At 45.7% G+C, this 143,883-nt stretch overlaps 1 protein-coding gene across 3 annotated transcripts; it reads left to right on the top strand.

The window, feature by feature from the left end:
* The first annotated feature begins 40,246 nt into the window (after positions 1 to 40,246).
* CHST15 (carbohydrate sulfotransferase 15) lies at positions 40,247 to 143,354 on the top strand. Of its 3 annotated transcripts, none has more exons than XM_044299063.1 (8): positions 40,247 to 40,442; positions 98,997 to 99,520; positions 101,535 to 101,874; positions 117,383 to 117,529; positions 117,602 to 117,758; positions 121,332 to 121,488; positions 135,692 to 135,839; positions 142,761 to 143,354. In XM_044299063.1, the coding sequence occupies exons 2-8, from the start codon at positions 99,161 to 99,163 to the stop codon at positions 142,946 to 142,948; spliced, it is 1,497 nt and encodes a 498-aa protein (XP_044154998.1). In that variant the 5' UTR covers positions 40,247 to 40,442; positions 98,997 to 99,160; the 3' UTR covers positions 142,949 to 143,354. The 3 variants fall into 3 exon arrangements, with proteins under 3 accessions (XP_044154998.1, XP_044154996.1, XP_044154997.1); XM_044299061.1 differs by lacking the exon at positions 40,247 to 40,442 and adding an exon at positions 43,884 to 44,017; XM_044299062.1 differs by lacking the exon at positions 40,247 to 40,442 and adding an exon at positions 79,164 to 79,233.
* Positions 143,355 to 143,883: the final 529 nt, after the last annotated feature.

Below are 143,883 nucleotides of genomic sequence, written 5' to 3'. Positions count from 1 at the left end.
CTTTTGCAGCCTAGGTGGGCAAAGGGGCACACATTCAAAAGAGCACCTTTAGATTTCACAGGGCATTTTTTACACATTTTGATTTCAAACTACTTCTCACGCATTATGGCCCCTAAAATGCCAGGGCAGTATAACTACCCCATAAGTGACCCCCATTTTGGAAAGAAGACACCCCAAGGTATTTTGTGATGGGCATAGTGAGTTCATGGAAGTTTTAATTTTTGTCACAAGTTAGTGGAATATGAGACTTTGTAAGGGAAAAAAATATAAAATCATTGTCCGCTAACTTGTGACAAAAAATAAAAAGTTCTATGAACTCACTATGCCAATCAGTGAATACCTTAGGGTGTCTACTTTCTGAAATGGGGTCATTTGTGGGGTTTTTCTACTGTCTGGGCATTGTAGAACCTCAGGAAACATGACAGGTGCTCAAAGTCAGAGCTGCTTCAAAAAGCAGAAATTCAGTTTTGTACCATTGTTTGTAAATGCTATAACTTTTACCCAAACCATTTTTTTTTTTTTTTTCCCCCCCTCGCCTATGACAGCACCCATTGATAGCATCCGCCCCCTTCCTCAGGACAGGAAACAGGAAGCACAGCTTCTTCAAAAGGGAGGTACAACCCCCATCATGCCAGTTCTGTTTCCTGTCCTAAGGGACAGGGTGGAATGCACAGCATGAAGAGACAGAGCTGCGGGAGCCCCTTGATTTGTTACCCTTGGGAGGAGGGCCTACCCGAGCGGCGTAAGCCTTCTTCGGAAGCCGCTGCTGAAGCCTGGACCTCTGGACTCCCCTCTTGTTCCGGTCACTCCCCCGTCGGGGCTGCCCTGTGTGTCCCCCAGCACGGCGAACTTCTGCGGCCGTGCCGTAGGTCCGGCTGCGGTCTGGCGTTCGCGCGGCACCGTCACTTCCGGGTAGGTCAGGCCTACGTCATTAGTCGGCGCCGGTCCTGACCTCCGGCATTCAGCAGTGGGAGGAGGCGTGGCCTTGGGCCGGAAGGGGAGGGTGCTGGTGCGCGCCCGGCAAGTTCAAATTCAGCCAGCTCACTGCAGGCTGGTGTTTTGGCCTGCAGTGACCTCCATAGACTAAAGCCAGTGGCAGAAAATGGAGCCCACACAGCGCGCAGATCCCACTGAAACCACCAACGAATCCTCGGTACCGGTGGGGGTAAGAGGGGTGAATGCCCTGCCCTTTTCCATTTATCTCAGTATCCTGATGGAAGTCTGTTGTGTGTTTAGACTTCCAAAGAGAGAAGGGGGTCAAGGTCCAAGGAGCGGAGCTGCGCTATTTGCAAGAGAAAGCTACTGTCCGGTTGGGGTAAACCTGCCTGCCAGACCTGCGTGGGCAAATTATTGGAGGATGAGGCCCCTTCTCTCTTATCAAGCCTAAAAAAGATTATCAAGGATGAGGTTAAAGAATCAGTGAAGGAATCCTTGAGTAATCTGCTTGAAGATCGCCCTTGCACTTCCGCTGCTGTCTCTATTCCCGCTTCAAGTGATCAGGAGTTATCGGGATTAGAGGAGGAGGGAGAACTTCCGTCCTCGGATCACTCCCAGGACGAGCAACTGGCAGGGAGACCTCTGTTCCTCCCAGAGAACATTAATTCCCTAGTCGGTGTAGTCAGGGCAACTATGGGGCTTGATGATCAAGCAGAACCCCAGTCCATGAGGGATTCCATGTTTGAGGGCCTAGGTCCTAGGAGGCGAGAGTGTGTTTTGATGAACATGAAAACATAACTTCGGTAATTAAGAATGAATGGAGCAGGCCGGATAGAAAAATTTTCGTGCCCTCTGCCTTAAAAAGGAAGTATCCCTTCGAGGACAAAGCCTCAGCTGATTGGGAGAGCCCCGAAACTAGATGCTCCGGTAGCGAAAATCTCAGAGCAGCCCTCCCGTTTGAAGACTTGGGAACTCTTAAAGATGCAATGGACAGAAGAGCCGAGGTCTATTTAAAAAAGAACTGAGAGCCAGCCGTCGCCTCATTCAGGCCCGCTATAGCCGCCACTTCTGTTGCCAGGTCTTTAAAGGTCTGGATGAAAGAGATGGAAGAGCAAATAAAGAAGGGAGCGCCCGTGGAACAATTGCTCTCGTCATTTCCAACTCTGTATAGTGCCATTGATTTTTTTTTTTTTTTTAGCAGATGCCTCAGTGGACTCCATGAGGCTGTCAGCGAGAGCCGCAGCTCTTTCAAATTCCGCCCGCAGAGCGATTTGGTTAAAGGATTGGAAAGGAGATGCAGGTTCAAAGGCGAAATTGTGTGCTATTCCCTGTCAGGGGGAATTTCTCTTCGGGCCCACGCTAGACGATCTGCTGGAAAAGGCTTCTGACAGAAAAAAGGGTTTCCCTTCTATACAGCAGCAGCCTCCTAAGAAGCCCTTTCGTTCTCAGTCATCTAGATTTAACTTCAAGAGAAGAGAAACTCCCAGACAGTCTGGTAATGCGGCCAGAAGGAACAAAGGTTTTCTTTTTTTCAGGTGGAGGGGCCTCTAAAAAGCCTCCGCAATGACGCCAGATCCCCGGTTGGAGGTTGTCTCTCCCTCTTCGCAGAGCAATGGCGGAAGATCTCGAACAGCCCCTGGATTCTTTCAGTCATTTCAGAGGGCTATTGCCTGAACTTCCTAAGAACTCCTCCAGAAAGGTTTGTTTTGACGGACTATCGCTCCAGCCCAGAGAAGCTAGAAGCATTACGTCTGGAGATTTCAGATTTGCTGAAGAAAAGGGTCCTGCAGGAGGTTCCAGAGGGAGACGGGCTATTATTCAACGCTTTTCCTTGTAAAGAAGCCGAATGGCACCTTCCGTACCATAATAAATCTGAAGCTGCTCAACAAATACCTGGTGTACGAGAGATTTCATATGGAGACTATCAGTTCCATAGTCCCAAATTTATTCCCGGGCTGTTACATGGCGACCCTGGATCTCAGGGATGCTTATTACCACGTTCCAATCCATCCCAGTCACCAGAGGTACCTAAGAGTAGCAGTTCAGTTCCCGGACAGAGGCCTACATGTACAGTTTCGGGCCCTGCCGTTTGGGTTGTCTCAGGCACCCAGGCTTTTCACAAAGATAGTAGCAGAGATGATGGCTCATCTGAGGGAGAAGGATCTGATTGTCATTCCCTATCTAGACGATTTCCTCCTTCTCTCTCGGGAACCAGGTCACTTAATCGAACGGATTTCCTGGTTCAGGGAGGTGCTGGTAAAGTTGGGTTGGGAGTTAAATCTTCAGAAATCCAATCTTGTGCCAAGCCAGATATGCACCTTTCTGGGGCTACTCCTGGACTCCCAGAAACAAATGTGTTTTCTTCCAACGCAGAAAGTATCTCTGCTAGTCTCCAGGGTTCAGGACATTGTAGCTCGCCACTCCATCTCTCTAAGAGAAGCTATGTCAGTTCTAGGCCTAATGACGGCCGCAATCCCGGGGGTGGAATGGGCCCACTTCCACTCAAGGTCACTTCAGTTGCAGATCCTGGGGGTTTGGGACAAAGATCCCCAATCCTTGGATTCTCTCTTCTCCCTTTCAACTCAAACGTTAAAAGATCTAGAATGGTGGACGGTGCCTTCCAACCTTCAAAAAGGAGTCCCTTGGTCAAGAAAGGATCCTCTCTCTCTGACCACAGACGCAAGCCCTTGGGGTTGGGGAGCTCACATAGATTCTCTACTTCTGCAGGGACAGTGGAATCAGGAGATAGTTCCCAAATCTCACAACTTCAAGGAACTTCTAGCGATCCTCATGGCCTTTGAAAAAGAGCCTCCACCTCTTAAAAGGCAGAAATATTTTGATCTACTCGGACAACATGACGGCAGTAGCTCATATCAATCGTCAGGGGGGGGACCAGATCTCCAGACTTAATGTCTCTCACCAAAGAGATTTTCGAGCTAGCAGAGGTTTTCCTTCATCGATCAGGGCAGTACACTTAAAGGGAAGGGAGAATGTGACGGCAGATTTTCTGAGCAGGCATTGTGTTCGGCAGGGGGAATGGTCCCTGAATCAACAGGTCTTCAACGACATTGTGGCTCTTTGGGGTCTCCCGGTGGTAGAGCTCTTTGCCACAAGGGAAAACAGAAAGGTGAAAAGATTCTTCTCTCTATCCTCATTAGAGCGGTCCACGGCGGTGGATGCATTGGCCCAATCATGGAGAGTAGGCCTCCTGTACGCCTTCTCTCCTATAAAGCTACTCCCGAGAGTCCTGAAGAAGATTCGGGAGGAGAAGGCCCTAGTAATTACTATAGCCCCCTTTTGGCCCAGGAGGGTCTGGTTTTTCTGGCTAAGGAGGATGTCAGTAGCAGATCTCTGGGTACTCCCTGTCTTCCCGGGGCTACTAGTGCAGGGGCCGATACTTCATCCACAGTTGGAGAGCCTGCACTTGACAGCTTGGCTGTTGAGAGGAAGATCCTAGAAATGAAGGGTCTTTCTGGGGAAGTGATAAACACCCTTTTGTCCAGTAGGAAAGCTGTTACTTCTAAGATCTATTTGAGGGTTTGGAGGGCCTTCCTTAGATTTGCAAATAAGCCAGTTAATGTCTTGGAACCCCTGGAGTTGCCTCTAGTCCTTAGCTTCCTCCAGGAGGGCTGGAATAAGAAACTGAGGCCTAGTACTTTAAAGGTCCATATCTCTGCCTTAAGTGCTCTCTTTGAGTATAAGTTAGCAGACCACCCCTGGATTAAAAGATTTGTCGTTGCAATTTCAAAACTTGCTCCCGTCCAGAAGTCCAGAGTTCCCCCCTGGGATTTAAATCTAGTCTTGTCTGCCTTAACCAGGGATCCCTTTGAGCCCATTGAGGATATCCCAATTAAGATCTTAACCTATAAATTAGTTTTCTTGCTAGCCATTACTTCAGCTAGAAGAGTGAGTGAGATATCGGCCTTCTCAATCGAGAGACCGTATCTTAATATTTTAGAAGATAGGGTTATTTTATCTCCTGACCCTGCCTTCCTTCCAAAGGTTTCATCATCCTTTCACCGGGCTCAAGATATAGTTTTACCTTCCTTCTGTTCCTCACCCAAGAATCAGAAGGAAAGGGAATTCCATTGCCTCGATGTTAGAAGGTGTCTAATTCAATACCTTTCTGCCACTCAGGACTGGAGGTCGTCCTCTAAGCTTGTGGTTTCCTTTCAGGGACAGAAGAAGGGCTCCCCTGCTTCCTCTCAGTCCATTGCCAGATATATAAAACAAGCTATTTATCTTGCATATTCCTCTAAAGGGGTTCCTCCTCCTGCCGGGTTTGGGCACACTCAACAAGAGCGGTGTCTACATCCTGGGCAGAAAGAGCTTCCGCTTCTATTGACCAGATTTGCAGAGCTGCTACTTGGAGTTCTTCTCATACCTTCTTTAAGCACTATAGGCTGCAGCTTCCTTCACAGGAAGGTTTAGGGTTTGGGCGTAAAGTCCTCCAAGCAGTTGTCCCACCCTAGATTATCTTGCCTAGATATCCATGGGTGCGGTCATAGGCGAGGGGGGAAATATGGGATTACACTTACCGGTAATCGTTTTTCCTTGAGCCTATGACAGCACCCATGGATAGCATCCGCCCCCTTCCTCAGGACAGGAAACAGGACTCACGGCTTTCAAAGTTCATTTTAGGCTAGTTAATCCACTCGCTGGACGTGACTTTGTACTTGTGCCGCCCCGGTGATCATAGTGTAAGATTAGCTAATCTGCTGTGACCATTTTAGCTTTGAGCTACATTTGTGTGTGTTTAGGATCTGTCGACTATAAATGTATACGGCTACCGGGGCTTCCTGCTGAGAACTTACCAGTGGTCTCAAGGGGTAATAAAAGTCTTATAGGCCATGCAATGCTCCCTGGGATTAAAAGATGTGCAGATTGGTTCGCTTCAAGGGAAAGAGCCTGTTAAATGGTCAGACATTTACTAGAGTAGCTGCCTCAAATCTAGCCCTAGAAAGCACTCTGTAGTGTTGGGTAATGGAGGTCAATCTGCATATCCCTTTCCCTGGGGGATATTGCATGGCCTATACCAGGGATGCCCTACCTGCGGACCTCTAGCTGTTGCAAAACTACAACTCCCAGCATGCACAGCCTACAAATTTAAGGGCATTTTGGGAGTTGTAGTTTTGCAACAGCTGGAGGGCCACAGGTTGGGCATCCCTGGACTATACGATTCATTGGAGCTATCCACAAGGAGACAAACATTAAGCCTCCCAATTAGCTGCTCTTTACTGACAAGGGGCTGAAAACTCAAACGTCTGTCCTATTGGAGAAGACTCTTGGGTTGGCTAATATTCCTAGTCATGTTGGCAGTCTCTCCTTCATTACAGGACCACCTTTTGCTAGCTGTTTTCTTCAGCCCTGTGCTCCACACTGCTCTGATATAGTTTGCATTTATGCTCCTGTTTGGGGCTTGAAATGCGTTGTAACAATGTGATATTCCTAACAGGTTTCGGACATCTCTAACATGAGACGCAGGGCATTTTTGATGGAAAGAAGTCACACAGGACTTTTCTTCCCTTCAAAAATAAAGGATCTTGGACAAATGACTAAAATAAGCACAACGAATGCTTACTATAAGGCTACATGCACACGACTGTATGTGTTTTGCGGTCCACAAAAGAAGGGGCTATGGAACGGACCTACTGATGTGGACAGCACACTGTGCTGTCTGCATTTTTTGCGGACTGATTGAAATTAATGGGTCAGCATCCTATCTGCAAAAAAAACCTGAACTGACACAAACAAAATAAGTTTGTGTGCACGAGGCCTAAAGGATCATTTTTTTTTCCTTTTTCTGTTCTATTCAGAAGAATGGAAAAAGAAGTACGTGAACTCTCTACTTTGCATTTTCATGGCAACTGTCAGCCAGCAGTGGACGTCTGTAGGTGTAGAAAAGCTCGGTCACTGGACTAACCCCACGCTATGTGTAAAACCGCCTGTGTGAATGTGCGGTGAGCTGGACCAGGGTATGTACTCTGACGCCCATATATGCAATGGCTGGGTCAGGTGTAGGTGATAATAGTCTATTGTTTGTCACACCAATTGCAGGGTACAGTCACGGGGCCCTTTAAGGTGTTGTAACTCGCGCACCAGGTCAGGAATGCCAGAGTGGTGTAATGTCTCTGTATAGTAGTGGTAATGGTGTCAACAGTGTCTCCTACCTGGGTACGGCTGGACTCCTGGCTCACTTGCAATAAAATAAGTGTTGTGCTAGGAGTAATAGAGGAATTTGCAGCAGTAATTGAGATCCAGACCTTGGGTAAAGTTCAAACTTGTCTTTACTGAGAGTAGCTTTCATCCAAGCAAGGTACAGCATTAGTCTTTGGTCCCAGCAGGTATTGGCAATGTGTGGCAGGAATATATCTTCTGCTCTATCATGTACCTGGAGCTTTGCAGGAAAGGACGTCTGCTTAAAAGCTCTAAACTGTGGTAGGGATTTGGCTTCTGCACTTTCTATCTTCTGCTGTATTGGGACTGACTAGCTGAGGAGGCATATGGCTTCTCCTGGGGTCTCTGGTCTCTACTTGGTTATCTTCACAGGGTATGGTTCTTCCTGGAACTGGAGTGATCTGCTTGCTTTCTTCCAGCTGAGGCTGCAGAGCTCAGGCTGGGGATGATTAATGTCTCAGCCGAGACAAGATCCTGGCTTGATTCCCTATATCTGGGAGCTCCTACATGCACAGCCTATCCCCTAGCAGGGGTGGCTGGCACACTAACTCAACTTCCTACTCTCCACATGAGGCAGGATATGGAATAATCCACTCTGCTCACAGAGTGGGGAGCTGAACTGGAATGAACTATTCCAGTTCAGAAACACTAAACTGACACTAAGTCCCTGCTAACACATTGCTGCCACCTGCTGGTGAACATGAAGAATGACAACAATATACATTTAGCAAGGCTTTCAATGCACATTTGTGAGGATGCTATGTGAAATTACACAAGATGACAAGGTAAATACTCTTAGCAGATTGTAGCGGGGTAAAAGTTTCGTAACACAACTCTGGGGTGTTACAAATGTATGATTTCTATATAACAACTTTGCAAGATATGATTGTTATGACCTAGATCATGCCCGTTGGCTGCAGGCTGGCATGACAAAACCACACCATTTCATACCCTAATGGGATAATCAATTTCACATTTACCAACAGTTTTACACCTCAACTGACAAGGGGACAAGGCCTCCGGGAGGATGTGTGCCTCAGTGTATGAATGTGATAAAATTTTGGTGCATTTTTGGAGTAAAATTTCACCTACTTATAGGTGGCGTAAAATTAGACTTGTTTGTCTTTTTGGGAACTAACAGAATTTTTGCCGTATGGACAGAACGCTAGTGGAAATCTATGGCGGGGTTTATGATACTCCAAAGTTATAAAGGTCCATGCGCCAGAATAGTAAACTTGTCTGTGCCACTATTAGTAAGGCCCCCTACACTCACGTATCCGTTTTGTGATCTGCAAAATATGGATATCTTCTCTTTTCTCAGTCCTGTTTACCGAAATGGCTATATTTGTCCACAAAACAAGCAAGAACAGGATATGTTCTATAATTTGCAGCCCCACAAAAAAATTGTGTACACAGTCCCAAAGGAAAGAATGGGTCACAGGGTCAGTGTGCATTTTGCAAAAAAAAATAAATATGGCTAGCACACTGAAGAAAAATACGGTTGTGTGCGTGAGGCATAAATTGGCCCTGATTGATTGGAGACTGGTAGACCTACATATGTACAACAGAACACTGCCGCCTAGTGGCTGAATGCAAATTAGTGCTTTTGCACGTAAGCAATATTTGAAAACACCAGACTAGTGCCTTCCTATTGTCTATTTGATGGCTTTTAAAGTTCTGAGATAATAAATTTCACAGATCACATTTACTTTTGGATTGTCAGAGCTGGGCGCTAGATGACGTGCTGTTGAAGAAAGTGCAATTTGTTCCATATAGTACTTTTCCACCCGGGTGAAAACTAGGAAATAAACAGTTTAAGCTACATTTTTTTTTTTTTTTTTAACAATTTAGTCACAGGACGCACGATCAGGGCTTGTAATTGCATCCATGTGAGACCGCTTTGTAACAGAAGCCGTGCTAGAACACGCATCTGCAGCATTCTTTACAAAAACTCCATCTGACCTCATGTGGGTCGTCATCATTCTGGAATCCTGTTCAGCGGTGGTGAATGAGGAGCAAGACTGCTGACACCCACAGAAGTTACAACAACCCCATCATTATGTGGTGTGTGGTTAATTGAATGGCCGGGCTTTGCTACACACTCACTATAGAAATCCGCTGCCGGCTGACAATGGGGGCTATTGCTGGAATTCAGGAGAGAGGGGAACGTAGCGTATTTATAGGTTGTAGTCATATGAGCTACTTTCTAATATAAAAGTTTTTCCCCGATTTGATTCTTATTCTTGCAAATTAAAACTTGGACGGCAACCGAACAGGATGTTTAAGAGTCCGTGGAGAGAGATCTTATGTTTAGGCTATGGTGGGACCACGTGCAGGAGGCTGTATGGTGGAACTACAGGTCCTTTAAAAAAAATTAGCATATTGTGATAAAGTTCATTATTTTCTGTGATGTACTGATAAACATTAGACTTTCATATATTTTAGATTAATTACACACCAACTGAAGTAGTTCAAGCCTTTTATTGTTTTAATATTGATGATTTTGGCATACAGCTCATGAAAACCCAAAATTCCTATCTAAAAAAATTAGTATATCATGAAAAGGTTCTCTAAACGAGCTATTAACCTAATCATCTGAATCAACTAATTAACTCTAAACACCTGCAAAAGATTCCTGAGGCTTTTAAAAACTCCCAGCCTGGTTCATTACTCAAAACCGCAATCATGGGTAAGACTGCCGACCTGACTGCTGTCCAGAAGGCCATCATTGACACCCTCAAGCAAGAGGGTAAGACACAGAAAGAAATTTCTGAACGAATAGGCTGTTCCCAGAGTGCTGTATCAAGGCCCCTCAGTGGGAAGTCTGTGGGAAGGAAAAAGTGTGGCAGAAAACGCTGCACAACGAGAAGAGGTGACCGGACCCTGAGGAAGATTGTGGAGAAGGACCGATTCCAGACCTTGGGAGACCTGCGGAAGCAGTGGACTGAGCCTGGAGTAGAAACATCCAGAGCCACCGTGTACAGGCGTGTGCAGGAAATGGGCTACAGGTGCCGCATTCCCCAGGTCAAGACACTTTTGAACCAGAAACAGCGGCACTGGACTGTTGCTCAGTGGTCCAAAGTACTTTTTTCGGATGAAAGCAAATTTTGCATGTCATTCGGAAATCAAGGTGCCAGAGTCTGGAGGAAGACTGGGGAGAGGGAAATGCCAAAATGCCTGAAGTCCAGTGTCAAGTACCCACAGTCAGTGATGGTCTGGGGTGCCATGTCAGCTGCTGGTGTTGGTCCACTGTGTTTTATCAAGGGCAGGGTCAATGCAGCTAGCTATCAGGAGATTTTGGAGCACTTCATGCTTCCATCTGCTGAAAAGCTTTATGGAGATGAAGATGTCATTTTTCAGCACGACCTGGCACCTGCTCACAGCGCCAAAACCACTGGTAAATGGTTTACTGACCATGGTATTACTGGGCTCAATTGGCCTGCCAACTCTCCTGACCTGAACCCCATAGAGAAACTGTGGGATATTGGGAAGAGAAAGTTGAGAGACGCAAGACCCAACACTCTGGATGAGCTTAAGGCCGCTATCGAAGCATCCTGGGCCTCCATAACACCTCAGCAGTGCCACAGGCTGATTGCCTCCATGCCACGCCGCATTGAAGCAGTCATTTCTGCAAAAGGATTCCCGACCAAGTATTGAGTGCAGAACTGAACATAATTATTTGAAGGTTGACTTTTTTTGTATTAAAAACACTTTTCTTTTATTGGTCGGATGAAATATGCTAATTTTTTGAGATAGGAAATTTGGGTTTTCATGAGCTGTATGCCAAAATCATCAATATTAAAACAATAAAAGGCTTGAACTACTTCAGTTGTGTGTAATGAATCTAAAATATATGAAAGTCTAATGTTTATCAGTACATTACAGAAAATAATGAACTTTATCACAATATGCTAATTTTTTGAGAAGGACCTGTATATGGAGATATTCTCAGATAGAAATAATACCATGATGCACTGCACTTTTTTTTTGCTGTCTGATTAAAGGGGTTTTCCATGATTATGATACTGCTGTGTAGGTCATCAATATCAGATTGGCAGGGGTCCAACTCTCGGGACCCCCACAGATCAGCTATATGAAGAGGCCTCGGCGCTCTGTGAGAGCTTAGGCCAGTGATGATACGTTCATCAGTCACATGGCCTTGGCATAGCTCAGTCCAATTCAAATGAATGTGCCTGAGCTGCAATACCAAGCACAGCCACTACCAAATGGATGGCGCTGTGCCTGGTACACTGCGAGGAGGCAGCGGTGCTCAGCAAAGCCCCGGTGAGCTCCATGACTTCCACAAACTGCAGATCAAGGGGGGTGACGGGAGTCTGACCTCTGCAAATCTCATAGGATAGGCCATCAATATGAAAATAGGCCTCCATATATAAAATCTGAAGCGGGGCACCACAGAAGTCTACTGCTGTCATGTTATGGCAGCTTGAGGTGTTGGTGGCACCATATTGTAAAACGTTTCGGCACCATTGATTTACACCGAAACAACTGGGTAAGTGCACCAATGTGGCTCAACTTGTCAGAGCGCTTCCGTCATTCTTAATAAAAATTTGTGTCGTGGTGCACAACTTTAAAATATGTTTCATATAGACCTGAAAGCTCCCTTTGGAGTCTTTTCTCAATGGCAGTAATGAAGATGGCTGATGCTGCTTGTTTACAAGACATGGCAACTCTCCATGTGGCACAGCAATGCATCCTCTGCACAGGAGTCTGACTACACAGGTCATGGTGCTGCTCAGACCCTCTCTAGATCCTGTGGTAGTCACCTCCACTAGCTAGCTAACATCCAAGCAGTTTGCGGCTGGTTCTCTCAATATACCAATGACTGCAGTATCTTCCAGCATTCCCTCTGCTGCAATACTCTGACCACAGAGGCCACCTCAGAGAAGTTCACTTATTGGTTCATACATTAATGGCAATGTACATCAATATGGCGTATCATACATGTAATTAGCATTTGACATTATAATCACATTCTTAGCATTTTCACATCACATAACAGTTCAACATGGTTGTTACTGCCACCGTAAACAGATCAATGGTAACCCATAGCAACAGAACAGTATAACGGTGCAAAAGGATACATTTTTTTGTTATTTCAACCCTCAGAAGAGCCTAACACTAATTGCTAGGAGGATTTTAAAGCAGACCTCCGTCATTTTAAAAGTATGTTTAGATGAGCGAACCAGTTATGATTCGTTTCGGGTCCAGTTTGCGGAATTTTTGAAAAAGTTAGGTTCAGACCCAAATCGATTCGGGCCAAGCCGAAGTTGGAATGGTTGGAAAATGGCATGATGCAGCCGTACAGAGCATGGTGGTAGACAGACAGAAAGCAACAGTGGCAAGATGGGCACTGCCAGCAAGGCGAGGTCTAGTCATGGGAATCAGCAAGAGAAGTGTGAGAATATCGGTATTGATGCAATAATCACGTACATATGCTGCTTAATGAAATTTAATCCCCCCCCCAACATAAACTTACCTGCCACCGTATTCAACACGCACAATTCTTCTGTGGAATCCTGGCTTTTCCCTGCACTCTCCCTAGCAATATGCTTGATTGATTTCTGACTGTCCCTGATTGATATTTTTTCACTCTCCATGACTCCCTAAGATCGGTTTCCTGGCAGACAATGTAAGACCCAACAACCCTCATTCACATCCCAGCACAGAATGGGTTCTGCTCCCTCTGTTACTGCTGCTCTGACCCTCTCCAGATCCTGGGGTAGTCAGCCAACTGATAAGTGCCACTCACCTCCACTAGCTAGCTAACAACCAAGCAGTTTGCGTCTGGTTCTCTCAATATACCAACGACTGCAGCATCTTCCAGCTTCCCTCTGCTGCAATACTCTGACCACTCTCTGTATGCTCTGACTGTGAGCCAATCAGGGCAAGTCCCCCCCCCCCCCACTTCCTCTCAGGGCCATGTGAGAACCCTTCTTCTTCCTCCCTAGTGCTTTGGCCCCATCGACACATGCACTAAAATGGTGCTACGTGATGTTTTAGTAGATTCGTTTAAAAGAAACCTGAAAATATTCTGGCTCATCTGCTTCCGTAAAATAGCAAAGTGCGGTCCAAACCCGATTCGTTCATCCTTAGTATGTTCACATGTGGCATATTAACTCATTCTTATTCACCTTAAGGGTTTCTCCACTTGAGACAATCTCTACTAGGATTGGCTTTAAACTGTTTGCAAAGTCTTCTCTTCCTGGGATTTAAAACAATTAGCTATGATCTGTGGGGAAACCTATCAGTAAGTGTTGGATTTTTCTGCAGCGCCACCACAGGGAACACAAAGCATTACACAGTGCTCCTTCAAACCAATGGGCTGTCTGTGTCATGAAGGACAAGACAGGTCCTCCAGAGAGAAAGACGCTCTTTGTAACTGTTCTCCACTCTGGCCAAGAAATGATGATCCTGACCAAAGTACCCCCTGATAATTCCCTTTAAAGATGTCTCACCTTGTCCATTTGTACAATTAGGGCGTATGGCTGTCACAGAGAGTCAAAGAACAGGTCAATTTCATACAGACCCAGACCAACCATGCATCCTATGGTTAGCAATCCAAGTAAAACTGACATAGAATACTGCATATGTCCTGCAGGGGGCGCAGATTCTCCTGGCAATAACAACTCAACATTGTGGATTTTCACTGATACCTGTAGACTGCAGATTGGTGAGGGATGGATTAAGATCTATTGAGAAAAAAAAAGTGCAGTTTGTGGGTTTTTCTCTGCGGCCAATGAACAAGGAGTAATGCAGTGTAAAGCATGGAGGAGAGGACAGTGCAACAGCTGGAGTGTCTGAAGAGACAGAAGGCAGATTTCAGACCTCCTCTATTTGTCGTGCAGCTGAGCTAGGACCTCTTTTAGAAGGTGGCAAGCTGGGCAGGCTAGGACTCTTAAGAGCAACCCATATTTACCATTGATCCCTTCACTGGCCTAGACCTCCAGGAAGTTTAAAATGAATCCCTTTCCATTATTATATTATATTATTATCTGACTGTGCTGAAATGGAGCAACTGAAGAAAATAATTAACATTACCAAGAAGTGGTAACTTCTACATTGTAAGACCGCGTCTGAGGCCAATAAAGGAGACATGACTCACACACGTCTCGGCCCTAAAGTGGTATCACATTCTTTCCATTGTTAAATCAAATCCCATTTTGTCTCTTATGAATTCCATCGTTAATCGTTCAGGATTTGTTGTCTTCTTGCTGCCATGTCGCTCATGTAGGTACGCCGCGGCTGAGCCTTTCATCACCAGTGTAAAACATTTCCCAACATATGACATTAATGGCAGGTCCAACGTATGCCACTGCATGGGCACCAAGTGGGCCCCATAGGGCCCCATTGTAAAAAAAAAAGTGTATTACATGGTATACAATATTTTGCAGTGGTCTTCTTCACTGATGCATCCCACCTCAACAGAGGATAATGGAGCCCTATAAATATGTTTGACACATCTGCCATGATCTTTCCTGGCGTGGACGCTAAAGATGCTTCCATACATGCGGTTTTTACAAGCCTTTTTTTTTTTTCCTTATAGAGAAGTCAAGAGGAAATACCAGATCATGCTGCAATAAAAACATAAAAAGGACAAAAAACAACCGGAAATGGTCTTCAAGGTCCACTTAAAAAAACAGTATTTGCAGAGTGTTTTATGATTTTGGCCAGCATGTAACATCTGGATGGGATGCACAGTTTTTTTGCTTTAAAAAAAACAACAAAAAAATCTGGTGTTTTTTGAAAAAAAAAGTTTAGTGTGCAATCACCTGAAATGTAAGGCTCTGATGCAGTGTGCACAGAGCCTTAATTATCATTAATAGATACATCGGATCGGGGAGAATGTGACAACTGTGTGGTTACGGTTATTATCCAGTACAGACATGAAAATTATACAGCATGCAAAAGCTGATAAAAACACTGACAAATGTAAGGTTATGCACATAGGAAGGAATAATGCAAGTCACCCGTACATACTAAATGGTAAAACACTGGGTAACACCGACATGGAAAAGGACTTAAGGATTTTAGTAAACAGCAAACTAAGCTGCAGAAACCAGTGTCAGGCAGCTGCTGCCAAGGCCAATAAGATAATGGGTTGCATCAAAAGGTGATGAGAACATAGTCCTACCACTTTACAAATCATTAGTCGGACCACACATGGAGTACTGTGTACAGTTCTGGGCTCCTGTGAACAAGGCAGACATAGCAGAGCTGGAGAGAGTTCAGAGGAGGGCAACTAAAGTAATAACTGAAATGGGGCAACTACAGGACCCTGAAAGATTATCAACATTAGGGTTATTCAGTTTAGAAAAAGACGACTGAGGGGAGATCTAATAACTATGTATAAATACAGCCAGGTCCATAAATAATGGGACATCGACACAAGTCTAACATTTTTGGCTCTATACACCACCACAAAGGATTTGAAATGAAACAAACAAGATGTGCTTTAACTGCAGACTGTCAGCTTTAATTTGAGGGTATTTACATCCAAATCAGGTGAACGGTGTAGGAATTACAGCAGTTTGCATATGTGCCTCCCACTTGTTAAGGGACCAAAAGTAATGGGACAATTGGCTTCTCAGCTGTTCCATGGCCAGGTGTGTGTTATTCCCTCATTATCCTAATTACAATGAGCAGTGTGACGTGATGACGTAGACAGAGTACGTCACGCCCTCCCCCGGGGCTCAGCGGTCCTGCTACCTCGCTACCTTGAATCTCCTGGCGTCCTCGTGCCGATCTTCATGCTGATCTTCGGCCGCGTCCTCCTCACGATTGCGGGGCATGTGCCGATGTCCTGACCGTTAAGCCTGAACGTGGTGCTTGTCCTTGGTTCCTGCTGATCCTCCCTCCTCCTCCCCGTGCCGTTGTGATCAGTCCGGTCAGTCCCGTTGTGGAGCTCGCCTTCAGCCCTTCTCGATCCTCTCTTCTCCTCCCTGTGGCATTGTGAACACCTCTCGTTGTCTTTCCTCTGCCCGTTGGACTGTTGTTGAAATTTACTCTGGAATCATTGCCGATCCTCTCCTCTCCCCTCTGCGCCCCTGTTGTTGGAGACTGTGGATTCTTCGTTTCTGCCGCCGGTGCCCCTCAAGATCTTCAATCCTTGGATGCTAGGAGGAGGTGGAATACCGGTGAGATTGTTCCATTTACTTTTTTTCTCTGTCCTCCAGATCTTCTCTCCCTTAGGATGATATCCACTAACTAAAAAAAATATATACTTTTTCCATCCAAAAAGCACATTTGAAAAATACTGAGGTGGCCACAAAAAAAAAAAAAAAAGGAGGAAACTATATAGTATAAAGTGGAAAGCGGAAGAAAAGAAAAGAGGAGGAAAAGAAAAATAAGAAAAAATCAAAAATAAGTTTAAAAAAAAAAAAAATAACAAAAAAATACCAAGGTGAAGGGGGGGGAGAAAAAAAATAAGAAAAGGGGAAAAAAAGAAAAGGAGAACAAAGAAGAAGGGAGAGGAAAGGGAAAGAAAAAAAAAAGGGAAAAAAAGAAGATATATATATAAATATAAAAGGAGAGAAGAGGTGGAAAAAAAAAAAGGGGGAAAAAAAAAAGGAGGAGAAGAAAAAGAAGGAAAAAGCAAAAAAAAAAAAAAAAGGGAGGATCAAGGTATGGCTCCAAAAGCTAGTAGGCGCTCGGCTGACCTTTCAAATCAGAAACTGGGGTTCAAAACTGCTGAAACAACAAAAATAGACCAGTTTCTGAGGTCTCCGAGGGTTAATACGAGGGGCGGACAAAAGGAACATGCCACAAAAAAAAACTTATGACCCAGAGTTGACGGAGTTAGACCCACAAAAAGCCTTTAGATACTCAGAAGTGGAAGATGGTATAATGGGGGAGGTTATCCCTAACGACAACTCCTCTCCGCTAGAAGAAATATTGCTAGCGGTCAAACAAAATGGGGATTTAATACAGGCTGTTACAACCCAACTTGGGTTTATCCAAGTTGATGTGGGACTAATAAAAGATGATTTGTCAAAAATGAGAGACAGAGTTAACAACCTAGAGAGCTCTGTTACCCTGATACAGAACGAATCCCAAAAAATAAAAACTGAAGCCTCCACACTTAAATTAGAGTATAACCTTCTGAAGAAAAAGGTGGCGGACCTTGAGGATAGGTCACGAAGATACAACGTGAGAATAATAGGGATTCCAGAGGGTGCGGAAGAGAAGAATTCAACCCAATTTATACAGAAGTTAATCTTTGAAAATTTTGGGAAAGATTCGTTTTCCCCCTTCTTCATGATAGAAAGAGCTCATCGGGTCTCAGGGGGTAAACCAATTTCAGGGAGACAACCGCGGACATTTCTTGTTAAGTTATTGGCCACAGGGGATAAAGATATCCTTTTGAGAAGGGCGAGGGAATGCTCACCGGTTGTATACAATGGGAACAGATTGGCTTTCTTTCCAGATTTTTCAAAAGACATACAAGAAAAGAGACGCACATTTATGACTGCCAAAAAGAGGTTAAGAGAAAGGGATATTAAATATTCTCTTATATTCCCAGCAAAATTACGGATTATTTTCAACGATAAAACTCTATTTTTCGATACTTCGGAAGAAGCCACGGATTGGCTTGATCGAAATAATCTTTGATTTAATTCCACTCAGGATGTGTTGGGAATTGTAATTGCTATAAGGGGTTTATACCCCTAAATTTCCTTTTCCTTACCTCTGAATGGGGGCGACCGAGTGGGGGGAGTGTGGGAGGGATGGTCACAGGAGAGAAATCTACTACAATATGTGGTGGATTACCTGCATGGGGGGTTGGGGGGGGGGGTTGGGGTTGGGTAGTGGTGCGTCAAGATATATCCCTTTTTTTTTTTTTTTCCTTTCTTTTTCCTCTTTTTCCCATCTAACCACGGTTGATAATGCTGACTAGAATTATTGCCTGGAATATACGTGGTTTGGGGGATAGAGGAAAAAGACAAGCAGTTTTTGACTTTACTCGGGTCCACCTACCTGCAATAGTATGTTTGTTGGAGACTCACCTCACTGAGGAGACCTCTAGGGTGGTCAACAGGGGATGGGCTGCGCATACGTATCATTCTACTTTCTCCAATTACTCGAGAGGTGTTACTGTCTTGATACATAGACTTATTGATTTTGTTTGTATGGCATCCTCTGTTGATCAACAGGGGAGATTTGTTTTTTTATACTGTAGGTTAAGGGGGAAGATATGTATTCTGGCCTTTGTCTACATTCCACCGCCATTCTCTTTTTCGGTTCTTAATTCTTTGGTATTGTTTATGGATAAATGGCCTGAATGCCCAACACTGATTATTGGCGATTTTAACTGTGTCATTGATCCTCTACGTGATAGGGTTTCGACGAGTATCAGGAGTGATAGTCCGGTTCAGGGGTCTCCCCTGGCACGGTTTTGCCTGGAGGCTGGTTTTGAAGATGTTTGGGAATATTTAGGACAGGGGAAAAGGGTTTTTTCATGTTTTAGTAAAGCAGGTAAATCAATGTCTAGAATAGATCTTGCATTGATAAGCAGTAAACATCTGAAATTGGTAAAGCGAATGAAATACGAAACGAGGTCAATATCGGATCATTCTCCGCTACTACTTGAACTCTGCTTAACTCAGGAAAGATACACACAAAAACCTCCCTTTAGACTAAATCCTTATTGGTTATCAGTTATAAAGACACATGAAATAATCCAAAATGAAATTGGCAGTTTTTGGGATAATAATTATGGCTCAGCAAAAATTCAAGTTGTATGGGATACCTTTAAGGCGTACATGAGGGGATTGCTGGTTAGTAACATCACGAATCTTAGAAAGGAGTATGGGAAAAAACAGAAAAACCTAGAAGAACGTGCAGCACTGGCGACAGAATCCTTTTATATGAATAAGACGGAGGAGAATAGGGAAAATATGCAAAGAGCCACGCAAATATACTCTAATTTTTTACTGGACAAGGCCCAACAGAGCCTTTTTTTTAAGGGGCAAAAATACTTTACGGAGTCAGGGCGACCTGGTAAATTTTTGTCCAGAGTAATATCAAGCCAACAATCTAAAAAATTTATAGATAAGGTTCGATTGAGTGATGGTAAGATGGTCACTGGACAGGGTCAGGTAGAGAAGGCCTTTGTTGACTATTTCCTGGATTTGTACAAGGCTGAAACTAAGATCACAGACGATAAGATAGATTTCTATCTTGACAGGATTACCTTCCCTTCTATTACTGAGACGCAAAAGAAAGCACTCGAATTGGAGGTCTCAATTCAGGAACTCGAGGGAGCTATTAAATTATGCTCAGCCAACTCTACTCCTGGTTCAGATGGGCTTCCATACGAATTCTATAGTAAATATAGGGAGTGTATTCTCCCCAGACTGCTGGAGGTCTTTTCTGAATCAATGGAGTATGGGAAGTTGCCAGATTCAATGATGGAAGCTGTAATAATATTAATTCCAAAAAAAGGCAAGGACCCCCTAGATCTAGAATCTTATAGACCAATCTCACTTCTTAATGCAGATGTAAAGCTTCTTGCGAGGGTCTTGGCTACAAGGCTTTCTAGGGTCATTTCCTCTATTGTCCACCCGGATCAGAGTGGCTTTATTCAGAACAAGGGTACACATCATAATTTACATCGGCTCTTTTCTAATATTCAGGCCCCTGGGGGGACCGCTCGCTCCATCCTGTCATTGGATGCCTCTAAGGTCTTTGACAGGGTGGAGTGGCGCTTCCTCTGGAAGGTTCTGGCAAGGATGGGCTTTGGAGAAAGGTTCATAGGTACTCTTAAGTTATTATATGGATCTCCAAGGGCAAAATTGAGTCTTAATGGAATCCTGAGTAGCAGTATTGATTTAAATAGGGGCACGCGGCAGGGCTGTCCACTATCCCCATTGCTATTTGATATCTATATCGAACCCCTTGCTATGGCCATTAGACAGGACGATCAGCTTAAAGGATTTGGTACGCTAGGAACACAAGACCGTATCTCATTATATGCGGATGATGTTCTTTTTTTTATAGACCACACGGAAATTACTCTCCCTAGGATTATTCAAATGGTTAAAGCATTTGGTGAGGTGTCTGGTTTTCTTATAAACTGGGCTAAGACCAGTTTGATGCCAGTGGACCCCCTGCCACAGAAAGAGGTCTCTGTGACACAGTTGAATATCGTTGACACTTTTCAATACTTGGGTTTGATTATATCACCTCGGGTTGAAAATTTTATACAACTTAATTTGATCCCCATAATGGTAAGCAGTAGAGCTAAAATAGGGATCTGGCTGAGACTTCCTCTATCTAGAGCCGACCGAGTCTCATTAGTTAAAATGGTGATACTACCACAATTTTTATATGTGCTCAGGAATACACCTATTTGGATACAAGATAAGTATTTTAAACTTATGGAAAGAATAATTAATGATTTAATATGGGGAAGAAAGCGAGTTCGAATAAAGCTGGAATATTTGTATAAATCAGTGGAGTGCGGGGGTCTAAACCTCCCTTACTTTAAAGGGTACTTTATTGCAGCCCAGCTATTGAGGTGCTATGAATCAGAGAACAGTGCACTGCTGGGGAAGATGGTAATTAGCCATGCCCATAATAACATTTTTACCTTGTTGGAATCCGGGCTATTGAAGAGTTATGAGCGAGGCTACAGAGAGTCCACAAAACTACTCCTGAAAGTGTGGGCTACAACTAGGACATGGTTGAAGATTAAGGGTTCATTTACATTTACGCCTCTATGGCATAATGTGCACTTACAAAGGCTGGATGATATTGCAGCCGACACATTTTGGCAGAAGAATAAAATTTTATACATTTCACAGGTAGTTAAGGATAGAGATATTAAACCATTTATAGAGATGACACATACTATAACATTTTTTTCATGGTTTAGGTATCTTCAATTGCGTTCAGTACTATCCAGTTTGGATGACAAACAGGTGTTGGATATAGATAATTCATCTTTTTTGAATGAATGGGTAGGGGATACACTGTCTAGAATAAAAATTTCAAATATATATAAGTTATTACTTAAGGCACGGTTTAATGATACACACTCACCAGGACAAAGAGCGTGGGAGCTGGATTGCCCGAACTTACAAATAGAAGGCTGGGAGACTATTTTTGGGAACTTAGGTTCACTGTCACAGAACTTCAACCACGTTCTAGTACAATTCTATATTTGCCATAGATTATATATTACTCCATTGTGGATGAATAAATGTGGATTAAGAGACACGTCAAACTGCCCCAAATGCGACACTGTAGGAGCGGACTTTCTTCATATGATATGGACTTGTCCAGAACTTATAAACTACTGGAAAATTATTAATAATTGTATTATGTATAAACTAAAAGTTCGAATCCCTTTTGAACCACAAGTATTTGTGCTTAATGATCTTTCCAAATTAAATAATCACAAGTATCAAAAGATTTTCCTGAGCAGAATATTGATGTTGGCTAGAGTCTTGGTCAGACGGACCTGGTTTGCTCGATTCACTCCAGATATAAATACATGGATAAATTTAATTGTTAAGGTAAAAAATTATGAGAAAATTATGTACAAACAGAGGGAAGCTGAGGACAAGTGGATTAAGATATGGGGTGGTTGGAGGATTGATTAGTTGAGGTCAAATGGTTTTATTTATAGGGGTTTTATTTTGACGCACCACAGGTAGGGGGGGAGGGGGGGTTGGGGGGGAACTGTATCCTTTTTTCTATTCTGTAATGTTTTGTAAAAAAAAAAATTACAATGAGCAGATAAGAGGACTAGAGTTCATTTCAAGTGTGCCATTTGCATTTGGAATCTGTTGCTGTCAACTCTTAAGATGAGATCCAAAGAGCTGTCACCATCAGTGAAGCAAGCCATCATTAGGCTGAAAAAACAAAACAAACCCATCAGAGAGATAACAAAAACATTAGGCGTGGCAAAACAACAGTTTGGAACGTTCTTAAAAAGAAGAAACGCACCGGTGAGCTCAGCAACACCAAAAGACCCGGAAGACCACGGAAAACAACTGTGGTGGATGACCGAATAATTCTTTCCCTGGTGAAGAAAACACCCTTCACAACAGTTGGCCAGATCAAGAACACTCTCCAGAAGGTAGGTGTATGTGTGTCAAACTCAACAATCAAGAGAAGACTTCACCAGAGTGAATACAGAGGGTTCACCACAAGATGTAAACCAATGGTGAGCCTCAAAATCAGGAAGGCCAGATTAGAGTTTACCAAACAACATCTAAAAAAGCCTTCACAGTTCTGGAACAACATCCTATGGACAGATGAGACCAAGATCAACTTGTACCAGAGTGATGGGAAGAGAAGAGTATGGAGAAGGAAAGGAACTGCTCATGATCCTAAGCATACCACCTCATCAGTGAAGCATGGTGGTGGTAGTGTCATGGCGTGGGCATGTATGGCTGCCAATGGAACTGGTTCTCTTGTATTTATTGATGATGTGACTGCTGACAAAAGCAGCAGGATGAATTCTGAAGTGTTTCGGGCAATATTATCTGCTCATATTCAGCCAAATGCTTCAGAACTCATTGGACGGCGCTTCACAGTGCAGATGGACAATGACCCAAAGCATACTGCAAAAGCAACCAAAGAGTTTTTTAAGGGAAAGAAGTGGAATGTTATGCAATGGCCAAGTCAATCACCTGACCTGAATCCGATTGAGCATGCATTTCACTTGCTGAAGACAAAACTGAAGGGAAAATGCCCCAAGAACAAGCAGGAACTGAAGACAGTTGCAGTAGAGGCCTGGCAGAGCATCACCAGGGATGAAACCCAGCGTCTGGTGATGTCTATGTGTTCCAGACTTCAGGCTGTAATAGACGGCAAAGGATTTGCAACCAAGTATTAAAAAGTGAAAGTTTGATTTATGATTATCATTCTGTCCCATTACTTTTGGTCCCTTAACAAATGGGAGGCACATATGCAAACTGTTGTAATTCCTACACCGTTCACCTGATTTGGATGTAAATACCCTCAACTTAAAGCTGACAGTCTGCAGTTAAAGCACATCTTGTTCGTTTCATTTCAAATCCATTGTGGTGGTGTATAGAGCCAAAAATTTCAGAATTGTGTCCATGTCCTAATATTTATGGACCTGACTGTATATCAGGGGTCAGTACAGAGATCTATCCCATCAGCTATTTATCCCCAGGACTGTGACTGTGACGAGGGGACATCCTCTGCGTCTGGAGGAAAGAAGGTTTCTACACAAACATAGAAGAGGATTCTTTACGGTAAGAGCAGTGAGACTATGGAGCTCTCTGCCTGAGGAGGTGTGATGGTGAGTACAATAAAAGAGTTCAAGAGGGGCCTGGATGTATTTCTGGAGTGTAATAATATTACAGGTTATAGCTATTAGAGAGGGGTCGTTGATCCACGGAGTTATTCTGATTGTCTGATTGGAGTCGGGAAGGAACTTTTTTTTACCCTTAAAGGGGTATTGCCATCTCCACTTTTCATACTTACCTTTGTTGAGCGCGACGTTCACTTCCTGGATTCGGTTGGGCTTGATTGACGTCTGCTCCCGCACATGCGCCATGGTGACTTATTCCTGGCCTGTATAGTACAGAGCCAGTGTGCGCGTTCGTGGCTCTGTACTATACTGGCCAAGAAGAAGTCATCATGGCGCATGCGCGGCGGCGTGCATGTTCAGGACATTGCGCGGCCCGGCCGGGAGAAAGTCTTCTGCGCAAGCGCGGCCCGGCGGGATTCGACAGGAGAGGTGGCCGTAACCAGGGGAGACAAAAGACAACGATCAGGTAAGAGGGGACTTATTTTCTCAAAACGAGTGGGAATTGGGTAATTAAATGTATTTACAAAAATAATCACTGTCAAATCATTAACAGATTTAAACGTGATCATTGAGATGGGAATACCCCTTTAAGTGGGGAAAATTGGCTTGTACCTTATGTTTTTTTTCTTTTTGCCTTCCGCTGGATCAACTTGTAAGATAACAAGCTGAACTGGATGGACAGATGACTTTTTTTCAGCCTTATAAACTATGTTACTATGTAAAAGTTCATCATAGATTGGATGTATCATCACCAGTACATATGACTGGTTTTCTGTATCTCCATGACAACCTGCATCTTCAGAATATTTACTCTTGATGGGCACAATGTTACGGGAGATGTATAATGTTGTAAAAATGCTATTGCCCCGACTCTAAAATACAAAATAAAGCAACTTTGAAAAAAAACTTGATTGTAAATATCCTACTGTTTGTACAGTTGCAAGAAAAAGTATGTGAACCCTTTGGAATGATATGGATTTCTGCACAAATTAGTCATAAAATGTGATCTGATCTTCATCTAAGTCACAACCATAGACAATCACAGTCTGCTTAAACTAATAACACACAAATAATTAAATGTTACCGTGTTTTTATTGAACACACCATGTAAACATTCACAGTGCGGGTGGAAAAAGTATGTGAACCCCTAGACTAATGACATCTCCAAGAGCTAATTGGAGTGAGGTGTCAGCCAAATGGAGTCCAATCAATGAGATGAGATTGGAGGTGTTGGTTACAGCTGCCCTGCCCTTTAAAAAACACACACCAGTTCTGGGTTTGCTTTTCACAAGAAGCATTGCCTGATGTGAATGATGCCTCGCACAAAAGAGCTCTCAGAAGACCATGATTAAGAATTGTTGACTTGCATAAAGCTGGAAAGGGTTATAAAAATATCTCCAAAAGCCTTGCTGTTCATCAGTCCACGGTAAGATGGATTGTCTAAAAATGCAGAAAGTTCAGCACTGCTGCTACTCTCCCTAGGAGTGGCCGTCCTGTAAAGATGACTGCAAGAGCACAGCGCAGACTGCTCAATGAGGTGAAGAAGAATCCTAGAGTGTCAGCTAAAGACTTACAAAAGTCTCTGGCATATGCTAACATCCCTGTTAGCGAATCTACGATACGTAAAACACTAAACTAGAATGGATTTTATGGGAGGATACCACAGAGGAAGCCACTGCTGTCCAGAAAAAACATTGCTGCACGTTTACAGTTTGCACAAGAGCACCTGTATGTTCCACAGCAGTACTGGCAAAATATTCTGTGGACAGATGAAACCAAAGTTGAAATGTTTGGAAGAAACACACAACACTATGTGTGGAGAAAAAGAGGCACAGCACACCAACATCAAAACCTCATCCCAACTGTGAAGTATGGTGGTGGGGGCATCATGGTTTAGGGCTGCTTTGCTGCATCAGGGCCTGGATGGATTGCTATCATCGTAGGAAAAATGAATTCCCAAGTTTGTCAAGACATTTTGCAGGAGAACTTAAGGCCATCTGTCCACCAGCTGAAGCTCAACAGAAGATGGGTGTTGCAACAGGACAATGACACAAAGCATAGAAGTAAATCAACAACAGAATGGCTTAAACAGAAGAAAATACGCCTTATGGAGTGGCCCAGTCAGAGTCCTGACCTCAACCCGATTGAGATGCTGTGGCATGACCTCAAGAAAGCGATTCACACCAGACATCCCAAGAATATTGCTGAACTGAAACAGTTCTGTAAAGAGGAATGGTCAAGAATTACTCCTGACCGTTGTGCAACTACAGGAAACGTTTGGTTGAAGTTATTGCTGCCAAAAGAGGTTCAACCAGTTATTAAATCCAAGGGTTCACATACTTTTTCCACCTGCACTGTGAATGTTTACATGGTGTGTTCAATAAAAACATGGTAACATTTAATTCTTTGTGTGTTATTCGTTTAAGCAGACTGTGATTTTCTATTGTTGTGACTTAGATGAAATCAGATCACATTTTATGGCCAATTTGTGCAGAAATCCATATCATTCTAAAGGGTTCACATACTTTTTCTTGCAACTTTATACAGCTTAAAGCAGAGCTACAGTCATGTGAAAAAATTAGGACACCCTTTGAAAGCATGTGGTTTTTTGTAACATTTTTAATAAAAGGTTATTTCATCTCCGTTTCAACAATACAGAGATATTAAAGTAATCCAACTAAACAAAGAAAACTGAAGAAAAGTCTTTTCAAGATCTTCTGTAAATGTCATTCTACAAAAATGCCTATTCTAACTGAGGAAAAAGATAGGACACCCTCACATGTATTCCCTCTTAAATTGGCTCAGATCTCACACAGGTATATCACACCAGGTGCACATAATTAGTAGATCGTTACTCTGCATGTTGAATGAGGCTTGCCCTATTTAAACCTCAGACATTTAGTTTGGTGTGCTCCTGACTGTTGAAGTGAGAGTGAGCACCATGGTGAGAGCAAAAGAGCTGTCAGAGGACTTCAGAAAAAAGATTGTAGCAGCCTATGAGTCTGGGAAGGGATTTAAAAAGATCTCAAAAGATTTTGAAATCAGCCATTCCACTGTCCGGAAGATAGTCTACAAGTGGAGGGCTTTCAAAACAACTGCCAACATGCCCAGGACTGGTCGCCCCAGCAAGTTCACCCCAAGAGCAGACCGCAAGATGCTAAAAGAGGTCTCCAAAAACCCTAAAGTGTCATCTCGAGAACTACAGCAGGCTCTGGCTACTGTTGATGTAGAAGTACATGCCTCTACAATCAGAAAGAGACTGTACAAGTTTAACTTGCATGGGAGGTGTGCAAGGAGGAAACCTTTGCTTTCCAAGAGAAACATCGAGGCCAGACTGACATTTGCCAGAGATAAAGTTGACAAAGACCAGGACTTCTGGAATAATGTTCTTTGGACAGATGAGTCCAAAATTGAATTATTTGGACACAACAGCAGAGGACATGTTTGGCGTAAACCAAACACAGCATTCCAAGAAAAGAACCTCATACCAACTGTGAAGCATGGAGGTGGAAGTGTCATGGTTTGGGGCTGCTTTGCTGCAGCAGGACCTGGTCAGCTCACCATCATAGAATCCACGATGAATTCTACTGTGTATCAGAAGGTGCTTGAAGAACATGTGAGACCATCAGTTAGAAAATTAAAGCTGAAGCGGAACTGGACCATGCAACATGACAATGACCCAAAACATACTAGTAAATCAACCAAAGATTGGCTGAAAAAGAAGAAATGGAGAGTCCTGGAATGGCCAAGTCAAAGTCCAGATTTGAATCCCATTGAGATGCTGTGGGGTGACTTGAAAAGGGCTGTACGTGCAAGAAACCCCTCAAACATCTCACAGCTGAAAAAGTTCTGCATTGAGGAGTGGGGTAAAATTTCCTCAGACCGATGTCGAAGACTGGTAGATGGCTACAAGAACCGTCTCACTGCAGTTATTTCAGCCAAAGGAGGAAACACTCGCTATTAGGGGCAAGGGTGTCCTATCTTTTTCCTCAGTTAGAATAGGCATTTTTGTAGAATGACATTTACAGAAGATCTTGAAAAGACTTTTCTTCAGTTTTCTTTGTTTAGTCGGATTACTTTAATCTCTCTGTATTGTTGAAACGGAGATGAAATAACCTTTTATTAAAAATGTTACAAAAAACCACATGCTTTCAAAGGGTGTCCTAATTTTTTCACATGACTGTATGTGTCTCCATGGTGACAGACTACCAACAACCTCTGTGTAGTCTGATCCTGTAGTCAGGTGTTTCTCCTCTTCTACCGTTTGGAGTTTGCAGTAGAGTATATGACTGTGTATGACTACCCTATGGGCTGCACGCAGGGGGAGTTCCTAGGTTAGTGCCACATTTCAAGGAAAATTTCAAGAAAACATTGCTTACCGGTAATTGTTTTTCTCGATACCCATGACGGCACCCCATGCGACCAGGGACCTCCCATCCGGGACAGGAAACCTGAGAAGATAAAAGGTTCACACCCCCACCAAGCACCAGTGATAGTAATAAACAGTACTCTGGAGGTGAACACACGTAAGAAAAAGAGAGAGAGAGAGATCCAATACGGTACATTATATCTCTTCTAAACTCTAGAGAGTTTTTCTAAGAAACTTATCAAGGAGTAGCAGGCTACTCCGTATATAACCTATTAAGGTAACTATAACACCTATAAAGACTTTTTATTTTTTTTTGGGGGGGGAAGGGAAAAAGTTTGGGGGTGCCATCATGGGTATCGAGAAATACAATTACCGGTAAGCAATGTTGTTTTCCCCTCACCCATGACGGCACCCCATGCGAGATAGACTATTAATGAGAAAACTAGGGAGGGACAACCGCCTGAAGCACCTTCCTACCAAAGGCAGAATCCGCGTGGAGTTGGAGCCTGTAATGCTTTAAAAAAGTATGTTGAGAACTCCATGTTGCTGCTCTACAAATTTGAGCCAGAGAGGCATCCGCCTTCTCAGCCCAGGACGTAGCCACCGCTCGGGTGGAGTGAGCGCCAAACCCTGAAGGGGGCGAGAGACCCTGTGCTAAATAGGCTTCGGAAATGACCCTTTTGACCCATCTAGCAATGACTGCCGTGGACACTTTCCGCGCCATATTTCTACCCCAAAACTGAATAAGGAGGTTTTCTTCCAACCTCCAGGCCAAGGTAGACTCCAAATAAGTTAACAAACATCTTTTGACGTCCAGGCAATGATACTCCCTTTCTAAATCATTGGAAGGATTTGTGCAAAAAGATGGAAGGACAACATCCTGACCTCTGTGGAAGTCCGTAACCACCTTTGGCTGGAAGGACGGGAGAGGCCTAATAATAACTTTGTCGTCTAAGATCTGGGTATAAGGAGGAAAAGCCGAGAAGGTTTGAATCTCTGAAATCCTTCTAGCTGAAGTAATGGCCAGTAAAAAGGACATCTTAAAGGAGAGCATGTCTATGGGGATCTCTGACAGGGGCTCAAAAGGTTTCTGTGACAGGGCCGTCAAAACCGTGTTTAAGTCCAAAGGAGGGGACAAAGGTCTTATCGAAGGGTGGATCCTGGAGGCCGCTGACAGAAACCTTTTAACCCAAGGATGAAGGGCCAGCTGCACATCAAAAAAGTAACTTAAAGCTGCCACATGCACTCTCAGGGTGGAAGCCCTAAGCCCCTTATCCAGGCCAGCCTGTAAAAAGTCTAGGACATTTGGAGGAGAGAAGGGGTCAGGATTGATCCCTAAGAAGGAGGAGAAGACCTCCCAAATCTTATTATATTTTCTAGCTGTAGTAGCTTTCCTACTTCCCAGAATGGTTGTCACTACTGATTGGGACAGACCCCGACCTAGCCAAATCCCCCTCTCAGTCTCCACACTGCCAGGTGCAAGATTTTTGGATTGGGATGCAGGATTGGGCCTTGATACAATAGATCCTCCCGGGGAGGTAGAATCCATGGGGGGGCTATCGCTAGGTCTAGGAGGCAATACTGGGGCAACTAGGGTAATTGTCGCTTTCTCCCTCTGGACTTTCTTTAGGACCTGCAGAATTAGGGAAAAAGGAGGGAAGGCGTAACCCTCCTCCTGAGACCAGTCCTGTGCCAATCCGTCTAGGGCTGTTGGATCGTCCAAGCGATTTAGGGAGAAGAATCTTTCTACTTTCCTGTTCTTCCTGGAGGCAAATAGGTCTACCGTGGGGAGGCCGAATCTTTGAGTTAACTGGGAGAAAACCTCTGGGTTTAGGCACCAATCTCCCTGTTTTAGCTGGGTGCGGCTCAGAAAATCGGCTACTATGTTCTCCTTCCCCTTTATGTGGACTGCCGACAGGGATAGATGTTTCTGTTCTGCTAGCTGAAAAATCTGGTGACAGAGTATTGCCAGAGAAGGTACCCTTGTTCCACCTTGATGGTTGATGAATGCAACTGTTGTCAAGTTGTCCGAGTATCGAATTATCTTCTTGTGGGATACATCCGGAACTATCGCTTTTAACGCCATTTCTACTGCCTTTAGTTCTTTGAAGTTTGAGGTGGCTTTCCTGGTATTCAAATCCCACCTCCCTTGCCAAGCTTTGTTCTCCGAGTGAGCCCCCCATCCCCATGAGCTGGCATCCGTCGTTATTATTATCGGATCCTGAAAAGACCAGGGAACCCCTGCTGAAAGATTCTCTGTCACTGTCCACCAAAGAAGAGACATTCTTGCTTCCGCGGATAAATGGAAGGACCGGTCTAACGACTGATTGCAGCCGTCCCATTGGTGCAGGATGCATGACTGTAGCTTCCTTGTATGGGCCTGCGCATATAGGACCGCCGGAATTGTTGCTGTCAGGTGGCCCAGTACTGCCATTGCCCTTCTGAACGAGCAGAGGTAGGACCTGAAAAGATCCCAAACATGCTCCCTGATGGAGATTATCTTGGCAGACGGGAGGAAGGTTTTCTCTACTCGGGAGTCTAATAGGATGCCTAAAAAAACACAAGTCCGAGATGGTGACAGGCAAGACTTTTTCCAATTTATTTTCCAGCCCAGGCTCTTTAACAGGGCGCAGGAAACACCGATGTTCTGAATCAACTTTTCTTTGGTCTGGGAAATAAACAGGAAGTCGTCTAGATATGGCAGCACCGGAACCCCTGACAATCTTAGAAAGGAAGCCACCTCCGCAATCACTTTTGTGAAGATTCTGGGGGCTTGTGAAACCCCAAAAGGTAGGGCTTTGTATTGCAGGTGTAGACACTCTCCCTGAACCCAGACTGCTGTCCTCAAAATTTTGGGGGAGGACACATGAATTGGCACATGGTAATATGCGTCCTCTAAGTCCAGAGTCACCATCCAGCAATCTCTTGATAGGAGATCTATGGCTGATCTTATGGTCTCCATGCAAAACTTCTTGTATTTGAGGAATTTGTTTAATTTCTTCAAGTTCAGGATTACCCGGAAGGAGCCATTGGGTTTTTTCACAAAAAAAAAAGGGGGGAGTAAAAACCCCTGCCCCTCTCTGCCTGTGGAACCGGGACAACTACCCCTTTCCGTAGGAGAAGCAACACCTCTGACTCTAAGGCCTGTCTTTTGATTTGGTCCTTGGGGCAGTCTGTCTGTATGAATGAATCCTGGGGACGGGTCAGAAACTCTAGCCGGAACCCCTCTCCAATCACTCCCAGGATCCAACCGTTTTCGGTTACCGTCTTTCAGGCTGGGGGAAAAAGAGATAATCTTCCCCCTACCTGGGATTCGGCGTCATTGCTTATCCTTAGGTCTTTGGTCTTGGGGCTTAAAAAGGAAACCGCCTGACTTTTTAGGAAATTTATCCTTTTTCCTTCTGTCCTTCTGTCTACCCCTTTGTTTTTTATTCTGGTATCTACGAAAAAAGTGGGGGCGTTGGGAAACCGGAAAGCCCTTTTTTTTTGTCTGAGGCTTTTTCAAGTATGTCATCAAGGGACGACCCAAAAAGCCTGTCACCCTCACAGGGGATGGAGCACAATCTAGCCTTTGAGCCCTGATCCGCTTTCCAGGATTTCAGCCAGATAGCTCTCCTAGCCACATTGGACATGGCGGATGATCTGGCTGAAAACCTAATTATATCCGTGGAGGCATCTGCTAAAAAGTCGGCGGCCTTAAAAAAGGTAGGAAGGGAGGTCAAAACTTCTTCTCTTGGCTTTTTCTCACTGAGATGCTGTTCTAACTGTTCCAGCCAGATATGTAGTGATCTAGAAACCCATGACGCCGCAACAGCAGGTCTCAAGCAGGTAGAGGATTCCCACGCCTTCTTTAAATAAAAATCTGCTTTCTTGTCAAGGGGGTCAGACAGGCTACCCAAGTCATCAAACGGAAGAGCAGACTTCTTGGCGATCTTTGCAACCAGAGCGTCTACAGTAGGGGCCTTGTCCCAACTAGCTGCTACTTTCTCGTCAAAGGGATATTTCCTTTTAACTGAGTTTGGGATAAAAAACTTCCTATCAGGATTTTTCCATTCCTTCTTAATTAATGCTTGAACATTCTCGTGAATGGTGAAAAGCCTCTGCTTCCTGGGGCCTAACCCCTGAAAAGCTATATCTGCTGTAGACTTAGCCTGTTTCACATCTTCCAGTTGCATGGTTGCTCTGACAGCTTTAAGAAGGTTTTGGGTGTCTTCGGGCGAATAATAGGAACCCCCCGCTTCCTCCTCCGCTGACGATGTAGCGTCATTAGAGAGTAACTGGCCTGCTTCTCTTTCCTCCACGTCGGAGTGGTCCATATCCAAATCCCTAACGTCCGGGGACTTTTCCGAAGACCTAGGGCGGCTTTTACTCAAAGACTTTAAAGAGGCCTTGACCTCAGATCTTATTAGGGACCTCATATTTTTGGAGAGGCTTTGGGATTCCTCCGCCACCAACTTATCAATACACGGGGTGCATAACGGTTTAGAATAGGAGGATGCCAGGACGATTTTTCATCCCGCACACTCCTTATGTTTCGTTTTTGAAGTCGCTTTTTTCGGGGTCTTTGCCACCTAAACAAACCAAGCAAACAACACCCCATTAATAAAGAAAAAAGATCCATCTCACCACTGATCTTTGTCCCCACTCCTCAGGACTGGTACCGGACTAGCGGGCCTTGAGGGTTCCACAGGTTCGGCGCGTCCATCTACCGGCTCCGACATTTTGCAGGAAAATTTGCCTCTTTAGCACAACACTGTGTGCTACATCAGCTGGCTGGATTCCCCCCACCGCCACATTTATATTTTAAAAGACGCGCCTAGGCCACTCCGGCGCTGCTTCCTACTTCTGGGTCCAAGCCCCGCCCCCTGCGTCGGAGGCGCGCACATGCGCAGACGCCCCCTGACGCCAACAGGAAGCCGGGCAACTTAGACGCCGAAGCAAGAGGGAAGCCGCCTGAACACGGCCATAGCGGCTCCCTCGGATCAGCGCCGGAATGCGGGGGAGAACACAGACTGGAGGTAGCAGCCCCGGAGAGCCTTCAGCCACCTTGGGGAGGCTGCCTACCGGATCAGAGCCTGGGCCTCCCCCCAGCTGCCGGTGAGAACCATCTTAGGAGCTTCCCAGGGACTTCCTATCTGGAGGACAGGAAACCTGAACTGGTGCTTGGTGGGGGTGTGAACCTTTTATCTTCTCAGGTTTCCTGTCCCGGATGGGAGGTCCCTGGTCGCAAGGGGTGCCGTCATGGGTGAGGGGAAAACCGATTTCAAAATTTGCTTAGTTTATAATTGTAGATGCCTTGGATCAATTAAATCGGATGCAAATAAATGGACCCAGCGCTCGGTTATTTCTGGCAGTCCCATGGAATGGACCTACAGTGCACAAGACTGACGCTCCAGTACGACTGGGGAATGGGGAGCCCAGTGATCAGTTATCCAGTGGGTCGGGGATAACTTACAGTAACCTGAATACCCCATTAATTTATTTTAGGCCATCGAATTCTCAGAAATAGCCTCCTTTAAGGCAAAATACCATAAATCACACCCTTTTTTGGTCTGGGTTGCAACTATGCATCATCTCATGTGGCCGAGGTGTCTAATAGTTGACGTGACGTTCCCTACGTTGATGTTTTGTCCACTGGGATGCAACATTCCCAGGCAGGCACTGTCCAATGCAGCCGTGTGACATCACATTATTACGGCTGTATTGTCACCAAGGCCTAGTCATCCCACCCATCTTCTAGTTTGTTAATTGGAACATGCATGCTAGCAGCCATTTGTAGCGTCTTTCCATATATTCCTCTATTATTCCTACTAGAAGTTATAGTGAATTGCTAGCAGTCTGCAATAAAGGTGTTATCAGTTAGAGGGGTTGTGCCTGCCCAGCAGGACACTGACTGGATAATGTCAGACTGTTCAGGGACACCCTTTCCAAACTTCTAGTAGGAATAGTAGAGGAATGGCATACTATAGGTTTATAAGGATAGATCCTCCAGAATTATTAAACGTGGGGAATTGAGCCTTACCATCTAATATGTATGGGGGCCATCTCACTGTTCCCTGATGACAGATGTCAGGGTAAAGAAGGATCGGCGTGTTGGATTTCTAAATGCATTTTCCCCCCCATAGGACATAAGCTGCTAACATGCATCCTCGGCCAACGACCCTTATTGCCGTGTATTTTCAACCCCTTCTTTAGCTTCATACCCATGTAAATATCTTATAGGCACAGAAATGGAGCTCCACAGAATCTGAGGCTCCTTGATAGGAGAAGAACCCAGCTGGATTTCCCTTCCGCCTCCATTATGTAAGATAAGTGTGATATCCTGAGCATGTGAGCGAGCGGCACAACGCAACGCTTCCGTAAGCAGATTAACAGGCTCCTATCTGCCAGCAATTTAGTGCACATGGCTTTGACGAGGCAGGAACATATGTGCTCCTGGTTTAGATTTGGAAACATCATAATTACAAATCTGCTTTGCAAATGCTGGCAAGAGTTATACCTATGAATAATCTCCTGGTTTGTTCATCAGAACGTGCATGCTGGCAGCCATCTGGAGAATCATTTCCCCACGTTCCTCTATTATTCCTACTAGAAGTTATAAATGAATTGCTAGCAGTCTGCAATAAAGGTCCACCGGGGCGTTTCCGGAGAGTGGGGGTTCTCCTGCACAGTCCGACACGGACAGCACTTACTGGATAGTGTCAGGGACGCCATCTCCAAACTTTAAGTAGGAATAGTAGAGGGATGGCACACCATAGAGTCACAAGGATAGATGCTCCATATTTGTGTTTACATGGGGAATTCAGGTAGTTACTAAACCAGACATGTCAGGGGCAGTGACAGCTCCTCTTTAAGGGGTCGTTCAGCTCCTCAATATTTTCGATCAAAAGCTTAGTTTGGTATAAAATAAACTGATTAAGGGCTCATGCACACAACCGTATGTATTTTGTGGTCCTCAAAAAAACTGTTCCGCAAAAAATACTGATGAGGTCCGCGTGCGGAACAGCTGGCCCTTAATAGAACAGTACTATCCTGGTCCGTAATGTGGACAATAATAGGTCATGTTCTATTCTTTTGCGGAACGGACATACGGAAACGGAATGCACACAAAGTAACTTCCGTTTTTTTTGCATACTCACTAAAAAAAAATGGTTCCGCATACGGTCCGCAAAAAAACTGAACGGACACAGAACGAAAATATGTTCGTGTGCATGAGCTCTACTGCTGACCTTTCTGATTTCTGGCCTCCAGATCCCCAGCTGGTCTCTGTATCTTGGCGATATTCCAACATGGACATGTGACCGCTGCAGCCAATCACTTAAAGGGGTTCTGCACTTTCATTTAACTGATGATCTATCCTCTGGATAGATCATCAGCTTCTGATCGGCGGGGGTCCGACACCCGGGACCCCCGCCGATCAGCTGTTTGGGAAGGCAGCGGTGCTCCAGCAGCGCCGCTGCCTTCTCACTAGTTACCGCCCACTGACGTCACGACTTGTATCAACTAGAGTGGGCGCGGCTAAGCTCTGTTCACTTGAATGGAGCTTAGCCGCGCCCACTCTAGTTGATACAAGTCGTGACGTCAGTGGGCGGGCGGCCCGGCGGTAAACAGTGAGAAGGTCGCGGCGCTGCTGGAGCACCGCTGCCTTCTCAAACAGCTGATCGGCGGGGGTCCCGGGTGTCGGACCCCCGCCGATCAGAAGCTGATGATCTATCCAGAGGATAGATCATCAGTTAAATGAAAGTGCAGAACCCCTTTAAAAAAATAATTTGGGGAGGGGTGCAAGGACTGCTGCTTGTATTGCATGTACAGACTCTACACAGCAGCACACGGAGTCCCTAAGTGTCTGTATCATAGAACCATAGGCACTTTTGGATACAAACCTCTAAACCCAGATAATACTAATGACCCATGTCAAATACGGGGGTACACTGGGCTGCAGAAAAGGGGCCCAAAAATTCTACGAGCAACAACCCTGCCCACAATTTCCAACGGTTACTGAACAGTATGATCTCAGCTGATACAGCTGACAGCGAACTGTAAAGTTATGTGAAGGAAATGCTAATGGTTTGAGTCCATAAATTGCGATGTATGGAGACATTAATTATACATCAGGGGAATACTTTCTTGGCCGTTGTGCAGATTTAGCAAAATGTGTCTTCCTTGGCAGTGTCTTGACGCTGCGGGTCAGCAGGAATACGAGTGGAGGCTTTTTCTAAAGCAGGACACGTATAAGGAGACATTCTGCGGAAAGAACAGTCCTTCCTATTGTACATGGATTGAAAGGCAAAAGCTGGTCACAGTGTTTATGGGGTCACCTAACACTGAAGGTGGGGGGGGGGGGGCACTTTTATTGGTGACTTTCTATTCCTGACTAACAATATAATTGCCCTGCAGGGTCAAAGGACAGAAATAGATTTTAACTGGAGGGTATAGGGACAGACGGAGGAGCTCTGCACGGTGAAGACCCCGCCAAACAGTTCCCCATTAGGGCAAACTTTATGTTTTCAAGTTCGGGTTTGGAGTTTAGTAGCGATTCCATTATCACAGAATACAATGGAATTCTATGACGGAATGCATCACGGAAGCCTTTAAGAGCATAACCGATCCGTCTGGTTTTCTTTATGCAGGACAGGACTCCCCGTTTTGCAGCCCATAGACTTCTATTATGACGGAATGAATAACGGAATGCCTCTAAAGGCATTCCGTCATAGAATTGCGTTATGGTCCGTGGTAACGGAATCCATAACGCAATTCTGCTTTTAACCACCAAACGAAGCGTGAACGAATCTCTAAATATGAAATTCGCTCATCTCTAATGTCAACGTTTGGAATGCCCCTTTAAGGAGGAAAGAGGTAAAAGCCGAATTTCGGTGAAAAGTAAGGATTTTCTCTCTCTCTAGCTTGGAAGGTAGGTGAATGGGGGGAATAAGACTATGTTCACACTGAGGTTTTTTCGTTTTTCATAAATTCTTTATTTTCCATATAAAGAGTTACATCAAAAATTATAACAAGCATAGATGGGAGAAAAACACGAGAAAAAAGGTGCACTGGAGGCAGTCCGCTGCGATTCCATGAGAAGTCTGTAGTTGTAATCGCACAAGGGATGAAAGTCTGAGAAATAAAGGCAGTAGAAAGGGTGGGAGAGCTACAGATGTCTAAGTTATAGAGGATTATGGAGAATTAGCCGAAGACCAAGGAGCCCACAGGGTCAGAAATTGGTGGTGCGACCGCAGTTCTCACTTGATAATTCTTCTAAGCGATATGTCTAAGCATCTGCTGAGTAGGGGGACCAGGGTTCAGCCAGAGCAACCAAATAAGTCGTTTGGCGCCGTAATCAAATGTGTAGGCAATGAACGCTTAGCGGGCGGACAAGGACAAGCAGCGGATCGAAGATTGAGAAAAAATGATTGGGGTGTTGAGGAAATAGAGGTTGCACATATATTAAAGGGGTTTTACGAGACTTTTAGGGCTCATGCACACGACGGAATGTATTTTGCGGTGCGCATAACACGGATCTGCAAAAAATATGGATGGCGTCCATGTGCATTCCGTATTTGGCAGAAAGGAACGGCTGACCCCTAATAGAACAGTCCTATTCTTGTCCCTAATGCGGACAATAATAGGACATGTTCTATCATTTTGCGGACCGGACATACGGAAACGTAATGCACACAAAGTAACTTCAGTTTATTTTGCGGACCCATTGAAATGAATGGTTCCGCATACGGTCTGCAAAAAAAAGTGGAACGGACACAAAGAAAATATGTTCGTGTGCGTGAACCCTTATACGGATGACCTATCCTCTGGATAGGTCGGTATCTGATCGGTGGAGATCCGACACCCGGACCCCCGCCGATCAGCTGTTTGAGAAGGCAGCAGCGCTCGCAGTAGAGGGAGACATGGCAAGTAGTCATTTACTGTAAAGGACTGAGAAAAGGTGTCCGGGGGTTAGAGAAGGCTATCATGCGCTCATACCAGAAGATATCTCGGGCACGGTAGGTGACCAGGAAAGGGAGACATATCCTGGTGAAGTAGGCTTAATGGGTGTCTGACCATCCACCAAATTCTGACTGTAGTACCTGGACAGGGGTGTCATTACGTAACAAATCTCCGACATCTATGTTGTAAAGTTGTGACCAGTGGCATCCAGGAATCGGGGAACAACGATATCGGTAACCAAGCTGGCCGGCGTCAGAAGGGACAAGGAGTCCCAAAACAAGTTACGTTTTGTAGCCAGATAATGGGCGCTAATAAAGGAACGTAGGAGCGAGCATGACTGGAGTGGCAGAATCAGGGGGTAACCACAAAGACGCAAAGTCTTCTGGTTTAAGCAGGGCATGTGCAGTCTCCCACTCGTGTACGTGGGTACTGCAAAGTTCTTATGTTATATTATATGTTTTATCATGCTGTATTGCAACCTTATGTAAAATCCCTGTTAACAGGCTGAATTCACACATTCCACCACTAGATAGGGTTAGCACCATAGTATATATAGTTCAGGTCAGGCCAAGTTAGAAGGAGAAAGTTGGGGGGAGTAGTGGAGTGAGGAGCAGGGGGAGAGAAGGTTCCCTCTCCTCTCAGCCTTCTCTTGGGCTCCACAGCCCAGAAGAGCCAAGACCCATCTCAGTGATCAAGCCAAGAATAGGCAGAGGTGAGACCTACTTCTACAGTACATCCTTCCGGGGTGACCAGTGAAAGAATATTAATATTTTGGATGCAAAATCACAAAGGAGGACATTAGCCATTTTCCTAGGCTTTCAGGGTGAAGGACGTATACAGTGGATATAAAAAGTCTACACACCCCTGTTAAAATGTCAGGTTTCTGTGATGTTAAAAAATGAGACAAAGATAAAGGTCAGCTGCTCTAGTTGGTCTTCCCTGAAATTTTCTTAGTCGCATCCCACAGCAAAAGCCATGGTCCACAGAGAGCTTCCAAAGCATCAGAGGGATCTCATTGCTAAAAGGTATCAGTCAGGAGAAGAGTATAAAAGAATTTCCAAGGCATTAGATATACCATGGAACACAGTGAAGACGCCATCATCAAGTGGGGAAAATATGGCACAACAGTGACATTACCAAAACTGGACGTCCCTCCAACATTGATGAAAAGACGAGAAGAAAACTGGTCTGGGAGGGACCAAGAGGCCTACAGCAACATTAAAGGAGCTGCAGGAATATCTGGCAAGTACTGGCTGTGGGGTACATGTGACAACAATCTCCCGTATTCTTCATATGTCTGGGCTATGGGGTAGAGTGGCAAGACGAAAGCCTTTTCTTACGAAGAAAAACATCTAAGCCAGGCTACATTTTGCAAAAACCCATCTGAAGTCTCCCATAATCATGTGGGAAAAGGTGTTATGGTCTGATGAAACCAAGGTTGAACTTTTTTGGCTATAATTCCGAAAGATATGTTTGGCGTAAAAACAACACTGCACATCACCAAAAGAACACCATCCCCACAGTGAAGCTGGTGGTGGCAGCATCATGCCAAGGGGCTGTTTTTCTTCAGCTGAAACTGGGGCCTCAGTTAAGCTAAAGGGAATTATGAACAGTTCCAAATACCAGTCAATATCGGCACAAAACCTTCAGGCTTCTGCTAGAAAGTTAAACATGAAGAGGAACTTTATCTTTCAGCATGACAACGACCCAAAGCATACATCCAAATCAACAAAGGAATGGCTTCACCAGAAGAAGATTAAAGTTTTGGAATGGCCCAGCCAGAGCCCAGACCTGAATCCAATTGAAAATCTATGGGGTGATCTGAAGAGGGCTGTGCCCAGGAGATGCCCTCGCAAGCTGACAGATTTGGAGGGTTTTTGAAAAGAAGATTGGGCAAACCTTGCCAAGTCAAAATGTGCCATGCTGATAGACTCATACCCAAAAGGACTGAGTGCTGCAATAAAACCAAAGGGTGCTTCAACAAAGTATTAGTTTTAAGTTGTGCATATTTATGCAACCATATTATTTTATTTTTATATTTTTTCTTCCCTCCACCTAAAAGATTTCATATTTTTTTTTCAATTGAGTTGTACAGTTTATAGGTCACATTAAAGGTGGAAAAAGTTCTGAAATAATTTATCTTTGTCTCATTTTTTTACATCACAGAAACCTGACAGGGGTGTGTAGACTTTTTATATCCACTGTAGCCCTTGGCAGCCTCACCGTTATTTACTACAAGTACAGAGAGGTCATCTGTTTGTTACACTGAAGTAGAACAGTAGGGTCAGAAGCCACCGAGGTCGGGATCAGGCGAGGAGCACATATCTCTCTACACAGCCTGAAGTTCTAGCCACCCCTACAGCCTGCTGCCTGGATTTACAGCATACCACCCTCAACCTGCATAAGAGACTGTTTATTCTCGGATGTCAATTGCTGTTAAAAACCCTGCGTACAGTAAAGTTCCTGGTTGGCGTTCACTACTGTCTTCTTCCTCATTTCCACACCAACTACCCTCATCATTTTGCACCACCACGAGGTCACAATGTTACTCACTTCAGGGGCCCAGCCGCACAAGCTTGCTGAAATCCAGTCACCATCAAGGGCACCTCAATCACCACCTGGCCGGTGTCCCCTATAGAAGAGTGTGCCCCGGAGAATCCAGTGCCGTTCGCCCCTTCAATGCAGCCCGGCCCAGGGAGCGTCAAAACTGTGAGTAAAGAACTAGCTGCCACTATTCCTCGGTCCACCGTCACCTCACAAGTTGTACCCCTGTGGCCTGTGTGTTGCACATGCGCGATTTGAGCCCCCAATTTATAGTTTTTTTTAGACTGTATTCCTCTAATACGTGAAGATGCGAATCAGAGGATTCCGGCAGGCAGTTCCGTCGCCGAAATATAGACGCGAATGGGATGCGTTTGTCAGATGGATGCGGATCTGTCTGACAAATGCATTGAAATACCGGATCCTTCTCTCCGGTGTCATCCAGAAAAACGGATCCGGTATAATTTATTTTCACAGATTTAAAGGTCTGCGCATGCCCGGACCGGAAGAACGCATCCGTCAATGCGGCAATTTTAATGCCGGATCCGGTACTAATACATTTCAATGGAAAGAGGGACTGAACTGATGCATCCTGAACGTATTGCTCTCCATTCAGAATGCATTAGGATAAAACTGATCAGTTCTTTTTCTGGTATTGAGCCCCTAGGACGGAACTCTATGCCGGAAAAGAAAAACGCTAGTGTGAAAGTACCCTTAGAAAAAATGGGCAGGTAGGAAAATAGGAGCCGCTTCTATGAGGTATAGGAATTTAGGAAGGATAAAGGACTTCAACAAATTTTCCTACCTATCCACGACATCATAGGAATCTCCAAATTCTGGAGTTCTTCCAGAGAAGGGGTATAATTAAGGGAGAAAATATCCGCTGTGTTATCCGAAAGTTTCACTCCTAAGTAGGTAATGTGTTTACGTGTCCAGGTGAAAGGAAAGGAGGTGGCTAGCGCATTTTGAACGTCACCAGCAAGGATAATTAAAGCCAATTGACTCTGTCAAAAGCCTTCTCAGCATTTGTGCCGAAAAGGGTCAATCTGGTCTTCGTTTGGGTAGTATAATTGATGGCATGGATGGCTCGAAAGTAGCTAGCCCGTCTCTCCCTCTCTCGCTCAAACCCCGCTTGTTCCTGGCTAAAGAGTTTCAGAGGTGCAAGTCTACGGGCTAGGATTTTGGCCCAAGGTTTTGAGGAGCAAAATGGGCTTGTAGCTAGAACAATTAGAGGGATCTTTGCCCTCGTGATGGATGAATAACTGAAAAAAAGTGGCTTTTGTGGTGCATGTGGTCCGCTGCCGACATCCTCCATTGTATGCATTTTTGCTGGGGATTGCCGTTAGCAACGGATCACATGCGGAGGAATTGCTCCCCCCGGTTATAAACACACTACAGTGTTTGGGGTTTTTGAGCATTTCCTCCCATTTAGGCCACTTTATTTCAGTTATTTTTAGAATGTGCCATTGCGTACTGCTGGTAGCATTCTGTTGCACCCGGTAGCCTGTGTCACGTGGCCTGTTATAGGTGGAGGCTTACAGCCCTATCTCTTCTCCCACTGCCTGAGTGATCTCACTATGGAGGGATGTGGGAGCTTGGCTGTAAGTCGTATCCTAGCACCTCTCAGACCGTGTTCACACACCGTAGGTAGTCTAGTGGTAGGAGCCCATGCCACGCTGAGATACCTTGACGGTGGTGCAGACGGGCTCCGATGTGTTCCTGACAGGAATACATTGGCTAAAGTCTTAACATCAGCCTGAGGGGTTAGCCAGCGTTGTCAGCTGCATATCACTGTGGTGCACCTTTCGCAGTGATTTATGTATCTCTTTATGGATGACCCTGATATTCTAATGATTGGCTCCTGAAAGGCTCTCCCCCTGCCAACCAATTAAAATCAGTTGTCCATAGCAACCAATCAGATTCCACCTTTCATTTTGAAAAGCCCCTTTGGAGAATGAAAGAAGGAATCTGATTGGCTGCTATGGGCAACTAAGCCAGTTCTACTTTACACCAGTTTGATAAATGACCCCCATATTTTTTATTCTGAATAGTTACCCTTTACCATCCGTGTATGAGGTTCCGTCCGCACTTAAGCTTCCAGTCTTGCTTTTAAACATTCTACTATATAAGTTTTTTTTTCATCTCTGTCATATGATAATTGCCTTTTGGACTTGAGTAAGGGGCCTTGTACCCCGAAACGCGTCCTCAATAAAAGATCAAAACTTCATCTGTGCTTTGGGTGGTATCTTGCACCTACTGACTATGCAATCAGAGACGCGGCGACGCCATACCGCTGCTCCTTCTTGTGCTTATCTTATGACTCCTCGGACAGGGGATCCGCTGCACTGTTACTCGGCGCCATCTTGAGCGCACCACACTGAGTTGTTTTTTTTTTATATTGATTTTGGCACAGATTCTGCTTATAAAAGCAGCACAGTAAACCCGTGCAACGCAAGTCCCGTTGATTTTAACGGGAAAATGCATGGTAATTTACACAGCATCTTAGTTTTAAAAACTGCAGCGTGGAAAAACTAAGTGACATATACCTTCTTGGCGCAGATCCAAACTTCCCATGGAAATGGGTCAGATCAAAAACTGGGTCAAAAACTACATGGAATTTTGAAGCAGGTTCCGCGTCGTTTTTTTTTTTTCAGCACAGAAAAAACTCAAAACATACCCTAAAGATTTAAAGGGCATCTGTCAGCAGTTTTGTACCTATGACACTGGCTGACCTGTTACATGTGCGCTTGGCAGCTGAAGGCATCTGTGTTGGTCCCATGTTCATATGTGTCCGCATTGCTGAGAAAAATTACATTTTAATGTATGCAAATTAACCTCTAGGAGCAACGGGGGCGTTACCATTACACCTCCGTTCTCTCTCTGCAACTGCTGCCTCCTCTGTGCTTTGATTGACAGGTCCTGTAGTGATCAGGTTTTCACTGCCAGGTCCTGTCAAAGTGCAGAAGGGGCAGCAGTTGCAGAGAGAGCAGGGTCTCTAGGTGTAATGGTAACGCCCCTGTTGCTCCTACAGTCTCATTTGCATATATCAAAACATCATATTTCTCAGCAATGCGGGCACATATGAACATGGAACCAACACTGATGCCTTCATCTGCCAAGTGCACATGTAACAGGTCGGTTTCATAGGTGCAAAACTGCTGACAGATGCCCTTTAATAACTTGATAAATATATATTATTTTTTTTAACAGTGAAATGATCGGCAAAGCTCCAGACCCTAGAATTGCTCTCATTAACCCTTAAACAACCCTGACTACAGTGCATAATGAATGACCTTACACCAGCCTTGCGACGTGCAGTTAGAAGCCTGGGTCACATCTATCCGACCACAGCACTCTGCACATGTTCTCCTTGTCAGGCTTCATTCAGTCTCTTTCTTACCGCAGTTTTGCATTAGTTAAAGCAGCTGTTGCTTTGACCAGAAACACGTCTGGCCGATAAGCGGCTTCCTGCTGTTTAGATAAGCGGCTTCCTTCCTCTTGGGGTCGGTGCGCGGCTACTGCACACATTACGGTAGGGGCTGCGTGTGTTACGGTAGCGGTTGTAGCTGGGAGGGCCGGTCCTGATTGACGTGCGGTGGGCGTGGCCTGCTGCTTTCTTGCAGGCGGCAGGGCATCTCTGGTGGGGCAGATGCCAGGGATGCTGCTGGCGGCCCCGGGTGCCGGGCTGTAGGCTGTGGAAGGATCCATAATCTGCATGGAGGAGGGGGAAGATGCTCTCACAGGTAACTTGTGTCTGGGGGGTGAGGGGGTCGTCTGCTGCATTTTACCCAGTCACAACTTCCCAGAGCATAGTGACAGTGCTGTGTGGTCACAGACAGAGCTCCGCTAGGCAGACTGTAGCATGCCCTGGAGTCAGTGTGCCCACTGCCAGCTGCAGTCCCATAATCCGGCATCCAGCAGTCCAGAAATCTCCACAGTTCAGCTGAAGACTTGATGGGGGATCCTCAGGACGCCCCCGACACAGATGTGGGCTGAGTGCTTGGTGTCAAGTTACAGCAGCCTGATGGGGGTTAATCTAGGTGTTAAACTCATTTAAGGGTTAAGTCTATTGATGACGTAGGTTGTGTTCACACAGTGCGGGTTGTGCCGCTGCATGATGCAGTTTTACTGCGGATCGCCGCCGTTTTGATCAGCTTCACCTGGGGTCGCCGTGGGACTGTGCCCTGAGTGCCCCGAGTCTCCTGATCTTAGACCCCAGACAAGTTGTCAGCTGCATTTATTCTGGTTGTCGGTGCATTGGATTGCATGCATCGGACCCTCACTGCAGGGTATATTCACAGGCGACAGGGTCCATCCACCTGAATGGGGTTGTTCCTGCAGAATGTTGCCTGGGTTTCTGCAAGTGTCTTTCACATGAATGGGCCAGACATTTCTGCAACAAATCTGCCCTGTGTGAATATGCCCTCAAACTAACTTAAAGGGGTGCCCATTGAAAATGAATTGGTGGCCGTGTAAGGCATACAGAGTCCTAGATGGCTAGGTTCTGGCCAGGGGTGCACCACCAAGGAGGCCAGGTGAGGCGATCGCCTCAGGTAGGGGCAGGAGGGGGGCAGCGGAAGGGCCGTGGGCAATGAGGGCTTTCATTGTGGTAAAGGGGTTAGGTTAAGAAATTGGCATGGGGGGCAGGTTTAGTTTTTGCCTCAGGCAGCAGAAAGGCTAGGTGCCCCCCTGGTTCTGACTGTGGAATGCCTCATCATGACGTCCATATGTTACAGCGGAAGGGAACCCTGAGGTTGTCATTGCCGTATGCATGTAAGCTGCTATCCACATACAGGACTGGAGAAGTCCCAGGGGCCACTTAAAGGGGTTATGCCATGTAACATACAGTACATGATAACCTTTAATAAACCTAGAACCAGCCCTGTACCTCACATGGATCCAGAGATCTCCTCATTCATTGCTCCAATTGTTCTGCTAGATTTCAGATTGGCAGCTCAGAGGAGTGTCCTTTCTGCTGTTGCTCTCTCCCGATAACAGCTCAGTAGGCGTGTCCTTTCTGCTGTTGCTCTCTCCCGATAACAGCTCAGTAGGCGTATCCTTTCTGCTGCTGCTCTCTCCCTATCACCGCTCAAAAGGCGTATCCTTTCAGCTGCTGTTCTCTCCCGATCACAGCTCAGTAGGCGTGTCCTTTCTGCTGCTGCTCTCTCCTGATCACAGCTCAAAAGGCGTATCCTTTCAGCTGCTGTTCTCTCCCGATCACAGCTCAGTAGGCGTGTCCTTTCTGCTGCTGCTCTCTCCTGATCACAGCTCAAAAGGCGTATCCTTTCAGCTGCTGTTCTCTCCCTATCACAGCTCAGTAGGGGTGTCCTTTCTGCTGCTGCTCTCTCCCTATCACAGCTCAGTAGGAGTGTCCTTTCTGCTGCTGCTGCTATCTCCCTATCACAGCTGAGTAGGCGTGTCCTTTCTAAGAGGGCTTGCAATTTCTACTATAGCGCTCTCCTTGTAACTGCCACAGCTTCTAACAGAACATACGGCTGATGACCGTTAACGATTTAAACTGAGCACGTGCGACCAGCTTAGTGAGATGGAGAAGAAATAAGGAAAAGAACAAACAGCAGGTGGCGCTATACAGATACATTTTATTGAATAACTCACTGGCTATACAAAATTTGTAATTACATGCAATTACAAAAATATTCAGATGCAGGTGCTGGTTTAAAAAAATGTAGAATATGTTTCATGGAACAACCCCTTTAAGTGTATTGTGGTCATTAATTGTGGAAATACCCGCAAACTCAATGATTTCTGGAGGGATTGGCGGCCGACCTAATATGTGAGGGTCCTCCCGACTCCAAGGAGATTAGGATCGGGCAGTTGGATTTCAACATGTCTATTCCTTTTCTTGTCAGAAAGGCAAGCCGCTGCCGGAGGGGTCGGGAGGGACAGATGTCAGCAAAATGACTGTCCGGCCAACTGGTCTTAGTTTTAATTGCCACTGGAAAAAGCCAAATTAGCTCTTATACAAAATAATGTAAAATTTGTATTCTTGGGTACTTTCACACTAGCGTTTTTCTTTTCCGGCGCTGAGTTCCGTCCTAGGGGCTCAAATCCGGTAATCTGTTCAGGATGCATCAGGATGTCTTCATTTCAGTCTTTTTGACTGATCAGGCTTTTCAGAAAACCGTAGCATGTTGTATTTTTACCTCCGGCCAAAAATCCTGAACACTTTGACTGAACGCCGGATCAGGCCTTTTTCCCATTGACTTGCATTAACGCCGGATCCGGCTTTTGCATGTTAAACCCGAAAAATGTGAAAAAAAAAGTTAAAGTCCATAAATGGCGGATCCGTTTTTTCCAATGCATTTTTTTTACTGTGATCAAAATCCTGATCAGGATTCAAATGTTCCGGATCCGGCGGGCAGTTCCGGTGTCGGAATTGAACGCCGAATTTAAACAACGCTAGTGTGAAAGTAGCCTAAAGTTGGAAGCAGGTTACCACTTATTTACCACTCCCCCCAGCCACGAGGTTGGAGGGGCAGCCAGTCCAGGGTGGCGGGGGTCTGGCCGCTTCTGATCTGTTCACTTCTGAGAAAAGACTGGATGTAAAACCAAAATGAGGATATTTTCCAGCTCTCTTCTTCACTGCTTTGTTGCTCGCCATTGAAGCAAATCAGGAAATGGGTCACAAAATGTACAGAATAAGGGCTCGTTCACACTTGCGTTGTATTCCGGTATTGAGATCCAGCAGAGGATCTCAGTGCCAGAAAAATACGTTTCCGTTTACTCCTCATGCGTACTGACTGGAAAGAGACCCGTCCAGGATGCATCAGGACGTCTTCCGTTCCGGCAGCATTCCGCTTTGTGACCGGATACAAAACCGCTGCAAGCTGCTGTTTTGTATCCGGTCAAAAAAACGGAAAACAATATAAGTCAATAGTGACGGATCCGTTTTTTTTTTCTAGGAGCCTAATAAATGTGATCCGTCACTTTGAGAAACTGACTTTTATTACCTGTGTATACCTGTCGTGTGATCCCACATATGCTCATGCCATTCTGTGAGTGTACGCGCCGTTGCGTCTGGGCCTGCAGGTGGAATACACACTGCCCTTGGAGGAAATCAGTTTATCACCTGAATATTAAAAAACTGGGCCTTTTTAAGGGCTCATGCACTTTTTTTTTTTTTTGCGGCCCGTATGCGAAACCATTTACTTCAACGGGTCCGCAAAAACAACGGAAGGTACTCCATGTGCATTCCGTTTCCGTATTTACGTTCCGCAAAAAAGTAGTGCATGTCCTATTATTGTCTGCAAATCAGGGTCCGAGGCCCCATTCAAGTCAATGGGTCCGCAAAAAATGCGGAACGCACAGGGGGAACACATCCGTATTTCATCTGTATTTTGCGGATCCATATTGTAGAAATGCTATGCCCAGCCCATATTGCTCGTGTGTTTGGTTATTAATAGGTTACTGTTTCCGATCAGCAAAAAACAGATCGCATACAGAAACCATATAGATATGTTTTGTGGAATAACGGAACGGAAGAGGACTTAAATCAAAGAAAAAAAAAAACCTCTGATACGGAACAACGGATCCGTGAAAAACGGACCGCAAAACAACGGTCGTGTGCATGAGCCCTAGGTGGTTCCTGGAAATGCAGACCCTCAGACAGCCTGGGACCTCGCCCCCGCAGGGGTCCAGAAGCTTTTCTAATACCGCGCCAGGGGATGAAGAAAATATCTCATAACCAATAACTCCTCTCTGGTACAACTCGCGTATTGATAATTGTGATCATTGTATTCCGCGTGATGTGGGCATCGTAGGGGGTCTAAACATCCCATCCCTGACAGCCAGCATGCCCACATAACCAGTATCTCACCTTCTGGGACAACCTGTGTGGTATCAAAATGATCAGCCGGATATAATGTACATTATTAAAACATGTCGGGGCCCGAATATCCATTAGTGTGGACGGGAAGCCATGTTTTATTAATATTAATGTCTGCCAGCGGAGTCAGAGAGGTGGAGCATGCACAGGTCATGAGGGCCATCCCAGAAGGCTGGGACAGAATAGGAGGGAGACTCCTCAGCTCCACCCTTTGCCGAATGGGGCTAAAAATGAACTATTGGGAACATTTCTTGGACGCAATTTGGGGATCCGATCAACATTGGGTTGTGCTCCACTTTCCTCCTGTCCCCGGAAAAAACAAAAAGAACAGTGACCACACAAATTGTTGAGTAAGAACCTGTCATGGACGTTCCAGCAACAGGTGGCAGGAGATCGGTGAGACTGGCAACACGTGGTCTGATCTGACAGGTTTTCCTTGTGGATCCATAGGTGTCTGTGTTGTCTGGTAATGGCCACACCTCTAACCTCCAGGTGTTGCTTATGTGGTCATTTAACCTTCCTTATTTATAGTTGCTTCTCCCACTATGCTGTGCGGTTTATAGCTTCTGTGTGGATCTCGGCGGAGTTCCTGGTGCTTCCATAGCCCCTTTAAAGTTAAGTCTTTCCTTTCCCTTTTTGTATTTTGTTTGAGTTCTGTGTGTTGCATTTCCCTATTGTTTGTATTAGGCCTGTAGAAGACTTCTGTTTGTCCTTCCTTTTGGAGGAACAGGTAGTCTCGACCCTGCCATTAGTACCAGGGTCCTATAGGACTCTAGGTATTCATGTGTATGACCTGACCTACCTTTTGGGGTCTGTTCATACTGGTAGTCAGTCAGGATTTTGGTTAGGGTTTTCACTAGAGGTGTCCATTTTCCTTTCCTAGTTCCCAGGCCTGATTCCTTGTCCCCCCCCCCCCTTCCCTCTTATGCTCGGTGTGGTGTTTCCCTCCCACACAGAAGCGTGACAGAACCTTTCTCCTCAGGATAGGTCATCAATATCAGATCGGCTGGGGTCCGACACCCGACGCCGATCATTCATTGAAATGAATGGGACGGCTTGGGTGTAATTACACCTGCTCACCGCTGCAGATGCAACGGCGAGCAGGTAAACAATGAAGAGGAGGCAGCGCTGGCACGGAGCGCACCATCTCTTCAAACAGCTGATCGGCGTCAGGTGTCGGACCCCAGCCGATCTGATATTGATGACCTATCCTGAGGATAGATCATCAATAAATATAACTTGGACAACCCCTTTAAGGGAGATATATACCTGTACCCCGCTGATGTTGCCACCCTGCTTTATTTAAAAAAAAAAAATATGCCTCCTATGCCCCGCTGTGCCCCGCCGGATTTCTTCCGCTCAGTATGATAATACTCAGCAACGGAACAATGAGGAGGAGACGCCAGGGTTTCTCAGTGGGCGTCTCCTTCTCCCTGGCTGTAGCGCTGTCTAATCGCAGCGCAGAGCGTCGCAGCTAGGGAGGTTTTGAGCACGGTCTCCGCTCCAAAATCTGCATTCAAATAGTCCATGTGAACCTAGCCTTACCTATCCTCGATTCTACCGCCTGTCAGCAGAGAGACCGTGTGAACAGCCGCTCATGTATTTCAATCTGCTCTGATACAACGCATCAGTAATATGGAATGTAATAATGGGTTTTCTCCGGCTGTGACAGAAATAGAAAAATGCTTGGATATTATGGTGAGAATTAACCCATGCAGTACCAGAGCAGAGGATCTGGTAACAAACAGTAGTATATTATAGTATATGTCAGCAGCGCTTGCACACATATCCGTATAGAGGATTGATTACTGCAGGTGCCTTTTATCAGGATGTTTTTTTTTTTGTTTGTTTTTTTAACTGGAAATGGCGCCCCTTCTGTTTTACTTATTCAGGACTGTCCCTTGAAGGGGTTTTAATGCATGCGCCGGTTATACAAACTGTGTCACAACATTTCCCTCCACCGCCGTGCCCTAAATATGTCACATACGTAAGGAAACTCTTACCACCGTATGTATAGTATTCAGACATTTCCGACAGTTAATATCAATAATATATTTCCGTGCGACAAGACCCCACACTTCCTACAGTACCATAGGCATTCACAGCATCAATCCAATATGTGTGTATATATATGTACCTGTTTGAACTTTGCTGTCACTTTTCTGCGCGTACTAATCCTCTTTTCTATGCTGGTACTTGTATATTAGAGTGGGATAGGGAGCCCTATGTAATGTGTTAAAAATGAGCTTGCCCTGGCCGGTGGCACCGATCGATGTTAGACTCGCTAGCTCGCGCTCAAATCCGAGCGCTATGTGACGTCACTGAACTAGGTTACGGGCATCTAGGAGTGTCAAAAAAGCCCCAACGCGTTTCGGATAATTGTTATCCTTCGTCAGGGATGTAGACCATTTCTCCTAGTATTCCTTATATAGGGTTCTCCTCCCCTCCCATTTTAACCCTTGGTTCTCTCTCATACTTTTCTCCTTCATTAAAATGCAAATAATTCAATCTGAGTTTAACCCTATTGGTGCTAATGTATTCAGATTAAAAATCCAACGTGTCTCCACTTTAGCCATTTAAAAAAATAAAAATAAATCTCCTCCTCTTTTATCTCAACTATTTCTATTCCACTAAATTGAGTTCCCTCACTTAGGTACTTTCACACTAGCGTTTTTCTTTTCCGGCATAGAGTTCCGTCACAGGGGCTGTATACCGGAAAATAACTGATCAGGCATATCCCCATGCATCCTAAATGGAGAGTAAGGCCTCTTTCACACTTGCGTTGTCCGGATCCGGCGTGTACTCCACTTGCCGGAATTACACGCCGGATCCAGAAAAACGCAAGTGAACTGAAAGCATTTGAAGACGGATCCGTCTTCAAAATGCGTTCAATGCGTAGTGGGGAGCGGGGGAGCAGTATACTTACCGTCCGTGCGGCTCCCGGGGCGCTCCAGAATGACGTCAGAGCGCCCCATGCGCATGGATGACGTGCCATGCGATCACGTCATCCATGCGCGTGGGGCGCCCTGACGTCACTCTGAAGCGCCCCGGGAGCCGCACGGACGGTAAGTATACCGCTCCCCCGCTCCCCACTACCGCTCCCCCTGCTCCCCACTACCGCTCCCCCGCTCCCCGCTCCCCATAAATGGCGGATCCGTTTTTTACAATGCATTTTTTCATTGTGATCAAAATCCTGATCAGGATTCAAATGTAATCCGTTTTCACACATTTTTCCGAATCCAGCGGGCAGTTCCGGTGTCGGAATTGAACGCCAGATTTAAACAACGCTAATGTGAAAGTAGCCGTACTTTCACACTAGCGTTATTTTTTTCCAGTATTGAGTTCCGTCACAGGGGCTCAATATCGGAAAAAAAATGTTTGATTTTATCCTAAAGCATTCTGAATAGAGAGCATTCCATTCAGGATGCATCAGTTCAGTCCCTCTTACGTTTTTTGGATGGAGAAAATACCGCAGCATGCTGCAGTTTTCTCTCCAGCCAAAGATACAGAACACTTGCTGGAATGCAGGATCCGGCATGAAATGCATTAAGTGTTCCGGCAAAACGGATCCGGCTTTCTGGTCTGCGCAGACCTTATAAAAATGCAAAAATAAATAAATACCAGATCAGTTTTTCAGATTTCAATGTCCGTTTGCATCCGGATCCTCTGCCGCAAGTGTGAAAGTACCCTTAAACCCCCATGTGTTTCTCCTTATAATATCGGGATAAGGGGTGGCCATCGTATTTTCTGTGAATATTGTAAATATGTTCCCCAGCTCTCATTTAACCCTTTAAGGACCCATGACGAAGCTGTACGTCATGGGTCCGATCCCTAAACATGGCACCCGCTCGCATGTGCCGCAGGGTTTCTGCTATTTTAAATAGTAGCAGAGACCCGCAACACATGTATGCGATCAGCCACAAGGCAGCTATTTAGCCATCACTGAATATTATGAGCAATCAAATTATTGCCAGTTATTGTCACCCAAGGTGACTTAAAGTAAAATGTTTTTACAAATATAAAAAAATAAAAGTTCAAATCACCCCCCTTTCCTTAAAATAAAAATACTTAACCAATAAAAAAAAATTAACATCATGGGCATCGCCACGTGTGAAAATGCCCATGCTATTAAAATATAATAATATTAATGGCATACGGCAAATGGCGTGGTGGGGAAAAAAAAACAAACTGCCATTTTGCCTTTTTATTTTTTTGTCACTTCAACTACCCAATAATTTTTTAAGAAAAAGCGATCAAAAAGTCGCACACATTTAAAATTGGTATTATTGAAAAGAAAAGATCGTCCCGCCAAAAATGAGCCCTCACACAGCCCAATACACATAGCTACAAAAAAGTTATAGGGGTCAGAATATGGTTATGAAAAAAAAAAAATCCTCAAAGCTTTACATTTTTTTTCAATATTAAAACGCAATAAATATTATACAAGTGTGGTATCGTTGGAACCGTACTGACCTGGAGAATGAAGATAACAGGTACATTTTACCGCATAGTGTACAGTGTAAAAAAACAAATAAAACCTTTATCAGAATTTTTTTATTTTTTTTCCCCATTCCCTACTACATGGTATGCGACCGTAAATGGTGCCATTAGAAAATACAACTTGTCCCGCAAAAAATAAGTCCTCATAAGGCTATGTGAATGGAAAAATAAAAAAGTTAGGACTATGGGAAGGCGGGGAGTGAAAAATGTATGAAAAAAAATATATATATATATATACCTTATTACATGGACAAGTTAATGAGTAAATAACCCCTCGACTATTACATGTGATAGTCTCTTATATCATGCACAAATTAGTCATCTGTGTTTTTTACTTGTGTATTTCTTCCAATTCTTTTTTTTTTTTTTTAACCTTTTGTATACCCCACATGTTCCACATAGGGGGAAAAAAACTTTTAATGGTTGCTTTATTTTTTTATTATTCACCTGTATATTTATGCATTTGTTGATGCCACCATATTCCCCACATTTCTAGCTTTCCTATATATAAATTTGAGGAACTTGGGGATATAATCACCTACTATTTTATCCTCTTTCAAAATGCCCCAATGTTTTTTAATGATGTTTTTAGACATCTTAGTCTGACAGTTATATTGTGTAATAATAGGCAGTATTTCTAATTGTTCCCTATCATTCTTCTCTCCATTTTCATTCTCACATCTTTTGTTCTTAATTAATTCCTGTCTTTCTAATTCAGCTATTATTGTTTTTTGTTCTATTAACCTATCTCTACTGTAAGCTTTTGATTTAAATTTATGTTGTAGTTCCTCTGCTTTCTCATAATCCTCAATTTTTGTACAGTTTATTTTTATTCGCATGAATTGGCTCTTAGCCACTGGGGGAGATGACAACTATCTTGTGTAATAAAACTATTCAGATCTGTGTGTTTTTTATATGTCCTTGTACATAAAATTCATTTTTATTTAATTCTTAAAAAAATTGTAACAAAACAATTCTACTTTCCCTCCCCCCAAATAAAAACCACATCGTCTATAAAATGTTTCCAGAGAACGAGATTCGCCCGGAGCTCACCATTCATGTACCATCTATTTGATCTCTAGGTAGTACTCCCTGTTTTTCTAAAAAAACATTTTGCTGCTTCAAATCCTTCCTCATTTTCTATTATAGTATAGTGATTTTACATCAAATGTACCAATAATATAATGCGATCTCTATTCTATTTAATTTAATATCTGTAAAATGTGCTTAGTGTCTGTCAAATAGGTCGGTAACATCTGGGCACAAAGCTGTAAGTGGAAATCCACATATATCGATAAATTGCTGGTTAGACATTCAATGCCTGATGGAATCGGTCTACCGGGTGATTCCATTGTACTTTTATGGATTTTGGGATTATGGTAGAAGGCCGCAATCCTCGGGTTTCTGATTTCTACAAATTCTGCCTCCTTTTTATTTAATATACCCCCTCCCCTTTGTTTTAATCCATTTAATTTTATTTTTTTTATGTTTCTGTTGGATCTTTCTTTAATATTCTATATGTTTTCAAAATAAACCACTTGCCTCTCCTGCTCCTGTGGATCTCAGGGATGCATATTATCATGTTCTGATCCATCCCCACCACCAAAAGTTTGAGAGTAGCAGTTCACCTAGAGAACAGGATCCTGCATGCTCAATTTCAGGCCCTTCTCTTTGGACTATCTCCGGCCCCAAGGGTTTTCCCAAAGATCATTGCAGAGATGATGGCTCATGTGAGAGAAAGGGACTTAGGGAATGATCACCATCTATCTACACGATTTTTCTTCTCCTCGCCCAGTCAGGTCACATCTTGGAAAAACCGATTACCTGGTTGAGGGAGGTTCTGGACAAGCTAGGATTCAAAATCCCAGAGGTGTCTGTTGTCCTTACACAAAGCTTTATTAATCACATCAAAAATTCAGAGACTTCTTTCTCAGCAGGTAGTTTCGCTGAGGGAGGCTGTGTTGGTCCTGGGGCTCATGACTGCAGCCATTCCGGGGTAGAATGGGCCCAGTACCACTCAAGGCCCCTACAGCTTTCAGATTCTGGAGGTTTGGAACATTCGCTCTCTGTATGTGAGGTTTCATCTATCAACCCAGACGTTGATTTCTCTGGAGTGGTGGATAAATCTACAAAATTTACAGAGGGGTGTTCCTTGGCACAGAGAGCCAGTCCTCTCTTTGACCATGGACGCCAGTCCTTTCAGTTGGGGAGCCCATGTAGAGTCTCTTCTGCTGCAGCGGACCTGGGACTTCGGTTCACGAACCCAGTCTTAAAATTTCAGATAACTGAATGCTATCAGATTAGCGTTGACTCAGAGTCTTCCAATCATCAGGGGCAGAAATGTCAGGATCTATTAAGATAATATGACAGCAGTAGCCCATATCAACCAGCAGGATGGTACCAGAACTCCGATTTATGATGGCCCTAAGCCACCATATTTTCAATCTAGCGGAGGATTCTCTCATCTCTTTCTGCTGTACATCTAAAAGGGGTAGACCACGTGAAAGTAGATTTCCTCAGCCGTCATCATCTATGCCATGGCGAATAGTCCCTAGATCAGGGGGTTTTCAACAAGATTTGGGGTGCCCCAGAGATGGACCTCTTTGCCACTAGGTCAAACAGAAAGGTGGGTGGGGGGGTTCTTTTTTCTGTCACCGAAGGAACAGCCAAGGCTGTGGATGCATTAGCTCAGTCCTGGAGAAGGGGTCTTCTTTATGCCTCCTCCTGAAGCTGTTGCCAAGAGTCCTCAAAAAGATCAAGAAAGATTGTGCTACGGTCATGGTAATAGCCCCTTTTTGGCCAAGGAGGGTTTGGTTTTCAGAGCTCTGCAAAATGTCAATTGCCTCCCCCTGGGTTCTTCCAGTATTCCTGGGACTTCTAGCTCAGGGTCCAATCCTTCACCCAGAAGTGGAGAGTCTTCACCTGACTGCCTGGCTATTGAGAGGAAAATTTTAAAGAGAAGGGGTCTCTCTGATGAGGTTATCAGTACTCTGTTGGCAAGTTGTAAGAAGGTCACTTCTGAGATTTATTTGAGAGTTTGGAGGGCTTTCTGCAAATTTGCCAATAGACCAGTGGATGTTCTAGAGCAGGGTAGCTCAACCTACGGCCCTCCAGCTGTTGTAAAACTACAACTCCCATCTTGCTCGGCTGCTAGCTGTAGGCTTTCCGGGCAGCTGGATGGCCTCAGGTTGGTCATCCCTGTTCTAGAGGTTCCAGATATTCCACTTGTGTTTAGAATTCTTACAGGAAGGTTGGAGGAAAAAACTTAGGCCTAGGAGGAAAAAACTTAGGCCTAGCACTTTAAAAGTGCAAATTTTGGCCTGAAGTGCCTTATTTGAATTTAAATTAGCAGGTCATCCCTGGGTTAAGAGGTTCATTACTGCAGTTTCTAAGTTATCCCCAGTTTGTAAGGATAGGATCCCTCCCTGGGATTTAAACTTAGTTCTTTCAGCATTGACTTCAGATCCTTTTCAGCTGATAGCTAGCATTTCCCCTAAGATGCTCTCTCTAAAGCAGGCCTCTCTTCTAGGAGAGAGTTAGTGAGATTGCTGCTCTTTCCATTGACCAGCCTTACTTAAAAATCGTGGTGGTTTGCATCTTTCTCTCAAGGGAACGAATGTCCTCAGTGAACAGTTCAAAGTATTTGCTATGGAGCATTTAAACTAGGAAAGGGGGCAAAAGAGTGATAATCCAGCAGTCCGATTGGCACCCGGAACAATGCCGGAAGATGCCAGTAGCACATAGGTTAAGAAATGACAAGCTCAGAGTCTTGTCTACAAATGCTCGCAGTTTAGGGAAGATCAATGAACTTGAGGCTATAATGGCATCTGAGAATATAGATTTAGTGGCTGTTACTGAGACATGGTTCAATCAGAGTAATGACTGGGATATAACAATACCAGGGTTCTCTCTATATAGGAAAGACAGAGAAGGCAAGAAAGGGGGAGGGGTGGCCCTGTATATGAAAGATAGCATAAAATCTAATTTAATACAAGTTAGCAAGACCAATTTAGAGTCAGTTTGGGTTACGTTGCTGCTTGATAATCATAAGGTAACTCGTGTAGGTGTGATATATATAGACCACCTAGCCAAGTCAAAGAATTAGATCTACTAGTTGAGGAAATGGCTAAAATGACATTGAAAGGGGTAGTTATCATTATGGGAGACTTTAATCTTCCTGATGTAAACTGGAAAACCAAAATAGCTAGTTCTGCCAGGAGTACAGATATTCTAATTCCCTACTGGGATTATCTCTACAGCAAGTAGTGGAGGAGCCAATGGAAGGAGGCCATTTTAGATTTAGTATTCACAAATGGGAATTTGGTATCTGATATTACTGTAGAGGAAAGCTTGGGATCTAGTGATCACCAGTCAGTGTGGTTTACTATAAGTACAGTGACAGTCACACCACACAATAACAAAAGTTTTAGATTTTAGAAAAACTGACTTTTCTAAAAATTAGATTAGTGGTATACGAGTTCCTCTCAGATTGGAACAGTTTCAATGGAGTCCAGGAGAAATGGGACAACTTGAAAGTGGCACTATTGAAGGCAACAGATAATTGCATTAGGCTTGTCAGTAAAAGCAAAAAAGGAAGAGACCACTGTGGTACTCAGCAGAAGTGGGCAAAATCATTAAAAACAAAAAGATGGCATTTAGTAATTATAAAAAAAAAAGAGGACGACAGGCAAATTTATAAGATTAGGCAGAGAGAGGCCAAGCAAGTTATAGGAGCTTCTAAAGCACAGGCAGAAGAGAAATTGGCTCAGTCAGTGAAAAAAGGCGATAAGACATTCTTCAGATACATAAATGAAAAAAGGAAACTAAAACAATTACCAAATTAAAAACAAAAGAAGGAAGGTATATGGAAGAAGTTAAGAACTAGCTGCAGAGGCGTACATAGGAATCACTGGGCCCCATAGCAAAAATCTGAATTGGGCCCCTTAACCCCGCCCACTACCTACCATGGCCCCTCCCACTTCCTGACTTTGCTCCTCCCATGCCACACCCCCATTAAATACATTTATACATGACCTACAGAAACCGTTAGGGGTTTCCTGGGGGTGACCTGTCACATGGGATATCTGCTGCAGCCTGCAGGTCTCCTTATTTGGGGTGCCATGTTAGGCTACTTTCACACTTGCGTTCGGGTCTCCGCTTGCGAGTTCCGTTTGAAGGCTCTCACAAGCGGCACCGAACGGATCCGTCCAGCCCTAATGCATTCTGAGTGGATGCGGATCCGCTCAGAATGCATCAGTATGGCTCCGTCTGTCCTCCGCTCAGCAGGCGGACACTTGAACGCTGCTTGCAGCGTTCGGGTGTCCGCCTGGCCGTGCGGAGGCAAACGGATCCGTCCAGACTTACAATGTAAGTCAATGGGGACGGATCCGTTTGAAGTTGACACAGTATGGCTCAATTTTCAAACGGATCCGTCCCCCATTGACTTTCAATGTAAAGTCAAAACGGATCCGTTTGCACTATCATGAACAAAAAAAAAAATAATGTTTTTTTTTTTTGTTCATGTTAATGCAAACGGATCCGTTCTGAACGGATCTAAGCGTTTGCATTATAGGTGCGGATCCGTCTGTGCAGACACCAGACGGATCCGCTCTGAACGCAAGTGTGAAAGTAGCCTTAAAGGGAATCTGTCACTAGCAATTTACCCCCAATTTTTTTTTCATGAATTCATGTTTAACAGAGTACCTGTTTTCCATCTGTCTTGTTCTTTGGATTGTGAGTCTTGTCATTTCTTCAAAAAATCGATTCTTATGATATGTAAATGAAGCTGTAAGGAGCCCAGAGGGGCGTTATTCTTTCTCCACGGTGCCCAGGAACGCCCCTCTGAAATGCCGTGCCCGGCTAAGTTTGAAAACTAATAACGCCTCCAAGTTCATCTAAATCGCCTCCCAGAGGCGCGGCTAAGTGCTCAACACCCCCCTCCTCAGTGCCGCGCTCTGCGGCAAACACCCCGATCCTCCTCTCGCCGGCATCCCAAATCCCGCGCAGGCGCAGTGCTGTCAGTCATCTTATCATAGCGCAGGCAATCGCCGGCACTGCGCCTGCGCGGGATTTGGGATGCCAGCGAGAGGAGGATCGGATTTGGGAGGCGATTTAGATGAACTTGGAGGCGTTATTAGTTTTCAAATTTAGCCGGGCACGGCACTTCAGAGGGGCGTTCCTGGGCACCGTGGAGAAAGAATAGCGCCCCTCTGGGCTCCTTACAGCGTCATTTACATATCATAAGAATCGATTTTTTGAAGAAATGACAAGACTCACAATCCAAAGAACAAGACAGATGGAAAAAAGGTACTCATGGATCCATGTTTAATAAAGTACCTTTTTTCCATCTGTGTTCTTCTTTTCCATGTCAGTCTTGTCCTTTCTTCTAAAAATCGATTCTAAGGACTGGAGCCCAGAGGGGCGTTTTTCTTCCTCCACGGTGCCCAGGAACGGTGCCCCTCTGATTAGTGCCGTGCCCGCCTAAATATGAAAACTCTAACACCTCCATGTTTAGCTGAATCGCCTCCCAGAGGCGCGGCTAAGTCCTCAACACCCGCCCCCCTCCTCAGCGCCGCGCTCTGCAAACACCCGATCCTCCTCTCGTCGGCGTCCCAAATCCCGCGCAGGCGCAGTGCCGGCGATTGCCTGCGCCTGCGCTCTGATAATACGGCTGAGGGCAACAGCTACAACATCGTCACTGGGCTCGGCGCATGCCCAGTGACGATGTTGAAGCTGTTGCCCTCAGCCGTATTATCAGAGCGCAGGCGCAGGCAATCGCCGGCACTGCGCCTGCGCGGGATTTGGGACGCCGATGAGAGGAGGATCGGGTGTTTCAGAGCGCAGCGCTGAGGAGGGGGGCGGGTGTTGAGGACTTAGCCGCGCCTCTGGGAGGCGATTCAGCTAAACATGGGGGGGGGGGCCCTGGGGAGAAAAGCAGCCGCATAGCCGGCTGCAGGTCATCAGTGGGCGGGGCCTTATCTGCGCTACGGGCCCCCCAGTGCCGCGGGCCCCATAGCAGTGGCGTGGTCTGCCTCTATGGGCGGTACGCCACTGACTAGCTGACTGCCTCAATGAATACTTCTGTTCATTTTTTATGAAGGAAAAGGACCTCAGTTAGGAAGAAAGACTAATTAATATTTTGATGCATGTGTCTTTACAGAGGAAGAGGTGCTAAGTCAGCTGTGTAAAATTAATGCAAATAAGTCACACGGGCCTGATGGGATACACCCAAAGCTATTAAAAGAGCTCAGCGGTGAACTAGCAAAACCATTAACAGATTTATTTAACCAATAACTGGCAACAGGAGTCGTCCCAGAAGATTGGAAAGTAGCAAATGTTGTGCCCATTCACAAGAAAGGTAGTAGGGAGGAATCGGGCAACTATAGACCAGTAAACCTGACATCAATAGTGGGGAAATTTATGGAAACCATACTTAAGGAGAGGATTGTGGAACATCTAAAATTCCATGGATTAAAAGATGAAAAACAGCATGGGTTTACTTCAGGGAGATCATGTCAAACTAATCTTATTGATTATTTTTTTTTTTTTGATTGATTGGGTGACTAAAATAATAGATGGCGGAGGTGCAGTAGACATTGCTTATCTAAACTTTAGTAAGGCTTTTGATACTGTCCCACATAGAAGGCTTATCAATAAATTGCAGTCTTTGTGCTTGGACTCCCATATTGTTGAATGTGGGTACCTCAGGGATCTTTTCTGGGACCCATATTGTTTTAATATCTTTATCGGCGAAATTGCAGAAGGCCCTCGATGGTAAGGTGTGTCTTTTTGTTGATGACAGGGTTGATGTTCCTGGAGGGATACACCAAATGGAAAAGGATTTAGGAACTAGAGGAATGGTCAAGTCTGGCAACTAAAATGTAATGTTAAGTGCAAGATAATGCACCGGGGCTCACTCTACTAGATCAGTCTCTACTTCTTGGGCAGAGAGGGCCTCCGCTTCTATAGAGCAGATTTGTAGGGCTGCCACCTGGAGTTCCCTGCATACTTTTTCAAGCACTATAGGCTTCAGCTGCCTTCTAGTGAAGGCCTGGGTTTTGGCCGTAAGGTACTTGTCCCACCCTAGATTAATCTCTCTTAAATCTCCATGGGTGCTGTCATAGGCGAAGGGGAAAAATGAGATTACACTTACCAGTAATCGGTTTTCTTTGAGCCTATGACAGCACCCGGCTAATTTCCTTCCCGTAAAGAAAAAAATAATAATAATTATTATATTAATATACATATATATTATTATTATTATTATTATTATTATTATTATTATTATTTTATTTTTTTATTTTATTTTTTTCTTCATGAAATATTTATTTAATGCTAATCTCCTCATGAATTTTTGTATGCCTATGAATCCCCCCCTAAATTTATAAAAAAAAAAGTTAGATCTCCTTCCTTCAGTGTATATTTACTGAAATTATAAACCTTTTTGTCCTGATTTTTGTTTTATTGGTTATTTGATGACTTCTTTTTGATTTGATTTTTATTTATTTTTTACCACTACCTTGTTCTTATTCTCCTTGTCTCTTTGTGCATTACCCTCTTCACCCTCCATCTTTCTCTTTTTCTTTTTATCTATCCCCATATTTATTCCTTTCTCCTTCCATCATTATATTGGATGCTCTTTTTTGTACATTTGTCTCTTTTTCCTTATCATGATGTTGTTGCTGGACTACATCCTCAATGCTCTCCTCACTACAATCTATTAACACATCAATTTGATTACTTTTTTGTACATTTAAATACATCTTTTTTTCTTTTTATTATTTTTGGGGTTAGTGGGGTTCTATAGTTTAGGTAGTTATCTTCTTCTTTCTTCGATAATAGGATGATTTTTCCATATCATTATTCCCACTTTGTAGAATAGGGTTAAACTCAGAGATTAAATTATTTGCATTTGAATGAAGGAGAAAAGTATGAGGGAGAACCAAGGGTTAAAATGGGAGGGGAGGAGAACCCTATATAAGGAATACTAGGAGAAACGGTCTACATCCCTGACGAAGGATAACGATTATTCGAAACGCTTTGGAGATTTTTTGACACTCCTAGATACCCGTAACCTAGTTCAGTGATGTCACATAGTGCTCGGATTTAAACGCGAGCTAGCGAGTCTAACATCGAGCGGTGCCACCGGCCGGGGCAAGCTCATTTTAAAAAAATTACATAGGGTTCCCTATCCCACTCTAATATACAAGTACCAGCATAGAAAAGAGGATTAGTACGCGCAGAAAAGTGACAGCAAAGTTCAAACAGATATATATATATATATATTTGGATTGATGCTGTGAATGCCTATGGTATTGTAGGAAGTGTGGGGTCTTGTCACATGGAACCATATTATTGATATTAGTTTTCCTGCATGTTGCAGCAGTAGCGGTACTGCAGCGTCTGATAGGTCATAGAGGATAAAAGCGCCAATGTAATATAGTTCTTAATTTCCGAAATTTGCTCATGTTAACCGCTTGTCAGCGTCTGAGCCTCCCGTTCGCTACGAGATGCCGCAGTTTAATAGCGCGTCGTTTCTCAGGTATTATATGTGGGTTTGCAGTGATGATCAGGAGAAGGGTTTATGTTGGGTAGTGAAAATGTTCTTTGCATTTACATGACTCTTATTGGAGAGAATCGTTATGATCATTGCAGGGGTGCACCTAGTCTTTCTGCTGCCCGAGTCAAAAAATTGAAACCGCCCCCCCCCTTCCAATTCCAAATTCTCAACCTAACCCCTTCCCCCCCCCCTAACATTACGTATATCGCTACAAAACATACAGGATAATACAGTCGTGGCCAAAAGTTTTGAGAATGATACAAATATTAGTTTTCACAAAGTTTGCTGCTAAACTGCTTTTAGATCTTTGCTTCAGTTGTTTGTGATGTAGTGAAATATAATTACATGCACTTCATAGGTTTCAAAGGTTTTTATCGACAATTACATGACATTTATGCAGAGAGTCAGTATTTGCAGTGTTGGCCCTTCTTTTTCAGGACCTCTGCAATTCGACTGGGCATGCTCTCAGCCAACTTCTGGGCCAATTCCTGACTGATCGCAACCCATTCTTTCATAATCACTTCTTGGAGTTTGTCAGAATTAGTGGGTTTTTGTTTGTCCACCCGCCTCTTGAGGATTGACCACAAGTTCTCAATGGGATTAAGATCTGGGGAGTTTCCAGGCCATGGACCCAAAATGTCAACGTTTTGGTCCCCGAGCCACTTAGTTATCACTTTTGCCTTATGGCACGGTGCTCCATCATGCTGGAAAATGCATTGTTCTTCACCAAACTGTTGTTGGATTGTTGGAAGAAGTTGCTGTTGGAGGGTGTTTTGTGCGGTTCCAATAGTCTCAGACTATAAATCCTGTTTCTGGTCATTTTTTTTTATTATTAAAATATAACTTTTATTTATCATTTATTAAACAAACATTGCCACAAAAACATGAAGTTTTAAAGATACATATGGAGGGCAATATAGTGTTAGGGGCTAAGGGTATACTATCACTACTTGTCAGTAGGTCAGATGATATTATAACTTATATCTCTGACCATGGAGTGCAGATAGTTTGTGTCTGTAATGTCGTCCGACACCAGGCACTCTGTAACTTATACTGCACTCAATCCGATTGTTACCCTACCTAGAGTGCTGTTTGTCCAAGTGTCTGATCTCTGCTCAGGCACTCTTAGCGGAAACTACCACACGCACTTAAAGAGGACCTTTCACTTGTATAAACGATGTGAACTGAGTATGCTGCCATATAGAGCGGCGCCCGGGAATCTCACTGCACTTACTATTATCCCCCGGGCGCCGCTCCGTTCTCCCGTTATAGGCTCCGGTACCTTTGCTTCTTAAGTTATAGATGGCGGGTCTTCCCTTGTCCTGTGGGCGTCTCCTTCTCCTAGGCTGCAGCGCTGGCCAATCGCAGCGCACAGCTCACAGCATGGGAGGTTTTTTTCTCCCAGGCTGTGAGCTGCGATTGGCCAGCGCTGCAGCCTAGGAGAAGGAGACGCCCACAGGACAAGGGAAGACCCGCCTACTATAACTTAAGAAGCAAAGGTACAGGAGGTATCTATATGGCAGCATACTCAGTTCACATCGTTTATACAAGTGAAAGGTCCTCTTTTTAATCCTTCAATCTGCCCCTATGATATACATGGCGTCTGCAGATCGCTGTGAGGTTATTCATTCATTTGCCCTGCCATCATTTTTAAAAGGCTAAAGATGGAGCTACTATCAACGTTGCTGGACTTTCTTGGACGCCCTGAAGCCTTCTTAACAAGAATTGAACCTCTTTCCTTGAAGTTCTTGATGATCCCGTAAATTGTTGATTGAGGTGCAATCTTAGTAGCCACAATATCCTTGCCTGTGAAGCCATTTTTATGCAACGCAATGATGGCTGCACGCGTTTCTTTGCAGGTCACCATGGTTAACAATGGAAGAACAATGATTTCAAGCATCTCCCTCCTTTTAACAGGTCAAGTCTGCCATTTTAACCCAATCAGCCTGACCTAATGATCTCCAGCCTTGTGCTCGTCAACATTCTCACCTGAGTTAACAAGACGATTACTGAAATGATCTCAGCAGGTCCTTTAATGACAGCAATGAAATGCAGTGGAAAGGTTTTTTTTGGGGATTAAGTTAATTTTCATGGCAAAGAAGGACTATGCTATTCATCTGATCACTCTTCATAACATTCTGGAGTATATGCAAATTGCTATCCTAAAAACTTAAAGGGCTTCTGTCAGCCCACTAAACCGTTTTTCTTTTTTTTTGGTTTACTAATAATCCCTATACTGCGAGCTCCCTATACATAAGTTAAATAATCATTTTGGTTCAGTAGAATTTTATAAAAAGCTATTTTTAAAATATGTAAATTACCTTGCTACCAGCAGGTAGGGCGGCTACTTGCTGGTAGCAGCCGCATCCTCCGATCCTAATGACGCCCCCTCCGCATTGTGATTGACAGGGCCAGGGAACGGAATCGTTCTCTGCTGGCCCTGCCTGTTTGCATTCAAAATCCGGCGCCTGCGCCGCGGCCGTACCTATCTTCAATGTGCGCAGGCGCACTGAGAGGCGGCCGCTCCATCCTCAATGCGCCTGCGCCGGGTGTAGATGTGACTAATATTATACTACAGAAACAGATAATCCTCCTGAACATACTATTACCACTGAGCTAGTGCCATTCAATAATCATTGGCACACAGTGTCCTAAAAAATAACTGTGCCCAGGAAATAGTGTCCCTGACACTAATAGTGTAAACATAATGTCCCCTAAAAATTGTGGTAAGTTGATACTGTGCCAGAAATATTCTGGATAATACATGACTCCCTATACATCAGTCTGCTCAGCTCCTTCTGCTCTATAACCTGCTGCCGGCAGATTAGACTGTATTTTCAGTGTCACGGGTTGCCTTAAAGCTCACGTGGGGGTGTCATTACGGTGTGATGGATAGGGATCTTACGAGTGGGGTCCTCATTGATTACATTTTCTACCCCGAAATGTGGTGGGATGGGGTTGTCCCCCTCAGTCACTTTTCTCCATATAAAGTTGGCCTCTAGCACACATGGCATTTCAGATCAGGGTCAAAGTACCAAAGAGACCTATAGAAATCTGTGGGCCAATGCTATACATCCATGTGCTACTGGTTTCATATGGAGACACATGAAAATCTTTTTGTTGCATGCGAGGCCAGAAATGTTACTTGGATAAAGCCCTTTCCCGAAACAGAAACCACTGACCAGATTATGGGGTCCATCCGGACCACATTTTTGTTTGCCATGTATAGTGTTCACATGCACTGAGTTTTACATACCTGGAAGCCATATGGATGCCTTTTCTAGGGCCGTTAGGTTAAGTGGGAATATTGAAGGACCCATGTCAGCAGGATCAACCCTATTAAACCATACATAGTGTCTGATAGGGTGGATACTGCTGATTATAATGATACCTGTCTTGTGAAAAACGATTGTGGTGTTCTAGAGAAACAAGACTTTTATTCTTTTTGCAACTAAAGGCTTCAGTGCACTGAGGGGTGGGGCCTAGGCCGTCAGTGCACCTCAGCTTTCTAGTGCTTGCCCCGCCCCTCAGGCCACTGAGGACCTTATTGGCAAAAAGGATAAAAGTCTTGTTTCTTCAGGAACGCTGCAACCGATTTTCACAAGACAAGTATCATTTTAATCAGCAGGATCAACGCCACTAGGCTATATGCCTGATGTGATCAATTAGATTTTGCTGACAAATGCCCTTTTAATAAAAGTCCATGAATTTGAATGGGATTGGTACAAAATGAAGCTGTAATTTGGCCTTGTGCTTGAGGTCTAACATGGTGCCTCTTGAAGTCTGTGTCTGAACATGTAACACAAAGGAGCACAATGTCCTCAGGAGACCCCCAGGTACACCCCCAAAATGCAGCTAGAGACTTTTTGATGACTCCTATAAATTATGTATGGTTTTTGGTGGTAATTATAGGCGGTGGTCGCAGACTTGTGAGCCACATTCTCCTCGGCTGCTCCCTGCTTCCAAGGTGTGGCTCCTTCATAACTGTTTCCTATACGGAGAAATTCCATAAAGCGATTACCAGCAGCTTTAAAAGGCACCATTCTTACCGTTCTGCGTGTTTTTCCTACTGACGTTTACATCGATGTTAATTTATTTCAACTTCACAGCTTTGTGCTTTCAGTAGGTTCACTGCATTTGCCGTTTATCTTGCGGATCACAAGTCCTCTTCTTTTTCATGTCTGGCTGAGCCGTCGCTTAAAAAGGTATAAATCCAGTATCCTGATCACATCCTGACATCTACAGAGCAGCATGTGTCGTGAGATGAGAACATAATTCTAGGCACCATGCCTCTATATATTACATATCATCCGGAAATCCCTAGTATATTATATTTAGCCGCTTCATAGTTGTGGGGGGGGAGGGGGGGAGTTTTGTAAGGCTGGCGTAGAGGTGGGCGATATGGCCTAAAATCTATATTGCTTTATAATTTTAAGCATATGCGATATATATCGCAATATATTGTTTTCTATATTTGGAGGGGGGGTTAAACTTTTTTTTTTTTTTTTACTTTTTATTTAACCACTTCAACCCCGCTAGCTATAACCCCCTTAAGGACCAGGCCACTTTTTACACTTCTGCACTACACTACTTTCACAGTTTATTGCTCGGTCATGCAACTTACCACCCAAATGAATTTTACCTCCTTTTCTTCTCACTAATAGAGCTTTCATTTGGTGGTATTTCATTGCTGCTGACATTTTTACTTTTTTTGTTATTAATCGAAATTTAACGATTTTTTTGCAAAAAAATGACATTTTTCACTTTCAGTTGTAAAATTTTGCAGAAAAAATGACATCCATATATAAATTTTTCGCTAAATTTATTGTTCTACATGTCTTTGATAAAAAAAAAATGTTTGGGTCAAAAAAAATGGTTTGGGTAAAAGTTATGGCGTTTACAAACTATAGTACAAAAATGTGAATTTGCGCTTTTTGAAGCAGCTCTGACTTTCTGAGCACCTGTCATGTTTCCTGAGGTTCTACAATGCCCAGACAGTACAAACACCCCACAAATGACCCCATTTCGGAAAGTAGACACACTAAGGTATTCACTGATGGGCATAGTGAGTTCATAGAACTTTTTATTTTTTGTCACAAGTTAGCGGAAAATGATGATTTTTTTAATTTATTTTTTTCTTACAAAGTCTCATATTCCACTAACTTGTGACAAAAAATTAAAACTTCCATGAACTCACTATGCCCATCACAAAATACCTTGGGGTGTCTTCTTTCCAAAATGGGGTCACTTGTGGGGTAGTTATACTGCCCTGGCATTCTAGGGGCCCAGATGCGTGAGAAGAAGTTTGCAATCAAAATCTGTAAAAAATGACCGGTGAAATCCGAAAGGTGCACTTTGGAATGTGTGCCCCTTTGCCCACCTAGGCTGCAAAAAAGTGTCACACATGTGGTATCGCCGTACTCACGAGAAGTTGGGGAATGTGTTTTGGGGTGTCATTTTACATATACCCATGCTGGGTGAGAGAAATATCTTGGCAAAAGACAACTTTTCAATTTTTTTTATACAAAGTTGGCATTTGACCAAGATATTTATCTCACCCAGCATGGGTATATGTAAAATGACACCCCAAAACACATTCCCCAACTTCTTCTGAGTACAGCAGATACATGGATCGGATCCGCAAAACACATACGGACGTCTGAATGGAGCGTTACAGGGGGGTGATCAATGACAGGGGGGGTGATCAGGGTGTCTATATGGGTGATCACCCCCCTGTAAGGCTCCATTCAGACGTCCGTATGCGTTTTGCAGATCCGATCCGTGGATCCGTAAAAATCATACGGACGTCTGAATGGAGCCTTACAGGGGGTGATCAATGACGGGGGTGATCAGGGAGTCTATATGGGTGATCACCCCCCTGTAAGGCTCCATTCAGACGTCCGTATGCGTTTTGCGAATCCGATCCATGTATCCGTGGATCCGTAAAAATCATACGGACCTCTGAATGGAGCCTTACAGGGGGGTGATTAATGACAGGGGGGTGATCAGGGAGTCTATATGGGGTGATCAGGGGTGATCAGTGGTTCATAAAGGGTTAATAAGTGACGGGGGGGGGGTGTAGTGTAGTGTAGTGGTGTTTGGTGCTACTTTACTGAGCTACCTGTGTCCTCTTGTGGTCGATCCAAACAAAAGGGACCACCAGAGGACCAGGTAGCAGGTATATTAGACGCTGTTATCAAAACAGCGTCTAATATACCTGTTAGCGGTTAAAAAAATCACATCTCCAGCCTGCCAGCGAACGATCGCCGCTGGAAGGCTGGAGATCCACTCGCTTACCTTCCGTACCTGTGAGCGCGCGCGCCTGTGTGCGCGCGTTCACAGGAAATCTCGGCTATCGCGGGATGGCGCACAGATGCGTCCAGGAGGAATAAATCAACCACCTTCCGGACGCATCCGTGCGTTAGGCGGTCCGGAGGTGGTTAATAACTATTAGCCCCCTTAAGGGCTAGAACCCTTGTCATATTCACCCTAATAGAGCTCTATTAGGGTGAATAGGACTTTACACTGTCCCTGCTGCCCTGTGCTTTGTGCACACAACAGCAGGGAGCTGACAATGGCAGTCAGCCTCTGATCCGCCCCCCAGCCTCTCCCTCTTATCAGCCCCCTCTGGTAACTCAACCCCCCCAATGCGCCGCACAGACAGAAGAAGGAGCGCCTGGCGGCCACGGCACACGTGAGTATAATGCTGCTCACTGACATACCATGGCAGCCAGGACTTCAGTAGCATCCTGGCTGCCATGGTAACCGATCGGAGCCCCAGCATTACACTGCTGGGACTCCGATCGGAACTGCCGCTCCATGGTCATATCGCAGTCCAGCGATATGCACAAAATCCATATCGTGGCACAAATTTATATCGCCTATACCGCCCACCCCTAGGCTGGTGTTACATATGCCAGTCATAATGAAAATTTTCCCTGGAGCCTCCCCCAATGGCACTGACAGGAGGGTGCTCCCCGCCCCCAGGACAGGAAACAACACAGAAGCTCAAACTTTAAAATGGCCTCCTCCCCTTACCTAATCAGTGTTTCTTGTCCCGGATAGCGTGGAAACTTCTCCTGTGTTCCTAAGCAGGTTCGCAGTGAAAACAAACGCACGGCCTGTTCTCTTCCCCCACTAGTTGGGAGGGCAGTTGCAGTGGACAGGGGCTCCGGGGACGCGTGGTCTCCCTTCCCTGTACCTTCGGCATAAGTCCTGTTGGAAGGCAGCCCCGGGCTCTATCCTACTTGTTCCGTTTGGGGAGCGCAGCAGTATCCTTGCAGCATTCCTGTGGGCGGAGACTCCCTGCATGTTTGGAGAGTCTCTTTCTGGTAGCGTGCGTCGTGACTTCATTGTGCTGCGGCGTCACGCACGTAGGGACATCATGACGTCACGGACGTCTCTCAGGAGGCCGGGAGCTTTAAATGGCAGTCGAATTCAGGAAGCAGTGACGTGCTGCTCCCTTCCCTGCAATATTGGCGCCTACTGACTCAGATACCGCCCACGAGCCTCTGGATTTGACCGTAAGCACAATCAGCCCGGTAAGCCTCCTCTACTGACTTAGGCAGATATGGGTGTAATGGTGATGTTATGCCTAATATCCACCTTGGGTGCCTGGTGCTGGTGTCTATTCCCTAGGAAGTTTTTTTTTAATTTAATTTTGTAGGGTAAAGACACCTCCACGGAACCTGGGTCTGAATCTAGTCCCAAAAAATGCGCTATCTACAGGAAGTCATTTATATCTAAAGCCAAGAAATCACTTTGCCCCAATTGTGCTGAAAAAGTGGTGGCTGGAGAATCTCACTCTTTCTTAGACTCCATGCGGAGTATGTTACGTGAAGAGGTTATGCTGCAATGGAGTCTAGGTTACCTCCCTCTTCACAGCAAGCCTCTACGTCTCACAAATCTCATAGTTCCCAGTTATTCGGGTTGGATTTGGGTGAGGGGGAGATTGCTTCGGACATAGACTCTGATTCATCTGACGATGGGCAAGGGAGACCATTGTTTCTACCGGAAGATAGACAGTCTCTTAAAAATAATAAAAGCTACTATGCACCTGGAGGAGCCTAAAGAAGGTCGCTCCATTCAGGATCAGATGTTTCAGGGTCCAAGAGAAAGAAAGACGTGTCTTTCCGATCTATAATAATGTTAATTCACTAATCTCTAGGGAGTGGAAGGATCCCAAAAGGAGAACCCCCTATTACAAATACTTTCAAAACAAAGTATCCGTTTTCGGACTGTGACTCAAATCTTTGGGATAAAACTCCAAAGATTGATGCTCCAGTGGCATGGATATCCAAAAAATCCTCCCTCCCGTTTGAGGACATGGGGTTACTTCGTGATCTGATGGATAAGAAGTGTGAGAATTTACTCAAAAAGGCTTGGGAAGTAAATACAGCTATGTTGAGACCAAGCATTGCATCCACCTGTACCGCCAGATCCCTATCAGTATGGCTCAATCATCTAGAGGATCATCTTGCAGCAGGAACCCCAAGAGTAGAAATTCTGGCCTCATTGCCTATGCTTAAACAGGCCTCAAATTTTCTAGCTGACTCCTTGGCAGATTTTTTCAGGTTGTCCGCAAGATCAGCTGCTATTTCTAATGTCACCCGCAGGGCCGTATGGCTTCTTTCTCGGTCGGGAGATGCTGGTTCTAAGAATCGGTTGTGTTCCATCCCATATGAGGGCGATAGGCTTTTTGGATCATTGTTGGATGATGTTTTGGAGCAAGCTTCCGATAAGAAGAGAGGTTTTCCCACTGACTCAAGACATTTTCATCAGAGACGCTTCTTTCGTAGTCAAAGAAAGCATAAGCCAGAACAAAAAAAGAGAGAATACTCAGAAAGATGGCAATCTTCAAGAGGGAGAAAAAGGGGATTCCTCTTCAATCCTGATAGCTCGCCAAAAACGACTCCATGAAGCCAGAGGTCAGGTGGGAGCAAGATTAAGAAATTTTGTTCCACAATGGAGAGATATAGGAGCCTCCCCTTGGATACTAGCTGCCATTCAAAGGGGTTTCATGCTAGAGTTCAGTACCCACCCATCAGACCACTTTATCGTCAACAAACCTTTGGCAAAGAAAAGGGAACAGTTATCCCTAGAGACAGAAATAAACAGCTTGATTCAAAGAGGTCCTGCTACCAGTTCTGGAAAACCAGCAACAGCGAGGATTTTACTCTCCAGTCTTTCTAATAAAAAAAGCCAGGGTTATTTCAGGCTTATTATAAACCGGAGGAGTTTGAACAAGGGCCCATCCTTACAAATATAAAAAATTCAAGATTGAGACCATCAAATCAACGATAAATCTGCTTTCTCAACATTGTTACATGGCCACAATAGATTTGCAGGACGCATACTACCATGTACCCATTTTCAGAGACTATAAAAAATGTCTCAGGATAGCAGTATTTGAGAGGTCGCCTCTGTCACTTTCAGTTTCAAGCGCTTCCCTTTGGCCTGTCATCAGCTCCCAGAATTTTCATGTAGTTGCAGAGCCAACCAGTCATCTTCATCTGCAGGTCGTTCTTATTGTCTCGTTGTCACTGTGGGGAGTGGGGGAAAAACCCCACCGTACGATGACTGGGGAATAAGGAAAGCAACTAGGCCTGTACACAAGGATAAAGGAACAGGTCACCTCCTAATGCATCCTTATGCCTAGCCCTAACTCCTCACCGTATGAGCAGACCTGGATGGTAGTACGGCTCATACCCTGGATACCAGAGGCCCTCAGTCGTCCTGAGAATCCCTCACAAAGGAGCTGAGGAGGGGCGCCCTGTTCTTCCAGGACACTGAAGAACGGGAGTCTCAAAAGACCTAGAAGCAGGGAAAGGAAGAGACCATATGCAGTAAGAAAACAAGACAACACACTTACCTGCCGCTGCCACCACGTCTGGAACCCGTGAATATGTACCGGAGCCCTAACGCCAAACAGGACACCGTACCAGCAACTCACACAGGTATCCAGCACACCAGACTCCGCCAGGACCCCCATGCCGCAAGGTGCATAGCAGCTCCAGGCGGCACTGCATACAGGCTAGTGGTTCACCCCTCCGGGAAACCAATGGGACCCCCTTTCGGAGGACACAACACACAGGGCAAGTCAAGCAACCATGCTGGAAGATATCACCAAACATACCAGACATGGAACACCAAACTAGACATTACAACACACCAAATCCTAACCCCACACCAAACATACAACACATGTAAGGGAGGGAAGACATCGCTGGGGAACTCGATATCACACTAAAAGGCCCTCACTCTGGGAGATGAAACATGAAGACCAGGAGCATAACTCCAACACACACCATGGCTGGAGTACCACTGACTCTTGGCCTCCAGCCACAGGTAAGATGACGCACCTAGTGACCACGCCCAACAAGGTGGTTAACCCCTCCAGCACCGGACAGAGGAGGAAACAACTGAAAGGAGAAGTGCACACACCAGCATAAAAAGCTACACGTTGCCGCAGGCAACAACACGCAAGGCAACCATGTCGCTGCACACACCACAAAGGCCGTGATACTGCCCCCGCATGCTGAAACAGCAACACGTTTCCACAGGCAACAGCAAGCGTGGCATAAGTGTCACAGCGCACACCAAAGGCCGTGACACTCGTACTTAGACGACTTCCTGATAGCAGCAGAATCAGAAAGTCAGCTTCTAGTACATCTAGACTTAGTTCAAAAGACCTTCACAGACCTGGGATGGATCATAAATATCAAAAAATCCAACCTCGTTCTGGCTCAGCAAAGAATCTTTTTAGGTGTTCTCGATTTCTTGTTTTACTAATGTCCTTCCTCCCAGAAGAGAAGCAGTTGTCCCTTCAACTGAAGATAAATCAGTTTTGCAGTCTAAGATCCGCTACTATCAGAAACGTCATGACAATCCTGGGAATTCTGACATCCTCAATCCCTGCTGTCAGATGAGCACAAAGCCACACCAGAATTCTGCAGGCTTTTCTTCTGGCATCTTGGGATGGCAACAGAAACTCTCTGGAAACTCTCTGGTTTAGGGAGTCTGGGACGATTCCATGTTAAATGCCTCATCAAACCTAAGAGAGCTCAGAGCAGTTTACGAAGTTCTTCTAGCCCTACACTCAAAAAACTCTCGATCATATCAAAATCCTGTTAGACAATACGACGACAGTCTCTTATTTAAACAGGCAAGGAGGTACCTGAAGCAGATCTCTGGCAGCAACCTCAAGGGATATCTTTCTTTTTGTAGAGAAACAAGTATCCTCCCTAACTGCTGTACATCTAAAAGGAAGCAGCAATATGGTGGACAACTTTTTCAGCCGTCAAACTCTAAAAGAGGGAGAATGGACTCTACATGCCAATGATTTTCTTCAGATTACAAAGAAGTGGAGTGTTCCGGTTCTGGATTTATTCGCAGATCGGGTGAACAGGAGAGTAGAAAGATTTTGTTCCCTGTTCCCCCCCCCCCCCCCCCCCCCACCTTCCAAACTGTCCAGAGATAGTGGACGTCCTACGAGAACCCTGATGAAGGTGACGGAAGAGGGCGCTCAGGTCATCATGATTGCTCCCTGTTGGCCCAAAAGGGTCTGGTTTCCCCTCTTATTCAGACTATCGCAAGGAATATCCTCTACTCTTCCAGTGTTTCCAGACCTTCTTCAACAGGGGCCAGTTCACCATCCGGGGTCTTTCAACTAAAGTTGACGGCATGGAGATTGAACGCCAAAATCTGAAGAAGAAAGGTCTCTCTGACCCTGTAATCTCCACCTTTTATAAAGAGTAGGAAGATCACATCATCAGAACGTTGAAAGCTTTCCTTTTGTTTTCTAGTAACAGAACCCAGCAAAGTCTCCTACTCAACATACCTGTCATTTTGGACTTCCTGCAGGCAGGTTTAAACAAGGGGCTTAAAGGGACACTGACAGGGCCAATAAGCATATTGAGGTATATATATATGGCAGTACAGGTCTTATAATGGGTATTACAATCATATAAGTATCCCCCTGTCCACATTATACATACAGTAAACTTAAGTTTTATAACCTGCTCCAACGGTCTTCAATCTGCCCAAGGGGCGGTGTTTCACCTCTCTTGCGCCCAGCCAGCCTCCCCCAACTGCCGCTTTGAAGCGCCGCCCAGCTCATGAATATTCAGTTTGCTGGGCGGCTTCTGCGGTCCCCGCTCTGAAGCGCTGCGCTGAACAGTGCCCTGCGCATGCGCCGGATCTTGTGAAGTCGGGGACAGTAAGCGCCGCCCAGCGAAGTGAATATTGATGAGCTGGGCGGCGCTTACTGTACCGGACTTCACAAGATCCAGCGCATGCGCCGGGCACTGTTAAGCGCAGCGCTTCAGAGCGGGGACCGCAGAAGCCGCCCAGCAAACTGAATATTCATGAGCTGGGCGGCGATTCAAAGCGGCAGTTGGGGGAGGCTGGCTGGTCGCAAGAGAGGTGAAACACCGCCCCTTGGGCAGATTGAAGACCGTTGGAGCAGGTTATAAAACTTAAAGGGGTTCTGCACTTTCATTTCACTGATGATCTATCCTCTGGATAGATCATCAGCTTCTGATCGGCGGGGGTCCGACACCCAGGACCCCCGCCGATCAGCTGTTTGAGAAGGCAGCGGTGCTCCAGGAGCGCCGCTGCCTTCTCACTGTTTACCGCCGGGCCGCCCGCCCTCTGACGTCACGACTTGTATCAACTAGAGTGGGCCCGGCTAAGCTCTGTTCACTTGAATGGAGTTTAGCCGCGCCCACTCTAGTTGATACAAGTCGTGACGTCAGTGGGCGGGCGGCCCGGCGGTAAACAGTGAGATGGCAGCGGCGCTCCTAGAGCGCCGCTGCCTTCTCAAACAGCTGATCGGCAGGGGTCCCGTGTGTCGGACCCCCGCCGATCAGAAGCTGATGATCTATCCAGAGGATAGATCATCAGTGAAATGAAAGTGCAGAACCCCTTTAAGTTTACTGTATGTATAATGTGGACAGGGGGATACTTATATGATTGTAATACCCATTATAAGACCTGTACTGCCATATATATACACCTCAATATGCTTATTGGCCCTGTCAGTGTCCCTTTAAGCCGTCCACTCTTAAAGTTCAGATCTCCGCCTTAGCAGTTTTTCTAGACACAAATTTATCAGATCATCCTCTAATCTGGTGATTCATCAAATGAGCAATCATGGATTTCCCCAGATTATACTCTACCATCCCACCTTGGGACTTGAACTTAGTCCTTACAGTACTGATGGAATCCCCGTTTGAGCCGATTGAAGACCTTTCTCTCAAACTTCTGACCTTTTAAAGACCACCTTCCTTCTGGCCATAACACGGCAAGAAGGGTGGGGGAAATACAGGCCATCTCTTGCTGTCCTCCTTATTTTAGGATCCTGGATGACAGGATACTCTTAAAACATTGTCCATCCTTTCTCCCGAAGGTAGTATCCAGATTTCACTGTATTCAGGAGATCATTTTACCATAATTCTGCCCGTCACCTTTGACAGATCTAGAAAGGCCCTTTACAACCTGGATGTGAGATGTGTGCTTGCCTACTTAAATATCTGGGGAGAGGATAGAAAATCGGACCACCTCCTCCCTCAGTTTCAGTGGCATAACAAAGGTCGGGCAGCCAGTAAGGGCTCTTTCACACGAGCGGATCCCGTGCGTGGAATCCACTGCGTGAAGGAGAGCCAAGCACCGTTCTGGACAGCAGAGGCACTGAGCATTAACATGATTGATAATGCTATGTGCCTCTATGATCTTTTTACTACAAAATCACAGTGACCGTTTTATCTCGCTGTAATTTTGTAGTAAAAAGATCAGAGAAGCAAAGATCATTATCAATCATGTTAATGCTTCGTGTCTCTGCTGTCCGGAACGGGGCTTGGCTGTCTTTCACACAGCGGATTCCACACATGGGATCCACTTGTGTAAAAGAGCCCTAAAGCCACCATTGCGAGATGGATAAAACAGACAATTTATCTTTGTTATGCTCAGAAGGACCTAGATCAGTGGTGGCAAACCTTTTAGAGACCGAGTGCCCAAACTGCAACCCAAATCCCACTTATTTGTCGCAAAGTTCCAACACGGCAATTTAACCTGAATACTACAATCCAATAGTATATCTTCCATATATTTTATAATTTAGCTATACTAGCCGGCCTGCATTCAGTGCTCTGCCTGTGCTGTTCATAGTGCGCCCTGAGCTGATGAATACAAAAAACAAAATGGCTGCACACCATTATATATGCAAACAATAGAGCTAAGAAATGGGGGTCATTCTAGGGTTGGGCGATATACCGGTATCACGATATACCGCGGTATTAAAAAAACGGCGATATGGCGATATCGCCGTTTCCTAAATATCGCGGTATTTCGTGACGTCATAGACCGCTTCTAAATCCGCGGCCGCCCGCCCCAGCGTGAAGTACCGTACCGCACATTTACAGAGTACTTGCGGCGCACTTATCCATTCGGCCGGCGTGAGGGAGGGAAGGAATACTGTGACTCGCATTCCCGGCACCCGACATCTGAGAGGACTCTGTGATCCGCGCAATTAATCCCAGCGCGGTGATCACAGCGTCCTCTCAGAGGTCGGGTGCCGGGAATGTTCTTAAGTCCCTGCATTGGTGGCAGCAGTGGGCAGTTCCGATCGGAGCCCCAGCAGTGTAATGCTGGGGCTCCGATCGGTTACCATGGCAGCCAGGAAGCTACTGAAGCCCTGGCTGCTATGGTATGTTAGTGAGCGGCATTATACTCACGTGTGCAGTGGCCGCCGGGCGCTCCTTTTTCTCATAGGTCTGTGCGGCGCATTGCTAATGCTATAAGCATTAGCAATGCGCCGCACAGACAGAAGAAGGAGCGCCCGGCGGCCAATGCGCACGTGAGTATAATGCTGCTTACTAACATACCATAGCAGCCAGGGCTTCAGTAGCTTCCTGGCTGCCATGGTAACCGATCGGAGCCCCAGCATTACACTGCTGGGACTCCGATCAGAACTACCCACTGCCACCAATGATGGGGGGACGACCCTGTGGCCTCCAAAGATTAATATTGGGGATGGAGGAGGGGGGGCCCACTGCCACCAATGATGGGGGGACGACCCTGTGGCCTCCAATGATTAATACTGGGGAGGGAGGGGGGCCCACTGCCACCAATGATTAATACAATTAACGTCTCCTTGTGGCTGCCTGGCTGCCCCCATACAGTGTAACGTCTCCTTGTGGCTGCCCCCATAAAGTGTAACGTCTCCTTGTGGCTGCCCCCAGTACAGTGTAACGCCTCCTTGTGGCTGCCCCCATACAGTGTAACGCCTCCTTGTGGCTGCCCCCATACAGTGTAACGCCTCCTTGTGGCTGCCCCCGTACAGTGTAACGCCTCCTTGTGGCTGCCCCCATACAGTGTAATGTCTCCTTGTGGCTGCCCCCATACAGTGTAACGCCTCCTTGTGGCTGCCCCCATACAGTATAACGCCTCCTTGTGGCTGCCCCCATACAGTATAACGTCTCCTTGTGGCTGCCCCCATACATTATAACGTCTCCTTGTGGCTGCCCCCACACAGTATAACGTCTCCTTGTGGCTGCCCCCATACAGTATAACGTCTCCTTGTGGCTGCCCCCACACAGTATAACGTCTCCTTGTGGCTGCCCCCATACAGTATAACGTCTCCTTGTGGCTGCCCCCATACAGTATAACGTCTCCTTGTGGCTGCCCCCATACAGTGTAACGCCTCCTTGTGGCTGCCCCCATACAGTATAACGTCTCCTTGTGGCTGCCCCCATACAGTATAACGTCTCCTTGTGGCTGCCCCATACAGTGTAACGTCTCCTTGTGGCCCCAAGTGTTTTTTTCTTCTAAATGGGCATTTATCGCGATATATATCGTTATCGCGATAAATTTCTTAATATCGTTATCGTGGGTATATTTTTGATATCGTCCAACCCTAGGTCATTCTAGATAAAAGTGGTACAATACAGACTATAAATGAGTAATGGAAGCTCTTAGCGCACATACGTGTCAGGCCCACTTACCAAGCGTCAAGGTGGCTTCCACAGATGGGTCCCTATCACTAAAGATACTGCCTCACTTTGGACTTACTAAAGCTTCCACTATTCAGGGCTGTGTAGGAACCAGCTACAAAAGTACTCTGCTCAGAAGTCCCAGGTAGATGGGCGTGTCCAGTCTAAAAGGGGTGCCACCCCCAATATATTGCAAATTTTTTTTGACTAAAACCTTCAGAATCACAGGTGCATATCCATGAAGCAAACATAATTACAAAAAACAATGTGCAGCCATTTTGTTTTTTGCAATTATGTTTGCTTCATGGATATGCACCTGTAATTCTGAAGGTTTTAGTCTAAATTTTCTTGCAACTGAGCTGATGAATGGCAGGAAAAGACTAGTAAGGCATATTGGTTAACCTTAGACTTTTTCCAGGGCATTGGTGCCCACAGAGAGGGTTCTGAGTGCCCCCTCTGGCACCCATAGGTTCGCCACCACTGACCTAGATCCTCCGAAGGGACTCAATGCCCATTCAACGTGGGCTGTGTCGACCTCTTGGGTAGAAAATGCGGCCATTTTGATTGAACAAATCTGTAAACCAGCGGTGTGGGCAAATCCAATGACTTTTTTTATTTTTTTTTAACCATTATAAATTAAATGTCATGCATAATTATGTATTTTGACCACAGAATTCTTTCTGCCGTGATCACACCTAGTTAAACTCCTTTGTTGTTCCTCCTGTCAGTGCCTTTGGGGTAGGCAACGGGAAAAAGGGTTAATTACTCTTACCGGTAATTAGATTTTCCAATAGCCTCCCCAATGGCACTGGGGTTCCCCCCCCCCTTATGTTTTTTGTTTTTTTTCTTAAATTTCTAATTTCGTGTTCGTTGTTTTATTTATTTATTCACAGTTGGAATAATATTTTGTCCTTGCATCACTACCGTGCACTTTGTTATTTACTGATTAGGTAAGGGGAGGAGGCCCTTTTAAAGTTTGAGCTTCCGTGTTGTTTCGTGTCCTGGGGGCAGGGAGCACCCTCTTGTCAGTGCCGTTGGGGAGGCTATTGGAAAATCCAATTACCGGTAAGAGTAATTAACCCTTATTCTGGTAAGATGCTCCAAATTTATTAAAAGATTGAGGCCATGCACCAGAAAAGCTTCTAGGTTAATTATGGTAATTTTGAAGGCCTGGGAGAGAACATGTCCCCTCCACGAAGTCTCGCCTACTTGTTTCCAGAAGTGGAGACTGTGGAGTAAAAGTGTGAAAAGTAGCAATTTTTTTTTGCAGTTTACATAAAAGTTTTCAACTTTTATATACTAGAGAATCTGGCATACTGGCTTTAAAAGGGTTTTTCACCCCTGGAGACCTTTGCTGAAGACCCCCCAGCATGACCAGACCCATAATTTTACCTGGTCCCCTCTGCTGGGTTCCAGCTACTTTGCTGCTCTGCAGCTCCAGGGTCTCTGTCAACATCTGGTTTGACGTGGTTCACGTGGCTGCTGCAGCCAATGATTGGTCATAGCGGTGACGTATTACCCATGTGTTCGTGACCCAGTCGCATGGGGGACACTAAATCACTGCTGCCAGTCATTGGCTGCAGTGGCCAAGTAACCGCCATTAAACCAGATGCTGAGAGACAGGGGTCTGCAGTGAAGAAGCCGAAATCCAGTGGTGGGGATCTGGTAAGTATAGGTCTGGTCACACTGGGCTGTCTGCTCCAAAGGCCCCCAGGGCTTATCAACACCTTTAAATATTCCTTGGTTCTGACCTCCTGAATTGATGGTTGGGCAGTGGCATCTAAGAAGAAGAAAGCATTAACCCATACATGTTACATTTGCTATAGGGGTTTTCCAGTGTCTAGATATTGATGACCTGTCATCAGTATTGATTCAAATTGTTGAGGGTGCCAACGCCCAGTCCATGGTGCAGGTCACAACACAGTGGAGGATAGGTCATTATTATGTATACACTTTGGAAACAAACTTTCATATGGTGGTGGTGCTGAATGGTTTGTGAACCCTTCAGAATTTTCTATATTTCTCCTAAAAGTAGATAAATCAAACAAAGGAGTCAAAAATGTTAGACTTAGTAATTTATTGAGGAGAATGATCCAATATCATATAACTGCAACCAAATATTTCCAGTGATTGTTTATTAAGCCTGCACATCGAACTTTAGCTCATTCCTCCATATAAAATGGCTTCAGCTCTGCTATGTTGTTGAGTTTCCTCCTATGAACTACTCTCTTCAGGTCCTTCCACAACATTTCTATTGGTCTGAATCCCCTACTTCTCCCAGGCAGCCCCTCTGAGATGAGCATCGAAGTATTTCATGCTCCGATGCTCACCGTTCTTGTGCTAAATCGCGCACGGCAAGGGTTTTTCAGCAGATCCGATGACGTACCGGGTCTCTGCCAGGCAGAGGCTTCTGCCTGGCAGTGTTCCTGGTGACATCACCGGCACTAATGGGTGGGCTTTAGCACTGCCCTAGCCTGTAAAACAGGCGCTAAAGCCGCTCATTAGTGCCTGTGACATAAACGGAAACACTGCTAGGCGGAAGCCTCTGCCTAGCAGTGTAAGTTTGGAAACAAAAAAGCCCTAGCCCTGCGCTGTATAGGAGCGCATCGGAGCATGACATTTTTTTTTACATTTTTAGAATTTGCTGGTATAATTCAGAATTAATTGTTTCACTAATGATGGCCCAGATGCAGCAAAACAGCCCCAAGCTATGATACTACCACCACTGTGTGTCACAGATAGGATGAGGTTTTTAGGCTGGAATGCAGTGTTTTCCTTTCTCCTAAAATAATGCTTCTCATTTAAACCAAAATGTTCTATTTTTATCTTATCTGTCCACAAAATATTTTTCCAGTAGCCTTCTGGCTTGTCTAGGTGATCTTTAGCAAACTGCAGATGGGCAGCAATGTTCTTTTTGGAGATCAGCAGCTTTCTTTTTGCAATCCTGCCATGCATACTATTAGGCCTCTTTCACACGAACGATACAGATTAGGTCCGGATGCGTTCAGGGTGCGTTCAGGAAAACTCGCACCATTTTGCAAGCAAGTTAAGTCAGTTTTGTCTGCAATTGCGTTCAGTTATTTTTGCGCAGGTGAAATGCGCATTGATGCGTTTTTCACTCACGTGATAAAAAACTGACGGTTTACAAACAACATCTCTTAGCAACCACCAGTGAAAAACGCATCGCATCCGCAATTGCTTGCGGATACAATGCGTTTTTAATGCCAGGGCTGCATGAAAAACGCAGAATATAGAGCATGCTGCGATTTTCATGCAACACACAAGTGATGTGTGAAAAACAACAAAGTCATTAAAATAAGGAGCCGTTCAAATAATGGGTCCGGATTCAGTGCGGGTGCAATGTGTTTGCATTGCGCCCGCGCGGAAAACTCGCTCATGTGAAAGAGGCCTAATTGTTCAGCATCCCCCCCAATGGTGGAGTCGTGAACATTAACAAGTTAATGTGAGAAAGGCTTTTAGTTGCTTAGAGGTTATCTTGAGTTCCTTTGTAATCTAATGGACTATTAGATGCCTTGTTCTTGGTGTGATCTTTGTTGGTTGACCACTGCTGGGGTGGGTAATAATGGTCTTGAATTTCCTCCATTTGTACACAACTGATGAGCATCAACAACTCTTCTTCTGAGGTTCTCAGAAATGTTCTTTGTTTTTGCAGTGATGTACTTTTGGGTCAAATGTATGCAGAAATATAAGAAATTCTGAAGGGTTCACAAACTTTCAAGTACCACTGTACATGGTCCCTTTTTTTTTCTGGCTCTGCAGTTATGATGTCACCGACTACTTTGTTATTGCTGCTGCTTATCACTAGTCTTAGTGGTCATCTGGGATAATCTTGTAAGTCATCTTTGCAGTATCGGTCTTGCTAAAGTGATGTACCTGATAATTGGTTACATCATGCACATGGAGCTATGGATGATGTCATCACTTTAGTGCCAGAAACAAACGGCAGGAATAAGGCTTACTCACCAAGCCTTATTTTTTATATCCAAGATCATTCCCGGCCTTCATCATCCCCCCCCCCCTATGTAAAAGTTAGCCCCATAAAGTTAGCATCAGCCTGTGTTAAAGGTCCTGTAAATCAGTGCTCGTTCGGGTCTGAAATTTAATTGGTTATACAGATGGGCGGACTGGCCATAGACCCTACAGGGAAATTCACTAATGGAACAATGACCAGCGGGCCACCTGAGATCTCACAGCCATCGGCAGGGTACATAATGACCTGATGCTCTAAGCATTAATTAATGCTGGGAGCAAGGAGCACTTATGTTCCTGGCCAGCGGCCACAGGACCCCCCCCCCCCCCCGAACTCAACTGTATCACCGTTCTTAGGACTGTAGTGGAGGCGGCAGTACTTTGTGCTAATTGGTCCTGCTGGGGCAGTATTCTGTGCTGCGCTGTGCTGTTTGGTCCTGCTGGGGCAGTATTTTGTGCTGCGCTGTGCTGTTTGGTCCTGCTGGGGCAGTATTTTGTGCTGCGCTGTGCTGTTTGGTCCTGCTGGGGCAGTATTTTGTGCTGCGCTGTGCTGTTTGGTCCTGCTGGGCAGTATTTGTGCTGCGCTGTGCTGTTTGGTCCTTCTGGGGCAGTATTTGTGCTGCGCTGTGCTGTTTGGTCCTGCTCGGGCAGTATTTTGTGCTGCGCTGTGCTGTTTGGTCCTGCTGGGGCAGTATTTTGTGCTGCGCTGTGCTGTTTGGTCCTGGTGGGGCAGTATTTTATGCTGCGCTGTGCTGTTTGGTCCTGCTGGGGCAGTATTTGTGCTGCGCTGTGCTGTTTGGTCCTGCTGGGGCAGTATTCTGTGCTGCGCTGTGCTGTTTGGTCCTGCTGGGGCAGTATTTTGTGCTGCGCTGTGCTGTTTGGTCCTGCTGGGGCAGTATTTTGTGCTGCGCTGTGCTGTTTGGTCCTGCTGGGGCAGTATTTTATGCTGCGCTGTGCTGTTTGGTCCTGCTGGGGCAGTATTTGTGCTGCGCTGTGCTGTTTGGTCCTGCTGGGGCAGTATTTGTGCTGCGCTGTGCTGTTTGGTCCTGCTGGGGCAGTATTTTGTGCTGCGCTGTGCTGTTTGGTCCTGCTGGGGCAGTATTTTGTGCTGTGCTGTGCTGTTTGGTACTGCTGGGGCAGTATTTGTGCTGCGCTGTGCTGTTTGGTCCTGCTGGGGCAGTATTTTGTGCTGCGCTGTGCTGTTTGGTCCTGCTGGGGCAGTATTTTGTGCTGCGCTGTGCTGTTTGGTCCTGCTGGGGCAGTATTTTGTGCTGCGCTGTGCTGTTTGGTCCTGCTGGGGCAGTATTTGTGCTGTGCTGTTTGGTCCTGCTGGGGCAGTATTTGTGCTGCGCTGTGCTGTTTGGTCCTGCTGGGGCAGTATTTTGTGCTGCGCTGTGCTGTTTGGTCCTGCTGGGGCAGTATTTGTGCTGCGCTGTGCTGTTTGGTCCTGCTGGGGCAGTATTTTGTGCTGCGCTGTGCTGTTTGGTCCTGCTGGGGCAGTATTTTGTGCTGCGCTGTGCTGTTTGGTCCTGCTGGGGCAGTATTTGTGCTGTGCTGTTTGGTCCTGCTGGGGCAGTATTTGTGCTGCGCTGTGCTGTTTGGTCCTGCTCGGGCAGTATTTTGTGCTGCGCTGTGCTGTTTGGTCCTGCTGGGGCAGTATTTGTGCTGCGCTGTGCTGTTTGGTCCTGCTGGGGCAGTATTTTGTGCTGCGCTGTGCTGTTTGGTCCTGCTGGGGCAGTATTTTGTGCTGCGCTGTGCTGTTTGGTCCTGCTGGGGCAGTATTTTGTGCTGCGCTGTGCTGTTTGGTCCTGCTGGGGCAGTATTTGTGCTGTGCTGTTTGGTCCTGCTGGGGCAGTATTTGTGCTGCGCTGTGCTGTTTGGTCCTGCTGGGGCAGTATTTGTGCTGCGCTGTGCTGTTTGGTCCTGCTCGGGCAGTATTTTGTGCTGCGCTGTGCTGTTTGGTCCTGCTGGGGCAGTATTTAGGCTACACTACAGTTTTTCTGGCTCTGCCTTTCTTTTGTTATCCCTTCTACTTGCGTTACCCTGTCTTCTGTCAATTTGGACCCACCTAGAACATGGGGCCACTTATATATATTTTTTCCCAGGGCCAAATTAAATTCCCAGTCTGTCTATGTATATAGAATTCCTCAAAAGTTAATTGTGAGTCTGCTCTTGGGTGCAGTTTCAATCTTGGTATGTGATCTTTAGTGAAACCTCCGACCCGACGATGGCTGACAGAGGGCGTGTTGAGTAGTTCTTGACTGCCCATGGGGTTGCAGGACGATACCTGTACATTGAGACGTGTAAAGTCTTTTTTATTTTTGTGGTTTTTCATGTTTTATAGTTGCCTCTGCTGAATGGTCACCGCATTGCAATAGTAATCACACAGTGGGTGGGGGTCCAGGTCTAGTACAGATGGTACAGTTCTCCAAACCGTCCAGACTCGTCGACCCTTAGCTCATTTGGACGGGTTCCCTCCTGCCTGGAAAGTTCATATCATCGATCACTGGGAAGGGGGATAAGAACCAGCCGAGCTGTATCCCCCTCCTCCTCTTTCACACCCAGGTGCTACATTTGTCTTTTAAACACTTTGTACAACAAAACTACTGTGCTGCACTGATGGGTGGAGTAGTTCTTTGTTCCAACCCAGCTCCCCCTCCGCAGATAATTTTTGCTCTCTCACCCAGCAGTGTCTGGCGATGTCTGGAGCATTCCTAACTTTTCCCACATCTCTGACACATGAGAGCGGAGGGGTCTAATAACAGCTGTCACCATCAGTATCTGGAGGAGCCATGTTCTAATCTCACATATAGAGGGCTTTTCCCACAAGCAAAACGTATTCCCTATCCACAGGATGGAGGATATGTATCCGATCTTCGGGGGACTGGGCGCTGGGACCACCACCTCAATCATGAGAGCGGGGGGGTCCTGTGTTCCCCAGTTTGGATGGAGTCTCAGTTGTGCATTTCCGCTGCTGCTCATTCCCTCCACGTGGGACTATCGGAGAGAGCTGAGCTGCAACATACAGTAGAAAAGAGTGACAGCGTAAATATTGGACTCCAAATGGGGTAACACTGGACCCCCGGTCGCATGATCATTGGGGACCAGGCACATACCCCAGTATTAAACGAAGAGCACTGTCTAGTTCCTTCTTCTGTTCTGCCGATTCAAGTGTTTCTGCCCCCATTCAGATCTGTGTCTCCATTGCAAAGAAATCATGTCTATTCTGATATGCAAATGAGCTCTTTGGTGCAACGAGGGCAATGCACTTGCACCTCGTCACATCCAAAAGCTCTGCCCTGCTGTGAGTGACAGGGCCAGGCTTGTGATGTAATCTCGTCTGCCCATGTGTTCTCTTACATGTGCCTTCCCTTTGGGAATTGGTGCATGCGCAGCCAATCGCAGCCCGCGACGGGGACAAGCCTCCCTAGCGTCACCCGTGCGATGCAGCGGCGGCTGTGCAGGTATCCGGAGCAACATGGGTGCAGGGAAGCAAGTAAGTATAATGTATACGAGGGCCCAGGCATTGAGGGGATCATTATAGGGGTTGGATACCCCGTTTAAATACTGAGTGCAGACAGATTTGCTTAAGCCATAAACCACTTTTTTCATAAAGTAATTTAAATAATGTTTACATTTTTTCCCCCCACTAATTAATGGGACTTTATTTTTATGTCACTTTTTATTTCAATATTTTCAGTTTTGATTTTTTTTTTTATACCCATGATACTAAAAAACTAGTCTGTTTTCCCCAAAAAAATTTATATTTATTTTTTGTTCTTTAAGTAGCAGAAAACACAACTAAAATACTTTTTTTAAATTGTGTCTGCTTTCTGGTTTATATAGGAGATGTATAGTTTACAGATGCTGGGGCGGTGATAGAAGATACAGTGTGGGCTTGTGGTGGTGTTTATTTTATTCTATTATTTTTATATTAATATTATTATCTTTTATTTGTATTTTACACTTTGTGATCCCCATAATGTCATACAAGATCTTCTGGGGGGAAGAGGGGGCACAGTTATAATACAGTCTCCCTCCCAAAACCTCACTGCAGAGCTGATAGGGGTCTGCTGAGATCCAGTAGCTCCTGCAGTTACCTGGCCCCTGGCGATCACATGATTTGCAGTGGATTTCACCCTATTGCTTTGCAGTGAAACTATGACCTCTAATAAGGGCTCTTTCACACCTGCGTTCTTTTCTTCCGGCATAGAGTTCCGTCGTCGGGGCTCTATGCCCGAAGAATCCTGATCAGGATTATCCCCATGCATTCTGAATGGAGAGAAATCCGTTCAGGATGCATCAGGATGTCTTCAGTTCAGGACCGTAACGTTTTTTGGCCGGAGAAAATACCGCAGCATGCTGCGCTTTTTGCTCCGGCCCAAAATCCTGAACACTTGCCGCAAGGCCGGATCCGGAATTAATGCCCATTGAAAGGCATTGATCCGGATCCGGCCTTAAGCTAAACGTCGTTTCGGCGCATTGCCGGATCCGACGTTTAGCTTTTTCTGAATGGTTACCATGGCTGCCGGGACGCTAAAGTCCTGGCAGCCATGGTAAAGTGTAGTGGGGAGCGGGGGAGCAGCATACTTACCGTCCGTGCGGCTCCCGGGGCGCTTCAGAGTGACGTCAGGGCGCCCAACGCGCATGGATGACGTGATCGCATGGCACGTCATCCATGCGCATGGGGCGCTCTGACTTCATTCTGGAGCGCCCCGGGAGCCGCACGGTCGGTAAGTATACTGCTCCCCGCTCCCCACTACTACTATGGCAACCAGGACTTTAATAGCGTCCTGGCTGCCATAGTAACACTGAACGCATTTGAAGACGGATCCGTCTTCAAATGCTTTCAGTTCACTTGCGTTTTTCCGGATCCGGCGTGTAATTCCGGCAAATGGAGTAAACGCCGGATCCGGACAACGCAAGTGTGAAAGAGGCCTAAGACTGTTATTTTTTTTTGTCCCACAAAAATTGAGAAAAAGAGCAGTTGGGAAATAAAAGGCCCAAAATTCCTCCAGTCATAAAAAGGTAAAACTGTATTTCCATAAACCTAAAAAACACCTTGAGTCTGATTATTTATGGAATTTGGCTCAGAAAATTGCTGGAGGCACATGCCCTTGAATTAGTGCCAGTGACAGGATCTTCAGCCTATTCTTTTTGTCTTGTTTGCATTTTTTTGTGCCAAAATTAGTTTGTCCTTTTAGGAAGAGAAGAAAAATATTCCAAAAGTAGAACGAAAAAATGCAGAATAAGGCCTCTTTCACATGAGTGGGTTTTCAGTCCAGATGCGATGCATGTTGTGAATAGAGAGCAAACACTGAATGCAATAGCAGAAAAAAACAGATTTAAAGGGAACCTGTCACTGGGATTTTGTGTATAGAGCTGAGGACATGGGTTGCTAGATGGCCGCTAGCACATCCGCAATACCCAGTCCCCATAGCTCTGTGTGCTTTTATTGTGTAAAAAAAACCGATTTGATACATATGCAACATCTCACGTACAGGACTCATCTCAGGTTAATTTGCATGTGTATCAAATCGTTTTTTTGACACAATAAAAGCACACAGAGCTATGGGGACTGGGTATTGCGGATGTGCTAGTGGCCATCTAACAACCCATGTCCTCAGCTCTATACACAAAATCCCAGTGACAGGTTCCCTTTAACACTAACTGTAAGGTTATACACAGGGGAAGGAATAATGCAAGTCACCCGTACATACTAAATGGTAAAACACTGGGTAACACTGACATGGAAAAGGGCCTAGGAACTTTAGTGAACAGCAAACCAAGCTGTAGAAACCAGTGTCAGGCAGCTGTTGCCAAGGCCAATAAGATAATGGGTTGCATCAAAAGCAGCATATATGCCCGTGATGAGAACATAGTCCTACCACTGTACAAATCACTAGTCAGACCACACATGGAGTACTGTGTACAGTTCTGGGCTCCTGTGAACAAGGCAGACATAGCAGGGCTGGAGAGGGTCCAGAGGAGGGCAACTAAAGCAATAACTGGAATGGGGCAACTACAGTACCCTGAAAGATTATCCAAATTAGGGTTATTCACTTTAGATAAAAGACGACTGAGGGGAGATCTAATTACTATGTATAAATATATCAGGGGTCAGTACAGAGATCTCTCCCATCATCTATTTATCCCCAGGACTGTGACGAGGGGACATCCTCTGCGTCTGGAGGAAAGAAGGTTTCTACACAAACATAGAAGAGGATTCTTTACGGTAAGAGCAGTGAGACTATGGAGCTCTCTGCCTGAGGAGGTGGTGATGGTGAGTACAATAAAGGAATTCAAGAGGGGCCTGGATGTATTTCTGGAGCTTAATAACATTACAGGCTATAGCTACTAGAGAGGGGTCATTGATCCAGGGAGTTATTCTGATTGCCTGATCGGAGGAGGGAACACATTTTTTCCCCCTAAAATGAGGAAAATTTACTTCTACCTCACAGAATGGGTCCATGTGCGATCCTCAAAAAAAGCAGAGCGGACCAAAATGTGCTGGTGTAAATGAAGCCTGACTGAGCGAGACATCAGCACCCGCTTCTTATATAAAGTGGAATAGAAAAGAGTTTTCAAAGAAAATAGCAAAATAATTCAAATTATTCATGATTAAATCTGTTTGTGTTAATTGATGATGACAGAAAAGTGACTTTTCAAGGAGAATATCCATAATTAACCAGCGCTGTCTGTTCGTAGAATTGCTCTCGGGAAAAGGAGCCCACCCCCCAGCACTGGAATGAAATGCTCCTCTTTAGGTCATTGCTGGAAAGTTTTGCCCCCCCTCCCCTCGCAGAGCCCTGCGGGAGCACAAGAGCAGCGCTGTTGGAGTAATTACACGTAGCGGCTGCTCCTTGGCTTCCCCACAGGGTGGGTTTGTTTTGCTCTCTGCGGCTGGAGACGCAACTGACGTCCACTTTCCTATATGAAGTGAATGTGCACCAGGGAGTTCACTGCGGGAGTGTGTGCCTATCCCGGACTTCAGTATCCGCTGACATTGACCTAATACCTTCTTTTATGCTGAGTATTGGGCCGGACGCTCCTAGGTACATTGACCCTTTCAATGTGATACTCATGGGCATAACTCCTACTCGCCAAGTCCCCAGGATCCAGACTTTTCTTGAGACAGGGGGAGACCTGCCGGACGTGGAGAGACAAGTCTCAAGCAAAGCTGAGACTTGCAAGAGGGTTTAGTCACTGACCGCATAGTGCAGGGATGGCCAACCTGCCGCGCTCCAGCTGTTGCAAAACTACAACTCCCAGCATGCAAAGACTGCCTACAGCAGGGCATGGTGGAATTGTAGTTTTACAATAGCTGCAGGCTGCACTGGACGCTGGGCCCCAGAGGCACGTGCTCTGCATCTCCACGTTGCATACACGTTCCGTTCATGGTTTGGATAGGAGGCGCTAGTTGTATTGTTGGTAGGCATCTTTCCCATTTATTTCCATTTAGGCCGGGGTCTCACATGACTGATTAGCTGAGTATTTGTAGGCAAATTTGCAGCGTTGTTCAATACCAGCAAAGTGGATGAGAATTCAGAAAAAAAACACAGTAGAAAAAGTAATCAACAACATGTCAATTTATACAGTGGCTTTCCCTCTTTGCAATGCAGAGTGTGAAATCTGCCGGCTTTTCTATACCTGTAGTAAATGGGATTTGGTGCTTTTTTTTTTTTTTTTGGGCTGCGGAACAGCACCAAAAACCACAGCGTTTTTTTGCTCAGGATTTTCAGTCACGTTTGAACTCTGCCTAAAGGATGATCTTTATTTCTAGGATACAAAGATATGCTGTCGCTTTATGATTAGCAGGGGTCCAACCTCTGAGTAGAGTGCTTGCCTATCTCTGGAATTCCCATAGAAATAAATGGAGCTGCTTTAGCTGCCCATATTTGGTTTGGTACATTCCAAGCCTCCCGGTGCTCTCCCCAGCGCTCGGGGCTGTGCTCCTCCTCCCAGTGCTCTCCCCAGCGCTCGGGGCTGTGCTCCTCCTCCCAGCGCTCGGGGCTGTGCTCCTCCTCCCAGCGCTCGGGGCTGTGCTCCTCCTCCCAGCGCTCGGGGCTGTGCTCCTCCTCCCAGCGCTCGGGGCTGTGCTCCTCCTCCCAGCGCTCGGGGCTGTGCTCCTCCTCCCAGCGCTCGGGGCTGTGCTCCTCCTCCCAGCGCTCTCCCGGCGCTCGGGCTGTGCTCCTCCTCCCAGCGCTCTCCCCGGCGCTCGGGCTGTGCTCCTCCTCCCAGCGCTCTCCCCGGCGCTCGGGGCTGTGCTCCTCCTCCCAGCGCTCTCCCCGACGCTCGGGGCTGTGCTCCTCCTCCCAGCGCTCTCCCCGGCGCTCGGGGCTGTGCTCCTCCTCCCAGCGCTCTCCCCGGCGCTCGGGGCTGTGCTCCTCCTCCCAGTGCTCTCCCCGGCGCTCGGGGCTGTGCTCCTCCTCCCAGTGCTCTCCCCGGCGCTCGGGGCTGTGCTCCTCCTCCCAGTGCTCTCCCCGGCGCTCGGGGCTGTGCTCCTCCTCCCAGTGCTCGCCCCGGCCTACGGGGCTGTGCTCCTCCTCCCAGTGCTCTCCCCGGCGCTCGGGGCTGTGCTCCTCCTCCCAGTGCTCTCCCCGACGCTCGGGGCTGTGCTCCTCCTCCCAGCGCTCGGGGCTGTGCTCCTCCTCCCAGTGCTCTACCCGGCGCTCGGGGCTGTGCTCCTCCTCCCAGTGCTCTACCCGGCGCTCGGGGCTGTGCTCCTCCTCCCTGTGCTCTACCCGGCGCTCGGGGCTGTGCTCCTCCTCCCAGTGCTCTACCCGGCGCTCGGGGCTGTGCTCCTCCTCCCAGTGCTCTACCCGGCGCTCGGGGCTGTGCTCCTCCTCCCAGTGCTCTACCCGGCGCTCGGGGCTGTGCTCCTCCTCCCAGTGCTCTACCCGGCGCTCGGGGCTGTGCTCCTCCTCCCAGTGCTCTACCCGGCGCTCGGGGCTGTGCTCCTCCTCCCAGTGCTCTACCCGGCGCTCGGGGCTGTGCTCCTCCTCCCAGTGCTCTCCCCGGCGCTCGGGGCTGTGCCCCTCCGATCTCTTGTTTATAATAGAGAGGAGACGGCTGCGCGTAACAACCCTGTGAGGAGAGGCTGCAGAATAGGAGAGTAGCACACATTTGTGGGAGTTATTAGCAGGTAAAGCTGAAAATGATTAAAGGGGTTCTGCAGTTTTTTTTAAACTGATCTATCCTCTGGATAGATCAGCAGCTGATCGGCGGGGGTCCGGCACCCGGGACTCCCGCTGATCAGCTGTTTGAGAAGGCAGCGGTGCTGGCAGTAGTGCCGCGGCCATCTCGCTGTTTACCGCAGGCCCAGTGACGTCACGACTAGTATCAATGGCCTGGGTGGGGCTAAGCTCTGTTCACTTGAATGGGGTCCGTGATCCGCAGACAATGGTCCGCACCGCTAAAAAGTAGCGCACGCGCTACTTTTTTTACAGTGCGGAGGAACAGACAGAAAACCCACTGAACCAATCCTTAGAGCTTCCAATCCGTGCCTCTGTTCCGTACCGCACTGTATCATCCTGGATTGCGGGCCCATTGAAGTGAATGGGTCTGCATCCGTGATACGGTGTGCACGCGGCCAGTGCCCGTATATTGCGGACCTGCTGTTTATGGGCTGCAATACATGTCACATGTTCAGGAGCCCTTACGCTGTGGATTTTCTGTGCTTCCTACGTACCACGTGCATATGTGGAGCTGCAGCCTGAGGAAGTACGACTGCAGGATCGGACTACACAGGGCTTGTTCATTACAGCAAGAAAACAGACTGCAGAAGTGAGCGTAACTTTTAAACCACAAAAAAGCGCTCATGCACGCTACCGTATTTTGTATCAGATCCTTTTTTTTTTTTTTTTTGCGCATTGCACACAAACCCATTCTATTTCCGAGTAAGCAAAAAACAAACAAAAAACGGCCAACATGACCGATGTCAGCCGTATGTCCATTCCGCAAAAGGATAGAACATATCCTATTCTTGGCCACAAAATACGGACCCATTGAAGTCAATTAGTCAGCAAAAAAAAAAACGAACACAAAACAGATATCACACATCCATGTTTCGCGGGCAAAACGGATACGGTCATGTGCGTGAGGCCTAATCCTGTTTTGTGGATAATTATAAATATCACATTGGGCTCTGCTACATCTGCACAGAAACTGCTACCTTGTCCTGTTTAGCTGCTGTTGCGTACGTCTCTCTGCTTTCCTATTTTCCTTCACATCAGGGTAATTGGCGTCGGTTTACCCAGTTTTACAATGTCTCCGTCGCTCCGCTGTTCAGTCCTTGCTGGGAGACATTTAATTAAGTCGAACGGTGCCTATTAAGTAGCAGCAGGGCTAGTTAACCGATGAAAGGAGGCAAATTAAATCGGATTATAGTATTATTCCCATATCCCACAGGTAATGGCTTTCTGTAAATGACATTGCTCCAAAACATGTCCTGTTTTCTTGCCAGGCGAGGAGGACTGAAGTCCTCGGAGGGACTGATGGAGCGCGGGGAGCGTGTCCTTTGGTGTTGTGAGCTGCGAGGTGAGGTCAGGGGCTGTCAGATTAGATTCCTTCTGGTTGACGAACCGTCTGTGAGTAGATCGCTTGAAAAACGCTTTTCACTGGGATTTCATGCTTGTTGCCAGGAATCTGAAATATTCATAGGATCCGTGCGGCAGGAATGTGACTCCCAACAACTTCTATGAGGAGCTCCATTCTTTCTCTGCGAGGCAAAACCTGATGGGTTAGGCGAGAAAATAATTTGAAAAAAAAAAAAACATAGCCGACGGCAACGTTTACATTTTATCAGGTGATAAACCGCGTGTGAACGGATTTTCCCCCTTGGGAAGTTAAAGAGGAGCTGTCTGTTTTAGTAACTGCTTGCATTCCCCATGTCGTAACAATTTTGGAGCATCTATTCCTATGGCTCTATGTTGTGCCATTCCTTTATTATTCCTGCTAGAAGTGATTCATGAATTGCTACCAGTTTGCAGTGATGGTCCAGATGGGTGTTACCAGCAGGGAACTCCCCCCAATTGGTGACACCCATCTGGAACCTTTGTTTAGAAATTCTAGGAGGAATAATCAAAGAATGGCACATCGAACAGTCATAAGAACAGATGCTCCAGAATTGTTATTACACAGGGAATGCAAGTAGTGCCTAAAAGAGACATGTCTGGAGAGGTGACAGCCCCTGAACACTGGGATACCAATAGAGATGAGCGAATCGACTTAGGCTGAAACATCCGAAGTCGATTGCATAATACTTTGAATACTGTACGGCATGAGCGCTTCCTACAGTATTAGAATGTATTGGTTCCTGTGAGCCAAAGTTATTACCATTTCCCGAACTCGGTACCTTGGAACCAAACCCGAAATTAAAGGGGTTCTGCACCTTCATTTAACTGATGATCTATCCTCTGGATAGATCATCAGCTCCTGATCGGCGGGGGTCCGACACCCGGGACCCCCGCCGATCAGCTGTTTGAGAAGGCAGCAGCGCTCCAGCAGCGCCGCTGCCTTCTCACTGTTTACCGCCGGGCCGCCCGCCCACTGACGTCACGACTTGTATCAACTAGAGTGGGCGCGGCTAAGCTCTGTTCACTTGAATGGAGCTTAGCCGCGCCCACTCTAGTTGATACAAGTCGTGACGTCAGTGGGCGGGCGGCCCGGCGGTAAACAGTGAGAAGGCCGCGGCGCTGCCTTCTCAAACAGCTGATCGGCGGGGGTCCCGGGTGTCGGACCCCCGCCGATCAGAAGCTGATGATCTATCCAGAGGATAGATCATCAGTTAAATAAAAGTGCAGAACCCCTTTAATTTATGAAGTTTTTATGCAAAGTCTCGTGAGACTTCGCAAAGTAATAACTTCGGCTCATTGGAGCCAATATATTCTAATACAGTATTCAAACAGAGTTTATCCCTAGATACCAAGAATGGGATGCCTGGTTCCAATTTCCAGCTGAGCCGTGGCTGTGCATGTACGATACTGTCCCTGGCACTGTAAGGAGGGGCACATTGTGTCTGGCACTGTAAGGAGGGGCACATTGTGGCTGGCACTGTATGGAGGGGCACATTGTGTCTGGCACTGTAAGGAGGGGCACATTGTGTCTGGCACTGTAAGGAGGGGCACATTGTGGCTGGCACTGTATGGAGGGGCACATTGTGGCTGGCACTGTATGGAGGGGCACATTGTGGCTGGCACTGTATGGAGGGGCACATTGTGGCTGGCACTGTATGGAGGGGCACATCGTGGCTGGCACTGTATGGAGGGGCACATCGTGGCTGGCACTGTATGGAGGGGCACATCGTGGCTGGCACTGTATGGAGGGGCACATCGTGGCTGGCACTGTATGGAGGGGCACATCGTGGCTGGCACTGTATGGAGGGGCACAACGTGGCTGGCACTGTATGGAGGGGCACAACGTGGCTGGCACTGTATTAATTCAGAAGTAGAGTGTTCTGAGCATTTGGCGCCCGTAAAGAATGAAGAGGCTGCAGCGATCCTCGATTGCCACCACCTCGGGGGGTCGAGAGTTTGACTCTCACCACTCTGATTTGGTGACCACGTCGTATAAATAAATGAAAGGTCTACTTTCCTAAGGTTTCTTTCACACAACTGTCTGGCTATTTCCGTGTATTACGGTCCGTTTTTCACAGATCCGTTTTTTGTTTCGGTTCCGTTTTTCCGTATGGCATATACAGTAATTACATAGAACAAATTGGGCTGGGCATAACATTTTCAATTTCCGTATGCATTAATTCCCCCCCCCCCCCCCCCCCCCCCGGCACCTCCACAATTGACAGGAGGGTGTCCCTGCCCCCAGGACAGGAAACAACGCAGGAGCACATGATTTAAAAGGCCTCCTCCCCCTTACCTATCCAGTCAGTAAGAGTACTCTGAATTGATGCAAAAAGGAAAAATTGTATTAAATATCAAATTACATCATTTGACAAAGAAAACATGATATGATATAAGTAATATCACATAATATGAATCCACAAGGGAGGGAAAAAAATCAGTGCCGTTGTGGAGGTTATTGGGAAAAACCAATTACCGGTAAGTAATTTCTACTTTTCCCCGGCACCTCCACAACGGCACTGACAGGAGGATTAACAGAGTAATCTTTTAGGGAGGGACAACAGCAGCAAGAATTCTGCGACCAAAGGATAAGTCTTGATTTTTTTTTTTAATATCAAGTCTATAATGGTTGTAGAAGGTCATAGGGCTTGCCCATGTGGCCGCTTTGCAGATCTGGTCTAAGGAGACAGAGGCCGCCTCTGCCCAAGAGGATGACACGACTCTTGTAGAGTGAGCAGCCCTTATTCCTGTAGGTGGAAGGAGATCCTTCTTAATGTAAGTTGTTGCAAATGGCCTCTCTAATCCATCTTGATATAGATGACTTGCTGGCCCCGTTTCCCTTGTTGGCCCCGTTTCCCTTGTTGGCCCCTTGATACTGAAGAAATAATTGGTCTGAGAGTCTGAAGGACTCTGGCTTTTAGATAAGCCAACACAGTCCTCCTAACATCCAGGTTGTGGAAGTTCTTCTCCTTTTCGGTAGTTGGTTGTGGACAAAATGAAGGCAAAGAGATTTCCTGGTCACAGTGAAATCTGGAGACCACTTTGGGAAGGAACGAAGGGCAATGCTTTAGGATTATACGGTCGTCCAGTATAGTTAGGTAAGGAGGTCTACAGGAAAAAGCTTGTATTTCTCCGATCCTTCTTGTAGTGGTTATTGCTACTAAGAAAACAGCTTTGTAGGTTAGTAGCTTTAAGGAAATATTGTCCACTGGTTTGAACGGATGTTCCATCAATACTGAGAGGACCCCATGGTGGGATTATGGAACAGACATTAGGTAACTTTCTTGTGGCCCCTATAATGAAGCGCTTAATAAGGGGTGAGTCAGCTCATTTTTTATCTAAGACGCTGAGGGCAGATATTTGCACCTTTAGAGTGGCGGGCAGCATAAGAGTCGAAATTACTTCATCTGACAATCCTTTCTTTTTTTAAATTGACCGTTCAACTTCCAGGCCGTCAGGTTGAGGTGTTTTAGTCCTGGATGGGGGCAGGGTTGTGGAGGTTATTGGAAAAACCAATTACCGGTAAGTAATTTCTACTTTTGCTGACCCATTGAATTTAATGGAGCCACGGAACGTGAATTGCGGCCAAATATAGGACATGTTCTATCTTTGCACGGAACGGCGATACAGAAACTGAATGCATATAGAGTACACTCCGTTTTTTTTTTTTTTTTTTGCGGACCCATTGAAATGAATGGTTCCATATACGGAACGCAAAAAACGGCCCACAAAACGAAAAAAGACAGTAGTGTGACAGTAGGCCTAAAATGTTTCAGTTCCTCACCATTGTCAAGATATTTGTTTGCTGTCAGTGAATGAGCACATTCTGAACTAAATACACGAACTTCACCAACCGCTGGTAGTTTGCTACAATGGGTCCAGGCTGTTTAGCTCACAGACCAGTGGTAGACCCCTCTGAGAGCAGGACTGCATAAGGTAATGAAAACAACTGACAGCAAGTGAGTATCTTGAAATTTATGAGGAATTGGCGTGCAAATTATATTTTAAAAGTTGAAGAACTTTTTATTTATTTAGACACTAGTTAATTATTAGTTATGTAAAACCAGAAGCCCTTTTAAAAGAATTTTTTTAGAGAATTTCAATCAGTATGTGGTCAGTGGGGGTCTGACTCCCTGCCTGTGACATCACATTCACCGATCACATGGTCTGCAGCTCCGTCCTATTCAAGTGAATGGGGCTAAACTGCAAAACCAGGCACAGCCACACATGCTGCAGTATTTTCTCCGTCCAAAATTCCGGAACACTTGCCGGAATGCCGGATCTGGCATTATTTTCCATTGAAATGCATTAATGCCGGATCATTAGTGCCCCACCAAGTGTTCCAGCAAAACGGATCCGGTTTTCCGGTCTGCTCATGCGCAGACGTTTAAAAATGCAAAAAAATTACACCGGAGAGACGGATCTGGTGTTTCAATGCATTTGTTAGACCAAGGGTCAGCAACCTCCGGCACTCCAGCTGTGGTGAAACTACAACTCCCAGCATGCTCTATTCACTTCTATGGGAGTTCTGAGAACAGTCAAGCAAGTGTGATCGCTGGGAGTCGTAGTTTCACCACACCTGGAGTGCCAAAGGTTGCTGATCCCTGTGTTAGACGGTTCCGCATCCTGATCTGTCTACAAATGCTATCCGTTTGCACACGGATTTCCGGATCCGGCAGGCAGTTCCGGCAACGGAACTGCCTGCCGGATCTTCACAACGCAAGTGTGAAAGTACCCTTACAGACTATGGACACCTTAAAAAAAAAAAATTACTGCATTTTATTCATTTTGGGATAAAAATCGTTTTTTCAATTTCAGCGTATCTGCATACCAAATCCGTCAGGGAGCTACTCTGAGGGCTCGATGTGTGGACCTTATCTCTGAACTTCTGGCAGCTCATAAAGACTCAATACAGGCTAAATTCTTATCAAACTGATAAGAATATGACTTAGGGTACTTTCACACTTGCGTTGTTTGATTCTGGCAGGCAGTTCCGTTGCCTGCCTGATCAGTCTGAAAAATTCCTGATCGGGCAGAAAAATGCATTGCAATACCGGATCCGTTTTTCTGGTGTCATCAGGCAAAACTGATATATACATTCCTTTGGAAAAAAATGCCGGATCCGGCATTCAGGCAAGTCTTTTTTTGCCGGAGATAAAACCGTAGCATTCTACGGTTTTCTCTTTTGCCTGATCAGTCAAAATGACTGAACTGAAGACATCCTGATGCATCCTGAACGGATTACTCTCCATTCAGAATGCATGGGGATATGCCTGATCAGTTATTTTCCGGTATAGGGGCCCTGTGACTGAACTCTATGCCTGAAAAGAAAAACGCTAATGTAAAAGTAGCCTTAAAGGGGTTTTCCGGGATTTTTTTTAACTGATAACCTATCCAGAGGAAAGTTAATCAGTATCTGATCTGTGAGGGTCTGACACCCAGGATCCCCGCCGATCAGCTTTTTTTTAGAAGGCACCGGTCCTCTTATTCGCGCCGCAGCCTTCTCTCAGCTCACTAAGCACAGTGCCATACATTGTACAGGGGTTGTGCTTGGTATAACAGCTCAACCCTATTCACTTCAATGAGGCTGGGCTATGCCTAGATCAGTGATGGCTAACCTCCGGCAATCCAGCTGTAGTGAAATTACAACTCCCAGCATGCTCCATTCATTTCTGTGGAGTTCTGAGAACAGTCAAGCAAGTGTGCATCTTGGGAGTTGTAGTTTTACCACTGCTGGAGTGCCGGAGGTTAGCCATCGCAGTCCTAGGCCATGTGACCAATGAACGTGACGTCACTTGACTAGACATAGCTGCGAGAAGGCCGCGGCAGTACTGCGAGCTCCAGTGCCTTCTCCAGCAGCTGATTGGTTGGAGTCCCGAGTGTAGGGGCCCTCACGGACAGTTAGATAATCCTGGAAAACCATTATAAATGGCTGTTTATGAGCTGTCGGGAGTTCAGTGATAAAGTCCAAAGCCGTCAGAGCAGCTCCCTGAAGGATTTGCTGTAAAGCAGAAAGCAATAGTCTGCAGATACATTGGAGGAAGAGGCTCTAGAATAAAAAAACATTGAAAAATGTTCCAAATTTCCATTTGTCCTTAACTTTTGAAGCACATTAGTCATGTTATATGGTATTTGTAATCCTGGTCATTTATTACTACAGAACAATAACATCCTTCTTGGAATTGAGGAAGTGGCGCTGGGTTGGTCCATGTCCAAGTGTTTCCACATCACTGACCACTGCATTTTCGTTTCTACTTGTAGGGCGTTTGAGAAGAATGAGGATCTGTCGTACGTCTGGTAACGCTTATAGTCCTCTGTCCATATGCTTGAAGAGACCCACCGCCTGCCGTGTCCACCGCTATGCCACGTGAGCTCCAGGCAGTGACGTAGCTGTTGTGCCAAGTCCTGACTCTCCAGCCATAGGAATGCCACCGCCCAGGAGCAGCGCATGGAGCTTCGGGAAGAACGCTGCCAGGAGGACCTTGTGCAGCTTGCTTGTGGCCTTGATGATAACTGGATTGGTGGTTGCATCGTATGCACTTTCTGGAGGGAGATCAGATCTGATCCAGGTGCTTTCTGCATCCTTCTCAAGAGACTTCACTCTCGCCTCCAACCAGTCTGCTACAGAAAGACCAAAGGAGGCTTCTCAAGCCATCAAGGGGTGCGCCATAAACATCACCTACACCACCTCAAACCTGGAGACTTCCCATCTGGATAAAGGAGAGATTCATCTAACGCCACGGCGGATTCCCAGCATAGCGGAACTGGAGCAGTATGAGCCTCATGTAAGTGGGGAGTCCTCCGGCCTGAGTTGCTACAAAATGCTCCACTGCCAGACATCCCACGTACTCCAGCGGAGCGCTCGCCGCGATGTGTTCATTAACTCCATCAGGGGAGCGCTGCGAACATCAGTTCAATTACCGAGCGCGGTGCTCGTGAATAATGAATCCGATGAAGTGCTGAGCATTTTGTAGCCGTTGAATGGCTCGTCAGATTGGGATTATCATATTTGTGCATGAGATTAAAAACCATGATGGGACCTCCTATGGTCCTGTATGTTTCATGACCTTGGGGAGGGGGGAGCTGTAAATAATGTAACGCAAAGTATGTCCACCCGAGATCTACAATCTCTGTGCAGAAGCTGTCCCTAACGGTAGGAGAGTTTCTAAATTGTGGTAATGAGCAATGTGTGGAGTACAGTCCCATATTTTGGGTCTCTATAGTCCTCTAGACAAGAGTATCTACGTCAGAGTTCAGGTACAGAGGACATGTCGGCTTTTCTGACTAAATACTGGCATTCCTTATAATAATAACAATTTTTCAGGAGGCATAACAGAGGAACAGCACTATTTGTCTTACAGATACTTGCCTTCTTTGTAAAAAATAAATCTTGACCATCTGTGATGTGCAGTTCCTTTTGGTACTCTGTTATTCTTCCTGGAAATGTAGGTCAGTAGAATGTATTCCTACATATTTTGACACTCTCAGCATTGGATTGATCAGGGAGAGGTAACCCCTTCTCAGTTTTTCAGGAGGGATAACAGAGGAACAGCATTGCCTGTTTTAACAAATACTTGCATCCCTTATAAAAATAACAATTCTTGACCATCTGTGTTGTGCCCCTTGGAATGCCCGGCCCCCGCCTGGGAACACCCACTTACGGGCGTGCTCTGAGTTAGCCTCACCCATTTTAGGCGCGGGATAGTGAGAATTTGCCGAAGACAGTCTCGCCAAATTCGGGACAGTTGGCAACATTATAGTTGTCATAAAAAGGGGTTGCACATGCATAGGTGACAACAGTCCCACCAATTTTCAGAGACGGTCCTGGAAAATTCGGGCTGCCTCGGGCAGAAAATGGGTGGGTCTTGTGTTAAAGGGGCTGCTAAAATCGCTAGGATATGTCCCCAATGTCTGATGGGTGCAGGCACCCACCTCTGGGACCTGCACCTATCCTTAGAACGAAGCCTGCAAATTGTCGGAGGGCATACAGCGTACGCGAAGCCGCCCTTCATTTCTATGGAGGTGCCAAGAATAGCATTCGGCACGCTCTGTTATTTTGGGAGGTCCCTTTGAAATGAATAGGAACTACACCATGCAAGCCCGCCACCGCTCCATTCACTGTTATGGGGCTTACGGAAATGGCCGAGCCAGCGCTTGGCTATTTTTGGCACTCCCATTAAAATGATTGGAGGGTTGCCGCGCATGCTGGTGAGCCCGTCAGCACTATGCGGGCTCAGTTGTAAGTATAGGTTTGGGTCCCAGAGGTGGAATCCGACCTATTAGATATTGGGGGCATATCCTAGTGATATGACCCCGATGTCCAAGATGGAAATGACTCCTTTATCTATAAGTGGCTGGTTCCAGCAGTTTGGGCATTCCTGTGGCAGGACTTGCGTGCCCTGAATTTACCGCCTACATACTTTGCCAACATTGTAGTTGGGGTAAATTAAGGACAAATACATCCTGCCCCTAGGGACGCCCCCAAACTGGTCAATATATGGGTGTCCACAGGTTGTGCATGATGTTGCATTTCATCTCCATTGAAGGGAATGGGATTGAAGTGCAGAACCACACACAACCTGTGGACAGATGGGGCACTGTTTTTGGAAGAAAGCCATGTTTTCCTAAAACAGCACAACCCCTTTAAGCTTTCTCAGTACCTAGAATACCTAAGAAAGGAATAGAATTGTCAATGCCTTGCCAGACGAGCGGATGTTTAATGCCAGACCGTCTCGTCTGTGTCCGCAGGGTGTAAACGTTTGATATTTTGTCATCACATTTCTTGTTCTCTTCCCCTAGCTGTTCTCTGTAATACCGCATCAGTTCCTCCACTTGTGCCGCAGCCCGTGCTGGTACCAGAAGTACGATGGAAATAATAACAGCGATCCCTATGCGACCAACGCCTACTCCTTGTACGCCAAGCGATTGCACAACATATTTGAGAAGATGAGACAAGGGTTCTGGTCGCGGCTTACATTAAGAGAAGGTCGTTACTACAGGTTGCGGTGTTTGCCTCACTTTTACATTATTGGGCAGCCCAAGTGCGGCACTACTGACGTCTACGACCGCTTACGCCTCCACCCCAACGTCCAATTCTCTGTCATCAAGGAGCCGCACTGGTGGACACGGAAGCGTTTTGGTAAGATGGCGACCCATATAGATGCGAGACCCCCCCCCCCTTAGTGACCAGATCCAAGAGATGCTGAGGAGGGTGCCTCTTGTTCTGGTGCACCAGCCCTATTTTACGTAGTCAGCCGCGGCTGGCAGGTAGGGGTGTCTAAGGATGGACCCACTGCCGGCTTCAGTTTACAGAATTAATCTACATAAGGTGTTGAGTAAGGCCTCATGCGCACAACCGTGTCTGTATTGTGGTCCGCAAACCACGGATCTGCGAATTGTAGACACCTTGCGTGTGCAATCTGCATTTTTCTCACTTTCATCACTAAAATGTCCCTAGTACGGGCAAGAATAGGACATGTTCTATAAGGAATGACATCCGTGTGCAATCCGTTTTTTTGGGGAAAATTCACAGAAATGAATGGGTCCGTCCATGTGCAATTCACCAAAAAATGTGGATCGGACACAGATGGGAAATACGGTCTTGTGCCTGAGGCTGAAGTTTGTAAATATATTGGATTACTCATAACCCGTTCACATCTCCGTTAAGGAGATCCTGTTGCTTCACCCCTTGATCCCCATTGACTGTAATTAGGTTCGGTCATGATTTGGCTTCGTTCCGACACAAATGCCAGGTTTCTTCCAGCATTTGTGCCGGATCAGGCAGCCCGATGTTAACGAGGCCTTGTACTGATCGTGAATTACATCTTCTATCTTAGAACACAGCTGCATTCACAAATATGTGTTTTTCAGAGCTGAAATCTCCCAGCATGTCTTGGTGCTCAGCAGCTGCACAAATTAAAGCAATCTGTTCTGTACTGTCATTACATCACGGTACTATTTACTGAAGTCTCCTTGCAGCATCAAACCCTGTGGGCGCCCCGGCATAAGGCTGTGGCTACAGCCTCCCGAATTTCTTATTGATATATCATTGCCCAAAGTATTTTCAGCATCCCCCACATTGGGTGTTTGTAAGTCCATCTAGTTTAGAGGGGCACAACTGGGGGCCGTATGCGTCCTGCAGCGTCGTTCCGTGTGGCTCCCCCCCGGAAACATGCTCTTCTGTAGTCTGGCAGTTCAAAAAGATAGAAAGAAGAATTCAGAGTGTAGTCATTAGATTTCCTCATTTTCTGATCTCAGACGCATACACTAAGGTTAATTAACTTCCTATGAAATTGACCCATCAGTATGTTCTCCATTGTGTTGTAGTTGGCACTGTGTGGCGCGTACTGTCATAGGGTTGTACTGTGTGGCGCGTACTGTCATAGGGTTGTACTGTGTGGCGCGTACTGTCATAGGGTTGTACTGTGTGGCGCGTGCTGTCATAGGGTTGTACTGTGTGGCGCGTGCTGTCATAGGGTTGTACTGTGTGGCGCGTACTGTCATAGGGTTGTACTGTGTGGCGCGTACTGTCATAGGGTTGTACTGTGTGGCGCGTACTGTCATAGGGTTGTACTGTGTGGCGCGTACTGTCATAGGGTTGTACTGTGTGGCGCGTACTGTCATAGGGTTGTACTGTGTGGCGCGTACTGTCATAGGGTTGTACTGTGTGGCGCGTACTGTCATAGGGTTGTACTGTGTGGCGCGTACTGTCATTGGGTTGTACTGTGTGGCGCGTACTGTCATAGGGTTGTACTGTGTGGCGCGTACTGTCATAGGGTTGTACTGTGTGGCGCGTACTGTCATTGGGTTGTACTGTGTGGCGCGTACTGTCATAGGGTTGTACTGTGTGGCGCGTACTGTCATAGGGTTGTACTGTGTGGCGCGTACTTGTTAGGGCAAAACCCCCACCTATATGATTGTCAGGATTCCAAATTGAAGTTTTACGAGCGCTCAGAGAGCGCTGACACACACACACACACACACTTGCTGAATCAACTGCTCTATTTTATTCCATAAAAGCATACATTTTATAGCCGTATAGATAACAGACAAATCGGGCACACCACCAAGGGGGTGGAAAGCGAAACTAATGATTTGATTTGTTACTCATAAAAGGCAATACTTCTGTACCATACTAACAGAATTAGTCTTTAATGGTTAAAAACTTCTAATAATTAAAAAGACTCTGCAGTATCTTATCTCAAAGTTAGTATTCGTTAGCAGCGCATTCCAAACTAACAAGGAGCAGAACTCTCTCTTGTATGTCAGAGTCTGATAAGGAAGCGAGGGGGCTACTACCTTGGCCTTGCAGCTAGGAGCATTTGATTTATATACACAGACTCCCTACATCCTGCCAGTTGGTTCATACATTTTTCCACATATGTACAAGATGGAGAACATGTTCATGCAAAATGGATTCTCATCCCTCACAATTCCCCTATTTTGATATATTTTGGAACTGACATCTTAACCCAGAGGTACTTCAGGTGGGATAAGTCCAACTGCCAGACGGAGGCCAGATTCCCCCCCAGGTATTGATGCAGTTCCCAAGACCTCTCAATAATCCTGGTAGTTTCTCCTTTTGGTACAGAACCTGTTGGTGCACATAAACATAAGCTTAATACCAGCATATACTACGATTACAATCAACCCTACTTGCATTATTGTTTGTCTTGCCACCAGGGAGCCTCCACCCACCCTGCTATGGGAGAGGGACTGCAGTGGAGTTATACTTTTGATCATCAGGCCCTGGTCTTCTTTGTGAGACAAACTGCCAACAAGACATATGAATAAGTTCTTTAAAAGGCAACAGGATTGCCAGATGAGGCATAGTTCTTGAACTCACGGGACTGTGAATACAGATCCAACAGTCTTTAATTTTACTGTCAGTGTAATTGAGTCCTCTAAACAGCACCTGGTGGTGTCGGATAAGTGCATTGTCACAGTTATCCTTCAGTTGTTGGTAGAAGGTCGTTGTTCCCAGGATTAGGGCGGCCATCAGCAGGAGGATCCTGTCACAATTAGTGTGGGGGAAAAACTCCACACTAAACACAGGAGGGAAGGGGAACAGTAACTGGGCCTGGAAAATACGGAAGGAACAGGTCACCTCCTAAACAACCCTAATCTGGGCCCTAATTACCTATCAATAGACCTTGAAAGTAGGAATATTCATATGCCGTATACCTAGGCCCTTATATCCCTATAAGTCCCTTGAATGAGGTTAGGACCAGAGACAACCCATTCCTCCCCAGATGGACAAATAGAAGTATCTGTCTCAGGCCCAGATACAAACAGGGAATAAAACAATAAGAAAAGACAAGACTTATGTGAAAGTAGAAAACTGGTAACTCCAGAAGCACCACAGAGTACAACCGACCAGCTAGTTAGAAGGCAGGAACAAAATCTATAAACCGCACCTCCAAGAGTGAGAAGCGGCTACTTATGGGAAAGGCAAATCACCAACAAGCAAAAACACAGACCCAATAAGATCCACAGTGAACTTGTCAATTTAACCCACAAGTTGCCAGTCTCTCTGATCTTCTGGTACCTGCCACGGGAACATCCGTGACAGATCCTCATCCTTGGGCGTCTGAACTTTCTTGCAGTGAGAAGTGTGTATCCAGATAGGCTTTCCTTCAACCTTTACTGCTGTATGAGTAGTCAACAGGACTTGGAAAGGACTATCAAATCTGGGATCCAGGCCTTTTCTCACATGTCTTTATCACCACCCAGTCTCCTGGTTGCAGACTGTGTGTTCCTTCTACTAAATCTGGATCTGGAAGGGAAGCAAACACTTGTTTATGGGTGTACTCAAGCCTCTTTGTGAGGGCCCGCATGTATGGGTAGCTTGTTAGGCTATCATAGTTCATTTGCAACTGTTATGGAAAATACAATCCTAATCTGGGGGCACTTCCAAACAGAATCTCAAATGGGGATGGCCTGCATCACGTCCCTCAATACTTCTCCTGTGAAGTGGAAACCCCTGTCTGATTCAATAACTTCAGGGACACCATACCTGCACACCAGTTCACTGACTAGCTTCTTTGCATTTGTCTTTGCTACTGGGAAGGCTTCCGGCCACCCTGAAGAGATCAACACACAAGGACAAATTCCTATACTCCTACCTTAGGCAGTTGTATATAGTCTATCTGCAGTCTCTGGTATGGGTAATGTGGCCTGGGGGTGTGCTTGCTTGGAGTCTTCACCACTTGACCGGGACTGTTCAATACAAAGACCATACATCCTTGTACAAACCGAGAGGCTACTGTAGAAAACCTGGAGCAATCCACCCTGCATTAACCACACTTGCCATGGCACCTTTTGCTAAGCAAGTGGGTCCGTGGGCCTCCTGAGCCATAGCTGGGTATAGAGGGCGCGGTAGACAAATTTTGTCCCTGTTTCTCAAAATTCCATGTTCATCAGATTTGGTCCCTTGTTTTGCCCAAAGTTCTTTTTCCTCAGGAGGGGCTTTTTCGAGCATTCTTTGAAATGTACTTACAGAAATGTCCTCAGGTCTCAAGGCTCTCACCGGGGTGGCGTCAGCATTTAGTGGCTGGAGTGCAGCTTGTTTGGCTGCCTTGTCTGCTCGATCATTGCCACCGTGGTACATCTTGTATGAGCCTTTACCTTAATAATAGCGACCTCCTCTGGTAATAACAGAGAGTTCATAAGCTCAAGTACAGAGTCTTTATCTTTAATTGGCTGGCCTGCTGATGTTAGAAAGTCTCTAGCCTGCCATATAGGTCCATAGTCATGTGCAATACCAAAAGCATACCTTGAGTCCTGTAGATGTTCACCTTCTTCCCCTTGGCCGATTTACACGCCTCAGTGATTGCCTTCAGCTCTGCCTCTTGCGCTGACATGTGAGGTGGCAGTGGTTCAGCTATCCCTACCTCATACTGTGTGACCACTGCATATCCAGTGTGCAACCGGCCGTCCTCTTCCATTAACATGCTTCCATCTACAAAACACTCAAAATCAGGGTTATCAAGGGGTTTTCATATACATGATTAAATCTGACGTTTCTTGTTGCATTAGTTGTACACAGTCATTGGGTTCATTCCATCATCTCATTTAGGAGGCTGCCTGTACCATCTGTGCCCCCTTCCCCCATTTCTGAATCTGTGATTGGTAACAAAGTAGCAGGATTCAGAGTAGTACATCTTTTGAAAGAAATGTTAGCGGCATGAGGAGTGCACATTGGAGTCTGAGTTGCCTGGCCATAGAAATATGCTTAGGTTGAACCTGTGTTTAATATGCCCTGTATGTCATGAGGTGTTTGTACAATCACTGGGTAGTCCAACACTATTTCAGAGGCTTTTTCTATCATTGCCTGCACTGCCGCTACCGCCCTGACACAAAAGGGGGCACCTCTGGCGACAGGATCTAATCTGGCTGAAAAGTACACCACTGGCCGCTGGCGTCAGTACAGCCGTGCTGTGACCCTGCATTTCTGAACAGAACAGGTTAAATTCCTCGTCATATTTTGGAATACCCAGGGCTGGGGCCGAGGTTATGCACGGCTTCAATGTATGGAAAGTATTTACTGCCTCTTCTGTAAGGTGAAATGGGTCAGATGACAGACAATCATACAGAGGCTGCATTAACATGGAGGCATGTCTAATCCAGGGGCGACAGTATGACACCAGCCCCAAAAACACCCGTAGGCTTTATGCTCCTTTGGGCACTTGTATCCTTTCAACAGTCTCCTTTCTTTCTGGGGTTAGGTGGCGAGCTCCATGGGAGAGACAGTGTCCTAGAAATACAACCTTGTTTTTACAAAACTGCAGCTTCTGCTTTGAGGCTTTACACCCGTTCTGATGTAGGAAAATTAAGAGATATAGTTGCATCACAGCAAGTCTCACTGTCTTCAGCACACGAAAAGCATTAATTTGACTGGCCACTGCTATCTCCTGGGCATGGCTGAGGGGGTACAGCTTCACTTGAGAGGGCTGACATCCTGGCTTAAGATGCACAGTGACCGGAGACATGGGGAGTTTCCCTATGTCTGTTTTTGATGTTGCCTATAAATCCTTCGGTACCACCTCAAGAACGGCCTGGTCTACAAGGGTTAACTCTGATGGTTCAGTCTCAGGCAGGGCTAATGTCGCTATTAAGGGACATAATACTTCCTCTTGGGCCCCAAACTCTACACGGGAAGTGCCATCCGGGTAAGTGTATGTGGGCTCCCAGTGCTTGCAAAACATCAGTCCCTAAAAGAGGTTCTGGCAGGTTTTCTTTAACTAACAATTGGGTAACAACTGTACTGTCTTATCTTTAGCTGGCTCAGATTCACGGACAAAAACTGTTTCTCCTGTAAATTCCACAGCTAGTACATAACAAGGGGTTAACTGATGAGGCTGCAAGAAACTTTGGTCTACTACTGTTTTGGCTGCCCCCGTGTCCACCAGGAATGGTACTGCCTTTTTGTTGCCTATGGATACGGGTACATGAAGTTGGGGGCCCTTTTCTTCACTTTTTGCGAGCAGTACGGGGTTGCCTATTTCCTAGCAGAGAGTAAAAATGGCAGTGGAGGTCTGTTGATCTCCACTGTCAGTATCCTTGGGCACTTCCCGTTGCCGACGCAGAGCGCGGCAATTTCGTTTTATGTTGCCAGGTTTCTCAGTTAAAACATCTAAAATCTCTACAGGATGTTTGTTGTTGTCCCTGGCCCTGACATATTTGACTGCAGCCCCTGAATTCTTTTTCATGTCCAGTTCTAACCCTTTTGCAGCAGCAGTCAGTTGTGGCAGTTGGGTGTCTCGCCATTCAGGTTTACAGGCATTTTAACTTGGCTTGTAGAGCAGGTCTCAAGCCTTCCATAAATGCGGATGTCAACAATTTCTCACCCATTGGTCCAGTCTGATACCACCCCATGTCAGTCCAAATGGTCCGCAGTCCAGCTGCGTACATCTCTACTGTCGCTTTCCTACACACTCTCTCTCTCTCTCTCTCTCTCTCTCTCTCTCTCTCTCTCTCTCACTAGTTGTCTGGCAGTTTTCCTCTTTTGCTCCCCGGACTTACTTGGTATGGTCCCCATGGTCAGTCTCAGTCCAATCCCAGGATTTGCAGTAAAAAGAAGGGTCCAGCTTCCAAAAATCTTGGAATCTTTTAATAATTCAGTGCAATAAAACCATGTACATCCAGGTCTACACGTTTCGGATCTTTGACAATATAGATCCTTACTTATATTATCAAAGATCCGAAACGCATAGACCTGGATGAGCATGTTTTTTTTTATACTGAATTATTAAAAGATTCCATGTTGGAAGTTGGATCCTTTTTTTTTTTTACTGGATATACACCTTCATGCCAAGGTTCCTGGCTTGGTCCGTGCATCCTCCTATTTGCCTCAGGTGAGCGCACCACTTTTGTTCCTTCAATCCCAGGATTTGGGTCTGGCTCACAAGGCACTTTAACACTCCAAATCCTGAATTACATAATTTGCCGCCCATGCTTCCCCTAGGTCCTCCTCCCTCGGATAGTCATTCTGGTTCACCTAGTCAGGACTTATGCACAGACCACCTTGGGGACCCACCAGGTCTATAATAACCTCAACATGGGGTGTCCCTTTAAATAAAAAATAAAAAAATTCCCTCCTTTGTGATCAGACAAATTATCAGTACATACAATACTACAGGTCCTTCTCAAAAAATTAGCATATTGTGATAAAGTTCATTATTTTCTGTAATGTACTGATAAACATTAGACTTTCATATATTTTAGATTCATTACACACCAACTGAAGTAGTTCAAGCCTTTTATTGTTTTAATATTGATGATTTTGGCATACAGCTCATGAAAACCCCAAATTCCTATCTCAAAACATTAGCATATCATGAAAAGGTTCTCTAAACGAGCTATTAACCTAATCATCTAAACACCTGCAAAAGATTCCTGAGGCTTTTAAAAACTCCCAGCCTGGTTCATTACTCAAAACGGCAATCATGGGTAAGACTGCCGACCTGACTGCTGTCCAGAAGGCCATCATTGACACCCTCAAGCAAGAGGGTAAGGCACAGAAAGAAATTTCTGAATGAATAGGCTGTTCCCAGAGTGCTGTATCAAGGCACCTCAGTGGGAAGTCTGTGGGAAGGAAAAAGTGTGGCAGAAAACGCTGCACAACGAGAAGAGGTGACCGGACCCTGAGGAAGATTGTGGAGAAGGACCGATTCCAGACCTTGGGGGACCTGCGGAAGCAGTGGACTGAGTCTGGAGTAGAAACATCCAGAGCCACCGTGTACAGGTGTGTGCAGGAAATGGGCTACAGGTGCCGCATTCCCCAGGTCAAGCCACTTTTGAACCAGAAACAGCGGCAGAAGCGCCTGACCTGGGCTACAGAGAAGCAGCACTGGACTGTTGCATGTCATTCGGAAATCAAGGTGCCAGAGTCTGGAGGAAGACTAGGGAGAGGGAAATGCCAAAATGCCTGAAGTCCAGTGTCAAGTACCCACAGTCAGTGATGGTCTGGGGTGCCATGTCAGCTGCTGGTGTTTGTCCACTGTGTTTTATCAAGGGCAGGGTCAATGCAGCTAGCTATCAGGAGATTTTGGAGCACTTCATGCTTCCATCTGCTGAAAAGCTTTATGGAGATGAAGATTTCATTTTTCAGCACGACCTGGCACCTGCTCACAGTGCCAAAACCACTGGTAAATGGTTTACTGACCATGGTATTACTGTGCTCAATTGGCCTGCCAACTCTCCTGACCTGAACCCCACAGAGAATCTGTGGGATATTGGGAAGAGAAAGTTGAGAGACGCAAGACCCAACACTCTGGATGAGCTTAAGGCCGCTATCGAAGCATCCTGGGCCTCCATAACACCTCAGCAGTGCCACAGGCTGATTGCCTCCATGCCACGCCGCATTGAAGCAGTCATTTCTGCAAAAGGATTCCCGACCAAGTATTGAGTGCATAACTGAACATAATTATTTGAAGGTTGACTTTTTTTGTATTAAAAACACTTTTCTTTTATTGGTCGGATGAAATATGCTAATTTTTTTAGATAGGAAATTTGGGTTTTCATGAGCTGTATGACAAAATCATCAATATTAAAACAATAAAAGGCTTGAACTACTTCAGTTGGTGTGTAATGAATCAAAAATATATGAAAGTCTAATGTTTATCAGTACATTACAGAAAATAATGAACTTTATCACAATATGCTAATTTTTTTAGAAGGACCTGTATAGTGACTACCTCTCTTCTCCATCCCTCAGTTTCAACCTCACAAGCTACTTTTATCCATATATCAACCACTTCTTCACATCCATGATCCTTTATCCAACCACAATGTGTCCTACTGAATCTTTTCCAGACTTCTAGGTTAAGATTCCCATACTTCATCCCTGCCTTCTCAAACACTCTGTCCACATTCTTCAGACCCTCTTTACCTCCTCTTTCCTTCACCAATGTGTTGGCTGTCTTATAACTTTCGGGTATACTGAAATTATTCTCCATTGCTCTTCAACTGTACCAAAACAACTATAGAAAGTAACAAAATTCTGAGACGTCCGTTTCCCCAGAGCTTCCTCACTATATTCACCTAGTGTACTCTGTACTGAGCTTTATTATACAAATCAAGTCTACAAAAGGGGCATCTGAGACCAAGGACTTTGATTTATCTTTCTATAATGTTTCCAAATACAGTAAAGAACAAACAAAACCTGTACCGTGACTCCTAAAGCCAGACCAAAAACATCCTCATGATCAGAAACTAAACCCAACAATCATAGTAGTGGTGGGCGATATGGCCTAAAATCTATATTGCAATATAATTTTAAGCATGTGCGATATGGGATATATATCGCAATATATTGTATATTTCGGGGGGGGGGGGGGGGGTGTCATGGTAACCGATCGGAGCCCCGCGATTACACTGCTGGGGTTCTGATCAGAAGCTGCCACCCTGGGGCCACTGACACCAATGATTTAATTGTGTGGAGGGGGGGGGGGGCGCAATTAATATAATACTTCGAGGGGGAGTAGAAGGGAGGGGCTGTGGCCACTGCGCCACCAATAAATATGCCCGAATACAAGCGTAGCCTGCATGTGCCAGCCATATCCCATACCTGGCCTCTATTACTGCGGGCCGTGATCCGCCACAATTAACCCCTCAGGACCTGAGGGGTTAATTGCGGCAGATCACGGTGCGCAGTAATAGAGGCCAGGTATGGGATATGGCTGGCACATGCAGGCTACGTTTGTATTCAGTTTCTCCTCCTCTCCGTTCTCATTGGTGGAGCAGTGGCCACAGTTCTCCCCTCCTCCTCCTAGTCTGTTCTCATTGGTGGTCAGCGGCAGCCGCACACAGTGGGGAGGGAGGGACTCCTCTTTCTCCACTGAGTGGTGAGTGGTGCATGTCATGTTCTACCGCAATCTGCGATATAAACGCAATCTCTATCGTTGGCCAGATTTATATAGTTTATATTGCATATCGTCTATATCGCCCACCCCTAAATCATAGGTATTTTCAACCTTTAAGGTTCGTTATCAATATGAACTCGACTGTAAAATGACTTTTATACATACGTTCCTTCAACAATCCCTCGAGCCAGACAACCAGTCAGGGAGGCACAGATATAATGTAAGATAAAGTCTCTTACCTTGCAGAGCTGTCTTTTATATCTGTCTGTCCCGGATTATCCAAGTTGTCGGGAGATCAATAAAGTGTCCTTTAGTCGAGCCCCTCGTTGAGGCGCCAATTTAGTTAGGGCAAAACCCCCACCTCTATGATTGTCAGTATTCCAAATTGAAGTTTTACGAGCGCTCAGAGAGCTGACACACACACACTTGCTGAATCAACTGCTCTACTTTATTCCATAAATGCATACATTTTATAGCAGTATAGATAACAGACAAATCGGGCACACCACCAAGGGGGTGGAAAGCGAAACTAATGATTTGATTGGTTACTCATAAAAGGCAATACTTCTGTACCATACTAACAGAATTAGTCTTTAATGGTTAAAAACGTCTAATAATTAAAAAGACTCTGCAGTATCTTATCTCAAAGTTAGTATTCGTTAGCAGCGCATTCCAAACTAACAAGGAGCAGAACTCTCTCTTGTATGTCAGAGTCTGATAAGGAAGCGAGGGGGCTACTACCTTGGCCTTGCAGCGAGGAGCATTTGATTTATATACACAGACTCCCTACATCCTGCCAGCTGGTTCTTTAATTTTTCCACATATGTACAAGATGGAGAACACGTTCATACAAAATTGATTCTCATCCCTCACGTACTGTCATAGGGTTGTACTGTGTGGCACGTACTGTCATAGGGTTGTGCTATGTGGCACGTACTGTCATAGGGTTGTACTGTGTGGCACGTACTGTCATAGGGTTGTACTGTGTGGCACGTACTGTCATAGGGTTGTACTGTGTGGCACGTACTGTCATAGGGTTGTACTGTGTGGCACGTACTGTCATAGGGTTGTACTGTGTGGCACGTACTGTCATAGGGTTGTACTGTGTGGCACGTACTGTCATAGGGTTGTACTGTGTGGCACGTACTGTCATAGGGTTGTACTGTGTGGCACGTACTGTCATAGGGTTGTACTGTGTGGCACGTACTGTCATAGGGTTGTACTGTGTGGCACGTACTGTGATAGGGTTGTGCTATGTGGCACGTACTGTCATAGGGTTGTACTGTGTGGCACGTACTGTCATAGGGTTGTACTGTGTGGCACGTACTGTCATAGGGTTGTACTGTGTGGCACGTACTGTCATAGGGTTGTACTGTGTGGCACGTACTGTCATAGGGTTGTACTGTGTGGCACGTACTGTCATTGGGTTGTACTGTGTGGCACGTACTGTCATTGGGTTGTACTGTGTGGCACGTACTGTCATAGGGTTGTACTGTGTGGCACGTACTGTCATAGGGTTGTACTGTGTGGCACGTACTGTCATTGGGTTGTACTGTGTGGCACGTACTGTCATTGGGTTGTACTGTGTGGCACGTACTGTCATAGGGTTGTACTGTGTGGCACGTACTGTCATAGGGTTGTACTGTGTGGCACGTACTGTCATTGGGTTGTACTGTGTGGCACGTACTGTCATTGGGTTGTACTGTGTGGCATGTACTGTCATAGGGTTGTACTGTGTGGCACGTACTGTCATTGGGTTGTACTGTGTGGCTGGTTGTTTTGCTGATAAGAGAATTACTTCAGGATCAGATACTCTTTAAAGAGAAACTGGACTACAGCGACACTACAAAGGAAGGTTTATCATATGATTTTATTAAATATAATTAGTAGCAGTTGCGTGCCTAAGAAGTTTGTCACCCGGAGCAGGTCCTTTCATGGGCACCCCTTCCCCCCAAAATACTTGTACCCCCTCACAGTAGTATTGCCCTCATTGTATAACCCTCACAGTAGTTTTGTCCATATTTGTTCCCCCTAATAATATCCACATTGTGCCCCCTCACACTATTTATGTCCTCACTGTACAACTTTCACAGTAGTTATGCCTACATTGTGCCCCCTTCACAGTAGTAATGTCCTATCTGTGCCCCCTTCACAGTTGTAATGCCCTCTTTGTGCCTGCTTCCCAGTAGGTATGCCCTCACTGTGCCTTTTCCGAGTAGTAATGCCCATTGTGCCCCTTCACAGTAGTAATGCCCATTGCGCCACCGTCGTAGTAGTAATGCCCATTGTGTCCCCTTCATAGCAGTAAAGACCTTTGTCTCCTTCACAGTGATGATGCTCTCTGTGCCTCCTCTGTTAAAAAAAACAAAAAAAACACTAACTACTCACCTTGTCCCGTTCCTGAAGCTCAGTCCTCTCTCCCCTGCAGACACAGATCACTCTGCAGCACGGTGTGGGCGGGGCTTATGCAGATTTCAGGGCAGCAGGCTCCTCCCACACAGGCCAGCAGCGCGATCCGTGCTCCTGCTTCACCATTCTGTGCGGGAGAGACGGAGCGCAGGACGCTGAGTGACAGGACAGCAGCTTCCGGAGCTCCAGCAATGAGCTGTATTGATGGAAGCGCTCATTGCTTCTGGGCTCTGGCACCCCTCTGAGAGCAGGCATCCGGGCTGACCCCCATCCTTAGCGTGCCACTGATTAGTAGTATATACATATAGCGATATAATGTCCTTCTTTTGCACTTATCTATACACAAAGGATAAAGAACATAATAGACAATTACATCAACACTTTAGCTGGAGTCCTGACTACATCCAGCGTGAAGGTACATCGCAGATTGAGTAAGCTTCATCCGACAGTCACATCAGCTGGGGAGACCATTCAGCAAAAGCAGTAAGAGTCTCGATCGGGAAAACACTGATTAGGTCCCTACACGAGGCACCCCCCCGTAGGATGAGCTTCTGACTGCTTTCCTGAAGGGTTACAGCTTTAGGCCTCATGCACACGTCCGCAAAAACAGATCCGCAAAAAATACATATGACATCCGTGTGCATTCTGTATTATGCTGAACGGAATAGCTGGCCCCTAATAGAACAGTCCTATCCTTGTCCGTAATGCGGACCATAGTAGGTCAAATACTATTTTTTTATTTTTTGCGGACCGTATGCGTAACCATTCATTTCAATGGGTCCGCAAAAAAATAAATAAAAAAAGTTACTTCATGTGCATTCTGTTTCAGTATTTCCGTGTGTCCATTCCACAAAAAAAAAAAAGAAGGAACGGACACGGAAAGAATGTGCATGAGCCCTTATACAGATTATCCAAAAAGCTCCATTCCCTAGTGAAATGCAACCAGCGCATGCGCTCCATAATTGTCTGTGTACGTGTTGTTCATCTGCTCTCACCCCTGACCTTGGAGCGGCCAGTTCCCAGATCCGCAGCGAGTCAGAATCCCAAAACAACCTTGAGAAAATATGTAGACAAAGCCTTACTCCCTTATCCCTGCATTCACAGGCCATACAATCAAATTTAAATGAACAGATACAAAAGGAAATTCAAATGATCAGAAACGACTTCTTCACACTTTTCTCGTACTGTTATAGGGTTGTACAATGTGGCTGGCACTGTTATAGTTTTTTATGCACTTATATAGCGCTGACATATTCCGCAGCACTTTCCAAACATTAGCATCAAGCTGTCCCCAATGGGGCTCACAATCCTCACAAGTTCCCTATCAGTATGTCTTTGGAGTGTGGGAGAAAACCGGAGAACCCAGAGGAACCCAGGCAAACACGGAAGGACATACAGACTCCATGTAGATGTTGGACTTGAACCTAGGACCGCAGGGCTGCAAGGCAACATGTGTTGCTGCTACTGGTATGGTGAGCTTTATGTGGCTGGTACTGTTATGAGTCTGTACTTTGCAGCTGGCACTGTAATGGGGCGGTACTGTGTGGGGTGACAGTTTGTGGCTTGCACTGTTTTGGTGGGCATTGTGTGGCTGGCACTGTTGTGACCACTATGTGGTTGGCACTGTTTTGGTGGGCATTGTGTGGCTGGCACTGTTGTGACCACTATGTGGTTGGCACTGTTTTGGTGGGCATTGTGTGGCTGGCACTGTTGTGACCACTATGTGGTTGGCACTGTTGTGGTGGGCATTGTGTGGCTGGCACTGTTGTGACCACTATGTGGTTGGCACTGTTTTGGTGGGCATTGTGTGGCTGGCACTGTTGTGACCACTATGTGGTTGGCACTGTTGTGGTGGGCATTGTGTGGCTGGCTTCGTGGTGTGCCCTTTGCGCCACCCCCTTTGCCCTGCACTAGTCATAACACAGAGCTCCATGGAGCATTCTCATCTTAAACCTGCACAGTACTGTGCAAAAGTTTGAGGCAGGTGTGAGAAAATGCTGCACAGTAAGTATGCTCTCAAATAGTTTATTTTTTATCAATTAGCAAAATGTAAAGTGAATGAACAAAAGAGAAAACCAAATCCCATACATATTAGGTGTGACCGCTACATTTGCACACAGTTTTTGAGAGATCTCAGCAAGGAGGTTGTTCCAGACATCTTGGAGAACTAACCACAGACCTTCTGTGGATGTAGGCTTGCTCAAATCCTTCTGTCTCTTCATGTAATCCCAGAGAGACTGGATGTGGGTGAGATCAGGACCCTATCCTCACTTCCAGGACTCCTTGTTCTTCTTTACGCTGAAGATCTGAAGTTCTTAATGACATTGCCTATAGGTTTGGGGTCTTTGTCCTACTGCAGAATATGTTTTAAATTTTTAAGGAGAGCCAGCACCCTGCCTAAGCTGCATCCAAGGCATCGTACTCAGACAGCCATAATCCTACTCCGTACTGATGAGGGGCGAGCACCCCGAAACATCTGTCTGCAGATGGGTATCTGGCTTGGCTATTTTCTCTTGCCATGTCCCAGAGTTACCTCCACACGGTGGCGCTATTGAGTTAGTTCTCTTTTAAATAGGAGATACCACTTACTAGGGCCGGTCTCTTTCAGAAGATGCAGTACATTACCTACAACACTTCTATTTTCTTACTTTTCAGCATTTTTTTTTCACACCTGCCTAAAACTTGCACAATACTGTATGTCATATCTACAGTAATTGCCATAAATGACTGATTCCTGGTGGTTACACATCTGAGATCCTTATATATTTGAAGAATGAGGTTTCCTGACCCCATGGTGGGCACTCCAGAGAAGAAAAGGTTGGGTGTGCCTGCTCCACTGATTTACCCGATGTAAATGACCCTTTTCTATTTTAGGGATTGTGAGATTAAAGGAACCTTTCCTTAAGCCATTCCCATTGGAAGATTATCTGGACCTTTTTGATGTGGCAGGCCAAAAAATCCAAGATTTTCACCATGAAGACGCCCTGTTAGATTCTGGGCGGATGAATCAGATCCTCACAGGTAGGAGGCAATGGAGGAGACGGCACAATTATAAATGTATGTATTTACATATAATTTATTTTTTTCATGCAGGAGAAGCCAGTGCGTCTACCATGTGGGACAACAGTCCTTGGTCTTACTTCTATGACAACGTCACCAACACGGAGCCCCCAGTTCTGATCCAGGACTTCATCCATGCTTTCCAGCCAAGGGCCAAGTTCATTGTCATGCTGCGGGACCCCGTGGAGAGGTAACATTTTTTTAAATTATGCATCTGAACTACATCAACTTGTGGTAAATCACAGGGGTTATAGTTACTGTGGGGCTTTCAACCACACGGTACCAACCGCTCAATGTGTAGGAACCGCTAGGATGCCTTCACATGGGGCAGGTTTTGTTGCAGAACTGAAAATGACTCGCATTCACCTGGAAGGGGCTTGCAGAAGTCAATGCGCCTGCCGCCAAAACCACCCCATTCAGATGAACAGAACTGATTTTCATTTGCAGAAATTTCTGTAGAAAAATTTGCCACACGTGAAGGAACCCTTAAAGGGGTTGTCTTATCTCAGACCATGGGGATATATCACTAGGATATGCTTCCATTGTCTGATAGGTGGGACCTGCACCTATCTCCAAAACGGAGCCTTGCCAAGTGGTGGTCCTGCCACCAGCAAGCGCTCACCCCATAGAAGTGAATAGGAGCGCACCACGCTTGCGCGGCCACCGCTCCCATTCACTTCTATGGGAAATAGTCAAACCAGGGCTGTGCTATTTTCGGCTGTCCCATAGAAATGAATGGAGGGGTGGCCGAGCATGCTACACTCAGAACGGATCCCCTAAAGTGGTGGAGGGCACAACCACCCTCCATTCGTTTCTATCGGGCTGCCGAAAATAGCAGATAGCTGAGCGCTGGCTTTGCTATTTCCGTCGTGCACATAGAAGTGAATGGGAGCAGTGGCTGGGCATGCGCGGTGTGCTCCCATTTACTTCTATGGGGAGAGCGCTTGGTGGTGACCGGACCGGAGTCCTCTAGCCACCACTTGGCGGAGCTCCGATAGGTCCACTGGGACCCGCACCTACCAGACAATGGGGGAATATCCTAGCTATATGCCCCCATTGTCTGAGATGAGACAACCCCTTTAAAGGGGTTTTCTTTCCAAGACTTTCTTACTCATGACCTATCCCCCCGATCAGCTGTTTGAGAAGGAGCGCCGCCGCCTTCTCTCTGCTTTCCCTAGGCCAGTGACGACACGTTCATCAATCACATGGCCTAGGCCCAGCTCAGTCCCATAGACGTGAATGGGGCTGAGCTGCGATACCAAGCGCAGCCACTATACAGTGTACGGCGCTGTGCTAGGAAAGCTGCAAGAGACCGCAGAACTGGCTGGAGTTCTGGTGAGCGGGAGTGCTGGAAATCAGACCCCTTCCGATCTGATCTTGATACCCTAACCAGAAGATAGGTCATTGATATCAAATTCCTGGATAACCCCTTTAAGGCCGGTCAGCTGTAGACCGCCTACTTGCTGATGGTTTCCATGTTTCAACTACATTGACAACAAAAGGAAAATAAAGAAGACAGTATTTCTGTAACACAGCCATGTGCTTAAATAAATGCATATCCTTATTCACCACTATACATACAATAAATGTTTTGGAAAATTGCATTTATTTTGGAGGAGATCATTTAAAAAAATGAATTTAGATGCAAAATCTCTGCCCGGCAGTACAGTTTGGCAGTCAGTGGTGTACAAAATAACTTTTTTTCAACACTGTAATTTTATATCTTGCATCTGCTGATGTCCTCACATAATACTTGTCAGCACAATATCGCAGTTTAGGTTTTTTTTTCGTTCTCACGGCTTTTTTTTTTTTTTTTTTTTTTAAATCTCCAGTTGTTACTTTAAAGTGTATAGTATATTTGGAAATGCACTACATTTTTTTGCTTTGCCGTTTTTGCCATTTCATGCCCTAGGTATGCAGTTTCTCTGGAGTTTTTCCAGTATCATTCACTGCAGAAGAAATATGCATGCTTAAAGGGGTTTTGGCACTTCAGCAAGTGGCATTTATCATGTAGAGAAAGTTAATACAAGGCACTTACTAATGTATTGTCATCGCCTCCTTTGCCGGCTGGATCAATTTTTCCATCATATACACTGCTTGTTTCCATGGTTACGACCACCCTACAATCCAGCTGCGGTGGTCGTGCTTGTACACAATAGGAAAAAATGCTGACCTCTCTGGTGACCGCGACCATGGCAGCACACATAGGCTGGTGCTTTTTCCTATAGTCTGCAAGTACGGCCACCGCTGATGTATTGCAGGGTGGTCTGTAACCATGGAAACAAGCAGTGTATAATGTCATGGAAAAATGAATCCGGCCAGCAAAGGAGGCAATATGTACAATCACAATACATTAGTAAGTGCCTTGTATTAATTTCCTCTACATGATAAATCTTGTGTACATGGTGTGGAAATTGACCTGCTGTGGAGATTTTGAAATCCACAGCATGTCAGTTGTTTATGATCAGATTTCACCTATTGTAATGCGGGAGGTGAGATCTGCGGTAAATCCGTGGCAAGATCCACAAGTAACACATACAGAATTTGGTGTGGATTTGGTGCAGAAACGCAGCACAAAAATCCACGTGGAAAATCCGCATACACTACACTGCTGTGTGCACTTACCCTTAAAGGGTCACTGAGCTTTCGCAAAACTTTTTATGTCATAGCGACATATAAAAGGTTTTGATCTGCGGGAGTCTGAGTGCTAAGACCTCCACCAATCGCTACAACGAGGAGAGAGAAGCGCTTGCATATCGCGACGGAATTGAGATGGGCCAATAGACTTTCTGCAGCGATAGGAGAGCGCGATGTGTGAGCGCTTCTCTCTCCTTGTTGTAGAGGTCATTGGGGGTCTCAGCACTTAGACACTTACCGATATGTCCCTATGACATGACAAGTGTCGCAAAATGCTATAAAAACCCCCAGTAAAAACACAGATAAATTGTATGTAAAGGACAGCTAGCCGATGTGCTTATGTCAGCTAAACCTAACTAGCCTATTCCTACTTTTATCTAGGCCCCTGTTACGCCAGAAATATAACTTTTATAATTTGCTAATTAACCTCTAAGCGCAGGGGGGGGGGGCGTTGTTCCCGCTCTTAGAGGCTCCGTTCTCCCACCTTTGTCGCCTCCCTCCAAGTCCTGATTGACAGGGCCAGGCAGCGCTCGCATCTGTCTGCCAGCCCTGTGCTCTGGTGAAATCTCGCGCCGTTCAGCATTCGGCGCAGGCGCCGTGAGGGAAAGACAATTGCCGGCTGCCAGCTTCCTCACCGCGCCTGCGCCGAATTCTGAACGCCGCGAGATTTCACCAGAGCACAGGGCTGGCAGACAGATGCGAGCACTGCCTAGTCATGTTAATCAGGACTTGGTGGGAGAACGGAGCCTCTAGGAGCAGGAACAGTGCGCCCCCCCCACTCCTAGAGGCTAATTAGCATATTATAGGAGTTCGATTTCTGGCGTAACGGGGGCATAGATAAAAGAAGGAATAGACTAGTTAGGTTTAGCTGACATATGCACATCGCTAACGTCAGCTGGCTTAATAGGGTTAAATCTGGTGACAGAAACCCTTTAATACATTTTTGCACTTTGTTGTCGCCTTCAGTGTAAAGTGAGAATTCTGGTTGACACCTTCAGCTCTGCTACATCTGCACATAGGACATATGACTGTGAACCTGGGAGAGGATCTATTTCTGCCGAGCTGTAAAGCTTCCTTCTATTCTGGTCGCCGCTGATCCTGATGACGCTCTTCTCTCTCCTCGCAGGCTCTACTCTGATTATTTGTACTTTGCCATTTCGAACAAGTCGGCGGAGGATTTTAACGACAAAGTGAATGAGTCGCTGCAGATGTTTGAGAGCTGCCTTCAAGCTTCCTCCCTGCGCTCCTGCGCTTACAATACCACCTTCAGCAACACGCTGCCGGTATGTGACGCCCCCCGGGGGCCCTCTGTGTACACATCCAAGGCCACCGACATCTGTTCTAATCAGTGCCCGGGGAATACGGCGCATCTGCTACTGCTTCCAGCCTGGCGGCAGAGCGGTTCTATTCCCTCGATGTGCAGAGAACGATTAATTAGAATATTCTATTAGAATGAGCATGGAGCACAAGTTTAAGCTCTGTTCACACTAGCATCCTCGTGACCCCGACTCCACTGGCTTTAATGGAGATCCGTGACATCATCAGTAATACCGCTGCAGTGGAGAGCCAGATGGACTCCATTAATGCTAGTTTCAGCAGTGAAAGCCAAGCACTTCCTCCCCTGTCCACCGGGGGCCCCAGTGCTCAGATCCCCACCGATCGCTAGATCAAGGGTCCCAGCCCCCTGTGAGAAGAAGTTTTAATAGAGTGGCGGATGGGCATGCACTCTGCTCCCCCGACTGTCTATGGGGCGGAGGCAATCAGCAGGGTGGCCTTGACCGCTGCTCCATTCAAGCCCCATCTCACTGTATAAGGCAGGGGTCCTCAAACCTTTTAAACTGGGGGCCACTTCACTGTCCCTCAAACCATTGGAGGGCCGGACTATATTTTTTAAAGGGGTATTCCCATCTTGGACAATAGGGGAATATCGTTAGGTGCAGGTCCCACCGCTGGGACCCGCACCTATATAGAGAACGGAGCCCCGAAAGTGAATGGGAGTGTACTGCGCATGCACTGCCCATGCTCCCATTCATTTCTATGAGGCTGGCGGAAATAGCCTATTTTCGGCAGCCCCATAGAAATGAATGGATGGCAGCTGCTTATGCGCAGTGCGTCCTCCTTCACTTTCGGGGCTCCGTTCTCTATATCAGTGCGGGTCCCAGCGGTGGGACCCACACCTATAGGACAATGGGGGCATATCCTACCTAGCGATATGCCCCCATTGTCCAAGATGGGAAAATCCCTTTAACTATGACCAAATTCCAATGCACACTGCACATATGTTATTTTGAAGTGAAAAATACAATATAAATTTGTAAAGTTAAAATAAATCAGCAGACTTATCAGTACTTCAATGGGAACTGTGGGCCTGCTTTTGGCTAATGAGATGGTCAATGTCCGGTTCCATATTTGTCACTGCTAGTCGTAACAAGTGATGCAAGTTGGAGATCTGGTTGGAGATTTCAGATGTTTCATTCTTGAAAAAGTCTGTTCACAGACATAAGTGCTGCCAAAGATGGTTACCAGTTTGAGTGCATGGTTCCTGAGATTAGGATATGTCTCAGAGGGGAGAGATGCATAGAAATTAGGAAGGCTGCTTGACTTGAATGCGTCTTTCAGTGAGTCACAATTCTGCCGTTCAGCCAGTTCCATTTGGTAAATTGTATCCACATTTTCAATGTCAATAGAAAATGGGTTACGGAGAAGCTGTATGTCCTGTTCATGGAGATGAAGCTCTTTAAATCTGAACTCCTTTTGCAAAGTTTCCAGTGAATCCACACATGTTTTGTTTTGTTTGGGAATGGAACCAATGGTTTTTCTGCTAACAGGTTTTGAGTTGTGGGGAGACGGCAGAAGTTTTCCTCCTTCACTTGTTTGATGAGGAGGCCTAATTTTACTTCAAATGCTTTCCCATGTGATTGCATATCACAGATGAGCTTCCCTTTTCCTTGAAGTTGCAGATTGAAACTGTTGAGTAGCTCTGTTATATCGGTCAGAAAGGCAAGGTGCCATTTCCATTCTGCATCATTGAGCTCTGGTACTTGAAAAGCTGTAATCTGTGGAAGTAAGTCATAGAAACGTCTCAAAACTCTCCCTCGACTCAACCAACGGACTTCTGTGTGGTACAGAACATCTTCATAGGCAACATTTAGCTCAGACAGAAATTCCTGAAATTGTCTGTGGTTTAGTGCATGAACCAGGGGCGTAACTAGAAGTGACTGGGCCCCACAGCAAATATTTGTAAGGGCCCCCCTCAGCGCGCTTCGCACCTCCCTCCTCCTGTGTAAACCCCACTCCTTTGGCACAGTGTAGCGGTATACTGTATATTGTGTGGCACAGTATAGAGGTATACTGTATATTGTGTGGCACAGTGTAGCGGTATACTGTATATTGTGTGGCACAGTGTAGAGGTATACTGTATATTGTGAGGCACAGTGTAGCGGTATACTGTATATTGTGTGGCACAGTGTTGAGGTATATTGTGAGGCACAGTGTAGCGGTATACTGTATATTGTGTGGCACAGTGTAGCGGTATATTGTGAGGCACAGTGTAGAGGTATACTGTATATTGTGTGGCACAGTGTAGCGGTATACTGTATATTGTGTGGCACAGTGTAGAGGTATACTGTATATTGTGTGGCACAGTAGCAGTATACTGTATATTGTGAGGCACAGTGTAGAGGTATACTGTATATTGTGGGGCACAGTATAGAGGTATACTGTACATTGTGAGGCACAGTGTAGCGGTATACTGTATATTGTGGGGCACAGTGTAGCAGTATACTGTACATTGTGGGGCACAGTATAGAGGTATACTGTACATTGTGGGGCACAGTGTAGAGGTATACTGTACATTGTGGGGCACAGTGTAGCGGTATACTGTATATTGTGGGGCACAGTGTAGCAGTATACTGTACATTGTGGGGCACAGTATAGAGGTATACTGTACATTGTGGGGCACAGTGTAGCGGTATACTGTATATTGTGGGGCACAGTGTAGCAGTATACTGTACATTGTGGGGCACAGTATAGAGGTATACTGTACATTGTGGGGCACAGTATAGAGGTATACTGTACATTGTGGGGCACAGTGTAGCGGTATACTGTATATTGTGGGGCACAGTGTAGGCTATATGTGCATAACATAAACATACTCCACATGAACACTTACAGTTACTTGGCTCGGCCCTTGGGGGTCTCGGACGCCACTTCCACACTTTGGCCGGGGGCTCGGCGGAGCTGATGTTGTGTTTTATCCTAATGAGAAAGATTTTATAATAAGGATTTGGAGAAGGGGCAGAGGGATAGCAGAGCAGGGAGAGGCTGGTGCTGCTACTAGGGGGTCATACCATGGGGGGAGTAATAAAACCCACCATAATGCCCCCCCCCCCCCCAGTAGTAATAATTCTCCTTATAATGTGACAGTGCAAAAAATACACCCTTGTAATGCCCCCAGTTGAGCTAATGTCCCCATAGTGCCCCCATAATGTGCCAGTATAAAATACCCCTATATAGTGCCCCCAGTAAATTCCCCCATAGTGCTCCTCTCCCCCCTTCCTGCTAGTGCCCCCCAAAATGTACCAGTATAAAATGCCCCATATATAGTGCCCCAGTAGATGCCCCTCAGTGTCCGGCCTCTGATAGGCTGCCAGCCTAGTGTCCCCCATAATGCCCCCCAATAATGTGCCAGTATCAAGTGCCTCTCCCCCCCCCCCCCCACATGTCCCAGTATCATAGTGCCATCTCCCCCCATGTGCCAGTATCAAGTGCCTCTCTCCTTCCCACCCCCCATGTGCCAGTATCAAGTGCCTCTCTCTTCCCCCCATGTGCCAGTATCATAGTGCCATCTCCCCCGCAAAAAAGTGCCAGTATTAAGTGCCTCTCCCCCCATGTGCCAGTATCATAGTGCCAACCCCCCCCCACATGCCAGTATCAAGTGCCTCTCTCCTCACCCCCCATGTCCCAGTATCATAGTGCCATCTCCCCCCCCCACTAAAAAGTGCCAATATCAAGTGCCTCTCTCCCTCCCCCCTCCCCATGTGCCAGTATCAGGTGCCAACCCCCCCCCCCTCTCCCCTCCAGGTGCCAGTATCAGGTGCCTCCCCCCCCCCCATGTCCCAGTATCATAGTGCCATCTTCCCCCCCCACCACCACCACCACAAAAAAAGTGCCAGTATCAGGTGCCTCTCCCCCCCCCCCCCCCCCCCTCCATGCCAGTATCAGGTGCCAACCCCACTCCCCCCATGTGCCAGTATCAGGTGCCTTCCGCTCCCCCCATGGCAGTAACAGTCGGGTATTAAAAAAAAAATAATAAACACTTCTACTTACCTCCATGTCAGCGATGCGATGCAGCCTCTTCCTGTGTCCCGCCCTGTATGTCCTTATATGGACTCAGTGCTTGTATTTCAGAAAAGAGTCTGCTGGGATTCGAACCCACGACCTTCTGCTTCAGAGGCAGAACAGCTAACCACTAGACCATAGGAGCTGCCTTGATGCTGACTGAAAAAATATGAGACTTCTACTGTTATAGCTGGCTAAGTGTACATCTATACACATGGCAGCTGCTCATATATAGAGATGTAGCAGAGCTGAATGTGCTGAGACAGCTGTCATATACAGATATAGCAGTATCTCAGATATATCTCTATATGACAGCTGTTCCAGCACACTCAGCTCTGCTATATCTCTATATATGATAGCTGTCATGTGTATAGATGTAGCAGAGCTGGGTGTGTTTAGGCATCTGTCATGTGTATAGATGTAGTAGAGCTGGGTTTGCTGGGGCAACTGTCATATATAGAGATATAGCAGAGCTGAGCGTGCTGGGACAGCTGTCATATAGATATATAGCAGTGCTGGTGTGTTGGGGGCAGCTGTCATGTGTATAGATGTAGAAGAGCTGGCTGTGTTTCGGCAGCTGTCATGTGTATAGATGTAGTAGAGCTGGGTGTGTTTGGGCATCTGTCATGTATAGATGTAGTAGAGCTGGGTTTGCTGGGGCAGCTGTCATATATAGAGATATAGCAGAGCTGAGTGTGCTGGTGCAGCTGTCATGTGTATAGATGTAGCAGAGCTGGGTGTGTTTAGGCATCTGTCATGTGTATAGATGTAGTAGAGCTGGGTTTGCTGGGGCAGCTGTCATATATAGAGATATAGCAGAGCTGAGTGTGCTGGGACAGCTGTCCTATAGATATATAGCAGTGCTGGTGTGTTGGGGGCAGCTGTCATGTGTATAGATGTAGCAGAGCTGGCTGTGTTTCGGCAGCTGTCATGTGTATAGATGTAGTAGAGCTGGGTTTGCTGGGGCAGCTGTCATATATAGAGATATAGCAGAGCTGAGTGTGCTGGGACAGCTGTCATATAGAGATATAGCAGTGCCTGGTATGTTGGGGGCAGCTGTCATGTGTATAGATGTAGTAGAGCTGGGTTTGCTGGGGCAGCTGTCATATATAGAGATATAGCAGAGCTGAGTGTGCTGGGACAGCTGTCATATAGAGATATAGCAGTGCCTGGTATGTTGGGGGCAGCTGTCATGTGTATAGATGTAGTAGAGCTGGGTTTGCTGGGGCAGCTGTCATATATAGAGATATAGCAGAGCTGAGTGTGCAGGGACAGCTGTCATATACAGATATAGCAGTGCTAGGTGTGTTTTGGCAGCTGTCATGTGTATAGATGTATTTATTTATTTTTACAGTCAGTTGTAATGCAGCCTTTATGGCTGTGAGGGTAAATGCTTTGCCACTGATTCACTAATAGATTGGAGGTTGTGAGTTCGAATCCCAGACCAGGAGACTTTAGCAGACAGTAAAATTAGATCACACTAGCGGCTGCTGTGAAGGGGCCCTGAACACTATATTTAACTAACATGAAAATGAACACGATATTTAAGCCGGGGCGCCGGGCCCCCTTGGCAGCCCGGGCCCCGAAGCAGCTGCTTCCCCTGCTTCCCCTGCTTCCCCGGTAGTTACGCCACTGGCATGAACTCTAATGAAGTTAACACAAGATACCACCATTTTCATAACAGAGTCCCACTTCAGTGATTTACAACCCAGCGCTTGTTGGTGGATGAGGCAGTGTATGGTTATTGGATGAGGATGGTTATGTTTGTCCATCTCTTGTTTAATGTGAGCAATTACTCCTTTCTTAGACCCCACCATGCTAGGAGCACCATCAGTTGTCACACTGGCTAGTTTAGCCCAATCCAGCTCCAAACCATTCACAGATATATATCTGCTCCTGTGGTAGTACCTTTAATGCTTTGCAGTGCAGCAAGCTCTTCTGTGACTTCAAAATAGTCATTCGTCCCACGAATGAGAATGAGAAGTTGGGCAGAATCCCGAACATCATTGCTTTCGTCGAGTGCCAAGGAAAAATAGCAAATTTTTTTGGCAGTGGTTTGCAAATGCTGATGCAAATTGTCTCCCATTTCTTCAATCCTTCGTGTCACTGTAGGTCCCGAAAGACTCACTGTACTAAATAAATCGGACTTCTCTGGACACATCTCTTTGGCAACAGAAATAAGGCATTCTTTAACAAATTCTCCCCCCACGAATGGTCTGCCAGTGCGCGCTATTAGCTTGGCAACTTGAAAACTTGCTCGCAGTGATGAAATATTTAGCTGCTTCTGCTTCACAAAAGTGTTTTGCTGAGTTGTCAATGTATGTTTCAGTTTTAATATTTTATCTTTTCTCACTTCTCCGACCAAACAATCATATTTATCTTCATGTTGAGTTTGATAGTGGCGACGCAAATTGTTTTCTTTGAACACAGCAACTATATTCTGGCATATCAGACACACAGCTCTTTCTTTATACCGCATGAAAAAGTAATCGGAAGTCCACTGTTCTTTGAATATCCTACACTCCGAGTCAATTTTTCTTTTTCTTGACATCATTGTTTCCTAGGGATTCAAACTTGCTATTAGAAAAAAAATACCAATGTGTGTGTGTGTGTGTGTATATGTGTATGTATGTATATATATACATATATATATATATATATATATATATATACACACACGCACACCCAGTGTATGAACCCCCACTTGCAGGTCTGTGCCCCCGATGTGGACAGTTACCTCTTGCAGGCTTTTCTATGCAGACCAGCCCAGTCCCTGATGGGGTTCTGTTATATCTCCCTATATAACGGGCCAAATTGATGCGTCCTAAATCCGAACACTGAAAAGGAAACGCAATCAGTAATCTATTTTACACTTCAGTTGTCGTTCTGGTTTGGAATGGCTATATAAGCAGGAAGATCCTTTCCATGGCACAACCATGACACTAAAATAGGATCTTCCTGCTTATATAGCCATTCCAAACCAGAACCCCCACTTACAGGCCTCTGCCCCCCGACGTGGACACTTACCTCTTGCAGGCTTTTCTATGCAGACCAGATCAGTCCCTGACTGGGTTCTCCCTATATAACGGGCCTGAAAGGAAATGCGTATAGAAGTAGGATGCTATTTTATTATCATGGTTGCCCCATGGAAAGAAAACTGGCAGTTGGCTGGATTGGCATGCTCTCAATTGTTTCCCAAAGAGACTTGGATAATGAAATATCAGGGTGCCAGCCTGCATTTCAATAGGTCAGATTCTGCAGACTGGCACCCTGATATTTCATTATCCAAGTGTCACTCTGACTGACCTGTTGACCGGCCAACTGGCATTTCGTTATCCAAGTGTCTTTGAGTATGAAATGAGAGCATGCCAACCCAGCTAACTGCCCGTTTTTTTTTCCCCACTGTCACAGTGGCCACCATTTTCATTTGCCCCACAGACAAGTTGCCGCCATTTTAATGTCCCCCGCATCGGCCCCGCCACCCCCCCATTGTAAAAAATGCCCACCACACACTGTCTCCCCATTGTTAATATTAAAATGCCACACTGACGCACAGTTGTTCTGGCTGTTCTTCTCTCTGCTCCGGGCGGTGATATGAGAAGCTGGCGGGCGGCGGCGCTAACTCACTCACTGTAGGTCACGCGCCTGTGTCGCCTGCGTCACCTGAGAGGAGGCGCGTGACGTCAGTGAGCAGTCACGTACCGCCGGAGCAGAGCTGATATCGGAGGGAGGGAGCCAGGGCGCAGGAGGCGGAGAACAGATGCGCGTAGGCCTAAGGTTAACTGTTAAAGACCCGGTGGGCCGGATCAGAGTCCTCGGCGGGCCGCATGTGGCCCGCGGACAGTAGTTTGAGGACCCTTGGTATAAGGCTTCATGCACATGACCATGTCCGTATTGTGGTCCATAAAAGAGCGATCTGCAAAATACGGATAACGTCCGTGTGCAATCCTCAATTTCTCACTCCCATCACTAGAAATGGCCATTTTTGTCTGCAATACGGACCAGAATAGGACATGTTCTATAATTTGCAGTACGGACATAGGGCCGCGGACCCATCGATATACATGGATTCGTGTGCCATCCGCAAAAAATGTGGATCGGATGCGAAATACGGTCGTGTGCATGAAGCCTAACTGTACTGAAGAGGAGTTGATTGGAGCAGCAGTCAGGCCCTCTCCTGTTTCTGGCTTTGGGACCTTCATCCCAGTGATGGATGGGGGTCCCAGGAGTCGTGATGCAGGCTGTTCGGGATCTTTAGCAACTCCAGCACAGAACTTGCATGGTTGTGGCAAGAAGCTGAACTTCCGTATGCCCTGCACAATCATGATTTCTTACATTGTCATATTGAGAAATTGCTGATAATGCAATTTCCTAATAATGTTGTTTGCAGTATGGATTAAAATCTGCAAAACGCATCTAAATCTATAGGGGGCGACACCCTCTCTAGAATGCATGTGTACCATACAGAACTGACGGTGCCGATTCTCATTACATTGACAGCTGCTCTTCTGTCACAGTATGAAATATTCTACAGAACTTCACAATCATGGAGGTCTGTGGGGTCGCATGTACATGAGATATCTTTTGGCCAAACAGGCCCTATATTGTGAACGGTGAGGGGACAGAAAGCCAATGCCAGATACCTCAGGCAGCAGCTTATCTCCCCGAGGACAAAAGGATCGGGCATATTGCACTTGATCCTTATCTCCTCCTCTGCCGTTGGGGGGAGAGTTGGGAGACCTCCATACACGTTAGATGGTTGGCCAGTCCTACCGAAATCAGCGGGTCCAGCTGACATTTATCTAATGTCCATGTAAAGGAGTTGTGCAAGTTTAAGGGGGTTTTTAGTAAACTCCCCCTCTTGGCCAGACCTTGAAGGGAAGCTTACGTACCTCCTTGCCAGTGCTGGCTCTCCGCTCCTGGTCTTCCAGGCTTGGGCTGCTCCGCTGCATTCTCTCGCTGTACACATCCAGTTTGACACTGCTGCAGCCAATCGCTGGCCGTGACTGTGACCTGCTCCCATTGCGTCTAGACAATTGGTCACATGAGGGGAGCAGGTCCCCCTGCGATTGGCTGCAGCTGTGTCAAGCCGGAAGTTTACATCCAGGAACCCTAGCGAAGCAGCAGAGGCCGCAGAGTGCAGGAGCCGAGAGCCAGCATCGGGAAGAAGTTAAGGATGCTTCCCTTCACAGGTCTTCCTAGGAGGGGAAGGGAGGTTTGCACAAACCCTTTAAGTACTTAAAGGGTAGAGATGAGGGTATTATGCATGCACTTTAGGACTTGTGTACACCACCGGCCACCTGGGACTGGAAAGATTGAACCTTGATACAGCTGTCGGCTTTCCTGCATTCCCCATGATATGAGTGCTGGAGCGTCTTCTCTTAGAACTGTGTGTTGCGCCATTCCTCTGTTATTCCTCCTGGATATGTATGAATAAATTGACAATTGGGTGTCACCATTAGAGTCTTAGGGTACAACCACACGGTCAGGTTTCCAGGTTTAGTTTTGGAAACCAAAATCAGGAGTGGATCATAAAGGAGAGACAGGACGGATTCGATTGTCTGCATTCCGGACAAGGATAGGACTGTTCCATTAGGGGCCAGCTGTTCTGTTCCACAAAATACATCCGGTCGTGTGCATGAGCCCTTACTCATACATTTCTAGGAATGATGACAGAGGCAGACTATTAAGAAAAGCTGTTCCAGAATTGTGACGTCATGTGGAAATACTAATGCTGAAACCTGTCCAGCGTCGTCTGTATGTTCTATATCCATAGGTTGTAGTTATGGTCTGTAGAACGTGTAAATGGAGGTCCCCCCACCCCAGTGGTATATGAGGGGCTATGTCACTGCTCCAGCACTCTGTGTTTGCAATTCTCAGTTCTCCTCTGAAGGGAATTTGTCGAGATCCTGGTAAATCCCTTCCTCTACAAATCCCATGGCCAGAGATACAGATAAGCTGGTGAAGGATTGCAGCTTCGGGGGCACAGGCAGCGCTGACAATGGACTCGTCTGTTCTCTCCAGCAGACAGTTCATCATCATTGATCCTTTATATTGTACTAGACATTAAGCCCGTTACAATAGCTGGCGCTCGAACAGTAGTGCATAAACATTAGTAGGAACAGACTATAATAAATGGCAAGGGAACTTAACCACACTGACTGGTGGGCGAGACTGGCGGCACTGACTGCGGCTTCTGGCTGGCACTGACTGGTGGCTGTGGCTGATCGCCGAGACTGGTGGCTGAGACTGCTGACACTGACTGTTGGCTGGGGCTGATCGCCGAGACTGGTGGCTGAGACTGCTGGCACTGACTGTTGGCTGGGGCTGATCGCCGAGACTGGTGGCTGAGACTGCTGACACTGACTGGTGGCTGCGGCTGACACTGCTGACACTGTGACTGGTGGCTGTACGACTGGCACAGACTGCTGGAGGCGACTGGTAGGTCAGACTGCTGACAGGGGCTCCTCTCTATATGGCTGATAGTGCTGGGACTGATGAACAGAAATGGTGGCGCTTCGACCAGCTTGCCGGCACGCGCGCAGGTGTGGGCAGTGCAGGCGGCTTGTTGAACGCCGTGTCCTGATTGATTTGCACGCTGGTGTGGGGGGCGTGTTATTAGGGTTATTCCTGCAGTATAGAAATCTTTAGCTAGAGGTAGTTGTGCATTTTGTGTGTGTGTGTGTGTGTATATATATATATATATATATATATATATATATATATATATATTGTGAGACAGTGACAGGTCTCACACAGGTTAGAGGCAAGGAAGGGGTGGATAGTTCGGTCCACACCCCTATTCCACCACAGGTGAGACCAGCTGGAAGTAATCAGGCTGGCACAAAGCACCTCCCAGGGTGTCAGCAAGGGGGGAGTGTGTTGCCTGTGGACAGAGGCCTGGAGGCTCTGTGTGGTCCCAGCCAGGAGGGCTGAGAGACCACTATTCCCCATGTGTGCTGAGACACTGGACTGGAGACAGTGAGCGTACTGTCCTCTGTACAGCCAGGAGGCTGTGGGACATTGGCTGAGAAAGCCGCACGTGTTCACAGGGTGTGAACAAGGACTTGGGTGAGTCAGGAAACTCTGTGTTAGTTAGAGCCTAGCCGGGCAAGTGTTTTATTATTTTATGTGGATGTCACATGTGTTAGGTGAAGTTGCGACTTCATGATAACCTGTATTGGTTGGAGTGTGCACAATAAATGCATGGTTTGGACCTGAAACCTGGTGTCCTAAAGTCGTATCTGTGAGAACGACCCCCAAATAAGAGGTGATCCCTTACTATATATATATATGTACAGTACAGACCAAAAGTTTGGACACACCTTCTCATTCAAAGAGTTTTCTTTATTTTCATGACTGACAATTGTAGATTCACACTGAAGGCATCAAAACTATGAATTAACACATGGAATTATATAAATAACAAAAAAGTGTGAAACAACTGAAAATATGTCATATTCTAGGTTCTTCAAAGTAGCCACCTTTTTGCTTTGATTACTGCTTTGCACACTCTTGGCATACTCTTGATGAGCTTCAAGAGGTAGTCACCTGAAATGGTTTTCACTTCACAGGTGTGCCCTGTCAGGTTTAATAAGTGGGATTTTTTGCCTTTATAAATAGGGTTGGGACCATCAGTTGCGTTGAGGAGAAGTCAGGTGGATACACAGCTGATAGTCCTACTGAATAGACTGTTAGAATTTGTATTATGGCAAGAAAAAAGCAGCTAAGTAAAGAAAAACGAGTGGCCATCATTACTTTAAGACATGAAGGTAGGTCAGTCAGTCAGCCGAAAAATTGGGAAAACTTTGAAAGTAAGGGCTATTTGACCATGAAGGAGAGTGATGGGGTGCTGCGCCAGATGACCTGGCCTCCACAGTCACGGGACCTGAACCCAATCGAGATGGTTTGGGGTGAGCTGGACTGCAGAGTGAAGGCAAAAGGGCCAACAAGTGCTAAGCATCTCTGGGAACTCCTTCAAGACTGTTGGAAGACCATTTCAGGTGACTACCTCCTTGAAGCTCATCAAGAGAATGCCAAGAGTGTGCAAAGCAGTAATCAAAGCAAAAGGTGGCTACTTTGAAGAACCTAGAATATGACATATTTTCAGTTGTTTCACACTTGTTTGTTATGTATATAATTCCACATGTATTTATTCATAGTTTTTGATGCCTTCATTGTCATGAAAATAAAGAAAACTCTTTGAATGAGAAGGCGTGTCCAAACTTTTGGTCTGTACTGTGTGTGTGTGTGTATGTATATATATATTTTTGGGGGGGATTTACACAACATATATTTTTTTTTTTAATCCTGTTTTTTGGGATGAGGTCACGGTTTGATTGGTGCTAATTTTGGATACATATGACCTTTTTTTGATCACTTTTTATACAATTTTTTGGGAAGTGTGGTGGCCAGAATTGCAATTCCATCATAGTTTTTCTTTCTTTTTTTTTTTAAAAACATTCCATCATGTTAAGTGTTTTTGAATTTTTTACATTTTTAACCAATTGTGTGGATATAGGAAGGTTTTTATTTAATTCTTTTTTACTTTTTTCACTTTTTTTTTTTACATTTTTTGGACCCAGACCCACTTGGTTCTTGAAGATCCAGTGGGTCTGATGACTTACAATACACTGTTGTACACTGTTTAGTGTACAGCAGTGTATTGAACTCACACTAAGGCCTCTTTCACACTACAGTTGATTTCAGTGTTTTGCGTTCCGTTTTTCACGGATCCGTTGTTCTGTTTTTTTTGGTTCCGTTGTGTTTCCGTTCCGTTCTTCCTAAGGCATATACAGTAATTACATAGAAAAAATTGGGCTGGGCATAACATTTTCAATAGATGGTTCAGAAAAAACGGAACGGATACGGAAGACATACGGATGCATTTCCGTATTTTCACTTGAATGGAGCCATGGAACGTGATTTGCGGGCAATAATAGGACATGTTCTATTTTTCAACGGAACGGAGATACGGAAACGGAATGCATACGGAGTACATTGAATGGTTCCGTATACGGAACGCAAAAAACGGCCCACAAAACGGAAGAAAAAAACGGTAGTGTGAAAGAGGCCTAAACCTGATCAGGCTCCTGCCTTTAGTAGGAGCCTGATCAGGTTTAGATATACCACGGCAAGTCGGATGCCTGTGAAGGCATCCGGTTGCAATAGTAACTTATCGGGACGCTGCCACAGCGCAACGGCCTGATGGGGGAGGGAGCTCCCTCCCTCAGTTTACCCTTCAAGCATCGGCCCGATGGTTAGCCCCTTCATACAGCGGTCCCTATGGACCACGGCTGAAGGGGTTAAACGGCCGGCATCGGTACCAGCACCGATGTCGGCTGTTTCAAGCAGAGTGTTAGCTGTACATTACAGCTAACACTCTACCCCCACTGCCGCTCTGCCATCCTGAAAGGGGGGGCATTAGCCCTTTAAGCATCAGGCCGCTGCCAGGGCAGAGCAGTGGCCCAATGGTTAGCCCCTTCCAGACAGCGGTCCCTAAGGACCTCGGCATGGAAGGGGTTAAACAGTTATTTGAAGCAGTGTCAGTGCCGTGACCTGATTGGTCGGCCCAATGCTGTGGGCGGCGCGCATGCCCAGTGAAAAACTGGTGACACAGACACAGCGCACTAACACAGGGATTTTATTATTATAGATAATTGTACAGTATTTGGATCTACATTTTGTATGCATTCTATAGGAATCTCCCTGTATCCCGTCCTGCATTTCCTATTACCCCCCCCCCCCCCTTTCCCCTATACAAATAACATTTTAAAAAATGTAAAACATGCATGTGTTCACTTGTATAGACAGGAATATACTTCTCTTATCAGAGACACGCCTTATACATGGATCCATGGCACATAATGGGGAGACCTGGCACTAAACTGCCTACCATGGCAGGGTCGTAGTGAGTACAGCAGGCGCCACTAGGGGGAGCTCACTGCATACATATTAATACCGCTTCTATAGATTTCTCCACTAGTATTAAGTAATATGCAGTGGGCTCCCCCTAGTGGTAGCATTGCTTCTGCTCATAAAGTAATCATTTCCCACTAATAGACAAGTTTTCGCAGTGCTGTAATATACAGGTGGAGGTTCAGCTTTGGCGCCAAGGAGATTAATTAAATTGTCCTGTTTTCCCAGGTTCGTCTTCAGGTCGGACTCTATGTGGTATATTTATGGGACTGGTTGTCTGTGTTTGATCTGGATCAGTTTCTCATACTCCGCCTGGAAGATCACGCAGCGAATATCACCCAGAGCATGAGGCTGGTGTACGGATTCCTGAATCTAGGTAAGGTCCGAGTTTGCTCTAGGGGTGGTAGCCACAGTCAGGGCGGGTATACCATGTGCCACCCACGCAGCTGTACAGGGGTAATAGGAAAAGGTGGCAGTGCCATTCTAGAGAGTGGTTTCTGGCTGTCTATTAGACTGCATGTAAGAGACTAAGCCAATGAATTTCACAGTTCTTAAATGGTGAGTTGAGAAAGACATATGGAGGGTATAGGGCCCTTGTACTCGTCTTTCACGGGGCCCTCCTCTGTGCGTGTCCACCCTAGCTTAGAATTATCTCTATTCTTGTAGGAATGGCATCAGGTTTTCTTAAATGCGTTGTGTGACAGTAGAAAAACTTGTCTACATTCTTACAGAAACAGCGCCACCTGTGTCCATAGGCTTTGTGTGGTATTGCAGTTCACCTCCATTCCCTGGATCTAATGCACCTGTGGCCACAGGTGGCGCTGTTTATGGGAAACAGACCTATTTTTCTTAACGTTACACAACTCCATTAAAGGGGTCTGCCTGGTATATTTTTTTTAAAGGTTCAGAATGGCTTTAAAAAAAAAAGTCATGCTCTCCTAACCGATCCACAGCGGCCACTGATTGGTTGGGGCCACTATTCTTGTGTTCACAGGGACAAGGAATTAGAGACTTTCAGATGACCAGGAATCGTCAGAATGGGATCACTGATGCGAGCATCGTATATATATTTTTTTTTTTACGCCATTCTGAACATTTTTAAAATAATTTCTACTAGCTTGACAACCCCTTTAAAGGGATTATCCGACCCCCTTCAATGCTCCCCCATATGCCCGGACCCCTCACACAATGTACTTACTTACCTCAGCACGGCCGCCACCGCTTTTCACCTCGACGCACGTTTTGCATATTACCGCTTCGTCAGGATCTCTCCGCGGATTACCTACTGACGAAGCGATAATACGCAAAATGCGCATTGAGGAAGAGGGGCTGGACTTTATACGCCGGGTAAGCTGGGTATGGCATCTTTTCACCTTACTGCCACTTGGTACATTGTTTACCTTTACATACACACTGCTGCCCATAATGATTCATACCCCTGGCAGATTTTGACTTGGTTACTTTTATTCATCCAGCAAGTAATTTTTTTTTACAGGAAATTAGATCGGTGTCTCCCAAAAGATAATAAGACGATGTACAAGAGGCATTATTGCGGAAAAAAACATTTCTCAGCTTTTATTTACAATTGGTAAATGTGGAGGAGGATTGCGCTGCAGGAAAGGAATCTTCTTGTAAATGTAAGTTCCCTTGTGAAAGTCTTAAACCATTGGGATCACAGACCAACTTTACAAACCTTCACTGGTATGGAAATCTGTGGTATAGAAAAAACGCACTATGGTGTAGCGAGTTCAAACATCTAACGCACCATGTGAACAGGATATACTCACAGGATTCCAGATGGGTAAGTGCACGTAGAGATCTAAAAGATGTTTCCTATATGGCTCTGCTGAGAGGAAAACACTATAGTGTAGTATGCAAAGACACGGTGCACGCCTGCAAGATGATTGTACTTACAGAACTTCTCTGGAAAAATGCATGAAGGATCCTGGCAAAATCTTCACAGGCAGCTGGGCAGATCGAACAGACGGAGGTCCAAGGACGTCGGTATAGGAATTTTTAAATATCAATCAGCCGATTGAATACTCCTACACCTAGATGGTAACGGACCACAGCTTTCAGAATAATCTCGGTAGAGGGATCGCAGATGTAATACGCACCAAGGGGTCAGATGAAAATATATTTAATATACTTGATAAGAACAAAAAGTTACAGCTAAAACTGTTTATAAAATATCTCTAAAAAGCCCGACCCGGGTTTCGCAATGCTGCTTCGTCTGGGGCATTGATAGGTAACAGGATACCGCTGGGTTTTAAATTAGCAGAAACACCTCCCCCATCCCACGTCATGAACATCCAAAAGACTGGGCATGGAACAAACATAATTAGACAGACTAAAATTGAACAAATAAAATACAGCAAAAAGACAGAACCTAATAGACTGGCGAAAAAAATAAAAATAAAAATAAACAATAAAATAAACGTTAAAATAAGCAAGCATTAACGTCGCACTCAATATTTAACCCTTGCGGTTGGATGGTGCCCAGAAGGAACATCCACTCCACCTCTTTTTTATTTATTAAGGCAATGAAATCCCCTCCTCGAATTGGGGTGTGTACTAATTCTAAACCAAAAAACCGCAAACCTTTGGGATTTTTATTATGATAGATCTTAAAATGTAATGAGACACTATGGGTCTCAAGACCCTTTTTGATATTGCGGATGTGCTCCTGCACCCGAGTTTTTAGACTCCGTGTGGTTCTGCCAACATATTGGAGCCCGCAAGGGCATTCCAACAGATAGATTACACCAACATTATTACAGGAAAAACGGCCTCTAATTTTCAAGGTAGTGTCTTTTTGTTTTTTTAATTAAAATGGTGTCTACAGATCTTGCTCGGTCTTTTAGGTTGCGGTTTTTGCATGCTAGGCAAAAACCGCACCATGTGAACCTGCCTTTATTGGTACTAGTAAGATTTTTATTTTTACTAGTGGCAAGACTGGCACTACGAACTAGTTTGTTGGTAAGATTGTCCGCTCTTTTAAAGACTACAGGAGGCCTTGTTGGCAAGTCTTTTTTCAGAATAGGGTCATTTTGAAGGATATGCCAGTTTTTTTGGATCATATTTTTAATACAGCCCATTTTGCTATTATATTGGGTCAGAAATGTATATTTAAAATCCTTATTTAAAGGATTTTTAAGGATTTTAAATATACATTTCTGACCCAATATAATAGCAAAATGGGCTGTATTAAAAATATGATCCAAAAAAACTGGCATATCCTTCAAAATGACCCTATTCTGAAAAAAGACTTGCCAACAAGGCCTCCTGTAGTCTTTAAAAGAGCGGACAATCTTACCAACAAACTAGTTCGTAGTGCCAGTCTTGCCACTAGTAAAAATAAAAATCTTACTAGTACCAATAAAGGCAGGTTCACATGGTGCGGTTTTTGCCTAGCATGCAAAAACCGCAACCTAAAAGACCGAGCAAGATCTGTAGACACCATTTTAATTAAAAAAACAAAAGACACTACCTTGAAAATTAGAGGCCGTTTTTCCTGTAATAATGTTGGTGTAATCTATCTGTTGGAATGCCCTTGCGGGCTCCAATATGTTGGCAGAACCACACGGAGTCTAAAAACTCGGGTGCAGGAGCACATCCGCAATATCAAAAAGGGTCTTGAGACCCATAGTGTCTCATTACATTTTAAGATCTATCATAATAAAAATCCCAAAGGTTTGCGGTTTTTTGGTTTAGAATTAGTACACACCCCAATTCGAGGAGGGGATTTCATTGCCTTAATAAATAAAAAAGAGGTGGAGTGGATGTTCCTTCTGGGCACCATCCAACCGCAAGGGTTAAATATTGAGTGCGACGTTAATGCTTGCTTATTTTAACGTTTATTTTATTGTTTATTTTTTATTTTCGCCAGTCTATTAGGTTCTGTCTTTTTGCTGTATTTTATTTGTTCAATTTTAGTCTGTCTAATTATGTTTGTTCCATGCCCAGTCTTTTGGATGTTCATGACGTGGGATGGGGGAGGTGTTTCTGCTAATTTAAAACCCAGCGGTATCCTGTTACCTATCAATGCCCCAGACGAAGCAGCATTGCGAAACCCGGGTCGGGCTTTTTAGAGATATTTTATAAACAGTTTTAGCTGTAACTTTTTGTTCTTATCAAGTATATTAAATATATTTTCATCTGACCCCTTGGTGCGTATTACATCTGCGATCCCTCTACCGAGATTATTCTGAAAGCTGTGGTCCGTTACCATCTAGGTGTAGGAGTATTCAATCGGCTGATTGATATTTAAAAATTCCTATACCGACGTCCTTGGACCTCCGTCTGTTCGATCTGCCCAGCTGCCTGTGAAGATTTTGCCAGGATCCTTCATGCATTTTTCCAGAGAAGTTCTGTAAGTACAATCATCTTGCAGGCGTGCACCGTGTCTTTGCATACTACACTATAGTGTTTTCCTCTCAGCAGAGCCATATAGGAAACATCTTTTAGATCTCTACGTGCACTTACCCATCTGGAATCCTGTGAGTATATCCTGTTCACATGGTGCGTTAGATGTTTGAACTCGCTACACCATAGTGCGTTTTTTCTATACCACAGATTTCCATACCAGTGAAGGTTTGTAAAGTTGGTCTGTGATCCCAATGGTTTAAGACTTTCACAAGGGAACTTACATTTACAAGAAGATTCCTTTCCTGCAGCGCAATCCTCCTCCACATTTACCTACATAGCGGACTTTTCCCACATTGTCTTTTGGATTTGCAGCGCTAGAGAGGACAAGTATCTTTTATAGAGACTTTTATCTTTTTATTTCTTTTATTTACAATTGAGCAAAAAATACAAGTTGTTCCGCACTGTGGAAAATCTCAGAGGACGTGGTCGGAAGCCAAAAGTGACACCTGTGCTGCCAGGAGGATAGTTAGAGAGGTGAAAAGGAATCCAAGGATCACCACCAAGGCCATCCTGATTAGTGTTGAGCGAACTTGTGTTTTAAGTTCGGCGTCTAAAGTTCGAGTTCAGGTTATCGAAGTATCCCGTTATGGATTCTAAATTCCGTTATGGTCCGTGGTGGCGGAATCCATAACGGGATACTTCGATAACCCGAACTTTAGACGCCGAACTTAAAACACAAGTTCGCTCAACACTACTCCTGATGAATCTGGGCTCTGCTAGTGGCAATGTCTCAAGGCAGACAATCCAACGCACTGCACACTGCTGGGTTCCAGGGATGCAGACCAAGGAGGACGCCACTTCTCCAGATAAGGCACACACAAGCTCGCTTGGCCTTTGCAAAAGCTCATCTGGACAAAGAAGAAGACTTCTGGTCTTCTGTGTTATGGTCGGATGAAACAAAAATTGAATTGTTTGGTCACAATGATGTTTCCTTCATTTGGCGTAAAAAAGGAGAAGCCTTCAACCCAAAGAACACCATCCCCACTGTCAAACATGGTGGTGGGAACCTAATGCTTTAGGGGTGTTTTTCAGCCAATGGACCAGGGAACCTAATCACAGTAAAAGGCACCATGAAAAAAGAGCAATCAATACATGAGGGTTCTCAACGACAACATCAGGCGGTCTGCAGAGAAACTTGGCCTTGGGCATCAGTGGACATTTCAGCATGGCAATGACCCAAAACACACAGCAAAAGTGGTGAAGAAATGGTTAGCAGACAACAACAGTAACGTTTTGGAGTGGCCCAGCCAGAGTCCAGACCTGAATCCAATTGAGAATCTGTGGAGGGAGCTAAAGATCAGGGTGATGGCAAGAAGACCCTCCAACCTGAAAGATTTGGAGCTCATTGCTAAAGATGATTGGGCAAAAATACCTGTGGAGACATGCAAAAAGCTGGTCTGCAATTCTAGGAAGCGTTTGATTGCTGTAATAGCCAATAAAGGCTTTTCTATTGATTATTGAGAAGGGTATGAATAATTTTGGACTGGACACTTTTTGCTCAAATGTAAATAAAAGCTGAGAAATGTTTTTTCCCCACAATAATGCCTCTTGTACATCGTCCTATTATCTTTTGGGAGACACCTATGTCATTTCCCGTCAAAAAATTACTTGCTGGTTGAATAAAAGTAACTAAGTCAAAATTTGCCAGGGGTATGAATAATTATGGGCAGCACTGTAGATAGTTACTCCAGTTATGGTCATTTAGGCTAGAGCCAGGGCTTGTGTAATGAACACAGTTTATATATCACAGTGCCATTAGTATAACGAGTATTATAGAGAATTGCATTTATTGTATGGTGTTACTGGTCCAACCCCCTATGTTTGTATCCTATCTCCACATAAATTGGGGGTCACTTTTTTTTATATGTTTTAGTTCTACAGACGTAATAAAAATTAATTTTATGGTATAATGGTTTTGGCTCAGTTGCTCTTTGTTTATACTGGGTTGGAGATAATGAATATTTGGAACTGAGCTATTTATGTCAGTTCTAGGACTTTTATGTACTGATAAAGATCAGCATCAGAGCAGGCAGGGGAGCCAGGGAAGGTGAGTAACTTTTTTCCCCCACGACTTTCAGAAGCAGAAATCCAGAAACAAATCGGCATAATTTGGTGTGAATTTGCCGATATTTTGTGCAGCAATTCCGGAACATGTAGATGCACCCTAAGGCTAAATGCACACAATCAGGATTGCATGCGGATTTGCATACGGAAAATCCGCACCGTAGGTCATGCACATTTGTATTATATGAGAATTTGAATTTAACATGTATATGATTCTGATATTTTTATTTTTTTTTGTGTGCAGATTTTGACCTACAGTGTGGATTTTAAAATCTGCAGCATCTCAATTGATTTTATTGTTCCAGACCGAATTTTCTCCATTCACACAAATCTGCATGCAAATCCTCACCACTTGATGCGGATTTTCCGCATGGATTTTCCGCATGGATTTCCCTGCGGATTTCAGTGCGGATTCTCTGCACATAAATCCTGAACGTGTGCATGTACCCTAAGGATACGGCCACACAAGAAGGAATTTCTGCAGCAGATTTTACTGTGAATTTCGCTCAAGCATGGAAGTAACATCCGGCACTGCAGGTCAATTTACAGAATTGGTGCATTAAAAATCTGCCGCCTTTTACTCCACGCATAAACTAAGTGTTTAAGCAGAGCTGACATTTTTGTACAGTTGCCATTGATTCCCGTTATAGTCACCTATGGCTGGCACAGGCATAGAGAGCAATGTGGAAAATTATATTTCAGTCTGGCTGTAATATGCTCGCCAAAAAACGAGAGGAAGGAGATTGCTTGGAGACAGGAACTGGAGATCTGTGAATTGCATTAAATCATATTTTAATACTTGCAGGGCCCTTGAGTGTAAAACAGGAAGCCTCTGTAACCCAGAAGCAAGCCTCAAACAGCCGTCGCCCTGAAGACTGCAGCCTGGGTCCTATGCTTCCTCACACCAGACAGATTCTGATTGATTTCTATCACCCCTACAACCAGAAGTTGGCGCAAATGCTTGCAGACAGAGCTTTTTTGTGGGAGACGTAGCAAGAAAATCCAGTAAAAAAAAAACTGCTCTCTTGAATTTTGTTTTCTCTGCTGCATGACCAGCTGCACGTATAGGGAAGCTCTGACATCTAGTGGCCTGATGTGGACATTGCATGCATCAGACATTAGCAAGGGTTAAGGGCCCTCTAGTGTTAACATGCTGGAATTGCAGTCAAAGGAATGTGCCAAAAATTGCCAATACGGACGAACACTGATGTAACGGCTCGTGTGCTGCATCAGTCCACGTATTTTATGAACTCATGTTAAGCACTGAATGCAACAAGGACCTAATAAAGCTGCACATGTCAGAAAGGGCTCGTCTTAAGACAGGATAAAGCTGTTCTTAACGCACAGAAACCTATTTTTTGGTATGCTTCACATGCAAATAAATTAATATTTAAATCTAGTGTCGTTAATGTTTTCGGTTTGCAGGTTGGTTCGAGCTCTGGATTGTGTATACCTTACTGCATTTCCTGTACTGACCGGCAGCATCTGTGAGAGCCTAACTTTTATATGGTACATCTTGCGGGACAAGATATACTTTCTAATGGCAGCATTTAAAATTGCATTTGATGTAGTCTTAACCCCTTTGCTACTGCTGGAGCGATGGGCAAACATGGCGCTCACGCGTGTAGCGGGCAGCATGGCCGGCGGGTATCCACTGTTTCAAACAGCAAAGACCCGCGGCTAATGACTGCGACTGGCAATAATGTCGATCGCAGTCATTAAAGCCTTTAGATGCCATGATCAAGTGAGATCATGGCATCTAACGGGTGAAAAACCCAGAAGTTTGCGCTTCCTGGCTTCTTACCGGCATCCTTTGTGGCCAAAGAGGATGCCGGTAATTGAATTCAATATGCTGGGTCTCTCTGAAGAGACCCAGGGAATTGAAGCTGCAATTCTTATTTTGGCCAGCAGGAAATGAGCAATTCTGT

Source organism: Bufo gargarizans, chromosome 6 (genome assembly GCF_014858855.1).
Source record: "Bufo gargarizans isolate SCDJY-AF-19 chromosome 6, ASM1485885v1, whole genome shotgun sequence".
NCBI classification, from domain to species: Eukaryota; Metazoa; Chordata; class Amphibia; order Anura; family Bufonidae; genus Bufo; species Bufo gargarizans.
The sequence above is the reverse complement of the archived record's forward strand: the minus strand, read 5'-3'. Positions and strand labels throughout refer to the sequence as shown.

Excerpts from the sequence above, each read along its gene's own strand:
- CHST15 (XM_044299063.1), top strand. The coding sequence starts at position 99,161 with ATGCCACCGCCCAGGAGCAGCGCATGGAGCTTCGGGAAGAACGCTGCC. Across the intron at positions 101,875-117,382 it reads GTGGACACGGAAGCGTTTTG|GGATTGTGAGATTAAAGGAA; the intron begins GTAAGATGGCGA and ends TTTCTATTTTAG. Across the intron at positions 121,489-135,691 it reads CCTTCAGCAACACGCTGCCG|GTTCGTCTTCAGGTCGGACT; the intron begins GTATGTGACGCC and ends CTGTTTTCCCAG.